Source organism: Nicotiana sylvestris, chromosome 3, assembly GCF_000393655.2.
Source record: "Nicotiana sylvestris chromosome 3, ASM39365v2, whole genome shotgun sequence".
NCBI lineage: Eukaryota > Viridiplantae > Streptophyta > Magnoliopsida > Solanales > Solanaceae > Nicotiana > Nicotiana sylvestris.
In genome coordinates, this window is record NC_091059.1 from 174,021,115 (window position 1) to 174,165,293 (window position 144,179).

The window sequence follows — 144,179 nt, forward strand, 5'->3', positions numbered from 1 at the left end:
AATATGGTTCAACCTTAAAGCTTCAGCCTTCAATGTAGTTTTTTTTTTTAATCAATCAAATTTTAGATTTGAGAAACTTGAGCTCCAATAATGGATGTTTTATGATTATATACACTTGAACGAAGAGAATACTAAACCTAGTAGCAAGGATGAGAAGAATTCGTAACTAAACAACTTCAAATCTGTTCAAAGATGAGCTTCGCTCTTGGAGTTGAAGTGCGCTTATATGATAAGGCAGAATACGCATAAAAGAGAGATATCAAGAAGCTTAGGTGTGTTATGGACTGTGGAGGAACTGAGTATCTAATAATGGGCTAAATGATGAAAAGATTCTTTCAGGTTATATACAACCCAGACCAAACAGCATAAGGACTTCAAACCTGGGTCATTTTCAATTAGGTTGTTGGGCCAAGTGACATCGGACGTAATTCTTTCAAATAATTTACCAAACAAAATTTTTTTTGGAAAGGAAAAATAAGATGTGTTACCATACAAATAGCACTAGTCTAATTCCAGTAGCCTGCCTACTCATTCTCTGCCTGTGCTTCTGTAGCTGTCATTCCCTCATCACTGGCAGTTTTATCAGGAGTTAATTCGGTTTTCTCCATTACTGTGTTTCTTTCATTCAGCTCTACCTTCAGCTTACTGATCTCTTCATCCTTCTCTTCAAGTTTCTCTTGCAAGATTAGTACCTAGGACAAATACAATTAAACCATTAAACTCCACATCCTTCAAAAGTCATCCTAATACTGACTCACTCTAGATAAAATGGAAACTGTGTAAAGCACCATTTCATTTGATCTTTCCACATCGTTTGTCAGTCCCTCTATCTGCTTGCACAGGCCTGCAAGTGCGAATGAAAATTGGAAGAAATTGAGTGAATCAATCTACTCATCATTGCATCCTGAATAACGATGGCAAATCAACTGAAACTGGTTAGGTTAGGTCAGACAAAAAGGAATCCCGATGAGAGCAAGAAGGTAAAATGAACACATGTCAAGAAAACTCTACAACAAAATTAGCAAAGATATAGATACCTTAAGCAACAAGGGTGCTTGATGCCTAGTTATGTCATGTTTCTTTTTTCCCCACAAATTATATGAATGTGAAAGTCAAATACTACAATCCACCATCAACCTGCTTCAACTTCATTAAAACAAGTTCTCATAACAGAAGTAAACTACACTGTTGGCAAGATATTAGGGGGAGAAGAAGATGGAAACCAAGGCAGAGAAGGCATAAAGACCCATCCATAAAAAAGCCCAGTTTCTCCATAGTGCAAGGAGATACTACTTTAATCTACAAACAAATTGTGAGCACTGGCAAGAGCAGGTTAATGGCTGAACCAGTGTAGGAATTAATGGTTTCTCAGTTGGGATGGTGCAGGTCTCTCTGATTATGATATGACTCAATTCTATGTAAAAGCATGCCTTATGTCTGGCATGACTTTACTGTCGCATGAATAAGGGCATGCAGATATATGGTAACCACACAGATCAGGTGACAGCAGCTGGTTTCTTTCTGGGTACAGAGAAGATATGCATGTGAATCATGTGGTATAGTTCCTTGTCCAATACTTCCTGAAGCATTTAAATTCCACAAAGAACCATAATCTAAGAGTGAGTATGCCTCTACTCATGTAATGTCATGAACCAGAGGAGTATATGCAAATATTACCAAATGTTTCAACATTTAAAGCAAATATAAACATCCTATTTAATACAAATCTAAACATCCTCACAAATATTACTATCAATTACACTGATCATATCTGGAACCTGTTGTACCAAACCGATTAGTCAATCACAATAAAACAAGCAGCAAACGAAAAATTCCTATCCCAATCAAAAGGCAAACAGAGATGTATTTATGAAGCAACTTGAGAGAACATTAACCTTCAAATTGACCTTTGAGTTCAGCATTCTGAGACCTCTGCAAAGCCAGTTTCATTGTTAATTCATGCATCTGCAAGTGAAGAAATAGACCATCTGTAACATCTCACATGTATGATGTACAAACCTGGAAAAACCAAGCTAAGCAACTAGGTAACCTATGAATAGACTAGTCCCTTCCATCTCTAAATTCAGTTGTGAACTAAGTGAATTATATATTTTACACACTTCACTGATCATATAATCACCTAATACCTTTCCTTCATTAGCCTGGTTTCTGATCTCTTCATTTTCCTCTTGCAGTGTCCTACATTTAGCCATTAGCATCTTCCCCATTTTGCTTTGTGGGGTAAAATTGACTGCAGCAATGTTATCATGCAACTCCTTCACTTTCTTATCCTTCTCCTCAACCAAATTCTGGCATTGCAAAATAAGAAAAGATGTAAGCAAGAGTGCAATCAGGCAAGCAAGCCCATGAAGGAACAATGAGAAAGTCAACTAAACTACATGCCAAAAGCATCCAAAAATTTAAGCACCAACATGCTTTATTCATTGGCAAAAGGATGCATCATCAGAGCTCATAGAGCAATTCAAAAGGCAACCAGTAACTATGTCACCAACAGAACACTGCCCCCAGTAAATAACGAATACCAGCCAACCATCATAGAGACTTGGAAGCACAACGAAGTTAAAGTATGGAACCACTAAATAAGTGTATCAAATTCCTCTATATACATTTCAACTTGAAATTAAAATTAAAGTCCAGAACTTACCTTCAGTCTAGTGAACTCTTCATGAATTGCTGGATCCAGCAATAGCTTCCGTGCCTGTTAATATACCCCTCAAAAGAATAAGGAAACTGAGCAAAAAGTGAACCACCAATAAAGAGATTAAAAGCAAATGTTAACCCCATTTTTTTTTTGAAACGTTATGGTATAAGATGAGGGAGAGAGAGAGAGAGCGCACTCAGTGCAGATGCATATCATAGCAGAAAAGAACACAAAGCTGCAAAGGTGTATTCAGCATATCATAGTGCTGTTCTGAGAAGAAAAAAAAAGAAAAAAAAGAACATAAAGAATTAAAAAAACAGAAAGGGTTTTATTCCATAAATCTGGGGCATTGCAACGTCTAGATTTCTGGAAAGTACTGGAACTAATTATATATTCCTTGAAACTTTCTTCTTAGTACCATCTGTTCTCACCTAACAGGAACATCTATTAGGCATCATTGAGCATATTTGAATCCAAATCTTAGAGAAACTAGTTAAAGGGGCATCTGGTGTGTGTGCATAATTTTGGTTTAGGAAAGAATAAAAGGGCAGCCCGGTGCACTAAGCTCCCGCTATGCGCGGGGTCTGGGGAAGTGCCGGACCACAAGGGTCTATTGTAAGCAGTCTTACCCTGCATTTCTGCAATATGATGTTTCCACGGCTTGAACCCGTGACCTCCTGGTCACATGGCAACAACTTTACCAGTTACGTCAAGACTCTCATTCAAGGTCTAGGAAAGAATATAAACTTTAAAATATAGGTTGAACTGATGTGACTGAGCATAACTGTCAAAGCAGAGTTAAACAACAAGGAAATCACCACCCATTAAATACAATAACAATCTTAACATCTCTGAGTTTTTTATAAGTGTGATTATGAGGGCGTCAACAACAACAACAACCCAGTGTAATCCCACAAGTGCGGTCTGGGGAGGGTAGGATGTACACAGCCTTACCCCGACCCTGGAAGGGCAGAAAGATTGTTTCCAATAGACAAAATAGTGCCAGCTTCACAAATTGTGATACAGTAAGAATATATTTGTCCCTTAATTAGGAGTATAGATAGTAGAACAAGTGCCCACTGAGGACTAAATCTTTTCGAAAAGATTAAAGACCCAAACTTAGCTAGTAGGATCTACATTAGAATTAGACAGAATGATTCAAGCAGATAAGAGGTCCAGGCCACCATTTTGCAGTTCCTAAGCAGTTCTATCTTATAGGGCGGTTTCATATTAGCTATATGCTGCTCTTACCCTTCAGTTCTCTTTCCTCGCATCAAATGTATCAACAAATAGAAACACAAATTAAACCATTTCCATTCACGATTCCCCTTGGTAACTTACAATTTACAACCCTAATTACCATGTCCTAAGTGGTTTCTAGCATACCGAGTATATTGGGGGGGGGGGGGGGGGATGTGGAGGTAGGGGATTCTAGAGCCTTGAGACCACAGCACTAGTGTTAACAGAGGGATTGTATTCTCAGGCCAATATGTGGATAAGGTTGATAACTGGATTGGAGTTGGAATTAAGATTTCAGAACTAGAAGAACCTTCTTTAAGTAAATCAAGCAGTTAATACTCTCTCGAATGTATCCAAAATTACACATGAAGGTGCACCAGCTAACAAAGTGTATTATTTAAGCAAACGGTATAAAATTAGCAAAGCAACAACCAACTGAACCAGAAAGAAAAAGGAAGTTTAAAAATTGAGATCAAGGTGGCTGCGATAATCTGTTGTCCTTGTTTTGGCGGACAAAACTAAGCCAAGATGCAATTCGGAAAAAAATGAGGTGGGATGAAACTAATTTAACCTGTGGTAGGAAAAATACCCCCGACCTTCATATACAAAGAAACTCTGCATCACAAATAACCCCAAGAGAGGAATGGGACTTCTATTTTTGTTAAGAGGGTAGCTAGGTGGGAGTAGAGCAAAACTAACTTCCCTCGGTTGACAGTTCCAAACACACATCAAACTATGTTGAACATTCGTTTAGATTTCAGCAACATTCAGGTTAAATTCTTTACTTCCCCATAACTCATCAAGCAGCATCCAATGAACTGCACGTGTTTCATTTTTAGACTGTTTCAGCTAAAATGTGTTTAATATGTACACTTTTAATACAGTTTAGGTGTTCAATAGGTACTAGCTCGTGTATAGGTGTTTAAATGAAAGTCAGGGGGCCCATATGTATTTGGCCGATTGTATTCTTTTGGCTGTCTTGAGTGATAAGACTTTTACTTTTCTGTTTGGCAAAAAGTATCATCACTAAAACAGGCAGCAGAGAAGTATTTAGGGATGGGAAGAACCAGCTCCAGAGGATCAATGACCTTTTTCTCCATATTTTACATGTGCTACAACTATAATTCAATACTTCTCATTCAGATAGTTCATACTAAAAACTCTATTGTTCCAAAGAGAGTGAAAATCATATGAAACGAATCATACTTGACAGCTCAGATACCAAATGAAATTCTTATGTACCTGTTTGACCCTCTGTTGCATCTCAAGGTACTTTTCCTTAGAGAAAAGGAGTAAACTCGTTGAACTTGGAATGTCCTTTTCCTATGATGGAAAACCTTAAAAAATAGAGGGATAATTGTCAGGTATAATGATGGAAGCACATCCTAGAAGATAAAAACAAATAGGACCACTTGCTTTGTACATCTTATCGACTTACTGTATGTCTGAAGTCTCGGATATTTCTTCACTCAGGACTCATTCGGTTTTATGATGATCGTGATGGACATGGTATGACTGCAGATTTCTGAGGACATGGCCCTTGATAGGAAGGTTTGGAGGTCAAGCATTAGGGTTGCAGGTTAGGGGGTAGTAGAGCTTTGCGTACTTCATACCGGGGGTGAGGCAGGGTTGGATTAGGGTTGATCTTAGATAGCTTGCAGTTTATGTTGAATCCACACTATCCCTGCTGTTTATCTTAGCCCCGGGCCTTAGTAACTGGTTACTGTTATTGTATGTCATTTATCTTTTAGTTGTTATGCTTCTGTTACTATTATGGTTTCTACTGGAGTCACTAATGAATTGTCTTTCTCTTTTTCTTTTTTCTAAGCCGAGGGTCTATCGGAAACAGCCTCTCTGCCCTATCAGGGTAGGGGTAAGGTCTGCGTACACATTACCCTCCCCAGACCCTACTTTGTGGGATTTTACTGGGTAATTGTTGTTGTTGTTGTATAGAATAATCATGATATAAGATTTAGTATTTGCTTTAATCCATGCATTGTTATTCCATGTTATTAGCTATAAAATAATACACCAATCAGTGTTACCTCAACTGAATATTCAAAGGAACACTTCACCTGTTCTTTCCATCTCATACTGGATAAGAATGTCGGCCGACAATACACAAATCAGAGTGCAAAATCAATAAATGAGATATAAGTTGAAATCTGAAAAGAGTTATCAATCAAACTGACTAGAAGCCCAACTATTTATTCTTTTATTTTTTTGCACAAAACTGGAAAGAATTCAATTAGGTGGAATATGGAATACAATTGAGGGTCAATCTCAACGGTGAGGTGACTATTTGTTGACAATGCTGAGGCACAAGTAGGATCACGATATTAAAGCAATCTTGATCATTCATCAGCACTTAATACTACCAATGCTTGAAGCTAAATCTTCTTTGCCACAACGTCCAAGACATTCAATTACATTCTTAGTACAAGGACCTTTAAGCTGAATTCCTTTCCCTACCATTAGACTAGCAAGCTTTGCAGCTTCAACAAGATGATTTTCCTCACATAGTCCAGCCATAAGTATACAATAAATATCAGAATCTATAGAAGATACGCCTGCAGACTGCTCAATCGCGTCAATCAAGTGATATCCATCAAGTATCCTTCTCTGCTGACAAAGCCATCTCATTATTGTGCTTGAGGTCAAACCATCAGGCTTTAGGCCACCAGCCAACATTCTCCTAAAACACATTTCTGCCTCCTTGAGTTTTCCAATCCGAAACAGTGATAAAACTAGAAAACTGTAACAAGAATCATATGGAATACCACATTCAGCTACTCTGTTGATGACTTGATGAGCTTCCTCCATATGCCCATCTTTGCAAAGACCCTGAATCAAAGTACAGATAAGTACCCTATTTGGTTTACAACCAAAATCCCTCATTTGGTCCAAAATACTTAATGCCTCTATCGACTGACCTTTCTCAACAAAATTCTGAACCACAGTAGTATAAGTAACGACGTTTGGCTTACACTGCCCACCATCTTTTTCCATTTCTCTCAATAACTCAAGCGCCCTTTCCAAACTCCCGAACCTACAAATCCCATCAAGAAGAGCTGAATAGGTCACCGTATTTGGCACACATCCATGTCCCCTCATAGCTTTGGTTAATCCACAAGCTTCTTCCAACCGACCCACCTCAGACAACCCCTTAATCATCACAACATATGTGATCATATCAGGATGAAGATCACTCGAATCCATCTCTCTCATAAAAAACAGAGCCTCATTAATATCACCCTTCTCGCACAATAATCGAATAACTACATTATACACTGTCGTGTCTGGCCGACAGTTGGACTCTTTCATTTTCCTCAATACCCACAAGCCCAAGGTAGCATCTTTTCCCACTCTACACAAATTCAATATAACCTTAAACATCTTAGCACTTGGAACATATTTATTCTGCAGCCTATAAGCCTCAATGAAATCTTCAATAATTTGTGGTTCGCGATCAAATCCAAGCAATTTATAAGCTCTACTGAACATGTAACTGCTGTGTCTATAGCTGGGATGAAGTCCAGACCAAATGAAGAATCTGAGACCCATATGAGGATCATCAATGGCGCATTTCTCTAATACTTCATTAACACATTTAGCATCTAGTTTAGTCTTAACCGTGTTCAGAGACTTCTCCAGACCAGACCCCTTTTTACTTTCCAGCAAATGACTCAAGAATTCTCCAGCTGATGATGAACAAGTGGTAAAAAAATGGACCTTCTCGAGTAAAAATTTTGGCTTATCGGCTGGCTTAGTGGTCAAGAAAAGGCGAGAAATTGATGGAGGAAGCATAATTTTCTCATAAGGAATTGGATTTTGGATATGCTTGGCGGAATTGTAAGAAAGTGAAATCAGCTGCTTGTATGATTAGAAATATGCGGTAAATTTGTAGACCTCGATTTCAAGAACTGAAAATTTACAAAACACAATAAAAAAAATCTCATCATTGTGGCCTTTTGTATTTTTATTTCATACTCAAGAGGTAGTAGACTAGTACTGTATCTAATAATTTGTAGCCATTATAGGAAGCAAATAAGAATGCAAGAAAGTAATCAACTTCAATAAAAAATTAAAAGGAACTATGAAAAAGTCAAATCCTTCTGAGCATCACCAAATTCAAAAACATAGAAATTACTGAAGAAGAAGAAGAAATTAGAGTTTTGAAGAGTACTGACAGAGAAGTATAAACAAAGATGGGAACCTATAACTTGATTTTCGCCGGGGAAGTTCGCCGGAAGAGATGGAGAACAGAGAGGCCGCACTGGGGAACAGAGGAGGAAGGCGCAGTCAGCTTAATGGACTGGCCAAGGAAGATAAATATGGGCCTGAGGTTCTAAAATAGAGGGGAGAAATTTAAAAATAGCCAGATTTACAACGGGTCATTCAAAAATAGCCACAGTTTCAAAAGTAATCGAAATTTAGTCATTTTTTATGTAAAGATAAATTTGAGCGAAAATACTGTTCAAAATCCGGAAAATACGCCCGTATATTATACTGAAGTTCCAGCATAAGTATGCTTGAACTCCAGCATATTATACGGAAGTTCCAGGATAACTATGCTGAAACTCCAGCATAATATGTTGGAGTTCCAGCTTAAGTACACTAGAACTCCAGCATAATATACGGGAGTTCCAGCAAGTATAAATGTCCAGTATAATATACTGGAGTTTGGAGCACCGGTGCTCCAGTCTCCCGTATATTATACAGGAGTCAGCAAAGTATATCAGTCCTGCATAATATGATGGAGTTCGTACACAGATGCACCGAACTCTCGTATATTATACGGGATCGGTCTCTGTTGCAGCAAAATAGTGGCTATTTTTCATTAAATTCGTAAACGGTGGCTATTTTTGATTGACCAGTCCGAAAACTGGCTATGCCGTACTATTTTGACAAAATAAAGGGCCCAATTAATCAGACTCAAATTTGTTTCTGTTGCGACTTTTGCATCTATACCCGAAATTGTACATATACCCACTTTGCAAAAAAAATTACAAGCCTACTCACTTTACGATTAACTTCAGATTTATCGGATCTGAAATTAAAAACAAAATTAGTCTGAAGTGAAAAAATTGCACTTCAGATGCACTTAGACCTTGCCAAAAGGTCTAAAGTGCAACAAATATTTTCCTACACTTAAGGCCAATAAATCTGAAGTGAAAAATTGCAGATCAGGTGCACTTAAGACCAAACAGGTCTGAAGTGTAACCAATGATTTCATACACTTAAGGTCAATAAGTCTGAAGTAAAATGATACACTTAAGGCTAAAGGGTCTGAAGTGCAACAAATGTTTTCTTACATTTAAGGGCAATAAATCTGAAGTGAAAAATTGCACTTCAGATACACTTAAGACCAAAAGGTCTGAAGTGCAACCAATATTTTCATGCACTTAAGGCCCAATAGGCCTGAAGTGCAAATTGCCTAGAAACATAAATTTGTTCTTCGGATTTTAACAATCCAATATACAATTTAATATCTAAATCTACTTCAAATGTGCTCAAATTTAAAACATAACCTCCAAATGTCATCAAGAATAAACCCCAACCATCAATTTGTCAACACAACAATAAATCTAACAAACTCATTTTACAATTAAGAAAAAAAACCTAAGCAATAGTAAAAAGAAAATAAAGTGTCACAACAACTCACCACTATAAAATATTACCTTAAAATATGTTCACAAACACCATATAAAATCGTTGTTACCCGAAGAAGAAGAAGGAGGAGGAGGAGGAGGAGGAGGAAGAAGAAGAGAAAAAGACCTGAAGTTATTTAAAAAATGGGTACAAATTAAAAATATTTTAAAAAGCGAGTACATATTAAAACTAAATAGGTTGTCGGTGCAATTTTTGCGTTTCTGTTGTCCTTGACGTGCTAGAGGAAATTTGAGCCTATGACTGCTGCCTAATCTTTTTTTTTTACGAGAAATCCATATCTTTTGCAAAAATAACAGCCGACAAGGTATGTTTATATATATACTAGATGCACGGGCCCAATAAATTGTGTTGCACTACCTTTGATCCAAAATATCTTTGAAAGATAGGATTTTTACACAAATAGACGGTCGATTCACTAATTACTTCTTTTGCTTGATTTGTATATATTATATATTAATTATACATCATTATATGTATTATACATGAATTATGCATACAGTATTAATTCCTGAATTTTTTTTGCTTAAGCGAATTGGTTAGCGAATATTTAGATTAATTCTTCTCCTTAAACTTTTGCACTCGTGTAGAAATTCAATTAATAAAAAGATTATTTGACCGAATTATTATTTATCTCTCTTAGTAAATACAACTAAGCATGGACAAATGATTGTTATATCATTTATTAGACAGCATATGTAACTTTGAAATATTAAAAAAAAAATATCTTCTTAATTTACACCTTTTAAATATTTTTGAATTGTTAATACTTTTACGTAATTTTTAAATATATAATTTTTATTTTAAAAAACTTAAATATTTTATTCTGAATTTATGGTTAAAATTAAGAAGTTTGACTCTTAAAATTTAAAAAGTATATCATTTTTGGGATATATGGAGTACAAACGTTTTTATTCCTTACCATTATATTTTTAAGTTGGAATAGATAAAGAATATGAAAATTAAAGATAAAGTTGTTTTGAATTATTCAGTTTGCCTCCGTTTGACTATTAAAGTTGGTATGGATTATTACGGTGAACGGTTGATGTTTTTTCCTATTAATACTAAAATGTTATAAATATATTATATTATGGATGTTCATTTAGTACTCCGTTGTAAATAATCTTCCTGAAGAAGCTTATCCATATGGGACTCCACCGTAAATATGTTTATCTATTTAGTACTCTATTGGAAATAAGCTTCCTGAAGAAGCTTATCACTTCGGTACCCGGTTATGGATAAACATTACCCTAGGTAGAAGATTATCCATACCGGGTATAATAAGCTTATCCATTCAGTACTCCGTTATGGATAAACATTGCTCTCAGTAGAAGATTATCCATATCTGGTATAGTAGCAGCTTACACAGCAGCTTGTGTAGCAGCTTACACAACAGCTTCCTTTCTTCTATAAATAGAAGAGATTTCAGTTCATTATGTACATCAGTTTGAATTTGAATAATATATCAGTTTCTCTCTATACTTGTCTTTACTTTACAGTCTTTATTTTATAACACGTTATCAGCACGAGACTCTGACATCTCGAGCAAATACTTTGAAAGTATTAGAGGTAAGTGTCACACCTCCTTTTTGCGCGCCCCGTCCCGAGGGGTTAGATGCGCGGGTGGAGTTTTTCCAATTTAAGTGACAATATTCGAAATGGGATTATTTATTTAATTCAGAGTCGCCACTTGGGAAAAGTTTGGCTTTTGGTGTCCCAAGTCACCGGTTTATCTTTAATCCCAAATCGAGGAAAATATTCGACTCTTCCAAATGAAGTCTGCGAACCAGAAATTCTAAGTAAGGAATTCTGTTGACCCGAGGGAAGGTGTTAGGCACCCTCGGATCCCGTGGTTCTAGCACGGTCACTTAAATTGTTATAATGGCTAAATATCTGATTTAAATACATGTTATGACTTGCGTGCTCCCATTAAGTTTAAACCGCTTTTATCATTATCATTTATTTTTATAGAATTGCAACGTCGTGAAGATGCGTCTCGAACCACGTCACAATCAATGCACCCGTGATCGTCAACACATCTTGACTTCGCTGAGATTTGGATTTGGGTCACATCAATGTGCACCTGAATTTGAGAATATATTTTAACTTAAAGTCGCGCCTAAAGAGTCTAAACGCGTTATTATCTTTGGGGAAGGTAGTGGAATTCTCTAAACAGTCCCTCCCAAATTCTAAGTATTTATCGTGATCAATTATTGAGGGCCCCGCAGTTTGCATTTTTATTCGGCGAGGCTCGTCTCATTATTTAAGAAGGGTACCCTACAATGACTACATTTCTACTACATTTATCTTTAAAGAGAAGGATGATGCCGAATTTTGCGGGTTTGGACAAATACGGACTGAATCCTTATTATGTTTGCCGAAACTAAACTTGTTTGATTACCTGATTGATTGTTCATAAGGTGGGGGTTACCGCATGCTTTGTCTTCATCGAGTGGATAACTTATTAATTCGTTAAATGAGATTGCAAACAAACTAACAACATATATTGAGTTATGTTTAATGACCTCCAAGTTCTATTTTTTAACACTTTAACCTATTTGAAATTGATAAACGAAATCGACTGTTTTACCAGGGGAATTACTACTAAGTGAACTCAAAAAATGGTTATTAGTTTTTCTCAACAATCATCACATTATTTCGAGACAAACAATCTATACCGAAACTCAGTATCGAACCTGCATTGGGCGAATGAACTGACAGGAGAACTGGCATTCATAGCCAGACTCTTAATGTGACTGCATGGGAGTTTGTTTGGGATACATTTATCCCGGACCCAGTACCACAATTTTGTTGATTCAGTGGTCTAGGCAAAATACATACAAGTGCCTATGACTCTATGTTATACAGTCATAACTAAACCAAACAAGTGTTATACTGAACTGAATGTATACTAAATCAAAACATGTTGTCTATGTCATACTGTCATTACTATTGAACAATGCTATCTGACAATCCATCTCAAACAGAATGTATGCTAGTTTATACAAAGTATTTGCAGTTTGCAGTAAAATATACAATCCCAAATATCATTCGACCTATTTTTAACACCAATGTTATAACATGAACAACTGTTCTTTTCTCTATTTCTGCTTCAACTTCAAACTTTCAACCATACAAAGTTTCAGAGGTTGTGTACCTGGAAATATTTGACAATTGGAGGAAAGGGGGAAGTCAGCAGAGTATGATGACAACAAAATGCAGCAGCAATCACAGCACTATCAGTAGCAGCAGGGCAGAATAGCAGCAGACAAAGCGATACAGCAAGAAAACAAGCTCGAGTGCAGTGATACAACTATGGCCAATAGAGAACAAATGGCCAAATAACAGCAGCACCCAGTGGAGTAGAATCAGAATTCCAGATAGATCAAAACAGTAGTAAACCAATGAAAGCACTCAACTAATAGACACAACTGAGATTTCAGAGGATCAGAATTGGTTTGAACAAATTGAAACAACTGAAAAACCCAATAACAATAGGAGGAAGAAAGTTTCTGATTATTGGTTGTATCCCTTCTATCCCTTAATCTCCCTCTATCTATGTGTATCTATTTTGCATGTATTTCAGCTCTCCTTTTCAAACTCCTCACAGTATGTCTATATTCTTTTCCCTTATCTATTCAGCTCTCTTTCCCCAGAAATTCCTCACTGTGTGTGTTTATTTTCTTTTCAGCCCTCAAGGTCCAGTCTCTCTCTATCTATTCTGTATATCTCCCCCTTTTATAAGTCCCTATCCTACTCTTTTTTAAACAGCCTGTTTTCAGAAATCCAGTACCCTTCCCATGTGCCTTCTATTTTCAATTCCAAACTTTAGCTAATTAAATATTAAACCCCATCAACATTCCCTGGCAGATTTTACTTTTAAAAGGTTTAAACACTTCTTTAAACTAAAGCCAAGTATGGGCAGTAGGATAGCATATGCTGTCAAAACATTTTAAAATCAAACAAGGACCTTTATGCAGGCCACAGGTTGTGCACAAAGCACATGAGGAGCACCAATGCACATGAGGTGCACCAATGCAAATGTTGTGCAGGAGTGCACATGCCATCCAATTCAGCATTTTAACCAAACATCCCTTTTACATTACTGATCTAAATCAACAGCTATAAGTAAACAAAATTGTTTCTCAATTGATTCAAAAATGTTCGACAGAAACAAATCGCTTTGCTATGCTCAGATAGTTGAAACTAATTGACGACTCATGTCGACTCGACTATATTAGCATTATCGTACACAATCGTAGCCGAAAATCAAACATTCAGAAGTATGGGACACATGACTCGACTTATACTGATTAAAATAGAATGGTGCATCCGAGGAATCAGTTAGTTAGTACAAATTGGAATACAACCAATACGCATGCCGTATCAGAATAGGAGGAGAAGGATTCAGACAAACACAGATGTTCAAACAGAGTGGACGAACAAAAGTTGATAAAAATTCAAAACACAAATTGACACAAAACATGAACAGACATCTAATCCCTCACATGGACCAAACAAATAAGGGAAGAAGGCAGACTCACCTCAAATCCTGAAAAATCGGAAACCTTGAACCGGACTTGGACAGACTTTCTTAAGGCTGAACGGACTTTAATCGAAGTGTTTCTCAGATGAGAAACACTTCGATTAAGGTCCCTTGGACCTTAATTTCTTGGCTCGAACGGGTATGAACTAGTGACGAGGAACTACAAAGTTCCAAAACTCAGATCCGGGATTCATGTTTCCCTGGTTAGATTCGGACCAAACCAAGTATGGTTCGGTCACGAGGGGGGTCTGGGGAGTATCTGGTACAAAACTGGGGTTGGTTGGGTCAGATCGAGTTTTGACTCGAATCTTCGAATGAAGATTCGAGGACCTGGGGGGTGATTCGAAACATGGGGTTGGTAGATTTGGGTTCAGGATGGCCTGGGGGTCCTATGGTGTTCAAGGGAAGGTCACCGGCATCCATGCCGCCGGCTTTCATGGCGGAAGTATGCAGAGGCGGCTAGGGTTTTAGGGCTGTTCGTTTGGGGAGACGAAGCAGCCGGGGTATTGGATAGGGGGGGTAGGGTAGTGTTATGTACTTATATAGTTAGTGGGCAAGTGGATCCTGGCCGTTGGATGAGACGAGATGAAGGGCCAGGATCCTTCGGCTAACAGGGAACGACGTCGTTCCAAGGGTGAAGGGTTAGGGTCGGTCCGGGTGAGACGGGTCGGGTTTATTGGTGGGTTATGGGGATTGATCTTGGACCGTTGGATCGGCTCGGTTTAAACGGTTATGATGGGTTGGCATCGAAACGACGTAGCTTTGATGTTAAACTACGTCGTTTCATGGCCTGGGGGTGGGCTGTTTGGACTGGTGGCTTGGGCTGTCCGCTTGGGCTGAGTTCGTTGGGCCAATTTTAACAAATTGGCCCAAGTCCGGAAGGGCCTTTTCTTTCTCTCTTTTTTTTTTATTTTTTTTTTATTTTTTATTTCTTTTCTTATTTGTTTTAAAACAAAACTAAAAAAAATCAAATTAAAATTAAATACACACTCAAATATAATTATTTGCGCACATACTAAAGTATTTCAAAACCGGTAAAGTCAAACCAAACAAAATCACGGACGAAAAATGCCTATTCACGATTTTCTATTTAATGACCGAATTACGGTTTGAATTACGCAGGACACATATATATTTTTTGAACTTTATTTTAATAAAGTAAATAAATAAGAATGGGCCAAAATCACAAATAAATCCACAAGGTGCCGCACAGAAATCCGAAATTGTACAGCGGGGCCAATTATATATTTTTTATTTCTTTTTGGAGCGATTGTCGTGTGAAGCAAAAATCACGTGCTCACAGCTGCCCCTCTTTGTTCGGAAACACGAAGGGTTTTCGTGCAAAGATCAAGTGAGCGTGTATGAGCGATTTTTGCCTATAGACCACTCCGTATGAAGCATTTTTTTTGAAAGATCTGACCGAATCTTGCTTCAAAGATTTCCTACATATCCTGGGCTAAACAGGAATCAGGTCAATGTAGTTCGGGAGGTTTTGGTAGCTGGGACTAACATGGGATTGCAATGCTTGCTGCTACTGCTGCTGCTGTTGCCACTGCTACGTTACTGACCGCCTTATTACAACCAAATGGAAATTGGAAACTGAGCTAACTACTTATATGCATGTCAACTGCTAGTTACAAGATTCCTATCTATGATTCTTTTACGACTTGATCTTGGGTCTTAGCTGATTCTGCTTGTAGACTCCGATCTGAATCTTGATGCTTGCGAGTTGCAGCGACTTGTTTAACCTCTGGGATACTGAGTGAGACGCGATTGGCAGGGTTCAAGCCCTTAATTAAACGTTGGAGTCAATCCTCCTTGCATTTACTCCGATATCTCGGGACATCTTTTTTTTTTTTTTTTTTTTTTTCTTTGATTCCGAACTGGGATTCATCTCGTGGGTCATTTCGATTCATGTGGCTCGAGGTCAGACCTGCGGGAGAAAACAAACGAACGAAATTTTCTGCCCCAGTTTCACTAGGAAAATTTCGTTAATTAATCACCAGGAAGTTCATAAAATTGATGAAAGAGGATATGCGTGCTCAGTTCGGGGTTGGAGCCCTAATATCGACTAGCTGGGGAAAGGTTCAGTGTAGGGTTTAAAACCCTAACGCCGAACAAAGGAAGAATTCAGTTTAGGGTTTAAAACCCTAATGCTGACTAAAAGGAAAATTCAGTTTAGGGTTTAAAACCCTAATGCTGATTGCATTAAAAAGCTCAGTTTAGAGTTCAAAACTCTAATGCTGGCTAAAAGGAAAAAGTTCAGTTTAGGGTTTAAAACCCTAATGCTGACTAAAAGGAAAATTCAGTTTAGGGTTTAAAACCCTAATGCTGATTGCATGAAAGAGCTCAGTTTAGAGCTTAAAACTCCAATGCTGGCTGAAAGGAAAAAGTTCAGTTTAGAGTTTAAAACCCTAATGCTGACTAAAAAGGAAAATTCAGTTTAGGGTTTTGAAACCCTAATGCTGATTGCATGAAAGAGCTCAGTTTAGAGTTTAGAACTCTAATGCTGGCTAAAAGGAAAAAGTTCAGTTTAGGGTTTAAAACCCTAATGCTGACTAAAAGGAAAATTCAGTTTAGGGTTTAAAACCCTAATGCTGATTGCATTGGAAAAGCTCAGTTTAGAGTTTAAAACTCTAATGCTGGCTGAAAGGAAAAAGTTCAGTTTAGGGTTTAAAACCCTAATGCTGACTAAAGGAAAATTCAGTTTAGGGTTTAAAGCCCTAATGCTGATTGCATGGAAAAGCTCAGTTTAGAGTTTAAAACTCTAATGCTGGCTAAAAGGAAAAAGTTCAGTTTAGGGTTTAAAACCCTAATGCTGACTAAAGGAAAATTCAGTTTAGGGTTTAAAACCCTAATGCTGATTGCATTGGAAAAGCTCAGTTTAGAGTTTAAAACTCTAATGCTGGCTAAAAGGAAAAAGTTCAGTTTAGGGTTTAAAACCCTAATGCTGACTAAAGGAAAATTCAGTTTAGGGTTTAAAACCCTAATGCTGATTGCATGGAAAAGCTCAGTTTAGAGTTTAAAACTCTAATGCTGGCTAAAAGGAAAAAGTTCAGTTTAGGGTTTAAAACCCTAATGCTGACTAAAGGAAAATTCAGTTTAGGGTTTAAAACCCTAATGCTGATTGCATTGGAAAAGCTCAGTTTAGAGTTTAAAACTCTAATGCTGGCTAAAAGGAAAAAGTTCAGTTTAGGGTTTAAAACCCTAATGCTGACTAAAGGAAAATTCAGTTTAGGGTTTAAAACCCTAATGCTGATTGCATGGAAAAGCTCAGTTTAGAGTTTAAAACTCTAATGCTGGCTGAAAGGGAAAAGTTCAGTTTAGGGTTTTAAAACCCTAATGCTGACTAAAGGAAAATTCAGTTTAGGGTTTAAAACCCTAATGCTGATTGCATGGAAAAGCTCAGTTTAGAGTTTAAAACTCTAATGCTGGCTGAAAGGGAAAAGTTCAGTTTAGGGTTTAAAACCCTAATGCTGACTAAAAGGAAAATTCAGTTTAGGGTTTAAAACCCTAATGCTGATTGCATTGGAAAAGCTCAGTTTAGAGTTTAAAACTCTAATGCTGGCTAAAAGGAAAAAGTTCAGTTTAGGGTTTAAAACCCTAATGCTGACTGGCTGGGGATAAAGCTCGAGAATACTACACGATCTATTTTTGAGTTTTCTTGTTTTAGATAAAAGGGAGTTTCGTGGAAGCTTACCTTTCGAGTGAATTCCTTATTGCCAAAATGTTTCTTGTACCTTCCTCTTTGGGCGACACCTGCTTCTTGCACGGTTGTCTTGGATTATACCTGTTTCAACTTTTCAGATAAAGAACAATTGTTAGTTCGGAAATGACGGTTGGTTCGGTGACCTTGATCGTTCCCAATTGCTTTGTTGCATCTCATATTTCTGTTGCGAAATCGCGCCATTGATTTGATTCGAATGGCGAAACCTTTAGACCGCTTAGGCTTGTATTTCCAGATTCTGTGATGATTTGCCTCGTAAGGCTCTTTTTTTTTTGTTGTCCCGTTTTGCTTGGAGGTCCTCAACGGGGATTTTATTGGAGGTATTTTGTGGGGATTTGTACAAAAGGGAAGCTTTGTGGGGAATATTTACAAAGTGGATTCTTTGTGGGGAATTTTGTACAATGGGCATGCTGGGGATTTATTTCAAAGTGGGATTTCTAGGATTTGTTGGGGTAAGCTTGTTGGGGATGTCTACAAAAGGACCCGCTGGGATGTGCTGGGGAGGTTCCATTTTTTCCCTTTTTTTTTTTTTTTTTTATAATTTTATAATTTGGGGGGATTCTGTGGGAGATTGTACAAGACTCTGTTGGGATTTGTACAGGGGGGAGACTCTGTGGGGATTCGTCCGAAGGTGGACTTGCTGGGGAAGATTTCAAGATTTCTCTCTTTTCCTTTTCTCCGGAACACCATCAAACGTCATGATTCATCATGCTTGGGTAATCATATCAACGAGATGAGGTGCTTTCCTTCATGAGACGGGATTCCGTGTAAACAAACCATGCCACCTACCCTTTCCGGTGTGTCCTGAACTCGGGGTTAAAATGCAAAAGGGATTCGAAAAGAAACAAAGCAGGGGAAAACAAATCAGAAAAGAAATACCCTTTTCGGGGAGAGAAAGACTTATCTGAGGAAGATAACGTTGGCTTTAAATGACATGACATGCCCTTTGGACTGGACGTCTGACCTTCTAAGAGCTTGCGTTTTCCTGAACCAGAAACGGACCTGTGATTCCAAACTGGTGGCATTCTGCCGAGACTTTCTTGGGGTGGCGTCATCCTTTTCGGCCGACAGCGCCCTTTGCGGGTTTTCGCTGGCTGACCTCTCTCATTTCTCTCCCTGTCGTTGCTCGATAGCACTCTTTGCGAGTTTTTACTAAACAAGCTCTCTCATTTTGGTTTCTCTTCTCCCGTCGCCTCGTGGTGCCCGAAGGTTTTCACCGCCGAGACTCTCTCATTTTATTTCTCTCAACTCAGGGTGTGCTGGTTTCCTTTGGTGATGCTTATTGGTTTCCCACCATCTTTGGTAATTGATTTGAAGGCTTGTGCCTGGTGAAGAGAGGTAGCTGATACTAAACTTCTCAAGTGTCTGACATGCCCCGGTTTTCAATTTCAGGGTGAATGGGATTTTGTTGTTGGTGTGACTGAACCTCAGGGAGAGGCTGCCTACGTATCCTTTCGGAATCAAGTCAAACGTAGTTCAGGCCTCAATCAATGTTTTGTTTTTTTTTTTTTTATTATATACAACGGCTCAAAAGGTGGTAGCGAGAATTGGGTAGTGTTTGGGGAGTAGTGGGGAATAAACACCTTCGCCCTTTTCAACGTGTCAGGACCACTTGGAGTATGATCTAGACGTAGTACCTCTTGACTGCATCTGCATTCACCGCTGTGTCAGGGTCATTTCCTTCGATATCACCTAAATACAATGCTCCTCTTGGCAATATTTTCCTTACGATGTATGGGCCTTTCCAATTTGGGGCAAACTTTCCTTTTGCTTCTTCATGATGCGGCAGAATACGCCTCAGTACCAATTGTCCTACTTCGAAATTCCGAGGTCGGACTTTCTTGTTGTAAGCACGGGCCATCCTTCGTTGGTATAACTGTCCGTGACAAACTGCAGCCATCCGCTTTTCATCAATCAACGTCAATTGCTCCAGTCGAGTCTTAACCCACTCGCTGTCCTCGATTTCTGCTTCGACAATGATTCGAAGTGAAGGAATCTCTACCTCTGCCGGTATTACGGCCTCGGTTCCATAAACCAAAAGATAAGGAGTCGCTCCCACCGATGTGCGCACCGTAGTGCGATACCCCAATAACGCAAAAGGTAACTGCTCATGCCACTGTCGGGAACTTTGTATTGTTTTCCTCAAAATCTTCTTGATGTTTTTATTTGCAGCTTCTACAGCACCATTGGCTTTTGGCCGATAAGGAGTGGAATTCCTGTGTGTTATCTTGAATTGCTCGCACACGTCTCCCATCAAGTGACTGTTCAAGTTTGCTGCATTATCTGTAATGATAGTCGCAGGAATACCGAAGCGACAGATAAGATTTGAGTGTACAAAATCCACTACAGCTTTCTTGGTGACCGACTTGAGAGTGACAGCCTCTACCCACTTTGTGAAGTAATCGATGGCAACCAGTATAAACCTGTGTCCATTCGAAGCCTTTGGTTCAATTGGTCCAATGACGTCCATGCCCCAAGCGACAAATGGCCAAGGTGCGGACATGGGATGCAGTTCTGTGGGAGGTGCATGAATCAAATTACCGTGCACCTGACACTGATGACACTTCCGGACAAAGCTAAAGCAATCCTTTTCCATGGTCATCCAGTAATAACCTGCTCTAAGGATCTTCTTCGCTAAGACATACCCGTTCATGTGAGGTCCACACACACCTGCGTGTACTTCGTGCATGATTTTTCTCGCTTCCTCGATACCGACACATCTTAAGAGATTGAGGTCCGGAGTCCTCTTATATAACAATTCACTGCTCAAAAAGAAACCACTTGCATGTCGCCTAATGGTCCTCTTTTGATCTCCAGTTGCATGCTCGGGGTATTCTTGTGTCTTCAAGAATTTCTTGATGTCATGGTACCAAGGCTGCGTATTTGATCCCGCCTCGATTACACTGCAGTAACCGTGTCTTTCCTTGATTTGGATTTCCAAAGGATCGACGTGGGCGTTGCCCGGGTAGGGTAGCATAGAAGCCAGAGTAGCAAGTGCATCTGCCAGTTCATTGTGAAACCTCGGAATATACCTGAATTCTATTGAGTTAAAGCGCTTGCTGAGGTCCTCCACATGTTGTCGGTATGGGATAAGTTTGACATCCCGAGTTTCCCATTCGCCTTGAACTTGTCGGATGATCAGGTCAGAGTCTCCCATAATCAGTAAGTCTTTGACATCCTGATCGATTGCCATATGTATGCCCATAATGCAGGCTTCATATTCAGCTGTATTATTTGTGCAGAAGAAACGAAGTCTAGCCGTGGCGGGATAATGCTGACCGGCAGGTGAGATCAAAATTGCCCCGATCCCTATACCCTTGGTATTCACGGCTCCGTCAAAGAACATCTTCCAAACATGAGCTTCCTCCGAGATCGCTTCTACGGTGTTTACCTCTTCATCTGGAAAATAGGTATCCAATGGCTGGTATTCCTCATCGACCGGGTTTTCGGCCAAATGATCTGCTAACGCCTGGGCTTTCATTGCCGTGCGAGTGATATAAACTATGTCGAACTCCGTAAGCAAGATTTGCCATTTAGCCAGTCTCCCAGTAGGCATTGGTTTCTGAAATATATATTTCAAGGGATCCAACCTGCTTATGAGGAATGTAGTGTGGGCTTGGAGATAATGCCTCAGCTTTTGAGCAACCCATGTGAGAGCGCAGCATGTCTTCTCCAACAGAGTGTATTTGGCCTCGTAGCTGGTGAATTTCTTGCTCAGGTAGTAGATCGCCTGTTCCCTTTTCCCGGTCACATCGTGTTGCCCCAGGACGCAGCCAAAGGAGTTCTCCAAGACTGTCAGATACAAGAAAAGTGGCCTCCCTGGTTCGGGAGGGACCAAGACTGGGGGATTCGAAAGGTACTCTTTGACTTTATCAAAGGCTTCTTGACACTCCGTTGTCCACTTAATCGCCGCATCCTTTCTTAACAACTTGAATATGGGCTCACACGTGCTTGTCAGCTGGGCAATAAACCGACTGATGTAGTTCAGCCTGCCCAAAAGACTCATCACGTCTTTCTTCGTTCTTGGGGGAGGTAGATCTTTGATAGATTTTATCTTAGTCGGATCTAGCTCGATACCTCTCCTGCTTACGATGAAACCCAAAAGTTTACCTGACGGAACTCCGAAAGCGCATTTTGCTGGATTTAGCTTCAAGTCATACTTCCTTAGTCTCTCGAAGAATTTCCTCAAGTCTTGGATGTGATTATCCTGTGTCCTGGACTTGACTATTACATCGTCCACGTACACCTCTATTTCCTGATGCATCATGTCATGGAAAATGGCGGTCATGGCCCTCATGTAAGTAGCCCCAGCATTCTTTAAACCAAACGGCATGACCCGATAACAGTAGGTGCCCCAAGGCGTGGTGAAGGCAGTTTTCTCGGCATCCTCTTCATCCATCAATACCTGATGATACCCAGCGTAACAATCTACGAAAGACTGTATCTCGTGCTTGGCGCAATTATCAACGAGGATGTGGATGTTGGGCAGCGGGAAATTATCTTTAGGACTTGCTCTGTTCAGATCTCGGTAATCTACACATACTCGAGTTTTCCCGTCCTTTTTCGGTACTGGAACCACATTCGCCAACCATGTTGTATATTGGACTACTCGGATCACTCCTGTTTTCAGTTGCTTGGTGATCTCCTCTTTAATTTTGTCACTGACCTCGGTTTTGAACTTTCGTTGCTTTTGTTGAACCGGAGGACAATCAGGATGAATCGGCAATTTGTGAACCACTAGATCGACACCTAGTCCCGGCATGTCATCATATGACCAAGCAAACACGTCTTTAAATTCAAGAAGAAGTTGAATTATCGCCTCTCGCGTTTTCTTGTCCGTGTGAATGCTTATCTTGGTCTCCCGGATTTCTTCCGGGGTTCCTAAATTTACCGGTTCAGTGTCATTCAGATTTGGCTTAGGTTTATTCTCGAAATATTCCAACTCTCGGTTTATCTCCCTAAAAGCCTCTTCCGCATCATATTCTGGTTCTGGATCCATTAATTCGCAGTTAAATAGCTCATTGTGATCCGGGCGTGAAGTCCGCAAGCATGTCATATTTAAAGCCGCATTATTAGGACTGAAAAGGAAGATAAGAGGAAAAGTAATAAAATCAGAACGAAAGAAAGAAAGGAAAGCAATGAAGATTTTTTTTTCATTTTCTTTGGAAAATTGGAAGACAACAACGTTTACAACTAGGAATTCGGAATAACAAATGAAAAGAAGAAAACGTTCAAGTTATGTCCCGGGGATAACTTGTGATACAGGAAAGGTGGCAGGACAAGTCTACCCGGACTTCCGTCTAGTTGGGAATGGCGTGATCTCCCAGTTTTGGAGCTTGGCGTTTGGCCCCATGTATATCATCTCAGCAGTGCTCGTGCCTTCGCCTGGTTGAACCATGTGGACCTCGTAGAGCATTTCCCTCATTGCCCCACATATTTCCTCGATTTCCTCAACTGTGAAGACCTCATCTTCTTCTTCTTCAGTGTACCCTGGCCTGACAAAAGTCGCATGTAAATCCGGCAGTGGTTGAGGCAACTTCCAGCCCTCATTTCTCCTTTTCTTTGCCCATTTTTCGTCTGCTGGAGTAGGTTTGAAACCTAGTCCAAAAGGTTTCTTGATGACTGGTAAAGTAATGGGTTCCGTCATTCCCTGAAGGGTTCGTCCAAGCCCCTTCCCTGGCCTAAATCCGTGTCGGATCATCTCTTTGGCCACCATAACCGAAGCGTTAGACAAGAAAGGCTGGGGGCAAGGTACTCCCTCTTCGTGCTGCTCTGCCAATACCACCTCGAAAGCTTGATAGACCGTATGCTCACTCCCTTCTCTTGGTTCAAGATACGGGATAGATGGGTCCCGATAAATGGCATGTTCATCTTCTCCATGGACCACGATCTCTTGGTCTTCATACTCGAACTTCACCATCTGGTGAAGAGTAGAAGGCACGGCTCCTGCCGCATGGATCCAAGGCCTGCCAAGGAGGAAATTGTAAGATGTGTCCATGTCGATCACTTGGAAAGTGACTCGAGATTCGACTGGTCCTATGACCAGCAACAGGTCTATTTCTCCCATGGTGTCTCTCTTGATACCATCGAAAGCTCTCACGCAGACGTTGTTGGGTCGGATTCTTCCGGTCTCAATTTCCATTCTTTGCAGCGTGGAGAGCGGGCAGATGTCAACACCTGATCCCCCATCCAGCATCACCCGCTTGACATAGTAGTCCTCACATTTGACTGTTAAATGCAATGCCTTGTTGTGTGCTGCTCCTTCCGGGGGTAGATCGTTCTTGCTGAAGGAGATTTGGTTGACGGCGAAGAATCTTTCGGTCATCCGCTCTAGTTGCTCCACCGAGGTTTCGACCGGTACGTATGCTTCATTCAGGGTTTTCAGCAGGATCTTTTGATGCTCGGTTGACCTCATTAATAGTGACAGCATGGACACCTGCTCAGGGTGCTTGCGCAGCTGGTCTATCACTTCATAATCTGGCATCTTCATCTGCTTGAAGAACACTTCCGCTTCTTCAACACTCACAGGCTCCTTTGGAGGGAAGCGCCTTTGTGTGGCGTTGTTCAGTTCTTGGGTATTTGAGTACCCTCCAACGAAAGTATTTTCTGGAAGTTCTTCCATGACCTCCTTACCTTTGTATGTTACCAAAGTCTTTTGATAATTCCACGGTACTGTGGACGGGTTGGTCATTGGCTTTTGTGGCACGCGTCCGATAACCACTGGCTCATTCAGCCGAGGTGGTTGAATCGTCCCCCGGACCACATAGGCCCCTTTTGGCACATACATAGGTTTTGTCTTTTTGATCCCGAAGTTCTGCGTCTTCTTGGCTTGACCTCGCGGTATGTAAAGAACTCCACCCTTTGCCGGTACCACTTTCTTCTCCACCTTCTTTTCAGGCTTGCTTTCTGCAGCCTTGGCCTCCTCCCCCCTTTCTGATTTCTGGTCTGTTTCAGGCCTCCTCGCTGTGTCGACAATGGCAATTATGGCTTTCAAGGCAGGGTCGAACTCTTTGTCTTCACAAATCATGCCGATCAGCGGCCCATTATTGTGAGCGGGCAATGGATTGTTAGTTACATTTGGGATCTCTTCGTCCCTTAGCACTATCTTCCCCTGCTCTATCAAATTTTCGACCACTCTTTTCAATGACCAGCAGTCGTTTGTATCATGCCCCTCGGCCCCTGAATGATAGGCGCATCTGACTCCGGCTTTGTAAGAAGGAGATGTCGGGTTTTGCCTTGTTTGAGGGATGGGTTGTAGGAAACCCAACTGAACCAACTTTGGGAACAGAGTCGAGTATGGCTCACCGATGGGCGTGAAAGTCCGCCGTCGAGGTGGCTCTTGGGGGCGGTAGTTATTTTGCGGGGGTTGTGGGTTATAGTGGTTGCGGTAAGGAGGCTGATTTCTGGGAGGTGGAGCTGGGCCTCGGTTGGCTTGTTGTGGTGAATGGTTATAAGGTTGGGCATTCATGACCATATAAGGTTGATGAGCATATGCCGCATTTGAGTGGGGGTAGTAGTGTTGTGAGGCACTTTCCGGAAAATGGGGCCTGTGATGACGATACTCCCTTGCTTCAGAGGCTGCCATAGCCGTTTCTTCCTTCTTCTTCCCCCTTGTCGTCCCTCCAGACCCGCTTTGGATGGCCTGAGAGGTTGCCCTTAGGGCTGCTTGACTCAGAATCCGACCCGTTTTCAGCCCATTCTCTACCATTTCTCCTATCTTGATTGCTTCCGCGAATGGCTTACCCATGGCCGACATCATGTTTTGGAAATAGTCAGACTCTTGAGCCTGGAGAAAGGTAGTGACCATTTCCACTTCATCCATGGGAGGCTTTACTCTCGACGCCTGTTCACGCCACTTGATAGCATACTCTCTAAAACTTTCCGAAGGCTTCTTCTTCAAATTCGAAAGAGAGTTTCGGTCTGGCGCAATGTCGATGTTATACTGGAATTGCTTTACAAAATCTCTGGCGAGATCATCCCATATATGCCATCGGGACATTTCCTGATCCATATACCATTCCGAAGCTATCCCTACTAAGCTTTCCCCAAAATACGCCATTAGCAGTTCTTCCTTTCCGCCGGCTCCCCGCAATTGGTTGCAGTATTTTTTAAGGTGTGCAATGGGGTCACCGTGCCCATCGTATTTCTCGAACTTGGGGGTCTTGAAACCCGTCGGCAGGTGCACGTGAGGGAACATGCACAGGTCGGCGTAAGAGACGCTCTTTTGCCCGCTCAAACCTTGCATATTCTTCAAACTTTGTTCAAGGCTTCTCATTCTCTTAGCAATCTCATTTTGTTCTGCAATCCTGGGGTTCTGTTCCTGTCCCGGTGCGAGTTCGCACTGAGGCGGTAGAGGATTATTGTTGGTAGCGAACCTGGTTGGTTCCATTGAGAACGATGGTGCTTGGAATGTAAAAGAGGATGAGTCAAAGCTTGGCTTGTATGTGGCAGGCTGTGCCGTAGCTGGGCAAGGCGATGCAGTAAAGATATTCATGCTTGCATCGGTGGCCGACATTCGGGGATGAGGCTCAGAAGGTGATCCGGCGGAGAGAACGGAGTTAGCTGGGTACCCGAATGGGGTAGCAGGGTAATTTATGGGGACATTAGAAGTCCCACCTGACCTGGAGAATAATTCAGGGAATCCGGGGACGACACTTGGCGGCTCTTTCCCATTGTTCCAATCATCCAGCATTTCCAACATGCGGAGCCGCAGGATTCTATTTTCTTCTGCAGTTGCGGATTCAGGCGTGAGGACGGCTGAGATTGAGCTCTCCTCAGAGACGGGGACTGTTTGCAATGGAATTTCCGAAGACATTTCCACACTTCCTTTTGACCTGGTGAAGTAGGTGTGAGTACTGTTTCTGGTCCTAACAATAGGTAGTTGAACACCTCTCCTTGACCTCGTGAAGTATGAGTGCGAGGCCAGACTTTCACCAAACCAACCGTCTTTTCAAAAACCCTGGAAACATGCTCAATGACAAGCGCACGGTTAATTTGTAGCAGATAACAGATAGTTAATCTCACGTTGGGCATGATGTACCTATACAGTTAAGTGGATTACTATATGTCTGCTACGAGAGCATGCGTCATTCCGGTATTTTCCTCTTATTTCCCCCTCTTTTTTTCTTCTTTTTTTTTTTTTTATCTTATTTTCATTTATTTTTCTTTTATATATATATATTTTGTAGCAAAATAAAATGCGATCGGATCCGATGAGGATTGCCTACGTATCACGATACTCACGTGAATCAGATCATTACGTAGTTCGAAAACACGAATGAACGTGAAAGAAACAAAATCTTTATTATTGAAACAGTCTATTACAAACTACATTTTGCAAAAGAAAAAGCAAACTTTGGAAATAAACCTAGACTCAAAAAATAGACTAAAAATCACCCTGATGACAAAACAGGCAGAAGATGCTAAGATACAGATTTGACCTATGAATGCATTATGGTTTTAAAAATTGGTTTCCGCGGGGCGTCGTTCGGCCTCGCCGCGGTCCTAGGCGTGAGATCCCTCTCAAGTTGCTCTAGCTCGTGCATAGTCTGCTTGACATAACCCATTACTGCCGAGAGGACGGTAGCGCTGGTCATGTTCTCACATCGTAGGCATCGTCTGGTGATGGCATGGGCAATGGCCTTGATCCTATCTCTGGTTTGCTTCTTCTCTACGAGCAGGCGTTTTGTCTGATCGCTGCATATCTTGAAAACTTGAGCATCTTGTACATGCTGATGCTTCAGTCGTCGTACTTCCAACTTCATCTGGGCTATTGAGTCATACCAGTATCTGCTCTCAATTTGGAAATCCTTGGCCTGATTAGCTGTTTTGATCTCAAGTGCAGCCATCTCTCTTTTTATCTTAGCAACAGTCTTCTCATGGTCGCTTTCCAATCGATTCAGGTACCTGCGATGCTTGTCTGTTCTTGTACCCCACTGTGCTTTGAGCCCTGCTATGATGTTTTCAGATTTCTCCAAACCATCTCGCCATTCCCTGATTTCACCTTTTAGCCCTTTTATCAACTGCTCGTCCGATCGACGCCTTGGTTGTCTATCTGCATCCAACCTTATCTGTTTGATCTGGGCTCTGAGCATTTCATTTTCTTGAATCAACCTGTTCCGTTCTCCCAGATCGGTAGCAACTTGCACGTTGTGTTCATATTTCAATTTTTCCACTTGTTGCTTTAACCTGCTGATTTCGGTGCAATAGCCTCTTTCTTTTGCTAACCAATCCCACTGCTTTTGTGATGATTCGGTAAAATTCCGGATGTGGGGTCTCTTAGCTGGCCTTTCATGCTCGAGTTCCCTTCTGTACCATGCAAGGTAACCTGGCGCCGTTTCTCCTTTGGCTTGATCCCGCACGCAAGTATCTGATTTCAAATATTGACCCTCATTCCAGATTTGGCGAATCTTTGCTTCTGGGAACTGTCCGTTAGGACTTATCTCGATTGCTTGAGTGCTTAGATCTTCCTCATGAGGTACTGTCTGGCATTTTCCGAACTGTCTTAAAACTCGGCCGGGTGCGTAAGGTTGAATGCTCTTAAGCCCCATCAGCAAGAAATGAGTTTTAGTCGCTGACATATATAAGACCTCATCAACGGGCAACCATCCCAACTTCCATTGTATTTGGCTGGCAGTAAGAGCTTGAAAGAACGAGGTCCAAGCCAGGACTCCTTCGGGCAAACTGATCTCTTTGGCTCTTGCGTAAGATTCTTCTATGCGGGTCTTACCCGGGGAACCATGGCTCAAAATCTCGGAATGATGGCAAAGGTGCTCGGTCATCCATATCTGCAAAAGCAAGTTACAACCTTCGAAGAAATTTCCCCCAGCTTTACAAGCTGTGAGAGCTCGAAAGATGTCGGATACCACCATAGGCGCGAGAGTACTGTTGCTTTGCGTGAGTAAAGTGCCGACGACCCCAGATATCTTCAAATCAACGTTTCCATCTTTCCTGGGAAATACCAGAAGACCCAGAAACGTTATCATGAACGCCACCCGTCTGTGCTCGTCCCACTTCTGACGAACTCCTTTGCTGCACAGTTTGTTGATTGGATTATTGAATCCCCCCTCGTGACCGTATCTATCATATATGAAGTCTGGAGTACAGAATCCGGCTGCTAGATCCGGGTTGTGGACTGTTCTAGGTATTTTCAATGAATCCAGGAACCGATGTACCGTGACGACTCTTGGGGCGACCAAGTATTTTTCCCTCAACGGAAGTTCAGTATTCCCGATGTATCCGGCCATTTCTTCCAAAGTTGGGGTGAGCTCAAAATCAGGGAAATGGAAAACATTGTGCGCCGGGTCCCAATAGGTAACCAAAGCTCTTATGATATCTCCCCGAGGCTGGATTTCCAACAGACCCACAAGACCTTTCAGATTTTTCTTAACCTCATTTTGCCCTTCAACACCTAGATCATTCCACCATAGCCGTAACTTGATAGGGATTTTGGTCATTATTGAAAAATGTTCATTTTGCATCGTGCTCATCCTGCACATTTATTAAGGTGATTTTAACAAAAATGACTGACTCAAAATATTTTACAGAGGGGACCAAGCTTTGAACACGGCCTTTAAGCACTTCGGGGACGAAGATTTTAAGGCTGTGTGGGTCTAAAAATGCTAAGCAAAACCCAAAAGTGGCTATTTATGCAAAGTCAGCCTTCCGGCGTCCCCTTTCGGGACCATTCGGCTATTCATGTCAAAACAGCATCACCTGACTTATTTATGACTCTTTAAAAATTTGAAACATATATTTTTTTGATTTTGGCTATTTTAGCAAAATGGGGGTTGAACCCGACGAGGGTTGCCTACGTATCTCACATCCGGTGAGAATCAAACCGGCGTAGTTCGGGGATATCGTAAAATAGGGAAAAAAAATCGAATAAACCTAGAAATCAAGAATGCGTATTTTTTACATTTTTGAAAAGAGATAAAGATTATATTGTATTTCTTTTTAGGAAAAATTTGGACTTTTAGTCTGAATTCATAAAAGGGGCACTACGAAAGAAACAACACATTTTTTGAATTATGAATTTGATTTTTTTTTTTTTTTTTTTTTTTTTTTTTTTTTTTACTTTAAAAATAAATACCCCTTTTTTTTGATTTTGAAAGTGATAAAAGAAGATTTTTATAATTTTTTTTTAATGACTCTCAATGAACAAGACAGTTTTTTTTTTCTTTTTTTTTTTTTTTTTTTAAGAAAATTTCGGCAAGGTTTTGACACTACTTGAACATTGGTTTTATTTTTCCAAAATAAGTAATTATCCTTCCACGTTGCTATTTTCCTCTTTTTTTTTTAGAAACCGGTCAGCATGCGGAACCGAAGCAAATAAATGCACAAAACAAATAGGATGCAGCAGGGTGGTCTTTTCAATTCAGGTTGCCTGTCCTAGACGGACCCAACCCCTGTGTTGAGCCCCCTAAGTCAAATGCAACATAATGCAAATAAACGTTCCTACTAGGGATCCGGCATGAAGTTTCGTTATACTAGGTTTAAACCTTGGTATTTGTTCTAGACTGTGTACCCGAGCGGACCAACTCGAGTCGAGGAGGGGCTACGTACCGGGGACCCGCGAGATCGTCCGGCTTTGTAACTTGTCCGTCCTCTTTCTTATTTTAGGTATTGACATTAACAGAATAGGGAGTCTCGACCAGCGAGCTTCTCCCCGGAGGTAAGAAGAGAAGGGTTTCGGCACAGTTTATATACAGTTCAGATAATATCAAAGCGGTAAAAGACAGCATTTAGCACATTATGCAAAAACATGTAATAAAGATCAGATAATAAAGCCAAATATAACAATTATTCTAAGCTCGAATTCTTGAACCCTGAACCAGTGGTTCTGGGTCCACTAGTCCCCAGCGGAGTCGCCAGAGCTGTCACACCTCCTTTTTGCGCGCCCCGTCCCGAGGGGTTAGATGCGCGGGTGGAGTTTTTCCAATTTAAGTGACAATATTCGAAATGGGATTATTTATTTAATTCAGAGTCGCCACTTGGGAAAAGTTTGGCTTTTGGTGTCCCAAGTCACCGGTTTATCTTTAATCCCAAATCGAGGAAAATATTCGACTCTTCCAAATGAAGTCTGCGAACCAGAAATTCTAAGTAAGGAATTCTGTTGACCCGAGGGAAGGTGTTAGGCACCCTCGGATCCCGTGGTTCTAGCACGGTCACTTAAATTGTTATAATGGCTAAATATCTGATTTAAATACATGTTATGACTTGCGTGCTCCCATTAAGTTTAAACCGCTTTTATCATTATCATTTATTTTTATAGAATTGCAACGTCGTGAAGATGCGTCTCGAACCACGTCACAATCAATGCACCCGTGATCGTCAACACATCTTGACTTCGCTGAGATTTGGATTTGGGTCACATCAATGTGCACCTGAATTTGAGAATATATTTTAACTTAAAGTCGCGCCTAAAGAGTCTAAACGCGTTATTATCTTTGGGGAAGGTAGTGGAATTCTCTAAACAGTCCCTCCCAAATTCTAAGTATTTATCGTGATCAATTATTGAGGGCCCCGCAGTTTGCATTTTTATTCGGCGAGGCTCGTCTCATTATTTAAGAAGGGTACCCTACAATGACTACATTTCTACTACATTTATCTTTAAAGAGAAGGATGATGCCGAATTTTGCGGGTTTGGACAAATACGGACTGAATCCTTATTATGTTTGCCGAAACTAAACTTGTTTGATTACCTGATTGATTGTTCATAAGGTGGGGGTTACCGCATGCTTTGTCTTCATCGAGTGGATAACTTATTAATTCGTTAAATGAGATTGCAAACAAACTAACAACATATATTGAGTTATGTTTAATGACCTCCAAGTTCTATTTTTTAACACTTTAACCTATTTGAAATTGATAAACGAAATCGACTGTTTTACCAGGGGAATTACTACTAAGTGAACTCAAAAAATGGTTATTAGTTTTTCTCAACAATCATCACATTATTTCGAGACAAACAATCTATACCGAAACTCAGTATCGAACCTGCATTGGGCGAATGAACTGACAGGAGAACTGGCATTCATAGCCAGACTCTTAATGTGACTGCATGGGAGTTTGTTTGGGATACATTTATCCCGGACCCAGTACCACAATTTTGTTGATTCAGTGGTCTAGGCAAAATACATACAAGTGCCTATGACTCTATGTTATACAGTCATAACTAAACCAAACAAGTGTTATACTGAACTGAATGTATACTAAATCAAAACATGTTGTCTATGTCATACTGTCATTACTATTGAACAATGCTATCTGACAATCCATCTCAAACAGAATGTATGCTAGTTTATACAAAGTATTTGCAGTTTGCAGTAAAATATACAATCCCAAATATCATTCGACCTATTTTTAACACCAATGTTATAACATGAACAACTGTTCTTTTCTCTATTTCTGCTTCAACTTCAAACTTTCAACCATACAAAGTTTCAGAGGTTGTGTACCTGGAAATATTTGACAATTGGAGGAAAGGGGGAAGTCAGCAGAGTATGATGACAACAAAATGCAGCAGCAATCACAGCACTATCAGTAGCAGCAGGGCAGAATAGCAGCAGACAAAGCGATACAGCAAGAAAACAAGCTCGAGTGCAGTGATACAACTATGGCCAATAGAGAACAAATGGCCAAATAACAGCAGCACCCAGTGGAGTAGAATCAGAATTCCAGATAGATCAAAACAGTAGTAAACCAATGAAAGCACTCAACTAATAGACACAACTGAGATTTCAGAGGATCAGAATTGGTTTGAACAAATTGAAACAACTGAAAAACCCAATAACAATAGGAGGAAGAAAGTTTCTGATTATTGGTTGTATCCCTTCTATCCCTTAATCTCCCTCTATCTATGTGTATCTATTTTGCATGTATTTCAGCTCTCCTTTTCAAACTCCTCACAGTATGTCTATATTCTTTTCCCTTATCTATTCAGCTCTCTTTCCCCAGAAATTCCTCACTGTGTGTGTTTATTTTCTTTTCAGCCCTCAAGGTCCAGTCTCTCTCTATCTATTCTGTATATCTCCCCCTTTTATAAGTCCCTATCCTACTCTTTTTTAAACAGCCTGTTTTCAGAAATCCAGTACCCTTCCCATGTGCCTTCTATTTTCAATTCCAAACTTTAGCTAATTAAATATTAAACCCCATCAACATTCCCTGGCAGATTTTACTTTTAAAAGGTTTAAACACTTCTTTAAACTAAAGCCAAGTATGGGCAGTAGGATAGCATATGCTGTCAAAACATTTTAAAATCAAACAAGGACCTTTATGCAGGCCACAGGTTGTGCACAAAGCACATGAGGAGCACCAATGCACATGAGGTGCACCAATGCAAATGTTGTGCAGGAGTGCACATGCCATCCAATTCAGCATTTTAACCAAACATCCCTTTTACATTACTGATCTAAATCAACAGCTATAAGTAAACAAAATTGTTTCTCAATTGATTCAAAAATGTTCGACAGAAACAAATCGCTTTGCTATGCTCAGATAGTTGAAACTAATTGACGACTCATGTCGACTCGACTATATTAGCATTATCGTACACAATCGTAGCCGAAAATCAAACATTCAGAAGTATGGGACACATGACTCGACTTATACTGATTAAAATAGAATGGTGCATCCGAGGAATCAGTTAGTTAGTACAAATTGGAATACAACCAATACGCATGCCGTATCAGAATAGGAGGAGAAGGATTCAGACAAACACAGATGTTCAAACAGAGTGGACGAACAAAAGTTGATAAAAATTCAAAACACAAATTGACACAAAACATGAACAGACATCTAATCCCTCACATGGACCAAACAAATAAGGGAAGAAGGCAGACTCACCTCAAATCCTGAAAAATCGGAAACCTTGAACCGGACTTGGACAGACTTTCTTAAGGCTGAACGGACTTTAATCGAAGTGTTTCTCAGATGAGAAACACTTCGATTAAGGTCCCTTGGACCTTAATTTCTTGGCTCGAACGGGTATGAACTAGTGACGAGGAACTACAAAGTTCCAAAACTCAGATCCGGGATTCATGTTTCCCTGGTTAGATTCGGACCAAACCAAGTATGGTTCGGTCACGAGGGGGGTCTGGGGAGTATCTGGTACAAAACTGGGGTTGGTTGGGTCAGATCGAGTTTTGACTCGAATCTTCGAATGAAGATTCGAGGACCTGGGGGGTGATTCGAAACATGGGGTTGGTAGATTTGGGTTCAGGATGGCCTGGGGGTCCTATGGTGTTCAAGGGAAGGTCACCGGCATCCATGCCGCCGGCTTTCATGGCGGAAGTATGCAGAGGCGGCTAGGGTTTTAGGGCTGTTCGTTTGGGGAGACGAAGCAGCCGGGGTATTGGATAGGGGGGGTAGGGTAGTGTTATGTACTTATATAGTTAGTGGGCAAGTGGATCCTGGCCGTTGGATGAGACGAGATGAAGGGCCAGGATCCTTCGGCTAACAGGGAACGACGTCGTTCCAAGGGTGAAGGGTTAGGGTCGGTCCGGGTGAGACGGGTCGGGTTTATTGGTGGGTTATGGGGATTGATCTTGGACCGTTGGATCGGCTCGGTTTAAACGGTTATGATGGGTTGGCATCGAAACGACGTAGCTTTGATGTTAAACTACGTCGTTTCATGGCCTGGGGGTGGGCTGTTTGGACTGGTGGCTTGGGCTGTCCGCTTGGGCTGAGTTCGTTGGGCCAATTTTAACAAATTGGCCCAAGTCCGGAAGGGCCTTTTCTTTCTCTCTTTTTTTTTTATTTTTTTTTTATTTTTTATTTCTTTTCTTATTTGTTTTAAAACAAAACTAAAAAAAATCAAATTAAAATTAAATACACACTCAAATATAATTATTTGCGCACATACTAAAGTATTTCAAAACCGGTAAAGTCAAACCAAACAAAATCACGGACGAAAAATGCCTATTCACGATTTTCTATTTAATGACCGAATTACGGTTTGAATTACGCAGGACACATATATATTTTTTGAACTTTATTTTAATAAAGTAAATAAATAAGAATGGGCCAAAATCACAAATAAATCCACAAGGTGCCGCACAGAAATCCGAAATTGTACAGCGGGGCCAATTATATATTTTTTATTTCTTTTTGGAGCGATTGTCGTGTGAAGCAAAAATCACGTGCTCACAGTAAGAACTTTCTTTTCCTAAATAATGTCAAATCTTTCTAAACTTGAATTTGTAGCCCTGGATATATCGGGCAAAAGCTACATGTCTTGGGTGCTTGATGCTGAAATTCATCTTGATGCGATGGGTCTGGCAGACACCATCAAGGATAAAAATCAGGCATCAAACCAAGACCGTGCCAAAGCAATGATATTCCTACGCCATCACCTTGATGAGGGCCTGAAAATGGAATATCTCACTATTAAAGATCCAGTCATACTGTGGAATAATTTGAAAGATAGATATGACCACCTGAAGATGGTCGTTCTTCCACAGGCACGTTATGATTGGACTCATCTAAGGCTACAAGATTTTAAATCTATCAGTGAGTATAATTCTGCTATGTTCAGAATTATTTCCCAATTGAAATTATGTGGTGATAATATTACTGATCATGATATGTTGGAGAAAACTTTCACCACTTTTCATGCCTCGAATATGCTCCTGCAGCAGCAATATCGAGAGATGGGATTTAAAAAGTATTCTGAACTTATCTCACATCTTCTTATAGCAGAGCAACATAATGGGCTATTAATGAAAAATCATGAAAGCCGACCTATTGGTTCTTGTCCATTCCCTGAAGTGAATGAGACGAACTTCCACCAAGCTAAACGTGGAAGAGGTCGTGGCCCCAGTCGTGGTCATGGCCGTGGTCGGGGAAGAAACCCCAATCATGGTAATAATAATGCACCAAAGAAGCCTCCTCACCACCAGCAGTGGAAAAGGAAGGAACAAAAGCATGAAGCGGTGCAAGCGCCAAATGCAGAAAATGCATGCTATAGATGTGGAGGAAAAGGGCACTGGTCACGTACTTGTCGTACGCCAAAGCACCTGGTTGAGCTTTATCAAGCCTCCCTGAAGAAGACAGAGAAAAATGCTGAAGCAAATTTTATTTCTGAAGATAATTTAGACTTCATGCATTTGGATGTAGCTGATTACTTTGCACTCCCAGAAGGAGAAATAAGTCATGTAATCGGTAGTGAATCTGTAGAAATGTAAATATTTTAATTTGTGTTGTTTGTAATAAATAGTATGGTTATGTAATTATTGTACATAAATAAAAGTTATGGCGTATTATTATTTTGGGGAAGTCCGTGAAATTTTCTAGACGGCTCATCCCAAATTCTAAGTATTTTTAATATATATGCATTTATGAGGGCCCCGCGTCTTGTGCGTTTTATTTGGCGAGGCTCGCTTCGTTTATTTTAAAAGGATAATCGTAAAATGACTACATTTTTTCTATTTTTGTTCGTCTCTAAAAATGAAAGAAGAAAAAGTCCTAATTAACTTACATGCTTGGCAAGTTCGGGCCTCTTATTAATTATTAGATTACAAAAGATGCTAACGGAAAATTGCACTCGAACTCATAAAAATGAAAAATTGTTTCGTGCCTTATTCTATAAGCGAATATCGCTAAAATTGAAATTATATATAAAAAAACATACGAGATTGCAAGTTTGGTTCTAGTGACTCGTAACGCCAACTACTGAAGTTACCAATGTCTGCTCTAAAATAATGAACTCAAAGGCATATTAATTTTGACAATGGAAACCTACTCTACTGATATTTAACTATTGCATTTACTAAGGAGACATGGACTTGCTGATTTCAATTTAACAGCATGCTTAAACTGTTCCTAATTTTTAACTTCAAACAGAAAAATGCTATCATATAAACAAAACTAACTACAACTATAAATACCACCTAATAGTTCATTATAACTATAACTTCAATTAATCCAAATCAACTGAAAACAGTCCAACTATACAAAGCAACAGAAATCTACATAACAGTAGTATACAAAATGTTCTAACTACAATCAGTAAAAAAAAAAAAGCTGAATCAAACTTCAGACTTCCATTTTTATATATATTCATGCTTCCACATATTTCAGCTTACAATAGCCAGTGTTAGAGTCGTGTACCTGGTATTGGAAACAAAAGAAGAGGAAGATGAGAAACAGCAGATGCAGTAGCAACACAGCAACAACCACAAATAGCAATAGCCCAATAACATATTAAAACCAGCAAAATCCCAGCAATAACCAATGGAACAGTAACGAGAAACCCACAACAAACTCAGAAAAACCAGTTGACAACCCCAACAATACCAAACTGAACTAGAGAACTCCCAGAAACAAACAGAGGGCAGAAATCAACTCAGAAATGCAATGAAACAGTACTTTCTGATTCTCTATTCTTTAACTCTCAAAGAAGAACACTTTCAAGAAACTCTACTCTTTTAACTGATTTTCAGCAATCAAAGAAGACTAGACTTCCTTACTCTCAATATTGAATTCTTAGTATTGAAATCCAGCCTGTTTTCACTCTCTAACTAACTGAACTTTTGTGTTAAAATCCAGCCACTTCCACTCTCAAACTAAACTGACCTCTCCAACATTAAAAGCTAGCCTATTTTTATATATTTCTAATTCTGAATTTCTGATCTCCAAAATTCCCATTTAATCAGTCCAAATGCCTTCTATTTATGGCCATTACAGAGCTGCCCCCTCTTTAAAACTTAACTACCCGACCCCCCAGCAACAAAAATTTGCATATTTCCACTTAAAACCCACTAAGGAATGCTTTTCCTTATTTTCCGCCCCAATTCCCTCTTGTTCCCCACTAACTTATTAATTTAAAGACATTTAATACCCCACTAACAAGACACTAACATTAAAATATTATCCTAACTGTTCCATTCCCAAATCACCCCTGAAACCCCTTAATATTACTGCCCTAATACAATCTATTCATCTGCATTAAAACCTTTAACTCTAAAATCTGTTCAAGCTAACAATTATCTAAAACTAATTCTGATTGACAGCTATAACCAATCCTCCTGACAACTGAATGACTAAGGTTGAATTCCAACTGAAAAAAATGAACTGAATTTAAATCAAAACCAAACTAACACAACACAGAACTCAATAGAATCATTAAAGCTGAAGCTGAAACTAAATCAAAATCACATGAATGCAGGGATTAAACTAACACAATTCTAAGTCAAACCTATACAAGAATGCAGGATCATTGTCAGCATATTGACAATGCCCTGAAGCTAATTGCCTAAAGATCAGTACATACCACATTCGACCTCAAACCATTTGACGAAAACTACTAATAAAACTGAATTAATCGACGATAACTAATTAACCGATTGCCTATAACAATTGACAACAATCAATCAGAAATAAATAATCAGGCAATTCAAGCGGCATTGACAAGAACAGGGATTTATAATAAGACTTAACTAATCGACGAAACTTATTCGAATCGATTACATAGCCTATAATTATACACAACAACGAGCAGAAACAAATTCGACCAAATAAAAGGTCTGAGGGAGAAGAACAGTACAATCGACAAAAAATTGAAAAATTAATATAACAATACTAAACAAAATAAACAGACATTAATATCAAAAATAGAATAGAAGGGAAAAAAGAAAAAATACCTTAAAAAAACAGAAAACATCGAACCGTTCTAGCACGATTCGAACCAAACCAATGGTGGTTTATAGGTAAGTGAGGTCAGGTGGATATATGGTGTGAGTTTGGGGTGGATTGGTTTTGGTTCATGGTTTGCTTGAATCTTCAATTGAAGATTCGAGAAGCTGGGGGATGATTCGAAGCAAATGGTTAACGGATTCGGGTTGGGGGTGTTTAGGTGCTCTAGGGGTGTTAGTTTGGTGACCGGCGGCGTTGTTGCCGCCGGGTTTCAAGCGAAGGTGTGAGAGGGCGGCTAGGGTTTGGGCTATGGTGAGGCTCTGTCTCTGAGAGAGACGATGAACAGGGGGGTCTGGTTTGGGGGGGGGCTGGGTAGAGATTAAGGTTATATATGGAGGGGTGGTTTAATCTTGGCCGTTGGATCAAGCACGATCAACGGCCTGGACCAATTCACTTAAAGGAAACGATGACGTTTGGTCATGCATCGAGACTGGGTCGACTCGGGTTGAAATGGACCGGGTTATGGGGGAAGGCTGAGACCGTTAGATCACTGGGAACGGACGGCTCGGATCAACTCGCCTAAAACGACGTCGTTTCAAATAATGCTGGGTTGAACTGAGCCGTCTAATGGAAACAAATCAACGGCTTAGATCTGAGGCGCCGAAACGGTATCGTTTGGACTGTCTGAGAGACCAGGCTTATTGGATTGGATCGTTTGATATGATTTGGGCCTGATTTTGCATTGAAATTGGCCCAGTTCCGATTTGGTCCAATTTTTCACTCCTTTCTTTTTTCCTTTCATTTTTTTTTAATTCCTAAAAACCAAATTCCTAAATTAAATTGTAAAACCAAGATTATTTTAAAAAGATATTAATTAACCCTTAACAATAATTAACACACAAGATCAAATATTGATTAAAATAAAATCACACAATTAAACAATAAAAATGACAAAGCTACCAAAATTCATATTTTTGTGATTTTCATTCTTTTAAAATAGGACATGGTTTAATTAATTCAAAAATGCATAATTAAATTCTAAATATGCATGCAACATGTATTTTGGTATTTTTCAATTAACTAAAACAAGATAAACATTCACAGACAAAAATAATTATCCAAAATGTCACGCAAAATTCTCAAAATTGTACCCAAAGGCAATTTGTTTTATTTTTAGATTTCTTTTGGAATAATTTTCGTAAAACAAAAATCACGTGCCCACAGCTGCCCCTCTTTGTCCGAAAACACAAAGAATTTTCGTACAAAGATAAAGTGAGCGGATACGAGCGATTTTTGCCCGTTGGAATACTCCGTGTGAAGCATTTTTGAAAATATTTAACCGAACCTTTGCTTCAAAGGTTTCCTACATATCCCTGGCTAAAAGGGAATCAGGTTAATGTAGTTCGGGAAGTTTTGGTACCTAGGACTACCATGGGACTGCATTTTTGCTGTTACTGTTGTTGCATGCTGTTGCTACTGCTTTTCGATCTCCTTATTACACCGTGCCAAAAGAAAACAAGAAGCTAGACTTAAACTAGGAATTACAAAATCTTATCTATCTCCGACTTGTTCTTATAGTCTTCTTTCTGATTTCTGCGATGGGATTCATGCTGGGGGTATTTTGTTGTAACCCTCCGCATTACTGACCTCTAATTTGATCTTGAAATGTATTCCTCTATTCTGCAGGCGGGATTCTGACTTTAACAACTTAAAAAGTAACGCCTCCGTTCTACGGGTGGGCTCCCGAATGCAACAACTTTAAAAAATAACAACCTCCGTTCTACAGGCGGGCTCCTGACTTCATCAACTTAAAATTTAACAACCTCCATTCTACAGGCGGGCTCCTGACTTCATCAACTTAAAATTTAACAACCTCCATTCTACAGGCGGGCTCCTGACTTCTTCGACTTAAAATTATAACAACCTCCGTTCTACAGGCGGGCTCCTGACTTCATCAACTTAAAATTTAACAACCTCCATTCTACAGGCGGGCTCCTGACTTCATCAACTTTAAATTTAACAACCTCCATTCTACAGGCGGGCTCCTGACTTCTTCGACTTAAAATTATAACAACATCCGTTCTACATGCGGGCTCCTGACTTCATCAACTTAAAATTTAACAACCTTCATTCTACAGGCGGGCTCCTGACTTCATCAACTTAAAATTTAACAACCTCCGTTCTACAGGCGGGCTCCTAACTTCTTCGACTTAAAATTATAACAACCTCCGTTCTACAGGCGGGCTCCTGACTTCATCAACTTAAAACATAACAACCTCCGTTCTACAGGCGGGATCGTGACTTCTTCAACTTTTAAAATAAACAACCTTCGTTCTATAGGCGGGCTCCTGACTCTAACTTAAAATTTAACAACCTCCATTCTACAGGCGGGATCCTGACTTCTTCAGTAATTACTTCCCTCAAACTGGTGTTTTCACTTCTCTAAAACCTGTCGGGGATAACACTGCTGGGGAATTATCTTCCTTCTTTAAGACTAGTTACTTTCCTCCTTTTAACAATGGTGGGGGTGATACTAATTCAAAGACCACTACCCTTAAAACTTGGGTTATCTTGCTTCTTCCAAGATTGCTTTCTTTAAAACTTGTATTGCCTTCTCCCGTAAACTATTGGGGATTCCACTTCCTTCAAAACTTGTGTTATCTTCCATCTTCCCCAAGTGGGTATCTGATTTCAAGAAAATTTTCGCAATGAGAGAAAATTTTCTGCCCCAGTTTGATAATCTTCTTTGTGGCCATGTCTTCCCGTTGTCAATAACATTTCCTTTCCCCTGCTTCAAATCAAAGAAAAATTTATTAGTTTAAAACGTGGTAAGTGGTCGTGCCACTCCTGCTGGGGATGGTTTTTCCCTTTTTCCTTTCCCTGCTTTGAGTTTTATTACAAAACTTGTTGGGAATGATATTATTTGCTGGGGATGATATTCCTGCTGGGGATAGTTTTTCTTTTCTCTTCCTTCCCCGCTCTGTGTTGTCCGACCATCGTGGAACTTGGTCGATAATCTGTCGGAGTTGTTACTGCATATCGCAAATCTGCTGGGGATCCTCTTGGAATTTGATCCATAACTTTTCAACTTCCTAATTTTCTGTTTTTCTCCAACTTCCCCTGGAAATTTGGTCCCCTTGGAATCTAGACCCATTCATCATTTGGTCTTGCGACAAACTCCTTTTTGCTTTGTCTCCTTATCTTTGGCTTGTCCTATTCGCATTTTGCTTTGCACCGTTTTGGCAACTGGTAGTAAGCGCTGAAAAATCTTTCTCAAAACAAACTGCTGGAGGAAAAATTCTTAAAACAAAAGAAATGAAAATGATGATTTCAAAAGACGGAAAAAGAAGAAGTCTTTCCGAACGAATGCTGGGGAAAAGAAAAGGAAAAGGACTTATCTGAATGATATAACCGATCCCACCGATCATGTCGTGCATTCCAGATTAATCAACCCAGTCTATTTGTATCAATCAATCTTTCTAGTGGCCTCATTTCGTTGGGGGATATGCAGGTGCCCAACTCTTTTTGCCAAATCAACACTTTTGCATTGTTTGATGCCTCGACGGATCCTTTCCGCCAATCTTATCTTGTCACCTCATAGTGCCCTTCGAGGGGTTTTAACTAATAAGACTCTCTTATTTCTCTCAACTTTCGTCGCCTTCTGGTGCCTATGAAGGTTTTCACCATAAGACTCTCTCATTTTGTTTCTCTCAGCTTTCGTCGCCTAACGGTGCCTATGAAGGTTTTCACCATAAGACTCTCTCATTTTATTTTCTCTTTCTCAGTTGGGGATTGGAGTGTTGCCGATAAGATTCTCTCTACTGGGGATTCCTTTGGCTATCAATTCTGTCGGCTTATAATCCTCTTTCAGTCGGGGATCAGTGCGTTATTCTCGGCTTTCATTTGCCTGCTCGGCATCTCTCGGATACTGATCGGGAGGTCTTTTTGGACATCAAATATGAGTTTTTGTGTGGGGCTAAAAGGAAAAGGATATAAAAAGATTCAAAATAACTTTAATGGGTAAAACATTACAACTCTCGAAATCAAACTTTTTTCCACAACTTAAAACGTAACTTCTGCCCCAGTTTCCTTGTTTGGGGGATTTTTTTTATTTTTGTTATACTATGACCGAGCCGTGAGGTGCCTACGTATCCTCTTTGAGGAATCAGGTCGAACGTAGTTCATTCGATTCCTTTGTATTTCTTTTTCTTGTGGCTTTTCTTTTTGTTTTGTTATTATTTTTTCTTCCTTTTCTTTCTTTCTTCTTTTTTTTGTTTTTCATTTTCATTAGTGATTCCAAGAGAGGGGTATGAAATAATAAATAAGGCTCAAAGGGGGAAGCAAAGGTTAAAGTGTTTGGATAGAAGAAAGAATTGCCTCCGTCATTTCATTCTCCGATAAATGCCAAGTTCAAACAGACAAACATCAATTGCAATCAAAGGAATTACACATAATATCTCTTGACTGTGTCAGAATTGATAGCCATGTCGATGCATCTTCCCTAGACATCTGTCAGACATATGGCGCCGTTGGATAACACTCTGGTCACAATAAATGGCCCTTGCCAATTCGGGGTGAACTTGCCCTTTGCTTCGGCCTGATGTGGCAAGATTCGTTTCAGCACCTGCTATCCTACTTCAAATTTCCTGGGACGCACCTTCTTATTATATGCTCTTGCCATCCTCTTTTGATACAATTGGCCATGACATACTGCTGCCAATCTCTTTTCATCAATCAAGCTCAACTGCTTCAATCAGGCTTTGACCCATTCATCATCATCAATCCCAGCCTCAGCGATAATCCGGAGGGACGGAATTTTTACTTCTGCCGGTATCACTGCTTCAGTTCCGTATACCAATAAATAAGGAGTTGCACCTACTGAAGTGCGGACAGTAATGCGATATCCCAACAATGCAAATGGCAACTTTTCATGCCATTGTCTGGACCCTTCTACCATCTTACTCAATATCTTCTTTATGTTCTTGTTGGCTACCTCAACCGCGCCATTCACCTTGGGACGATACGGGGTGGAATTACGGTGTGTAATCTTGAACTGTTGACATACTTCTTTCATCAAACTGCTGTTAAGATTAGCGCCATTGTCCGTAATGATCACTTTGGGGATCCCAAATCTATAGATGATATGGGAATGAACGAAATCCACTACTGCCTTCTTGGTTACCGACTTGAAAGTTTTAGCCTCAACCCACTTGGTGAAATAATCGATGGTGACCAGAATGAATCTATGACCATTGGAAGCTGACGGCTCAATCGGTCCAATGACATCCATGCCCCATGCAACAAATGGCCATGGTGCTGACATTGTATGCAGTTCTGTTGGCGGAGAATGAATCAAATCTCGGTGTATCTGACACTGATGGCATTTTCGCACGAAATTGATACAATCACGCTCCATAGTGAGCCAATAATACCCTGCTCGAAGAATCTTCTTTGCCAATACATATCCGCTCATATGTGGCCCACAAACTCCTGCATGTACCTCTGTCATCAATGTCGTGGCTTGACCAACATCTATATATCTCAGCAATCCTAAATCTGGTGTTCTTTTGTATAACACTCCTCCACTGAGGAAAAATCCATTTGTCAATCGCCGAATGGCTCTCTTTTGATCTCCGGTGGCCTGCTCTGGGTATATCCCCATCTTGAGGTATTCCTTGACATCATAAAACCATGGCTCGCCATCCATTTCTTCCTCTATCATGTTGCAATAAGCATGCTAATCACGAACCTGGATATGCAACGAGTCAACATGAATTTTGTCTGGGTGGTGCAACATCGATACTAAAGTGGCCAAAGCATCGACAACCTCATTGTGAACTCTTGGGATGTGTCTGAACTCCACTGATCAAAATCGCTTGCTTAGATCGTGCAAACATTGTCGATATGGTATAAGCTTCAAATCCTGTGTTTCCCATTCACCCTGGATTTGATGCACCAGGAGGTCCGAGTCTCCCAAGACTAAGACATCCTGGACATCCATGTCTGCTGCTAACCGTAAGCCCAAAATGCATGCCTCATATTCAGCCATGTTATTGGTACAATAGAAACGTAGTTGTGCCATAACAGGATAATGATGTCCTGTTTCAGAAATAAGTACCGCTCCTATTCCAACTCCTTTCGCATTTGCGGATCCATCAAAGAAGAGCTTCCAACCTTGTTCCTCAGATAATTCCAACTCATCTATATGCATCACTTCTTCATCAGGAAAATACGTCCTCAATGGCTTGTATTCTTCATCAACAGGATTCTCAGCCAAGTGATCGGCCAATGCTTGGGCTTTCATGGCCGTCCTCATTACATAGACGATGTCGAACTCCGTGAGTAATATTTGCCATTTTGCTAACCTCCCTGTGGGCATAGGTTTCTGGAAAATATACTTCGGTGGATCCAAGCGTGAAATGAGATAAGTAGTATATGATGACAGATAATGTTTAAACTTCTGTGCCACCCAAGTTAGGGCGCAACACGTCTTCTCAAGTTGAGTGTACTTAACCTCATAGACCGTAAACTTCTTACTGAGATAATAGATGTCTTGCTCCTTCCTTCCTGTGATATCATGTTGCCCCAGTACGCAACCAAATGAATTCTCCAGTACCGTTAGATAGAGAATCAACGGTCTTCCTGGTTCAGGTGGGACCAACACAGGTGGGTTTGATAGATACCCCTTGATTTGGTCGAAGGCTTCCTGACATTCTGCCGTCCATTATACCGCAACATCTTTCTTCAGTAGACGAAAAATGGGTTCACAAGTCGCCGTGAGTTGAGTGATGAACCTGCTGATATAATTCAACCTTCCCAACAGACTCATTACTTCTGTTTTGTTCTTCGGCGGTGGCAATTCCTGGATGGATTTGATTTTTGACGGGTCCAACTCAATGCCTCGCCGACTAACGATGAATCCCAACAACTTTCCAGATGGAACACCAAATGCACATTTGGCCGGGTTGAGCTTAATGTCGTACCTTCGAAGTCTTTGGAAAAACTTCCTTAGGTCTGCCACGTGGTCTTCCTGACGCTTAGATTTTATGATCACATCATCTACGTACATCTCAATCTCTTTGTGTATCATGTCATGAAACACCGTAGTCATTGCTCTCATGTACGTTGCCCTAGCGTTCTTCAAACCGAAAGGCATTACCCGGTAGCAATAAGTCCCCCACGGCGTAATGAATGCCGTCTTTTCCGTATCTTCTTCATCCATCAGAATCTGATGATACCCAGCATAGCAATCTACAAAAGACCCGATCTCACGTCCGGCACAATTATCGATCAAGATATGGATGTTGGGTAATGGAAAGTTGTCCTTGGGAATTGCCCTGTTCAAATTGTGGTAATCGACACACACTCTGATCTTCCCATCTTTCTTTGGCACTGACACCACATTAGCCAACCAATCAGGATATCGAGTGACCCGAATAACCTTTGCATATAGTTGCTTGGTTACTTCTTCTTTAATCTTCACACTCATATCTGTCTTGAACTTCCTCAGTTTCTGCTTGACGGGAGGGCACGCCGGGTCAGTGGGCAATTTGTGAACCACTAGATCGGTGCTTAAGCCCGGCATGTCATCGTACGACCATGCAAAAACATCTTTGAATTCAATGAGTGGTTTGATTAGTTCCTCTCTGATGTTCGGCTCAATGTGGATGCTTATTTTGGTTTCCCTGACATCGTCTGCATCCCCTAAATTGACAGCTTCAGTGTCATTCAAATTGGGCTTGGGTTTCTCTTCGAACTGGCTTAATTCTCTGTTTATCTCTTCAAAGGCTTCATCCTCATCGTATTCCGATTCATCATCATAATCAACCTCTTGTACAATTAGTTCGGAATCAGATTGATTTTTTAGACTAGGTTGAAGATCCGTTGTGCATGCCATGTCATTAGAACCAGTATAAAGAGAACTGTTCAGAAAGAGAAAAGAAGAAAACAGAATTAAAACAAAATAAAGAGAGAAAACCTTCACTTTATTAAAATGCGGGATAACAGAATTTCACGCTTTTGTTGAATACAAAAATAAAATAAAACTGGATTACAACTCTGGAATAATCCAGAAAACAAGAAAGAAAATCCAGAGCCTACTACCAAGACTCCCTCCGGGTAGGAAGAGGAGTAGCTGTCCAATTGTTGATATTGGCCCTAGGCCCCACAAACTGTATATCTACCCTACTGGAACCTTCTCCAGCTTCTACCACGTTGACGTCGGCAAGCAGCCTTTCAAAACCTTGATTCAAATCTCCATCTGACCCAATCAGAGGTCCGAGAATTTTGGGGACTGACAACCTTCTGATACCTGCTCTAACAAAGGATCTAGAAAGACGTGGAACTGGCTTGGGAAGAACCCAAACTTTCTTCTTCAACTTTCGGGCCCGCCTTACATCTGCTGTCGTAAGCTTGAATCCTAGCCCAAAAGTGTCCAGGTTCTTGGGCAAAGAAACTGGCTGGACCATACCTTGCAGATCAACCCCCAAATCTTTTCCTGGTACAAACCCGCTGTTTAGCATTTCCGAGGCTACCATGAAGGTCGCAGCTGCGATCCTGGGAAGTGGAAGGTCCTCGCCTTCAGAAATTTTATCCACTGAAACCGCGTTGAAAACCTGGTACACCCATAGACCTTTGTCGTCATCAGTTTCTATGAATGGCACAACGACATCACTCACAATGCCTGTACCGTCATTCCCGTGCACCACTATCTCCTGCATGTCCCATTGAACATCAGGGAAAGGACATAGATCTTTGTAAGCTACACTGACCTGATTGCCTAACCCATGTATATTCCTGAAGGACTACTCTAGGCTTTTAAATTTTCGAAGCACTTCGTCCTGCTCCGGGACCTTAGCCGGCTTTTCAGTCTCCACCGGGATTTCAAAGTGAGGACTATAAGTATATGGCTCGGGTGCTTTGAGGGTAGGTTCAGGGGGGTAATATTGGTTATCGTGAGCCTGAAACAACGGCCCACTGAATGATCTTTGTAACGTGGCTGGTGGGGGTGCCACGAAAACAGGAACATTTGGTGGGGGAAGGTTCTGATTGGGTGGTGGAGCTTGGGGATCATAGGGATTTCTTCCCTGATAGTAGTGGTGACTTGGGAAGCTTGTCGAAGGGTCGGGTGACGGGTATTCCGGCGTGTGTCCTGGTGGGAGAGTAGGAGTAACGGGTGGTTTGGGCCCCTTTTGTACCCTAGCCAGGGCTAGCTGCATTTCGTTCATCTCCAGTCTCATTTTTCCATTTTTTCCATTGCCTCTTTCAGCATCTGACTTTCCGTCCTTTCCTCTTCAACACTGTTTTCTGAGTTAGTCATGCTTTTCGGTATGGGCCCTTTGGATCTTGTTTGGTAATGGTAATCTACCAGAACGTTCTAACAAACTACCTGGTTTGAAATCTCTGGAAAACAACAAACTTGTTAGCGTTAGAGTTTAACACATATTGCAATTGCACGTTGGGGGATGCAATGTTCCTAGGCAGTTTAACCATTTCTAACATGTCTTTGCTCCGTATGCATCATCCCGGCTTATTTTACTTGTGCCCTTTAGGTGTTTCTGAAACTTTCCTTTATTTGTTTTCTCTTTCTCTCTTTTCTTTCTTTCTTTTATTCACTTTTTCTTTTAGCGGTGGTCGAATCTTATGTGGATTGCCTACGTATCATGTCCCCGCATGAATCAGACCGTGCGTAGTTCTACCACAAATAAAGACACTAATTTTTGGAAAATTTATTTCATTACTAAAACTTCTATTACAAACTACCCATTTGGAAAAGGAAAACAAAATATAGACTCCAAAGTACTAATATAATTTGATGCCAAAAGGAAACACACGGACAAACAACAGACTTTTGAAAATAGAAAAATATAGATTTGAACTAGGAGTACATTAACGCTTTGAATTTTGGTGCCCACGGGGCATCGTTCGGCCTTTCCGCGGGCTTTGGTGCAAGGCCCCTTTGCAAGCTTTTCAATTCTTCCATGATTCGGTGGACGTAACCCATGACTGAAGCAAAAAGGGTATCACGGGGTATTTCCTCACATGCTAGGCACCTCATGGTGATGTAATGCCCAATCTCCTCAATTCTACCCCTGGTTCTATCCCTTTCCATGAACAGTTGCTCTATTCGTTGATTCTTTGCTCCCAGTACTTGAGCGTTGTCAGCGAGTTGATCTTGGAACTTCTCCATTTGTTCTTCCATTCGGGCCATTAAATCATAGCAGCGCTTCCTGTCCGTTCTGGCATCTCGAGCTTGTTTAAAGACCCGATCTTTGAGAGTGGAATTTGTTTCTCTTAATATTTCAATGCTCGCTTCATAATCCCTTCTCACTTGTCGTAAGTGCTTTGCTCGCGCTGTTGTACCTTTTGCCCATCTGGCCCGAATTCTTGCTATGCAGGCCTCTGATCTTGCCAAACCCTCTCGGCTTTCAATGACTTGGTTCCTCCACCCAGTTATCAGACCTTCGTCGGACCGACTCCTTTGTTGGTTGTCGACATCCATTCTAACTGGTTGGATTTGGGCTTTTAAGGCCTTATTTGCTTGAGTCAATCTGTTCTTTTTTCCTGTGTCAGCATCAACTTGCACGTTATTTTCATATTTCAGATCCTCAATTTGCTGTTTCAACTTGCCAATTTCAACCCGATAGCCTTCTTCTCTTGCCAGCCAGCCCCATTGTTCTTGTGAGTCATTCGTGAATTGCTGGACATGGGCTCTTTTAGCAGGCCTTTGACGAATTCGGAACCTTTTCCCAAACCATGCATCATACTTCGGGTCCACCTCGCCTTTGGCTAAATCTCGCACCATAGTTTTGGGCTCAAGGAATCTGCATTCATGCCACAATTTGCGAATTGTATCTTCCGGGGCTGTGGCATTCGGTCTTAGCTTGATGGTATGCTTGCTCAAATCTTCATCATGAGGGATAATCTGGAACCATCCCAATTGACGCAATACCTGATGGGGAGCGTATGGTTGGATACTACTGACACCCATCCGAAGAACATAACATTCTTTGGCCGACATGTATATTGCTTCAGTAGCGGGCAACCACCCAAATGCCTATTCAATTTGGTCCGTCGTTAGTGATCTCAGTCGTATAAACCAATCTCCAGTACCATCGGGGAACGCAACACCCGTTACCCGCTTCTCAAACTTTTCAATGCAGTTTAAACCAGTCAACCCGAAGTTCATATACCCCAGTCGATGGCAGAGATGTTCCTGTATCCATAACTGAAGTAATAGATTGCAACCTTGGAAAAAACTTCCTCCCTCCTTACAGACGGTCAATGCTTGGTATATTTCTGATAAGATCAGGGGAACTATAGTGTTGTCAGCCCTTTTCATTGTGACATCAACCATCCCCACAAGACCTATCTCTATTTTCTTGTCGTCTCGTGGGCAAACCATGATTCCCAAGAATGTCGTTATGAATGCCAAGGTTCGTCTTGCTTCCCATTTACCTCTGTTTCCGGCGTGAGTTAGTCCCAAATTTGGCTCGTCAAAACCCCGCGGATTACCATAATGCTGATATAAGAACTGAAGAGCGCAACATCCCTTTGATAAATCATTATTTTGCACAGTCCGACTGATATTTAACAAGTCCAGAAATCGGTGTGGCGATATCAGCCTTGGTGACAACAGATACTGACTTCTCAGATTCCCATTCATACCCGCATAACCTGCTACTTCCTCCAGTGTGGGTGTAAGCTCAAAATCCGCAAAGCGAAATACATTTCGGGTCGGGTCCCAAAATGGTATCAAAGCCTCGATGACATCCGTCCTTGCCTTGACATTTAGTAGACTGATGAGACCCCCAAGACTCTGACCACTATTTCTTTGCTGCTTTTTCCCAAATCGTCCCACCACATATGGAGCTGGAGAGGGACCTCGCTAAAGACGGTGAAGGATTTGTTTTCACTTGTGCTCATCCTGCACATTTATTAAGGTGATTTAAACAAAAGCAAAAAAAAATTAATTGACTCAAAAAATGATTTGACTATATTTTCAGAAAGAAAGATCCGATTTTCCGAACACGGCCTTTCAGCACTTCGGGGATGAAGATTTTAAGGCTGTGAGGGTCAACCGATCAAAACTCTAAAGGATGATCAAAAGTGGTCGTTTATGCAAAGTCACACGAAGTGCACCCTTCTTCATGATTTAGAAGACCCAGAGAGGAGATGAGTTTCGGCACAGTTTATATATAGTTCACATAATATAAAAGCGGTAAAAGCGGTCAATTAGCACATTAGGTACAGATCATGTAACAAAATTAGATAAAGCCAAACACAACAATTATCTAAGATCGAATTCTGAACCCTGAACAAAACGTTCTGGGTTCTAGTCCCCAGCAGAGTCGCCAGAGCTGTCACACCTCCTTCTGGCCCGTGCCCGCAGGGGCATATAGGGAGTTTTTCCAATTTAAGGACAATCGAAAACGGGATTTATTATTAAGAAATTCAGAGTCGCCACTTGGGAGATATATGGTGTCCCAAGTCACCGGTTTAATCCCGAACCGAAGAAAAGAATGACTCTGTTTAATAGTTCGCGAACCAAAAATCCGAATAAGGAATTCTGTTAACTCGGGAGAAGGTGTTAGGCATTCCCGAGTTCCGTGGTTCTATCACGGTCGCTCAACTGTTATGTTCGGCTTAATTATCTGATTTTAATACATTTTTGAACCTATGTGCAAATTTTAAATTTTTAAACCGCTTTTGTAAAAATTATTAAAGAAAATTGAACGTCACTTAAAACATGTTTTTGGATCACGTCACAAGAAATGCACCGCAATCCTGAATACATTTGACTCGACGTTTTGGGATTTGGATTTGGGTCGCATGAAATGCACACCCGAGTTTAAGAAAGTAAATTATTAAAAGCGAGCCTAAAAGTGACTAGTGTATTATTATTTTGGGGAAGGCCATGAAATTTGCTAGACGGCCCATCCCGAATTCTAAGTATTTTTAATATATATGCATTTATGAGGGCCCCGCGGCGTGTGCGTTTTATTTGACGAGGCTCGTTTCGTTTATTTTAAAAGGATAATCCTAAAATGACTACATTTTTTCTATTTTTGTTCGTCTCTAAAAATGAAAGAAGAAAAAGTCCTAATTAACTTACATGCTTGGCAAGTTCGGGCCTCTTATTAATTATTAGATTACAAAAGATGCTAACGGAAAATTTCACTCGAACTCATAAAAATGGAAAATTGTATCGTGCCTTATTCTATAAGCGAATATTGCTAAAATTGAAATTATATATAAAAAAACATACGAGATTGCAAGTTTGGTTCTATTGACTCGTAACGCCAACTACTGAAGTTACCAATGTCTACTCTAAAATAATGAACTCAAAGGCATATTAATTTTGACAATTGAAACCTACTCTACTGATATTTATCTATTGCATTTACTAAGGAAGCATGGACTTGCTGATTTCAAATTAACAACATGCTTAAACTGTTCATAATTTTTAACTTCAAACAGAAAAATGCTATCATACAAACAAAACTAACTACAACTATAAATACCACCTAATAGTTCATTATAACTATAACTTCAATTAATCCAAATCAACTGGAAACAGTCCAACTATACAAAGCAACAGAAATCTACATTACAGCAGTATACAAAATGTTCTAACTACAATCAGTAAAAAAAAGAAAAAAAAAGCTGAATCAAACTTCAGACTTCTATTTTTATATATATTCATGCTTCCACATATTTCAGCTTACAATAGCCAGTGTTAGAGTCGTGTACCTGGTATTGGAAACAAAAGAAGAGGAAGATGAGAAACAACAGATGCAGTAGCAACACAGCAACAACCACAAACAACAACAGCCCAATAACAGATTAAAACCAGCAAAATCCCAGCAATAACCAATGGAACAGTAACAAGAAACCCACAACAAACTCAGAAAAACCAGTTGACAACCCCAGCAATACCAAACTGAACCAGAGAACTCCCAGAAACAAACAGAGGGCAGAAATCAACTCAGAAATGCAATGAAATAGTACTTTCTGATTCTCTATTCTTTAACTCTCAAAGAAGAACACTTTCAAGAAACTCTACTCTTTTAACTGATTTTCAACAATCAAAGAAGACTAGACTTCCTTACTCTCAATATTGAATTCTTAGTATTGAAATCCAGCCTGTTTTCACTCTCTAACTAACTGAACTTTTGTGTTGAAATCCAGCCACTTTCATTCTCAAACTAAACTGACCTCTCCAACATTAAAAGCCAGCCTATTTTTATATATTTCTAATTCTGAATTTCTGATCTCCAAAATTCCCATTTAATTAGTCCAAATGCCTTCTATTTATAGTCATTACAGACCTGCCCCCTCTTTAAAACTTAACTACCCGACCCCCCAGCAACAAAAATCTGCATATTTCCACTTAAAACCCACTATGGAATGCTTTTCCTTATTTTTCGCCCCAATTCCCTCTTGTTCCCCATTAACTTATTAATTTAAAGATATTTAATACCCCATTAACAAGACACTAACATTAAAATATTATCCTAACTGTTCCATTCCCAAATCACCCCTGAAACCCCTTAATATTACTGCCCTAATACAATCTATTCATCTGCATTAAAACCTTTAACTCTAAAATCTGTTCAAGCTAACAATTATCTAAAACTAATTCTGATTAACAGCTATAACCAATCCTCCTGACAACTGAATGACTAAGGTTGAATTCCAATTAAAACAAATGAACTGAATTTAAATCAAAACCAAACTAACACAACACAGAACTCAACAGAATCATTAAAGCTGAAGCCGAAACTTAATCAAAATCACATGAATGCAGGGACTAAACTAACACAATTCTAAGTCAAACCTATACAAGAATGCAGGATCATTGTCAGCATATTGACAATGCCCTGAAGCTAATTGCCTAAAGATCAGTACATACAACATTCGACCTCAAACCATTTGACGAAAACTATTAATAAAACTGAATTAATCGACGATAACTAATTAACCGATTGCCTATAACAATTGACAACAATCAATCAGAAATAGATAATCAGGCAATTCAAGCGGCATTGACAAGAACAGGGATTTATAATAAGACTTAACTAATCGACGAAACTTACTCGAATCGATTACACAGCCTATAATTATACACAACAACGAGCAGAAATAAATTCGACCAAATAAAAGGTCTAAGGGAGAAGAACAGAACAATCGACAAAAAATTGAAAAATTAATATAACAATACTAAACAAAATAAATAGACATTAATATCAAAAATAGAATAGAAGGGAAAAAAGAAAAAATACCTTAAAAAGGAACAGAAAACATCGAACTGTTCGAGCACGATTCGAACCAAACCAATGGTGGTTTATAGGTAAAGGAGGTCAGGTGGATATCTGGTGTGAGTTTGGGGTGGATTGGTTTTGGTTCATGGTTTGCTCGAATCTTCAATTGAAGATTCGAGAAGCTTCGAAGCAAATGGTTAACGGATTCGGGTTGGGGGTGTTTAGGTGCTCTAGGGGTGTTAGTTTGGTGACCGGCGGCGTTGTTGCCGCCGGGTTTCAAGCGAAGGTGTGAGAGGACGGCTAGGGTTTGGGCTATGGTGAGGCTCCGTCTCTGAGAGAGACGATGAATAGGGGGGTCTGGTTTGGGGGGCTGGGTAAAGATTAAGGTTATATAGGGAGGGGTGGTTTAATCTTGGTCGTTGGATCAAGCACGATCAACGGCCTGTACCAATTCACTTAAAGGAAACAGTGACGTTTGGTCATGCATCGAGATTGGGTCGACTCGGGTTGAAATGGACCGGGTTATGGGGGAAGGCTGGGACCGTTAGATCACTGGGAACGGACGGCTCGGATCAACTCGCCTAAAACGGCGTCGTTTCAAATAATGCTGGGTTGAACTGAGCCGTCTAATGGAAACAAATCAACGACTTAGATCTGAGGCGCCGAAACGGCATCGTTTGGACTGTCTGAGAGACCAGGCTTATTGGATTGGATCGTTTGATATGATTTGGGCCTGATTTTGCATTGAAATTGGCCCAGTTCCGATTTGGTCCAATTTTTCACTCCTTTCTTTTTTCCTTTCATTTTCTTTTAATTCCTAAAAACCAAAATTCCTAAATTAAATTGTAAAACCAAGATTATTTTAAAAAGATATTAATTAACCCTTAACAATAATTAACACACAAGATCAAATATTGATTAAAATAAAATCACACAATTAAACAATAAAAATGACAAAGCTACCAAAATTCATATTTTTGTGATTTTCATTCTTTTAAAATAGGACATGGTTTAATTAATTCAAAAATGCACAATTAAATTATAAATATGCATGCAACATGTATTTTGGTATTTTTCAATTAATTAAAACAAGATAAACATTCACAGACAAAAATAGTTATCCAAAATGTCACGCAAAATTCTCAAAATTGTACCCAAAGGCAATTTGTTTTATTTTTCGATTTCTTTTGGAATAATTTTCGTAAAGCAAAAATTACGTGCTCACAGTGGTCATGGCCGTGGTCGGGAAAGAAACCCCAATCTTGGTAATAATAATGCACCAAAGAAGCCTCCTCACCACCAGCAGTGGAAAAGGAGGGAACAAAAGCATGAAGCGGTGCAAGCGCCAAATGCAGAAAATGCATGCTATAGATGTGGAGGAAAAGGGCACTGGTCACGTACCTGTCGTACGCCAAAACACCTAGTTGAGCTTTATCAAGCCTCCCTGAAGAAGACAGAGAAAAATGTTGAAGCAAATTTTATTTCTGAAGATAATTTAGACTTCATGCATTTGGATGTAGCTGATTACTTTGCACTCCCAGAAGGAGAAACAAGTCATGTAATCAGTGGTGAATCTGTAGAAATGTAAATATTTTAATTTTTGTTGTTTGTAATAGATAGTATGGTTATGTAATTATTGTACATAAATAAAAGTTATGCTTTGATAATGATGTTTACTATAATATATTTTATTTATGTTATTTTGAAGAATATGAATAACCCTCAAATTATGTTTGGATCAAAGACAAATCATGAAGATATTTGTGTTATTGATAGTGGAACAACTCATGCCATATTCAACGATCAGAAATACTTTTCTTATTTGCATAAGGAAAAAGCAAATGTTTCAACAATTTCTGGTAATATAAGTTTGATTGAAGGCTCCGGAAGAGCCATAATATTTCTGTCTAAGGGAACAAAACTTATTATAGACAATGCATTGTTCTCCTCCAAGTCCCGAAGAAACTTGTTGAGTTTTATAGATATCCGCCGAAATGGGTATCATGTTGAGACAATAGATGAAATGAACAGGGAATATCTTTGTATTACAAAGAATATTTCTGGCCAGAAATGCATTGTAGAAAAGTTACCAACTTTATCTTCTGGCTTATACTATTCAAAAATTAGTACAATTGAAGCACACTCTATCGTAAACCAGAAGTTTACGGATTCAAATACTTTTGTGCTTTGGCATGGCCGTTTGGGCCATCCCGGATCAATAATGATGAGACGAATTACTGAAAATTCGAGTGGGCATCCATTAAAGAACTTGAAGATTCTTACAAATGACGAATTTTCTTGTGATGCTTGTTATCAAGGAAAAATGATCACTAGACCATCACCAATGAAGGTTGGTATTGAATCCCCTGCCTTTTTAGAGCGTATACATGGGGATATATGTGGACCTATTCACCCACCAAGTGGGTTGTTTAGATATTTTATGGTCCTAATAGATGCATCTTCAAGATGGTCTCATGTGTGCCTACTATCATCTCGCAACCTGGCGTTTGCAAAGCTATTAGCCCAAATAATTCGATTAAGGGCACAATTCCTAGATTATCCTATAAAGGCTATTCGCCTTGATAATGCTGGAGAATTCTCATCTCAAGCTTTTGATGATTATTGTCTATCCGTTTGGATAAAAGTTGAATATCCTGTAGCTTATGTTCATACTCAAAATGGCCTTGCAGAGTCATTTATTAAACGCCTGCAATTGATAGCAAGACCACTACTTATGAAAACAAAATTTCCCACAACTGCTTGGGGCCATGCTATCTTGCATGCAACATCACTTATCCGTCTCAGACCGACACATTATAATAAATATTCTCCGTCACAATTAGTTTTTGGTCATGAACCAAATATTACCCATCTACGAATTTTTGGATGTGCTGTATATGTGCCAGTAGCACCACCACAACGTAGTAAGATGAGACCACAAAGAAGGATAAGAATATATATTGGGTTTGAATCACCCTCTATTATTCGCTATCTTGAACCATTAACAGGAGATTTATTTACTGCTCGATTTGCAGATTGTCGGTTTGATGAAACAAATTTTCCACAATTAGGGGGAGAGAAAAAGGAAATCAAAAGAGATATTGTGTGGAAAATTTCATCATTATCTCACTTTGATCCCCGTACCCCTATATGTAATCAGGAGGTCCAGAAGATCATCCATTTACAGAATATAGCAAATCAAATGCCAGACGTATTTACTGATTTGAAAAGGATAACTAAGTCACATATCCCAGCAGAGAATGTGCCTATCCGAATTGATGTCCCAGTAGGACCATCTACTAGCATGAGAGCTAGTGAACCTAAAGCACGCCTGAAGCGTGGTAGGCCTTTGGGTTCTAAGGATCGAAATCCTCGAAAAAGAAAATCGACAAATGATCAAAACGATACTATGAAGGGATCTCCTGAAGAGACCCAAAATCTGATTAGTTCTGAGATTCCTGAAGAAATCAATGAACCCGAAGCTCATGTGAGTGAGGAACTTTTAATAAGTTCGATCGGTGATGGGATTAATTTAAATCGATCTGAAATAGTGGTGGATAATATTTTTGCATATAATGTTGCACTTAATATTATGCAAGATAGTGAGGATCTTGAACCTCGATCTGTCGAAGAATGTCGACAAAGATCTGATTGGCCAAAATGGCAAGAGGCAATTCAATCGGAATTGAAGTCACTTGCTAAAAGAGAGGTCTTTGGACCAGTAGTCCAAACACCTGCTGGTATAAAACCAGTTGGTCATAAATGGGTTTTTGTGCGAAAAAGGAATGATAAAAATGAAGTTGAAAGATACAAAGCTCGCCTTGTTGCACAAGGATTCTCACAACGACCTGGAGTCGATTTTGATGAAACATATTCACCTGTTATGGATGCCATAACATTTCGATATCTCATCAGTTTAGCACTACATGAAAAGCTTGAAATACATCTAATGGATGTAGTTACAGCTTATCTGTACGGTTCACTTGATAATGAAATTTATATGAAAATCCCTGAAGGATTTAAAATGCCTGAAGCAAAATCTCAGGAAATGTATTCAATCAGATTACAAAGATCTTTGTACGGTTTAAAGCAATCTGGGCGCATGTGGTATAATCGCCTTAGTGAATATTTGCTGAAAGAAGGTTACATAAATGATGTTATTTGTCCATGTATTTTTATAAAGAAAATGACATCAGAATTTGTTATACTTGCTGTTTATGTTGATGACATAAATCTTGTTGGAACTCCAGAAGAGCTCCAAAAGGCAATTGAATATCTTAAGAAAGAATTTGAGATGAAAGATCTTGGAAAGACAAAACTTTGTCTTGGTCTGCAAATTGAACATTTAGCAGACGAGATCTTTATCCATCAATCTGCCTATACAGAAAGGGTCTTAAAACGCTTTTACATGGACAAAGCGCACCCATTGAGTACACCAATGGTTGTTCGATCACTTGAAGTGAATAAGGATTTGTTTCGACCTCCAGAAGAGGATGAGGAACTCCTTGGTCCCGAAGTACCCTATCTCAGTGCAATTGGTGCACTAATGTATCTTGCTAATGCTACAAGGCCTGACATAGCATTTTCTGTTAATTTACTAGCAAGATATATTTCTTCTCCTACACGGAGACATTGGAACGGGATTAAACATATATTGCGATATTTAAAGGGAACTCTTGATATGAGTTTGTTTTATGCTAACAAAGATAGTGCGGACCTTGTTGGTTATGCAGATGCAGGTTATTTATCTGATCCCCATAAAGTTCGATCTCAAACCGGCTATGTATTTACATATGGAGGTACTATCATATCATGACGCTTCACAAAATAATCTATTGTTGCTACTTCTTCAAATCACGCTGAGATAATAGTTATTCATGAAGCAAGTAGGGAATGCGTATGGTTGAGATCAATAATTCATTTTATTCGAGAAAAATGCGATTTGAAATGTGAGAAAAGACCCACAATTTTATACAAAGACAATGCTGCATGCATAGCCCAATTGAAGGGAGGATTTATAAAAGGAGATAGAACGAAGCACATTTCACCAAAATTATTCTACACATACGATCTTCAGAAAAGTGGTGACATTGATGTGCAACAAATCCGTTCAAGTGATAATCCAACAGATTTATTCACTAAATCTTTGCCAACTTCAACTTTTGAGAAGATGGTATACAAGATTGGAATGCGGAGACTCAAATATTTGAAACAAGGTTTTCATCAGGGGGAGTAAAATACGCGATGCACTCTTTTTCCCTTACTAAGGTTTTTTCCCATGGGGTTTTCCTTATAAGGTTTTTAATGAGGCACCTAGCAATGCGTCTTACTAAATATGTGTACTCTTTTTCCTTCACTGGGATTTTTTCCCACGTGGTTTTTCCTAGTAAGGTTTTAATGAGACACACTATCTTTTAATGAACATCCAAGGGGAGTGTTATAAATATATTATATTATGGATGTTCATTTAGTACTCCATTGTAAATAATCTTCCTGAAGAAGCTTATCACTTCGGTACCCGGTTATGGATAAACATTACCCTAGGTAGAAGATTATCCATACCAGGTATAATAAGCTTATCCATTCAGTACTCCGTTATGGATAAACATTGCTCTCAGTAGAAGATTATCCATATCTGGTATAGTAGCAGCTTACACAGCAGCTTGCGTAGCAGCTTACACAGCAGCTTCCTTTCTTCTATAAATAGAAGAGATTTCAGTTCATTATGTACATCAATTTGAATTCGAATAATATATCAGTTTCTCTCTATACTTGTCTTTACTTTACAGTCTTTATTTTATAACATAAAATAAATATATGCTATTTTATAAAATCATAAAGCACATGAGCTATAAAATTTAGAAGAAAAAAAGTGGCATGATATTTTATTCAGTGAAAGAACAGGTTGAAGAAAAGGGTTAGATAAAATTAAGAATTTGGCTATTACCAAGTAGGTCCCACAGGTCAAATGTGTACTTTGTGAATGGCTGCAAGCCGTATGTGTTAGAAGGAAATGCAATTGGGGCCCACTTGTTCCGCCAGATTTTCACGTGTCTAGAATTGAACAAAAAGTGTTGTTATAATGTCCAGCACAGGGAAGGTACACGTACAGAACAAATAAGTACAACAATATAGATGCACAAAAATCTTGAAATACCGAAAGAAGGCCTTGGTCGGCAAGCTGGCAAGACAATGGCCAGCTGCTTCCGAGGCTCTTCTATATATTAGAATATTACTATTATATAGAAATGGGAGTTGGGGTGTACGAACAATGGCACTATGGTATCAGGGACGGCCTAAGAAGATTGGTGGCCTAAAACTAATTTTTAATCTGGGGCCTATCAGAAGGAAACAAAAATTCATCTATATTTTTAATGGAAGTCTATTTTTTTATTTTTTAAGATGTAAAGTTGTTAATAATTTATTTTATAAATAATTTAATCTATCCTAGGATATTATTGATCTTAGATAATTGAACTAGATTCAAGAAGTTTATAACTTGATACCAAAATAATTTTTGATGTTCTAATATACTTGTTGAAATGCTTGAAACCTAAGGAGGAAAAGAGGAAAAAAAAGAATGCACAATGTAATTTTATTCAACGGTACTCTTCAACTCTTGTTTTTTTATAGAAAAAATAAAACTCTTTTTTCCCTACAGAGAACAATATAACTTATCGAGAACTTAAGTTTTTTTTTGTAGAAATCAAAAAGAGAATATAAGAATGTAGTACCCATTTTCTGACGAGAAAGATAAAAATAAGACTTGGACTATTGAATTGCACGTTTTTAATGAGAAATGTAAAAGGAGAATAATAATATAGGTACCTCACTAATGATGTCAATCGTCAAATTTAAATAATGAAAAGTTTTATATTCGTGACGACGGTTTAGGTGGAGTGATTCTCTTTCTCCAATTTTTGCTTAAACGGTTACATCAATACTAAATTAAAAGTTATATTTATTTTTTATAAAATATTTTTTTTTAATTTTAACATACCCAATATATTTAGATCATACCTCTAAAGATTGTTGTGAGATGTATATGATCCAACTTACTTTATATTAGGTTCGAGTCATGTGGGTGAAATAAATCCTGTCAAAACGTATTCTCTCTTTTACTAGGCCTTATGCGATACGAATTTAGATTAGTCGGGGCTCAATACAAATACGAGTAAAAAATAAAAAGAAAAACTTGGGGCCTTCAAAAGTTGGGGGCCTAAAGCCTTTGCTTTAGTGACTTGACCCTTGGGCCGCCCCTGTATGGTACGAATAGTGGCTCTATGGTAAATGTAGTATTTTTTATGTCCTTTATATCAAAGTCATTGATGCATGCACTTCATTATTATGTATAAGTTGACACCTTTGTATTGATACTAGGGGTGTCAATGGATATCCGAAAACCGACTAAACCGACTGAACCGTACCGCACCGAACCGATTTTTAGGTTTCTTTTTAAGAAACCGTAGGTTTTAATATAAATATATAACCGCACCGATAATTAGGATAGGTTTTTTATTTTATAAAAATAAACCGAAAAAATACCGAACCGTACCGAATAAATTTTACATGTAGAAAATATATTTATTTAGTTAGTTTAAAAATAATAATGCATTAAATTTTCTTTGAGCCTTGAAATTATGAAAACTATTACAAGCCAACAAGTAATTAAACTCAAAATAATAATTCCTAAAACCTATTATGCTACTTCTACTTAAACTAACTTATTTCAAGTATCTTTATTAGAAAGACACAAAGTGTTCTAGCGATTATGAGTAACAAACTACAATGTATTGAATATGTTTCCTTTCATATAATTTAGATTTATCTTTTTGAATATTTAATCTTCTATAGACTTTATTCTTGAGTCTCAGCTTGGTATATCTTTCAACTCGTGTGATTAATATTTTCTTTGCCTTTGTTTGATTTCTTTTACGCTGTTGTAGAATAGTTGATGGATCTATACTCTAGCCATTTTTTTTTAATTCATCACCCTTTTAAACAGTAAAAATGTCTAGAGAGTTTTGCTAAGTCCTATAAAAGAACGTATGTTATTGCAATTCTACTTCTACTGGTGAATTTTACATGATATTAAAAAAAATACCGAAAATTAACCGAACCGTACCGATACCGAAGAGAAACCAACATGATTGGGACGGTTTTGAAAAGTCTAATTTTGGTTATACATAATAGAATAACCGAAAAATTGATATGGTACAAATTTTATAAAATAACCGGCCGAACCGAACCATTGACACCCCTAATTGATACATTCTAAAATCCTCATTCAAGAGCTCTCTTTCCTTCTACATTCGCCCTTTGCTATTCTCATGTCTCCTATCCCTCCCCCATCTACCAATTTCTCCAAAATTTCCAAACAAAAATCTCCAACTCTATTTTTTAACCATAGATTTAGTCGCTAAACCCAATACTGTGAATTGTTAAAGTTCTTAAAAGCCAAGTGAACCTAGAATTAGAAGCTCCAAAAGATGGATCTCTTACTCTTTGTTCGCGCCGATTCCGTCGGAGTTCTATGGTTCATGCCTTTGCGGCGAGCATGGATAATATTCCTATTATCTTTTCCCCTGTTAAAACTTATCGTTCTTCCTCCTTTATCATGTGTTTTTTATTTTTTCAATTCATGCATAGATGTTGTGTTCGCTTATCTTGGTTTTTTGTCTTATGATAGTTATTGATTAGCGTAGATATGATTAGTGTCCCAACTTAAACAAAAGTGAACTGTTATTTTTTGTTAGAATGAAAAGAGGATTGGAAGAAAATTTGGTTATTACCTTAATATCCTAAATTTGTCTAACGTGTACATAACTTCACATTCTATTTTCTTTATTTTTTGTGTTACATGGAAATATTTCCTACTTTATTTGATGAGATATAAATTAGTGTTTAAATTGTTTATCTTTTCTTGGTTAAATATTGAAATGCTGGTTGTCCTGCAATTAGATATACATGTTTCACACGGTCCTTCACCATTTCTTTTTCTCCTTAGTTTCATCGTTATGGCCACACAACTTGCTATTGGACTTCTATGCTTAGGAGTAGATGAGTATTCACAATCTAATTACAAAATTTTGATGGTTTAGTTGTCAAGTTTATGTTGGTAAGAGTGGGTTTTACTGCATTTTTTCATCATCGTCACCGTCCTCTAGGCTCCTCAGCTCTTTAGAATCCCCTTTTCAATTCTGTCACATATACTGAAAATCAAGTTACTCTTTCAGTTTTTGTTTCTCCTTTTTTAAATATGTATATGTATCAGAATTCTTACCAACTTTAGCTTTACTATGACTATCTTTTACTTTCTTTTTTTGTGCTTTATTAATTAGAATTTGCATTTGCATTTGAACCCAGTTAACTCCGAAGTTATAAGGAATTGCACAATTAGAAAATAGATAATGGCTTTCATTGTTTGTGGAATAGCATCCTACTTAATGTATTTGAATCAACTAAAGGTCTGTACATACTCAGTAAGTAGTCATTTTCTCAATGGTGTTTATTGTATTGATTTTGCAAGGCCTTTTCAGTATCCTTCAGTAGATGGTGCCACAATGGTTCAATTTTTTTCTCGCTGTTATGGTACATCCTTCTATTTATGAATTATTTTATGTCTTAGACAAAATGATGGGTATGCATGCCCAATGTGTTTAGCATATGAATGTAGCTTGGTAACAAATATAATTCTTCCTCTTTTATTTTATTCTCGGGAAAAGAAGAACTGAAATTAGGTGTGAATAACACTGATTAACGCATATTTTGAAGCTTATTCTCAATAGTTAGAGATCCTCTAAAGGGTATCTTTTAACATATTAGATGCCAAATCTTTTATTTAAAATCGAGAGAACCTTCTGTTAATGGTAATGAGGATCTTTGGATAAAATTCATGAATATTATCAAAGAACGAAGAAACAATTGAGCACATTGTGTCGACACGCTTTCTTATTTTAATTGAGGGGGTTTGTGAAATTAACTGACTAATAGATGAATCTCTTTCGCGACAGGTGATCCATGAATAAATAATTATTTTCTCGAAAGATTGAACTGTAAAGGTTCTTACTTGGTACATGTCAAAGCTAACAACTGAGGTGAGTAAGAAATTGAATTTTGTTTACAGATGGCCAATTTCATTATTCTGTCCAATTTCGGAATACTGTGAATTCTTATTGACTAAACATACATGACTTTTTGGTGAAACCTTCTTTTCTGATGCACCTTTGATTGATATTTAGGAACTTACTAAACTTTTTAAAATACAAAAAAATAATAAGACAAGTTCATTCAATTGAAATTCAGTTTGAAGATATCAAAAACTTCACTGATTAACAAGTTCTGTATTGTTTTCAACTTTACAGAAATATGACGAATGAAAACCAAACTAATGGAAGTGTTGCGGGAACGGTTGCTGCTGTTACAAGCCGTTCTACTCCTGCTCATGCTATGGCACCGGCAGAAAAACCCGGAAAGTTTTCCGGGATTGACTTCAAACGTTGGCAAATGAAGATGCTCTTCTATCTTACTACGTTGGAGTTTGCAACGTTTCATCAAGGAGGATCCTCCGGTCATGGCTGAAAATACTCCGGATGATGAACGACTTGTTGTAACTGAAGCATGGAAACATTCTGATTTCTTGTGCAAAAACTACATATTGAGTTGTTTGGAAGATGGCTTGTACAATGTCTATAGTGTCATGGAAACTTCAAAAGCATTATGGAATGCACTAGAGAAGAAGTACAAGACTGAGGATGCCGGACTTAAGAAGTTCGTGGCTGCAAGATTTTTGGATTTCAAGATGATTGACACTAGGTCCGTCATAACTCAAGTCCAAGAATTACAAGTCATTGTGCATGACCTCCTTGCTGAAGGTATGACCCGAATCAATAATTTTATTAATAAGATTTATCTTATTATTAATTATGAATTTATTATTGAAGGTATGGTCATAAATGAGGCCTTTCAAGTCGCTGCTTTCATTGAAAAGTTACCTCCGTTGTGGAAGGATTTTAAGAACTATCTTAAACACAAGCGGAAGGAGATGACACTAGAAGACTTGATTGTTCGTCTGAGGATAGAAGAAGACAACAAAAATGCTGAAAAGAAGTCACGTGGAAACTCGACAATAATGGGGGCAAACGTTGTTGAGGAGGCGCCACAAAATAAGAAGAGGAAGAAGGCTTCCGGACCAAAGAATTACCCAAGCAGGAAAAAGTTCAAGGGTAATTGCCACAACTGTGGAAGATCTGGGCATAAGGCCGTGGATTGTCGTGCGCCCAAGAATGATAAGAAGAAAAAGAATCAAGCTAACATGGTTGAAGATGAAATGGAAGACTTATGTGCCATGTTGTCTGAATGCAATTTGGTAGGAAATCCAAAAGAATGGTGGATAGATTCTGGAGCCACCCGCCATGTTTGTGCTAACAAGGAGTTATTTTCTTCTTATGCCCCCGCAGGACCCGACGAGACAATCTTCATGGGAAATTCATCTACGGCCAAAATTGAAGGAGTTGGCAAGATTGCGTTGAAGATGACGTCGGGAAAAATAGTGACTCTAAATCAAGTCCTCCATGTTCCAGAAATTCGCAAGAATCTTGTGTCTACCTCACTTCTTGTCAAGAATGGATTCAAATGTATTTTTGTTTCTAATAGTGTTGTACTTAGTAAGAACGATGTATATGTAGGAAAAGGTTACCTAAATGAGGGCCTTTTTAAGCTAAATGTAATAGCAGTTCCTATCAATAAAGTGAATGTTTCTTCTTACTTACTTGAGTCAAACACTTTATGGCATTCGCGTTTAGGTCACGTAAACTTCAAAACATTGCGGAAGATGATAAATCTAGAAGTATTGCCAAAATTTGATTGCATTAATTCCAAATGTCAAATATGTGTGGAATCAAAGTATGCTAAGCATCCTTATAAGTCCGTTGAAAGGAATTCAAGTCCTTTAGACTTAATTCACACAGATATTTGCGACATGAAGTCAACACCATCTCGCGGTGGGAAAAAGTATTTTATTACTTTTATTGACGATAGCACGAGATACTGCTATGTTTATTTACTTAATAGTAAAGATGAGGCAATTAATGCTTTCAAGCAATACAAGAGTGAAGTTGAAACGCAACTAAACAAAAAGATCAAAATGATAAGAAGTGATAGGGGTGGCGAATATGAATCTCCTTTTGAAGAAATTTGTTTGGAAAATGGCATTATTCACCAAACAACTGCCCCTTACTCTCCACAATCTAATGGAATTGCGGAGAGGAAGAATCGAACATTGAAGGAGATGATGAATGCATTGCTAATAAGTTCTGGCTTACCACCGAACTTGTGGGGGGAAGCTATACTTACAGCTAACCGGATAATCAATCGTGTACCTCATAGTAAAACACAGTCCATTCCTTATGAAAAGTGGAAAGGAAGGAAGCCTAGCTTGAAATACTTCAAAGTGTGGGGGTGTTTAGCTAAGGTACAAGTTCCTAAACCTAAAAGAGTTAAGATAGGTCCAAAAACGGTTGATTGTGTGTTTATTGGATATGTAACCAATAGCAAGGCATATCGTTTTCTGGTTCATAAATCAGAAAATTCTGAGATTCACATTAATACGATAATAGAATCAGATGATGCTGAATTCTTTGAAACTATTTATCCATATAAAAAGGAAAGTGAAGTGACCTACCAAAAGTCAAAACGACCTCGGGAGGAAATAACAGATGGTATGTCTAATGAAGAAAATCCAAGAAGAAGTAAACGTCAAAGGATATCTACTTCATTCGGTCCAGATTTTCTGACTTTTCTGTTAGAAAATGAGCCTCGTACCTTCAAGGAAGCAATGTCTTCCTCAGAAGCACAATATTGGAAAGAAGCTGTCAATAGTGAAATAGAATCCATATTGAGCAACCATACCTGGGAATTGGTTGATCTTCCTCCAGGTAACAAAACGTTGGGTTCTAAATGGATTTTCAAGAAGAAAATGAAGGACGATGGTACTATTGACAAATACAAGGCAAGACTTGTTGTCAAAGGATTTAGACAACGAGAAGGTCTTGACTATTTTGACACATACTCGCCGGTAACAAGAATTATATCTATTCGGATGCTAATAGCATTAGCCGCCTTGTATGGTCTTAAAATCCATCAAATGGATGTAAAAACAGCCTTCTTAAATGGTGATCTTGAGGAAGAAATTTACATGAACCAACCTAAAGGGTTTGTGGTTCCGGGAAAAGAAAAGAAGGTGTGTAGACTTGTTAAGTCTCTTTATGGATTAAAACAAGCACCCAAACAATGGCATGCGAAATTTGACCAAACAATGTTGTCAAATGGTTTTAAGATTAATGAATGTGATAAGTGTGTTTACATTAAGAACGTTCAAAATCATGTAGTCATTGTTTGCTTATATGTTGATGATATGCTAATAATGAGCAAAGACATTGCCGACATTCAAGCTACTAAACGTATGCTTGCTAGTAAGTTTGATATGAAAGACTTAGGAGTTGCCGATGTAATTCTAGGAATTAAAATCCAGAGGACTCCTCAAGGTCTAGCTTTGTCTCAATCACATTACGTGAAAATGGTACTTGAAAAATTCAAACACTTGGAATTTAGAAGTGCAAGGACTCCAATTGACTTAAACCATCATCTTATGAAGAATAAAGGCGAAAGTACGTCTCAATTGGAGTATGCTCGTGTGTTGGGAAGTCTAATGTACATCATGAACTGTACCCGACCTGATATAGCTTGTGCAATAAGTAAACTTAGTCGATTCACAAGTAATCCCAACAAGCATCACTGGGTGGCTATGAAACGAGTTCTGGGATATTTGGAGTATACCCAAGACTACGCTTTGCACTACAATAACTATCCTGCGGTTATTGAAGGATATAGTGATGCTAATTGGATAACCGGCTCATCAGAAACAAAGTCCACAAGTGGATACGTGTTTACTGTTGGTGGAGGAGCAGTATCTTGGAAGTCTTCCAAACAGACATGTATCGCTCGCTCTACAATGGAATCAGAGTTTATAGCATTGGATAAAGCCGGTGAAGAAGCTGAATGGCTTCGGAATTTTTTAGAAGACATTCCGTTCTGGCCAAAACCTTTGGCTCCTATTTGCATACATTGCGATAGTGAGGCTGCAATAGGACGGGCAGGGAGCGTTATGTATAACGGAAAGTCTCGTCATATACGACGAAGACATAATACCGTTAGACAACTACTTTCTAGTGGAATTATCACTATTGATTATGTAAGATCAAAGGATAATGTTGCGGATCCACTTACAAAAGGCTTAACTAGAGAGGGAGTTGAGAAATCATCTAAGGGAATGGGACTATGGCCGAGGACAAGTCAACATGGCGGTAACTCTACCTAAAATTTTGGATGTTCCGAGATCTAGGTTCAAGGAGCTCAAACAAAGTTGTGATTGACCGGTTCAACATTGTCAAAACAAAATCTTTGGTCCATTCTCGTGATGAAGACAATGTTCAGTAACAAGGATAGAACTTTACACGTTCTTTAATGATTACCTAAGTTTGATGAGGTATTTATCAAATAATGTCAATCTAAAGGATTACACGTTTAGGAATCACCTACGTAAGTGTGAAGAAGAAGTCGCTTCAATGAGAATTCTGTAAGGCCAATTCTCTACGCACTTATGATACCAGGCGGTATTCATGGCTAAAACGAACACAACAATGAGAACCAAAAGACGGTTAAGGGTTGGTTGTGTGACATATGGTTGTCTAGGTATACACTAAAGTTCGACGGTTCAAAGATATCAAATCTACCGATTGACCGAGTATATCCGACATATGTTCACTACGGAAAGTTCAAAGGGAAACCTACTTATCCAGATGCAATTAATCCTTACTTGCAAAATCACATAGCTTTCATCTATGATCTTTCTTGATACAGCCATTCCCATTCATGTGGGGGATTGTTGGACTTTAAGCCATTGGGCTTTAAAAGAGAAGAAGTGTGAATTGGAAATGGAGGGAAATAAAATGGAGGGAAAATGAAAATTTGAAGAAGTGAACTTTTGTCTTGCACTTTGTCCCTCATTGGTGAGGGACAATCACATTTATGTGCTTATATATAGATTCACTTCTTAAAGCTCTTAAAAGGAGTTGAAGAGAATGAACCCTCGCGCCGTCGTCGTCGCTCGCTCGGCTCGGCTTCGGCTTCGGCTTTGGATTTGGATTTGGATTTGTCAAATGATCGATAAGATTATTTTTGGACAAAATTTATTTAATTATTTAATAATTAATTACTGGCCGCGGTTCTGCCGCGACCGCGGTAGAATCGCGGCAGTTAGATTCAGAGAAGCTCTCTGGCCGCGGTTCGGCCGCGATCGCAGTAGAACCGCGGCAGGCCGCGTATTTTCTGAAAAGGCACCTTTCCAGACACCTCTTCTGATATTTGCCTATAAATTATGAGGCAAGGCTGCATCTTCCAGATACGAAAAAGACTCTACAACTTCATTCTTTCTGAATATACTGCATCCTAATTCGCAGTCTCTCTCTCTCAAATTCGTAAGTGTGATTTTGCTCCGTTCTTTGAGTTCGTTGGTATCCTGCAGTTTGTATTGCCACTGTTGCAGGAAGGTTTATTCCGTTTTATTCTGGGAGGATTTAATCCATTACCTTGGCAACGTGTGAGGGGATTAAAATTCCTTAAGGAAGGACAAGAAAATTGTGGACTCGGAATATTTCTGATTCTTTACTATTTTATATATTTCATTATTCTTCTAACAGTTTCCTGAATTTTGTTTTAACTCAGTAACGTTCACAGACAACAAATCAGTAAGTATGTGAAGAATAATCGGATTCGGGCAATGCCCATGATTTCCTAATATACGCTATCAAGGTCTACCAGAAACACTCATGGGATTGGTGTAATTCTAGCATATTAGTTCTTCTTCCTGCTGTATTAAAATCTCTCTCCTTACAAGAGATGTTCACTTCCTCAATAATTTTAATTTTGTAGGAAATGATTTGAGTAGTAAGAAAATTAGTTCAAGTCTTAGTGTTAAGGAGTATGGAAAAGATAAAAATCTCAACAACTACAGCAACTTCCTATGCCACGGACTCAGTTAATGAATGATTTTGCAAACAAGCTGGCAACCGAAACATGGACTCTGATCCATACCAAACATTTCTCGAAAGAATATGATTATTGTTTCTTCCTTCTTGTTGTCAGATTGATAAGTGTTGTAGATTCAAAGAAAATCTTTTGTGAAGTTTCTTCATTTAATAAATGAAGAACGATAGATTCTAGATTAAAAAATGTTTCTCTTATAGCAAATGTGATGATACTGGCTCAGATGCCTCCATTTCTAAAAACAAAAATGCTATATAAAATGCTTATTTATATGTTGTTTAATCCAATGAAAGTTCATTAAGTTCCGGGAGATTATTCAATACTCACGTTAGGCCCCGTGTATGCACGGGCATACCATACTAGTATATATATATTATACACTTTCAGCTAACGAATGCAAACCGTTGGCTGATAGGCTAATTTTGTATTTTGTCCTCCTTTTATTAAGTACATGCAGGCACTTGTTAATGGATTTAAGTCACTTTGATTTAATTAATTGTTTTGAATTATTAAACGTTACCCGTTATGGGTTATCAATCAAAAAAATTACATTTGAATTTAAATAACTGAATGTTGATTAATGCTACTGATTGTATTTATTAACTATAGTATATTAAGGGTGTGTTTGGTATGAAAGAAAGACTTAATATATCCGATAAGACTATCTAAACTTTAAAATAGTACATCATGGGATTATCTAGTGGATCTTATTGTTACTATGTTTGATTTTAAATATTTGGTTTTGAATTCAAATTTAAAACTTTATCTTTTACTAGTCAATTCAAAATTTTTAATCACAATTCTTATTGACTTTGTCTAAATTAGTTTTGTCCTAATTTTTCCATGCGTCCTCACCATTTGGCTTAACTATATTGCAAATTATCCTCTTTAATATAAGTTTACATTGTTAAAAACTAGGTGGGCGTTTGGACATAAGAATTGTAAAATTCCAAAAAAGAGTGAATTTTTTTTCAAGTGAAAATGATATTTGAAAATTAGAGTTATATTTGGACATGAATATAATTTTGGATTGGTTTTGAAGTTTTGTAAGTAATCTGAGTGAAAATGTGGAAAAACAACTTTTTTGAATTTTTAAAATTTTCAAAAAATTCCAAAATTCATCTTCAAGTGAAAATTGAAAATTTTATGGCCAAACACTGATTTAAAAAAAAAAAAGGAATTTTTTTTGACAAAAATGAAAAAATTCTTATGTCCAAACGGGCTAGAACTTGTTATTTTAAAATTAGATGCATTTTTTATCGTGTAAATTAAATGGGTATAAGGGACGTGTTAAATGAGTTTTCATATGAAAAAGTGTATTTTTTTTAATATGATAAGCTAAATGCATGTCCTTTATTTTTTTGAGTCAAAAAAGCAATAATTATGTGATTTTATGGTCCCAAACAAAATAAAAGTAACTTTGTTAAGACATTTTTATAAGTTGGATGACCGTCCATAAAATAATTTCAATTTAATATATGAAAAGCTTAAAATTCTTTCAACATTTCAGTTCTTGGAGTTTCGTTAAAGTACAAAAGAATCACGTCCAATCTTGTTTCAAAAACCACGAGACACCTAAATTGTGATAGAATATAAAGTTGTAAAGTTGCTTTGATTAATAAATTTTTTTAATATTTTTATTAATATGACGAAATTAAAATTTAGAAATTCCAAAAATATATTGTTAGTAAATTAGTTTAATCTTTGTCGGAAATATCAAAATCAATAGAATAATGACCATAAATCGGGACGACAGTTTGGTTTTGAATCCCATTTGCCGGTTAGGCCGCAGTATTGTCGTCTTTCTATATATTGAAACGAAACATGCTTACTGCGTAATTGAAGAGGAAAAAGCAAGGTGGAGAGGTTTAACGATGCACTTCGCCACAGCAAGATTGGCTACACTTTACAAAACAAACAACACTCAGTGCCGCACAATAACACATCGGCCAAATTGCAACTTAGTACTTGTAAAAATGTTCTGCATTTCTCTAATGTTACCCCCAAAAAAGGGCAATACAGAACATACTGGTGCTGGTGTGATGGATAGGGAACTAAATACACGAACTGCAGCTACCAGTTGGTATGACTGTCTGCAGCTTATCAGTTGAGTAGATATGGTCATGCCTTGTTACTTTACAAGAGCATTTGGAAATGAGTGTTCTTGTTGTCAGGTCGGCGGCTTCATCTTCCATTTGCTTTGTTGTCCCATTTATGGATAAATAATTGATCGATAAAGAGTAGCTTTACATATGAAGGTAAAGCCCCGAACGCATTGACCAAACAAAATTTTTTTTGGAAAGGAAAAATAAGATGTGTTACCATACAAATAGCACTAGTCTAATTCCAGTAGCCTACCTACTCATTCTCTGCCTGTGCTTCTGTAGCTGTCATTCCCTCATCACTGGCAGTTTTATCAGGAGTTAATTCGGTTTTCTCCATTACTGTGTTTCTTTCATTCAGCTCTACCTTCAGCTTACTGATCTCTTCATCCTTCTCTTCAAGTTTCTCTTGCAAGATTAGTACCTAGGACAAATACGATTAAACCATTAAACTCCACATCCTTCAAAAGTCATCCTAATACTGACTCACTCTAGATAAAATGGAAACTGTGTAAAGCACCATTTCATTTGATCTTTCCACATCGTTTGTCAGTCCCTCTATCTGCTTGCACAGGCCTGCAAGTGCGAATGAAAATTGTAAGAAATTGAGTGAATCAATCTACTCATCATTGCATTCTGAATAACGATGGCAAATCAACTGAAACTGGTTAGGTTAGGTCAGACAAAAAGGAATCCCGATGAGAGCAAGAAGGTAAAAGGAACACATGTCAAGAAAACTCTACAACAAAATTAGCAAAGATATAGATACCTTAAGCAACAAGGGTGCTTGATGCCTAGTTATGTCATGTTTCTTTTTTCCCCACAAATTAGATGAATGTGAAAAGTCAAATACTACAATCCACCATCAACCTGCTTCGACTTCATTAAAACAAGTTCTCATAACAGAAGTAAACTACACTGTTGGCAAGATATTAGGGGGAGAAGAAGATGGAAACCAAGGCAGAGAAGGCATAAAGACCCATCCATAAAAAAGCCCAGTTTCTCCATAGTGCACGAAGAAACTACTTTAATCTACAAACAAATTGTGAGCACTGGCAAGAGCAGGTTAATGGCTGAACCAGTGTAGGAATTAATGGTTTCTCAGTTGGGATGGGCAGGTCTCTCTGATTATGATATGACTCAATTCTATGTAAAAGCATGCCTTATGTCTGGCATGACTTTACTGTCGCATGAATAAGGGCATGCAGATATATGGTAACCACACAGATCAGGTGACAGCAGCTGGTTTCTTTCTGGGTACAGAGAAGATATGCATGTGAATCTGTTACGACCCGGATTTTCCACCCTCGAGAGTCGTGATGATGCCTACTAGTGAAAGCTAGGCAAGCCAATCAACTGAATTATTTGCCTTGTTTCCATTTTTAATTCGTTAACAAAATTTAACAAGCGGAAGATTCAAGTTCAAGTTATAATAATCCTGCTAATACCACTCCATAACAAATCTACCCAAGATTAGTGTCACAACTTCACAGACTGTCTAAGAGTACTACAAATAAAGGTCTGAAAGAAATAACAAAATACTATCTCTGGGATTACATAAAAGAAACAGGAAAATAGATAGAAGGAGACGTCAAGGCCTGCGGACGCCTGCAGAACTACCTCGGGTCGCCTGATGAACAAGAAACAACAATCTCACTGCGGTCCGAAATCTATAGCACTGGGATCTGCACAAAAGAGTGTAGAGTGTAGTATCAGCACAACCGACCCCATGTGCTGGTAAGTGTCTAGCCTAACCTCGGCAAAGTAGTGACGAGGCTAGGACCAGACTACCAAATAAACCTGTACAGTTAAATCATATACAGCGGAAAAGAAGAACAATGTACAGTTATGTATGGGAAGGGGTAACATGCTGCGGGGACATTGAATAATAACAGAAGAACAACAAATAAATAGGAGGATCACCACAATTCAATTGAAAATAGGAAAGGGAGATCATGGTGCGGGGTACAACAAGTAGCAACAGGAAACCAACAATTAAATGTAGAGAAACCGTAACTAAGTTATCAATAAAAATCAGGAAAACAAAGACAAGTGCACGACATCACCCTTCGTGCTTTAACACTCTCTCACCAAAATAATACACGGCATCACCCTTCGTGCTTTAACACTCTCTCACCAAAACAATACATGACATCACCCTTCGTGTTTTACACTCTTCCTCACCCAAGCAACAAACACAAGGCAAATAGGATAAGGGAATCTATAACATCGAAATAAAATCAAGTAACAACAGAAAATTAGTAAATAAACGTAAAGGACAACATAACTCAATTATCAACAAGAATCAGGAAAATCAAGGACAAATGCACGGCATCACCCTTCGTGTTTTTACTCTCGTCCTCACCATTAGAATAATATATACTGCACGACATCACCCTTCATGCTTTTACTCTCATCCTCACCATAAAATCAATATAATCGGCACGAAATTCTACATCGTGCGGCACGGCATCACCCTTCGTGCTTTATCACTCTTTCCTCACCATATGAATAATATAAATGTGCACGGCATCACCCTTCGTGTTTTATCACTCTTTCCTCACCATATGAATAATATAAATGTGCACAACATCACCCTTCGTGCTTTATCACTTTTTCCTCACCATATGAATAATATAAATGTGCACGGCATCACCCTTCGTGCTTTATCACTCTTCCTCACCCAAGCAACAATCACAAAGCAATTTGGGCAAGGGAAAATCAAAAATATCACAATAAAACCTCGGCAAGGGAAACAATATCATGAATAATAACATCCCGGCAAGGGATAGAATATCAAAGCAACAACATCCCGGCAAGGGAGATAATATCATCAACCTCTTCTCTTTTTCACATTTACTTCACAACTCGATTCACACTTTGATCCAATGCTCTATAATGTTCAACAATTCTATTCTTAACTTGAGCAAATGCTCTACCATGTTCAACAATTCAATTCTTAACTTGAGCCAATGCTCTACAATGTTCAACAATTCAATTCTCAATTCTCAACTTGAGCCAATGCTCTACCATGTTCAACAATTAACCATAATACTTCCACAAGTTATATTCCTCAATAGAAATTATCATATAAAGCATAAACAATACGAAACGGAATCACATTAATCATAGTATAAGACTCACGGTCATGCTTGACACCAACATATAGATACTCGTCACCATACCTATACGTCGTACTCATCAAATAACACATAACAAATAGGACACAACTCCTAATCCCTCAAGCTAAGGTTAGACCAAACACTTACCTCGCTTTGCAACCAATTCAAAATTCCAATAAGTCTTTGCCTCGCGAATTCGTGCCCGAAATTCTCAAATCTAGTCATAAACAATTCAAAATACTCAACACGAATCGTAGGAACTAATTCTATATGAATTTACAAATTTTCTAGATTAAAATCCGAAATTTAGCTCAAAAATTGTCCGTGGGGCCCACATCTCGGAATCCGACGAAACTCATAAAATCCGACAACCCATTCCGATACGAGTTCAACCATACAAAAATTATCGAATTCCGATGTCAAATAGCCTTCAAATCCTAAATTTTCATTTTTGAAAAGTTTTACAAAAACCACAATTTCTTTCATCCAAATCCGAAATAAACGATGAATATTGATATAGATTCATGAAACGTAATCACTTCCGGGTATAGAACACTTACCTCGGTTGATTTGGACTTGATTTGAGCTCAAAATGACCCCTTCACCTCAAAACCCAAACCCCCAACACTAAAAATACTCTCTCCCCCGGTTTGGTATTTATAGGCCCAGATTTCTGGGCTTCGGACGCGATCTGGTCGCGATGGCAGCACTTCACTACCAGCCATTTCTTTCGGACGCATCGCATCCGTAGGCTCCTCCGCCAGCCTTTGGTAATTTGGTCATAACTTCTTGTAGGAATATCCAAATGACAAACGGTTTGAAGAGTTGGAAACTAGACTCAAAGGGCTTTAATTTGATAGGTTGTGCATCACACAACTCGTTATATCCATGTAGATATGCCCGTCCAAAGTGTGGTCTTGTGCGTACTCATTTGCAACTTTAGTATATTATGAAATTTTCCAACTTGGCTTAGGCTTAGGACTTTACTTAGACCCCATATATCTTACACTTGCTATCATATCTATTTGACATCCATCATGGTAATAGACCTCTTTCACATACTAAATAATATAATTAGAACACGTCAACTATCTTATTTCGCCAAAATGCGCCGAATTATCCTATGGACTTCCAAATCCAAATTTGGACACACGTCTAAGTCCGAAATCACCATACGAAGCTATTGACATCATTAAAATTCCAATTTGGGATCATTTGCTCAAAAGTAAACTCTTCGGTCAACTCTTTCCATTTGAGCTTCAAAAATAAGATTTTGATTTTCTTTAAATTTAACTCTGAATCTTACGAAAAAAATCAAACTTGACCATACATGCGGGTCATAATCCGTATTACGAAGCTCCTCGAGGTCTTAAGCCGTTGAACGAGACGCTAATTCTTATGACGACAGGTCGGGTCGTTACATTCTCCACCTCTTAAACAAACGTTCGTCCTCGAACGTACTAAGAGTTATTCCGAGGTTGGCAAATTGATGATTTTACTTTACACATACTCTCGGTTGATCTCATGTTACCGCATTCGACACAAGCCCGACAACACCATCTCAGTTGAGATTATTTCCTTTATCCATATTTGTAACTTTAAAACCAAATTTCTTACTCTCCAAATATTTTCAAAATGGTCCAATTTTTTTTAATAGCGCTTAAATACTTTGAAATTTTTCTCGGGATGTTACATTCTCCCCCACTCAGGGTCATTCGTCCTCACATACACAACGTAACTTATCTCTTTCTTTGCACATCTCAATATCCCAAATTTTTTAGAAACTTCGGCAGAGTCTCCCCTGTAATTGGACCTATCCACCTGTCAGAGTAACACCAAAACAACTCCTAACAACATATACATAATCCAATCAACGTAACCCAACATGAAAGCAATACCAACATTGGCCTCATAAGTAATATAAAATAGTGATATCATAGCCTTTCAACAGCTCCATCCATCTTCTCTTCCTCCAATTGAGATCTTTTGTTTAAATAGATATTGTAGACTGCGATGATCTGTGAATGACACGCCGTAAAGGTAGTGTCTCCAAATTTTCAATGCATAATTCTTCTCATGGACTTTCAATTGTCGCAATGCATAAGCAATTACTCCGACGTCTTACATTAATATTGCACCAAGTCCAACACGATATACATCACACTACACGGTGTACGATCCTAAACATGTGGGTAACACCAACACTGGTACCATATTCAAAGCAATCTTGAGCTTCTAAAGTTCAACTCACACTTGTTTGACCATCTGAATGGAACACCCTTCTGGGTCACTCTGGTCTTAACAGTCTTTCATACTCAATTACAAAATCGTCAATTAACTTCATCTTAACAATAATCTCATTTCAAATCTTCACAATACCGATAGCGAGATTCGGGGCTTGAAGACCTCATAATTATTTACCCGAATTAATGAGTATCATTTAATGCCACCTGGGCGAGCATCTACCTTGTAGGTTAAAACTCCATAATTCTGACACAAATTTGGCAAATTATGCACAAATAATTTCATACAAGAATTTTCAAATAAGCCTAACAGGCATGACTCCATATTCATCACAAGGACCTCATCCTTATATGACATCCACCGCAGCTTGTAGCCCGGTTTAAATATTCCACATCATGTAAAAGTACGAGGATCTCGTCCTCAACTCCGTACACAAGTAATATGCACATTGTGCCAACTGAAATTTTCTATTTCCTTTCTTTCTTCTTCTAAATATTTTCGTTAAACAAAAATCACAACATAATAAGAACCCTCACACTGCTAGGGAATAAAATTCGCAATTTAAATCAATTTTCCTGAAATCATATCAAAACCCAGATATGAATAATATAAATGTGCACGACATCACCCTTCGTTCTTTATCACTCTTTCCTCACCATATGAATAATATAAATGTGCACGGCATAACCCTTCGTGCTTTATCACTCTTCCTCACCCAAACAACAATCACAAAGCAATTTGGGCACGGGAAAATAAAAAATATCACAATAAAACCCCGGCAAGGGAAACAATATCATGAATAATAATGTCCCGGCAAGGGAGAGAATATCAAAGCAACAACATCCCGGCAAGGGAGATAATATCATCAACCTCTTCTCTTTTTCACATTTACTTCACAACTCGATTCACAATTTGAGCCAATGCTTTATAATGTTCAACAATTCTATTCTTAACTTGAGCAAATGCTCTACCATGTTCAACAATTCAATTCTTAACTTGAGCCAATGCTCTACAATGTTCAACAATTCAATTCTCAATTCTCAACTTGAGCCAACGCTCTACCATGTTCAACAATTAACCATAATACTTCCACAAGTTATACTCCTCAATAGAAATTATCATATAGAGCATAAACAATACGAAACGGAATCACATTAATCATAGTATAAGACTCACGGGCATGCTTGACACCAACGTATAGATACTCGTCACCATGCCTATACGCCGTACTCATCAAATAACACATAGCAAATAGGACACAACTCCTAATCCCTCAAGTTAAGGTTAGACCAAACACTTACCTCGCTTTGCAACCAATTCAAAATTCCAATAAGTCTTTGCCTCGCGAATTCGTGCCCGAAATTCTCAAATCTAGTCATAAACAATTCAAAATACTCAACACGAATCGTAGGAACTAATTCTATATGAATTTACAAATTTTCTAGAATCTGAAATTTAGCTCAAAAATTGTCCGTGGGGCCCACGTCCCGGAATCCGGCGAAACTCATAAAATCCGACAACCCATTCCGATACGAGTTCAACCATACAAAAATTATCGAATTCCGATGTCAAATAGACCTTCAAATCCTAAATTTTTATTTTTGAAAAGTTTTACAAAAACCACAATTTCTTTCATCCAAATCCGAAATAAACGATGAATATTGATATAGATTCATGAAACGTAATCACTTCCGGGTATAGAACACTTACCTCGGTTGATTTGAGCTCAAAATGACCCCTTCACCTCAAAACCTAAACCCTCAACACTAAAAATACTATCTCCCCTGGTTTGGTATTTGGCCCAGATTTCTGGGCTTCGGACGCGATCTGGTCGCGATGGCAGCACTTCACTGCTAGCCATTTCTTTCGGACGCGTCGCATCCGTAGGCTCCTCCGCCAACCTTTGGTAATTTGGTCATAACTTCTTGTAGGAATATCCAAATGACAAAAGGGTTGAAGTGTTGGAAACTAGACTCAAAGGGCTTTAATTTGATAGGTTGTTCATCACACAACTCGTTATATCCATGTAGATATGCTCGTCCAAAGTGAGGTCTTGTGCGTACTCATTTGCAATTTTAGTATATTATGAAATTTTCCAACTTGGCTTAGGCTTAGGACTTTACTTAGACCCCATATATCTTATAGTATGCCTCATACACTTGCTATCATATCCATTTGGCATCCATCATGGTAATAGACCTCTTCCACATACTAAATAATATAATTAGAACACGTCAACTATCTTATTTCGCCAAAATGCGCCGAATTATCTTATGGACTTCCAAATCCAAATTTGGACACATGTCTAAGTCCGAAATCACCATACGAAGCTATTGACATCATTAAAATTCCAATTTGGGGTCATTTTCTCAAAAGTAAACTCTTCGGTCAACTCTTTCCATTTGAGCTTCAAAAATAAGATTTTGATTTTCTTTAAATTTAACTCCGAATCTTACGAAAAAATCAAACTTGACCATACATGCGAGTCGTAATGCGTATTACGAAGCTCCTCGAGGTCTTAAGCTGTTGAACGAGACGCTAATTCTTATAACGACAGGTCGGGTCGTTACAGAATCATGTGGTATAGTTCCTTGTCCAATACTTACTGAAGCATTTAAATTCCACAAAGAACCATAATCTAAGAGTGAGTATGCCTCTACTCATGTAATGTTATGAACCACAGGAGTATATGCAAATATTACCAAATGTTTCAACATTTAAAGCAAATATAAACATCCTATTTAATAAAAATCTAAACATCCTCACAAATATTACTATCAATTACACTGATCATATCTGGAACCTGTTGTACCAAACGGATTACAACAACAACAACAACAACAACCCAGTATAATCCCACAAGTTGGGTCTGGGGAGGGTAGTGTATACGCAGACCTTACCCCTACCATGGGTAGAGAGACTGCTTCCAAATAGAGCCCCGCCATACTTCCCACCAAGAACTCCCCACCTTGCTCTTGGGATGACTCGAACTCACAACCTCTTGGTTGGAAGTGGGGGTTGCTTACCACTTAGTCAATCACAATAAAACAAGCAGCAAACGAAAAATTCCTATCCCAATCAAAAGGCAAACAGAGATGTATTTATGAAGCAACTTGAGAGAACATTAACCTTCAAATTGACTTTTGAGTTCAGCATTCTGAGACTTCTGCAAAGCCAGTTTCATTGTTAATTCATGCATCTGCAAGTGAAGAAATAGACCATCTGTAACATCTCACATGTATGATGTACAAACCTGGAAAAACCAAGCTAAGCAACTAGGTAACCTATGAATAGACTAGTCCCTTCCATCTCTAAATTCAGTTGTGAACTAAATGAATTATATATTTTACACACTTCACTGATCATATAATCATCTAATACCTTTCCTTCATTAGCCTGGTTTCCGATCTCTTCAATTTCCTCTTGCAGTGTCCTACATTTAGCCATTAGCATCTTCCCCATTTTGCTTTGTGGGGTAAAATTGACTGCAGCAATGTTATCATGCAACCAGTGGCGGAGGCAGGATCTCCATGAAGGGGGTTCAAAATTTTTTTTTTTTGTACCTAGTGGGAATTGAACTCATGACCTTATGTAGATTTTGAACCCCCTTGACCACTAAACTACACTTTTAGATTGTGTTAAGGGGGTTCAAAACTTAATATATAGAGGTAAAAACAGATTTTGCCTTATATATACAGTGTATTTTTTCGGCGAAGGAGGTTCGGGTGAACCCCCTTGCGCCCCCCTAAATCCGCCCCTGCATGCAACTCCTTCACTTTCTTATCCTTCTCCTCAACCAAATTCTGGCATTGCAAAATAAGAAAAGATGTAAGCAAGAGTGCAATCAGGCAAGCAAGCCCATGAAGGAAGAATGAGAAAGTCAACTAAACTACATGCCAAAAGCATCCAAAAATTTAAGCACCAACATGCTTTATTCATTGGCAAAAGGATGCATCATCAGAGCTCATAGAGCAATTCAAAAGGCAACCAGTAACTATGTCACCAACAGAACACTGTCCACAGTAAATAACGAATACCAGCCAACCATCATAGAGACATGGAAGCACAACGAAGTTAAAGTATGGAACCACTAAATAAGTGTATCAAATTCCTCTATATACATTTCAACTTGAAATTAAAATTAAAGTCCAGAACTTACCTTCAGTCTAGTGAACTCTTCATGAATTGCTGGATCCAGCAATAGCTTCCGTGCCTGTTAATATACCCCCCAAAAGAATAAGGAAACTGAGCAAAAAGTGAACCACCAATAAAGAGATTAAAAGCAAATGTTAACCCACTTTTTTTTTTTGAAACGTTATGGTATAAGATGAGAGAGAGAGAGAGAGAGCGCACTCAGTGCAGATGCATATCATAGCAGAAAAGAACACAAAGCTGCAAAGGTGTATTCAGCAAATCATAGTGCTGTTCTGAGAAGAAAAAAAAAGATAAAAAAGAACATAAAGAATTAAAAAAACAGAAAGGGTTTTATTCCATAAATCTGGCATTGCAACGTCTAGATTTCTGGAAATTGCTGGAACTAATTATATATTCCTTGAAACTTTCTTCTTAGTACCATCTGTTCTCACCTAAAAGGAACATCTATTAGGCATCATTGAGCATATCTGGTGTGTGTGCATAATTTTGGTCTAGGAAAGAATAGAGGGGAGTCCGGTGCACTAAGCTCCTGTTATGCGCGGGTCTAGGAAAGGGCCGGACCACAAGGTCTATTGTACGCAGTCTTACCCTGCATTTTTGCAATATGCTGTTTCCATGGCTTGAACCCGTGACCTCTTGGTCACATGACAACAACTTTACCAATTACGCCAACGCTCTCAAGGTAAAGAATATAAACTTTAAAATATATGTTGAACTGATGTGACTGAGCATAACTGTCAAAGCAGAGTTAAACAACAAGGAAATCACCACCCATTAAATATAATAACAATCTTAACATCTCTGAGTTTTTTACGAGTGTGATTATGAGGGCATCAACAACAACAACAATCCAATGTAATCCCACAAGTAAGGTCTAGGGAGGGTAAGATATACACATCCTTACCCCTAATCTGGAAGGACAGAGAGACTGTTTCCAATACACAAAATAGTGTCGGCTTCACAAATTGTGATACAGTGAGAATATATGTCCCTTAATTAGGAGTATAGACATTTGAACAAGTGCCCACTATCTTTTCGAAAAGATTATAGACCCAAACTGGCTAGTAGGATCTACATTAGAATTAGGCAGAATGATTCAAGCACATAAGAGGTCCAGGTCACCATTTTGCAGTTCCTAAGTAGTTCTATCTTATAGGGCGTTTTTATGTTAGCTATATGTTCCTCTTACCCTTCAGTTCTCTTTCCTCGCATCAAATGTATGAACATTCAACAAATAGAAACACAAATTAAACCATTTCCATTCACGATTTCCCTTGGTAACACACAATTTACAACCTTAATTACTACTCCCTCAGTTACAATCTAAATGAGTTAGTTTGACTCGGCACGGAATTTAAGAAGAAAAAAAAACTTTTGAAACTTGTGATCTCAAAAGCTTAAGGAGTAAAAGTTTTGTGGGGTCATGACATTTGTATGGTTATAAAAGCTTTTCATTAAAAGGAAAATTGGTAAAATAAATACTTTAAAATTGAATTATTTCCAAATTTAGAAATGTATCATTTATTTTGGAACAGACTAAAAAGGAAAATACCTCATCTAATTTGTAACGGAGGGAGTATGTCCTAAGTGGTTTCTAGCATACCGAGTATATTGGGGTGGGGTGGGGGGGATGGGGATTCTAGAGCCTTGGACCACAGCACTAGTGTTAACAGAGGGATTGTATTCTCGGGCCAATACGTTGATAAAGTTGATAACTGGATTGGAGTTGGAATCTATATATATATTAAAGGAATAAAATTACCATAAATAATTAGAATTGTGGTTAAGCCAAGTGGCAAGCTAATAAATGTCAATAGTATATGGTAACTTTATTCTATATTTGACTATTTTAGTTAAATACAAATAATATATATATATATATACACGAAATTTTAATTAAAAGATAATTTTGATTTTATAGATAAAGTTTTAAAATTTTAATTTTAATTAAAAATAAAATTTATCTTTTTTTTATCATGTTATCATACTTAATTCGGTTAATGATCATATGCAATCATGTTAGGAACTTTTGTTATTTTTGTAATTATTTAAATACTACTTCGCCTCTAGTAAAAAAAAACTATTCCATATAACTATAAAACTCTTTCACATTTTGTCACACCTCCTTTTTCCGTACCCGAGAGGGTACAAGGGAGTTTTTCCAATTAAAGGACAATCGAAACGGGATTTGTTTATTTATTTCAGAGTCGCCACTTGGGAGATTTAGGGTGTCCCAAGTCACCAATTTTAATCCCGAATCGAGGAAAAGAATGACTCCATATTACAGTCTGCCCACCAGAAATCCGGATAAGGAAATCTGTTAACCCGGGAGAAGGTGTTAGGCATTCCCGAGTTCCGTGGTTCTAGCACGGTTGCTCAACTGTCATATTTGGCTTGATTATCTGATTTAATACATGTTGAACCTATGTGCAAAATTTAACTTTTAACCGCTTTTATCATTTAATGTTATTTTTATCAAGAATTGCAACGTTGTGGAAACATATCTCGAACCACGTTACATCAATGCACCCATAGTTGTTTGACATATCTCGACTCGGTTGAGATTTGGATTTGGGTCACATAAATGTGCACCAGAGTTAAGGAAAATAAATTATTAAAGGCGTGCCTAACGCAACTAGCGTATTGTTATTTTGGGGAAGGCCGTAAAATTCGCTAAACGGCTTGTCCCGAATTCTAAGTGTTTTAATATATACATTTAGAGGGCCCCGCAGCTTGTGCATTTTTGTTTGTTGAGGCTCGTCTCATTTATTATTAAAAAAGAATTTGCAACGTCATAGAAATGCTTCTCAGACCACGTCTCAATCAATGTACCCGTGATTAGAGACACATTTCGATTTCGTTGAGATTTGGATTTGGGTCACATAAATGTGCACCCGAGTTTAAGAAAATTAAATTATTAAAGGCGCGCCTAAAGCGACTAGCGTATTATTATTTTGGGTAAGGCCGTGGAATTTCGCTAAACGGCCTGTCCCGAATTCTAAGTATTTTAATAGACACGTTTGGAGGGCCCCGCAGCTTGTGCATTTTTTGTGTGTCGAGGCTCGTCTCATTTTTATTAAAGGCAAGCCTAAAAACAACTATGATTATCTACTTTATTCGCCTCTAAAAAATCCTAATTTATTCACTAAGACCTTAAAGTCATTATAATCGGGTTACATAAAATGTACCCCCGAATTTTAGGCATTGTAACCATGTCATGGGAACCGTACCCCTAATCACGATGATGATTTGTATACATGCCTAAAGTAAGCTACGAATGTTCATAACGACCGAAAATAATTAATAAAAATAACGATCAAGGCTCATTCGTTCATGAGAACTAACAGTTTCATAATTCATACACAAACTAAATTCACGCTACATCATTCAATCACAGAAATTTAGAAGCATGCTAAGGGAAAATCCTGAAACAGAGAATCAAAAGATGGAAATTTTACGACTAAAGCAATATCACGTATTCATTCGAGATTCAAGTATCACTCCGGCTAAAAATGTAATCACGCAAGAACAGAACAAAGAGAGAATAAAACTGGACCTCAAACTTGTAATGTTTTCGTTTCTTTTTCTTTTTGAAATATGCTGAATAAAGCATTCAACACATAGTTCAACCATTAAAACCCAACTTAAACAAAATACAATCAATGATCAACATTAGGATCATAGTAGATTCCAAAACTCACGGAATCGTGTAATATATCTATGGATCAATAAAAGAGAGTGATAGGAACGGACCTTTCTTTGTCCTCAACGTGACGGACCTCGACGAACAACGACGACCTCAACGGAAACGAAAACTCGAACCAAGATTGTCAACGACCTCGACGCTCACCTTCTCTCTCTCTACGACCTTGACGGGCAGTGGGTTATTTGGGCGATGGAGGGAGCTGGTAATGAGCCCGTTTGGTGGTAGTGTTTTCGACGTGGGGGAGTGGGGGTCTCGTCTGGGCAATGGTCGAGGACTGCGCAGGTAGCGGCAGTAGGTCGACGGGGCGGCGTGACGCCGGGAAAGCAGCAGCAGTTGCTGTTGGATAGAAACTGAGGCGTGGGGGTCGTGCTGGTTCAGCTGGTAGCGGGCAGCAATGGTGGTAGACGACCAGAGCTGGGCGTCACTTGTGGTCGATAGGCAGTGGACGGTGGTCCGTGACGACAAAGGCTAAGACACGCAGCAACAGCTGCTCAGAAACGCAGCCACAGATGCTTGGCACGCAGCAACAGCTGCTCGTTGGACTGAAAATGGTGAAACAGCTACGGTCGGGGTTGTCCGGTGGTGTTCGCCGATGAGTGACAGTAGGGTCGAGGAAGCTGGTGGATTTGACGGTGAGGAAGACAATGGAGTTGGGGCTGGTTATGGCGACGGGGTGATGGAGATAGGAGGAGGAGGAGTGTGGTCGTTTGGTGGTGCTTGGACGTGTCGATGGAGGTGGTCGTTTGGAGGTGGTAGGGTTCCGCTAGGGTTTCTTCTTCTTCTTTTAGGAAGAAGAAGATGAACAGTATCCCCTCTAAAAATTTTCCAGTCTCTTGCCTTTTTTCAAAAATCCCACTTCCGTGTATTTGTGTAGATTTGCCAAGAAAAATGAGCCCCACGCGTGGTGGGGTTCAAGACTTGTGTCTCCCACGCGTGGTGGGGTTCCCCGTGTATCGTGTTTCGTCTGTGTTCCCCACGCTTGTCCCCCATGTGTGGTGGACTCGGATTATTATGGGCTAGGCCCGAAAATTAGGCCTAAAAACGGGTAATTTGAACCCGAATATTATTCTTTTGCCCGGACCCGAGAAATAGGAACACGACGTTGCTCAACTGATTACGTAAGCAAAATAGCTACTAAAATAAGACTAATTATTTAAAACAAAACTATATTATTATATTTTCAAGATTAAAATAGCTACAAAATATTAATAAAACTATTTTTGTAATTTTCGTTTTTATATAAAGATAAAATATAAAGTAATATTTTTGTATTTTTCAAAAATAAAAATGACTACAAAACATTAATAGAACTATATTTTTTGGTAATTTTCGAAATTATATAAAGTACAAAAATAAAGTACATTTTTTTGTATTTTTTCAAGTTTATGAGAAATACATAAACTAAAATTTATATATATATTTTTTGTAATTTTTCTTTTGCGATGAAAATAAAGTAAAAATAGTTAAAAATAACTAATTAGACCCAATTTCACATATTCGCGCTAAAAATGGGAAAATTCTCGGGGAGAGTCAAAAATCACGTGTCTACAGCTGCCCCTCTTTGACTGGAAACACGAAGAGTTTTCCGACAAAGAACGACTAGACATGTTTTTGACCCGACCATTATTTGGAGGGACTACACTAAAGGAAAGGAAGGGGGTGTGACCGAGCCCTAGTATCTGAGCTGCCTACATATCCTTGGTTATACAGGAATCAGGCCACGTGCAGTTCGGAGCTGAGAGAGATGGTAGAGTGTACCGAGGTGAAGAGCCGATCGAGGTGCCGTTCCGTTGAGGTTCCGGTCCGCGGTCCTGTCATTACAACAAAAATGAAAACTGAAAAAGACTAACTAAGCCTATCAGCTACTAGTTACAAGGATTCCTATCTCTTAAGTCTTCTGAAACTTGGTCTTGAGTCTTGAATGGTGCTTCATACAGACTTTGGATTTGAACCTTGATACTTGCTAGTTGTAGGTGTTAGTTCTTGAGCAGACCACATCTGTTCTCCACTTCCGTATTTTTCTCTTTTTTGTTTTTCTCTTTTCTATGCTTGCCTTTTTTCTCTTCTTGTTTTTGTTTTTGTGACTAGCTTTTGTTGACTATCTCAGACTGTTGACTCGCATTCTTGAGGCGAGCTTCTTGTTGTTTCTAACTTGGACTGAATGCTGGGGATTTTTGTTGTAGCCTTCTGCCTTCCAATGGGTTACAGCTTGACCTTGAACGATGTTCCTCTATTCTACAGGCGGACCCCTAACTTCTTCAATCTTTGACATATAACAACCTCCGCTCTACAGGCAGGCTCCTGACAACCAAAACAAACAACACAAATGAAATTTCCTAACCCAGTTTGCACTAGGGAGGTTTGTGAGTCGTTAGCAAAATCGTAACCCACCGACACTACTGATGCAATGCTGAGAGTGAACTAATGACTAGACTAGGATGTGCATCTCCTACGAGTAAAATCTCAATTTAGGAAGTGAGTCTACTAAAATAAAATATAACCTGAAAAAAGCCAAGCTAGGAAGCGCGCCTCCTATTGGTAAGACATGGAACGTATTCCCTTGTTATACAGGTGGGCGCCCGGCTTCAACACTTGAAATGAAAAGACTGAAATGTATTCCTCTCGTTATACAGGTGGGCGCCTGGCTTTAAGAAAACTAAACATTGATAATCTTAAGAAAACTAAAAATGACTCTTTTTTTTTCAAATTCAAACGTTTTTTTTTTTGATCCTAGGAGAAGGTTCATCAGACTAGGTCTCTATTTTTTTTGGTATCTTAGGAGAAAGATTCATCAGACTAAGATTTTGATCCTAGGAGAAGGTTCGTCAGACTAGGTCTCTATCTTAGGAGAAAAATTCATCAGACTAAGATTTTGATCCTAGGAGAAGGTTCGTCAGACTAGGTCTCTATCTTAGGAGAAAAATTCATCGGACTAAGATTTTGATCCTAGGAGAAGGTTCATCAGACTAGGTCTTTTTTTTTTTGGTATCTTAGGAGAAAGATTCATCAGACTAAGATTTTGATCCTAGGAGAAGGTTCATCAGACTAGGTCTCTATCTTAGGAGAAAAATTCATCAGACTAAGATTTTGATCCTAGGAGAAGGTTCATCAGACTAGGTCTTTTTTTTTGTTTTTTGGTTATCTTAGGAGAAAGATTCATCAGACTAAGATTTTGATCCTAGGAGAAGGTTCGTCAGACTAGGTCTCTATCTTAGGAGAAAAATTCATCAGACTAAGATTTTGATCCTAGGAGAAGGTTCATCAGACTAGGTCTTTTTTTTGGGTATCTTAGGAGAAAGATTCATCAGATTAAGATTTGGATCCTAGGAGAAGGTTCATCAGACTAGGTCTCTATCTTAGGAGAAAAATTCGTCAGACTAAAATTTTGATCCTAGGAGAAGGTTCATCAGACTAGGTCTTTTTTTTGGGTATCTTAGGAGAAAGATTCATCAGACTAAGATTTGGATCCTAGGAGAAGGTTCATCAGACTAGGTCTCTATCTTAGGAGAAAAATTCGTCAGACTAAGATTTTGATCCTAGGAGAAGGTTCATCAGACTAGGTCTTTTTTTTTGGTATCTTAGGAGAAAGATTCATCAGACTAAGATTTTGATCCTAGGAGAAGGTTCATCAGACTAGGTCTCTATCTTAGGAGAAAAATTCGTCAGACTAAGATTTTGATCCTAGGAGAAGGTTCATCAGACTAGGTCTTGTTTTTTTTTGGTATCTTAGGAGAAAGATTCATCAAACTAAGATTTTGATCTATGAGAAGGTTCGTCAGACTAGGTCTCTATCTTAGGAGAAAAATTCATCAGACTAAGATTTTGATCCTAGGAGAAGGTTCGTCAGACTAGGTCTTTTTTTGTTTTTTGGTTATCTTAGGAGAAAAATTCATCAGACTAAGATTTTGATCCTAGGAGAAGGTTCATCAGACTAGGTCTTTTTTTTGGGTATCTTAGGAGAAAGATTCATCAGACTAAGATTTGGATCCTAGGAGAAGGTTCATCAGACTAGGTCTCTATCTTAGGAGAAAAATTCGTCAGACTAAGATTTTGATCCTAGGAGAAGGTTCATCAGACTAGGTCTCTATCTTAGGAGAAAAATTCGTCAGACTAAGATTTTGATCCTAGGAGAAGGTTCATCAGACTAGGTCATTTTTTGTTTTTTGGTTATCTTCTTCTTCTCTTTTTTGTTGTTTTTTTTTCATTTTTTTTAATCACTTTCCCTGCGCCACTTTGTTCCTGTTTTATACAAAGAAATTTGTCAGTTTTAAAAATGGTGGTCGGTTTGTGGCCTTGAGTCTTGTGCAGCTTGGCTTCTGCTCAATCAGCTTGAGTCGGCTTCAAGAGACTTTTGCTCTGAATCAACCCTAATTGTTTCACACCCGGTACCATTGTATTTCTGGCTCAATCAGCATTATCCCAACTGGAGATCTTTTCTTAGATGACCTTTTCTGATGTCTTGAATGACTTCCTACTTTTGAGAAATTTGTCTCAGAGAGAATCACAAGTTATCTTTGTTTGCGCCAAGCAAGCTAACAAGAGTCTTTTGGGGGAGCCTTTGTATGAATCCTCAAGGCATGTTGACATTAACAACTGAGTTTGCTAGCCAAATTTACTTTGTACAACTGAAAAGCTGGTAGCAGATTTTGAAATCCTTTCTTTCTTGTTTTGAGAAGGACTAACTCAGGTGAAGGACACAATGACGCAAAGAAACAAATATTAACAAAAAATGCTCCTGTCAGAAGGACAGAAGGAAGAATTTTTTTTTCAATAACTAGCCTTAATGATCATGACATGCATTTTGGACTCAACGGCCTGATCTATCAAACTAATACAATCCTTTCTTTTCTTTTTCTTTCCCTTTTTATGAGAAACTCGACGGTGTTCTACGTCATACGACAACCGTTGCTCATTGCATGCTTCTCTTGGCATTCTTGAAGGCATATCAGGAGGTCTTTATTTGGAAGGATTTTGGATAGGGTTGGAAAAAAAGGACGTCATGAAGGCTCAAAATAAACTCAAAGAAAAGGGGGTTGTGGACTTACAACTCTTGGAATCGACTCTTTCAAACGTGAAATAAAATCTCTGCCCCAGTTTTAGATGTTGGGGATTTTTGTTTTTCGATTTTTCTATATTTTTTTCTTCTTTTTTTTCTTCCTAAATTCTTATTTGGTTGGACCGAACCGTGAGGCTGCCTACGTATCCTTTTTTAAGGAATCAGGTCGAACGTAGTTCAAACATCTGACCTAAACTATTTTCATCATTCTTTCTCTTTTTTTTCTTTTTTTTTCCTTTTCTCTTTTTCTTCTTCTTTTTTTCTTCCTTTTTTTTTGTTTGCCCCAGCTTCTATTATTTGAGGGCATGGACCTTTGACAAAACTTTTTTTTTCTGAACTTTCTAAGAATTGTCCCATTTTGTACTCTTGGGACATGGATTTTTTTTCTGACAAAACTCTTTGTTTCCTTTTTTTTTCTTTTTTTTTTCTAATCTTGATTCCAAAAGAGGGTAGTCAAAGAAAAATAACACAGGCTCAAAATGGGTAGCAAATGGTATAAAGTGTTTGGGTAGCAGAAAAAGGGCCTCCTAGCCTCGAGAATGCCAGTCATGCTATCTTCTTGGTGTGTCGTGATCACAAGACACTTTCCATCCCTTAATGTCAAACCTTACAACAAACTTCAATTGATCCTTCTTCAAGCCCGATCTTCACAATGATTGGAAGGTGAATTTTACCCGAAGTACTTCGACTATTTATTCACCCTAAAAGTGTTTTTTTTATTATTATTTTTTATTATTATTTTTTTGTTATCCAATTCAAGATTAATCAGTTTCTAAGATCTGGCCAAAATTTTCGCATGCATGTCATGTCATTAGAACTAGAATGACACAATAGGACAAACTGTATTTTGTTGAATAAGGATGGAAGGGTTTGCCAACTAAACAAGCAACCTAAAATCCGAGTAAAACCCTAAAATAACCCGGCTAATGGAAAATAGCCACAAGACAGACAGACAAGACTCATACAAACAGAATGGAGGGATAGAAGGGTTTGACTCAATAAAACAAATAAAATCTGGATCACAGAACAAGCTTAGGCCTGACATTTAGACACAAATTTGTTCATCAAAATCAGTAGAGCCTTCTCCAATTTCGGCATCATTATCTCCAGTTAGCAAGCTCCCGAGAGGATTCTCAAACTCCATGTCGCCAGGCGTCTTCCCCACAAAGTGTGCATCGTGATGTGCAGGTAAAGGATTTTGCGCGATATTCTGGGTGTCACTATCTTGGATCACAATCAGATTTTCCTAGATCATCCTTTCTATTTCTCTTTTCAAATCCCGACAACTTTTAACATTGTGCCCCTGGGCATTGGAATGGTATTCACACCTTTTAGACGGGTCAAAGCTTCTTGCACGTGGGTCCATATGATTTGGAGGAATAGGTGCAATCATGTCATGATACTTTAACTTCTCAAATAAGCTTTCATAGGACTCTCCTATTGGTGTAAAATTATCTTTCAACTTTTGTTCCCCTTTATACCTCTGGCTTGGATGTGGGTTATAGGGCACCTGAAAATTTTGTGGAGACTTCTGGAGATTTTGTGATGCTCGTGCTCGCCTCCTGGGGCGTTTTGGTGGCTGGACAACATACTGAGGTGGAGCGATAAAGTATCGAGGGTTCTGAGGTGGATAATACTGCTCAGGGGAGCCACGAAAAATCTGAGGAGGCTGCTCATACCTTCGATATGTACTCCTCGGACCTCTTCTAGACCTTGATGTCATCATGATTTCTTCAATCTGCTCATCTGTGTCGCTAAGATTATCAGACTCAACCCGGACAGCCTGAGTTGCGGCTTTTAAAGCTGCTTGACTTATAATTTTGCCTGTCTTAAGACCATTCTCTACCATTTCTCCCATTTTGATTGCTTCCGAGAAGGATTTGCCAACTGCGGACACCATGTTTTGAAAGTAATCTGGCTCTTGCGCTTGAAGGAAGACAGTTATTAGCTCGGGGTCATCCATGGGTGGCGTAACTCGAGCTGCTTGCTCTCTCCATTTAATGGCATATTCCCTGAACCTTTCACTTGGTTCCTTCTTCAGGTTTGAAAGGGAAATGCGGTCTGGAGCAATGTCGATGCTGTATTGGAACTGCTTGACAAAGGCCTGTGCCATGTCATCCCAGACATACCAGCGAGACGTGTCTTGATCCATAAACCATTCGGAGGCTACTCCCGTAAGGCTTTCCACAAAATAAGCCATCAACAATTTTTCATTTCTTCCCGCACCTCTCAGTTGATTGCAATACCTTTTCAGGTGGGCTATGGGATCTCCATGTCCATCGTACTTTTCAAATTTGGGTGTCTTGAAACCAGGCGGCAAGTGGACATCGGGGAACATACATAGATCTTTGAAGGCAACACTCTTTTGACCTGCCAACCCTTGCATGTTTTTCAACCATTGTTCTAAGCTTTTCACTCTTTGGGCCATTTATTCCTGTACCATCTTTCGAGCAGGCTTCTCAATATTTGCAGGAAGATCAAACGAGTACGAGTGGTACTCAGGAGCGTGGTACCGCTCTTGTTGTGTCGCAAATTGTGACTCATGACGAGGCTGTCCTTGACCACTGGCCCTTGCTTGACACATTTCGGTCATTTGCTGTTTCAATATTTTATTTTCCTCAACCATAGTAGACTCGTGTTGAACCCTCCGACCCTGAGTCTCTGGAGCACTTGTAACAGCTTCGACGTCAGTTGTCATTTTTCCTTGGACCTTGTGTTGGCCGCTTACCACAAACCGACCACCTCAACTTTCTTTACAATTCAAAACAGAACATGTTAGAATGGACTCAGTCGGTCCTTATAAATCAATATATTTTTTCATCATTTTTCGATTTTTCATATTATTTTTTCATCATTTTTTTTCATTTCATTTTTCTTTTTTATATATATATTTTTTGTTGTGGTCGAATCTTATGGAGATTGCCTACGTATCATGACCCCGCATGAATCAGACCTTGCGTAGTTCGGAACAATAAAAGATAAACAATACTAAACACATTTTTTTAAAAAAAAAAATTAAAACAAACTGGGTTTCAAGGATTTAAAGATGACCCACAAACTTGAGAATCAAACAACCCGCATATTCTAGTCAAAAGATTTATAAACTTCAAAACAAATGGCCAACTTCCTTCCTCCGTTTGCTAATTTTAACCAAATGGTTATTTTTGCAAACGTGGCCCCTTCCAAATTCCATATGAATTTTGAGGCCGGGGAGGATTATTTTATGACACTTTTACAAACTTGTCCGTTCTTTTACGAAAATAACCTTTCGACAACTGAGAGATACTCTAAGGCTATTTCGGCAAGAACGGTTTAAGACGCGGCCGAATCTGGCTCGGCCTATTTTGACTAAAATTCAAACGGTATTCACTTGACCGCTGACTCTTTGTTTTCTTTTCTTTTCAAATTACAATAAAATCTGGTGTTGCAAACACGGCCCTTCAGCGCCTCAGGGACGAAGATTTACAGGGCTGTGTGGGTCAACTAGACCAAAAATCCTAAACATGACCCAAAAAGTGACTGTTTATGCAAAGTCAGCCTTCCGGCGTCCCTTTCGAGAACATTCGGCTATTTATGACAAAACAGCATCACCCGAACTCTTTATGACAGAATTGAAATTTTGACATGTTTTTTTTTTAATTTGTTTTTGGCTATTTTAGCAAAAGGTGGGTTGGACATCACCCGACTTATTTATGACATATTTTTTTTATTTTATTACTTATTCGTTTTTGGCTTTTTTAGCAAAAAGGGGTTGGACCCGATGAGGGTTGCCTACGTATCTCACATCTGGTGAGAATCAAACCCGCGTAGTTCGGGCAAATAAACTATTTTTGAGAAGACCATTTTCTATTTTCTGTTTTTTTTATTACTATTTTTTATTACAGCAAGTAAACAAACTATTATTTTTCATTCATATTTTTCATTCATAATGAATAAACAAACTAACGTAAAACATAAAACATTCATTCTTTTTTTTTTCAAAATTTCGGCAGAGTTTCACCACTTACTTGGACATTTGTTTTTTTTTTCTTTTAAAAATAAGTAGTTAGATCTCTACACTGTTATTTTCTCATCTTTTTCACTATTTTCTAATTTGTGGAAAATAATGACAACATACAAAATCTTTTTTGAATTTTCATGCTTTTTTTTCATTTTTTTTATATATATATATTTTTAATTTATTATTATTTTCAAAAATGTGGCATGGGAGACATAGAGATTTCCAAGACTTCTTGGATTCCACAAATGTTCCCCATGTGCTTTTCCCAAAATATGAAGCATGGGGGACATGTGGAATACCAAGGCTTCTTGAATTCCACAATGTTCCTCATGTGCTTAATTAACATAATAGCATGCTTATCTAAAAAATCGTGCAACTTTCTTATTTAACGTGATTAGCATGATAAGGAGTGTCATTTGTCCGCAACTATCATTGGTCCGCCAAATGACCTGTTCACCCTTGAATAAATACAACATGTAGCACATAGGATGCCCATGATGGTCTATTATTTTTAGGTTGCTTATCCTAGACGGACCCAACCCCTGTGTTGAGTCCCCTAAGTCAAATGCACATGATGCAAATAAACGTTCCTACTAGGGATCCGGCATGAAGCTGAGTTATTCTAAGTTGATAACCTGGGTATTTGTTTCTAGACCTGGCTTACCCGAGCGGACAACTCGAGCCAAGGATGGGAGCTGTGTACCGGTAACCAAAGGGCCATCCGGTTTTGCAACTCCTCCGAATCCTCGTTCTATTTTGGTATATGACACTAACAGAAAGAAGCCACGACCAGCGTGCACTCCTCAAGAGAGAGAAGAGAGGGGTTTCGGCACAGTTTATATATACAGTCCAAATAATATCAAAGCAGTAAAAGCAGCATTTAGCACATTAGGCTCAAACACGTAAAAAACCAGATAATAAATAAAGCCAAATAATAACAATTATTTTAAGCTCGAATTCTTAACCCTGAACCAGTGGTTCTGGGTTACAGATCCCCAGCGGAGTCGCCAGAGCTGTCACACCTCCTTTTTCCGTACCCGAGAGGGTACAAGGGAGTTTTTCCAATTAAAGGACAATCGAAACGGGATTTGTTTATTTATTTCAGAGTCGCCACTTGGGAGATTTAGGGTGTCCCAAGTCACCAATTTTAATCCCGAATCGAGGAAAAGAATGACTCCATATTACAGTCTGCGCACCAGAAATCCGGATAAGGAATTCTGTTAACCCGGGAGAAGGTGTTAGGCATTCCCGAGTTCCGTGGTTCTAGCACGGTCGCTCAACTGTCATATTTGGCTTGATTATCTGATTTAATATATGTTGAACCTATGTGCAAAATTTAACTTTTAACCGCTTTTATCATTTAATGTTATTTTTATCAAGAATTGCAACGTTGTGGAAACATATCTCGAACCACATTACATCAATGCACCCGTAGTTGTTTGACATATCTCGACTCGGTTGAGATTTGGATTTGGGTCACATAAATGTGCACCCGAGTTAAGGGAAATAAATTATTAAAGGCGTGCCTAACGCAACTAGCGTATTGTTATTTTGGGGAAGGCCGTAAAATTCGCTAAACGGCTTGTCCCGAATTCTAAGTGTTTTAATATATACATTTAGAGGGCCCCGCAGCTTGTGCATTTTTGTTTGTCGAGGCTCGTCTCATTTATTATTAAAAAAGAATTTGCAACGTCATGGAAATTCTTCTCAGACCACGTCTCAATCAATGTACCCGTGATTAGAGACACATTTCGATTTCGTTGAGATTTGGATTTGGGTCACATAAATGTGCACCCGAGTTTAAGAAAATTAAATTATTAAAGGCGCGCCTAAAGCGACTAGCGTATTATTATTTTGGATAAGGCCGTGGAATTTCGCTAAACGGCCTGTCCCGAATTCTAAGTATTTTAATAGACACGTTTGGAGGGCCCCGCAGCTTGTGCATTTTTTGTGTGTCGAGGCTCGTCTCATTTTTATTAAAGGCAAGCCTAAAAACAACTATGATTATCTACTTTATTCGCCTCTAAAAAATCCTAATTTATTCACTAAGACCTTAAAGTCATTATAATCGGGTTACATAAAATGTACCCCCGAATTTTAGGCATTGTAACCATGTCATGGGAACCGTACCCCTAATCACGATGATGATTTGTATACATGCCTAAAGTAAGCTACGAATGTTCATAAAGACCGAAAATAATTAATAAAAATAACGATCAAGGCTCATTCGTTCATGAGAACTAACAGTTTCATAATTCATACACAAACTAAATTCACGCTACATCATTCAATCACAGAAATTTAGAAGCATGCTAAGGGAAATTCCCGAAACAGAGAATCAAAAGATGGAAATTTTATGACTAAAGCAATATCACGTATTCATTCGAGATTCAAGTATCACTCCGGCTAAAAATGTAATCACGCAAGAACAGAACAAAGAGAGAATAAAACTGGACCTCAAACTTGTAATGTTTTCGTTTCTTTTTCTTTTTGAAATAAGCTGAATAAAGCATTCAACACATAGTTCAACCATTAAAACCCAACTTAAACAAAATACAATCAATGATCAACATTAGGATCATAGTAGATTCCAAAACTCACGGAATCGTGTAATATATCTATGGATCAATAAAAGAGAGTGATAGGAATGGACCTTTCTTTGTCCTCAACGTGACGGACCTCGACGAACAACGACGACCTCAACAGAAACGAAAACTCGAACCAAGATTGTCAACGACCTCGACGCTCACCTTCTCTCTCTACGACCTTGACGGGCAGTGGGTTATTTGGGCGATGGAGGGAGCTGGTAACGAGCCCGTTTGGTGGTAGTGTTTTCAACGTGGGGGAGTGGGGGTCTCGTCTGGGCAATGGTCGAGGACTGCGCTGGTAGCGGCAGTGGGTCGACGGGGCGGCGTGACGCCGGGAAAGCAGCAGCAGTTGCTGTTGGATAGAAACTGAGGCGTGGGGGGGTCGTGCTGGTTCAGCTGGTAGCGGGCAGCAATGGTGGTAGACGACCGGAGCTGGGCATCACTTGTGGTCGACGGGCAGTGGACGGTGGTCCATGACGACGAAGGCTAAGACGCGCAGCAACAGCTGCTCAGAAACGCAACCACAGATGCTTGGCACGCAGCAACAACTGCTCGTTGGACTGAAAATGGTGAAGCAGCTACGGTCGGGGTTGTCCGGTGGTGTTCGCCGATGAGTGACAGTAGGGTCGAGGAAGCTGGTGGATTTGACGGTGAGGAAGACGATGGAGTTGGGGCTGGTTATGGCGACGGGGTGATGGAGATAGGAGGAGGAGGAGTGTGGTCGTTTGGTGGTGCTTGGACGTGTCGATGGAGGTGGTCGTTTGGAGGTGGTAGGGTTCCGCTAGGGTTTCTTCTTCTTCTTTTAGGAAGAAGAAGATGAACAGTATCCCCTCTAAAAATTTTCCAGTCTCTTACCTTTTTTCAAAAATCCCACTTCTGTGTATTTGTGTAGATTTGCCAAGAAAAATGAGCCCCACGCGTGGTGGGGTTCAAGACTTGTGTCTCCCACACGTGGTGGGGTTCCCCGTGTATCGTGTTCAGTCCTTGTTCCCCACGCTTGTCCCCCATGTGTGGTGGACTCGGATTATTATGGGCTAGGCCCGAAAATTAGGCCTAAAAACGGGTAATTTGAACCCGAATATTATTCTTTTGCCCGGACCCGAGAAATAGGAACACGACGTTGCTCAACTGATTACGTAAGCAAAATAGCTACTAAAATAAGATTAATTATTTAAAACAAAACTATATTATTATATTTTCAAGATTAAAATAGCTACAAAATATTAATAAAACTATTTTTGTAATTTTCGATTTTATATAAAGATAAAATATAAAGTAATATTTTTGTATTTTTCAAAAATAAAAATGACTACAAAACATTAATAGAACTATATTTTTTGGTAATTTTCGAAATTATATAAAGTACAAAAATAAAGTACATTTTTTTTGTATTTTTTCAAGTTTATGAGAAATACATAAACTAAAATTTATATATATATTTTTTGTAATTTTTCTTTTGCGATGAAAATAAAGTAAAAATAGTTAAAAATAACTAATTAGACCCAATTTCACATATTCGCGCTAAAAATGGGAAAATTCTCGGGGAGGGTCAAAAATCACATGTCTACACATTTAATACCCTATAAGTGTAGTTCTTTGACACACTATAGCTAGATTTGAATTAAACGAATTTCTTTTAAAATAAATGTAATATATAGGGTACACGTCTATATTTATCCAAATAACAAAAAAGAGTTTACAAAACCAAATAAAAGTTTACTTACATATATAATAAAGTAAACACACATGCTGGAGAAAGAAACATCACAAAATCAGTCAATATTAAAAAAAAAGTTATTTTTTTTCTTGTTGAAGAATATTTGTTTAAAGAGTCAATTTGCATAAATGGAGATCAAACAAATAACAAAACTTTGGCTATACAATTGTTATCATTAATTTCAACTTAGCACATTCAAGGAATTGAAGGGTATAAGATGAAACCCCTTCATTTAGCTGTAGTCAAGCCAATATTGCAAGGGTATAATATTTTTTTCGTTGAAGAATATTAGTTTTGAATCATTAGATTATGTAAAAGGTTTTTTTTTCAAACTTGTAACGACCCGACCGGTCGTTTTGAGCTTTTGCACTTTGATCGCCAGTTTTCGGGCATGACTTGCCCCGTGTGATGTATTATGACTTATGTAAATCGTTGGTTTTGGTTTTCAGGGTAATCAGAATGAATTTGGAAGAAAACAGTTCTCAGTTGAAGCTTGAAATTCGAAAGGTTTGACCGAGATTTGACTTGTTTGTATATGATCTCGGATCGGAATTTTTATGATTGGGTTAGCTCCGTTAGGTGATTTGGGACTTAGGAGCGTGATCGGAATGCATTTTGGAGGTCCGTGGAACGTTTAGGCTTGAATTGGAGAAATTGAGATTTCGGCGTTTCCGATTGATAGGCGAGATTCTGATATAGGGGTCGGAATGGAATTCCGAGAGTTGCAGTAGCTTCGTTGTGTCATTTGGGATGTGTGTGCAAAATTTCAGGTCATTCGGACGAGATTTGAAAGACTTTTTGATCGAAAGCATAATTTAAGAGTTCTTAGAGTTCTTAGGCTTGAATCCTATGTTAAATTGGTGATTTGATGTTGTTGTGAGCGTTCAGAAGTTTTGAACAAGTTTGAACAATGTCATGGGATGTGTTGGTACAATTGGTTTGAAGTTCCGGGAGTTCCGGGTAGGTTCCGGGATGTTTTAGGCCGAAAATCATAGCTTTAGCAGGTCCAGAAGGGTTGCAGGCCTAGGAACTCACCCGCGCGATCCACACAAAAAGAAGTGCGGACGCGGTATGTGCTGTGCGGACCGCACAAAAAGAAGTGCGGCCGCGGTAGGTGTTGTACGGCCGCGTAGGGAACTTTTCGCTGGTCCTACTTCGGAAGCTCATATCTTTTGATCTACAAGGAATTTTGAGATGATTCAAAAATAAAAGTTGTATACCTTCGTGTTTAGTTTCCAAAAAGGTGAAGATATTGCAATTTGGACATCTGTAGCGAAAGTTATGGCCAAAATATTAAAGCCTGTCACTGTAGAGGAAAGTTGTGCGGCCGTGGTCGTTTTTGTGCGGACCGCGGTCGATTTTGTACGGTCCGCAGAGGTAGAAGTCTGTAGGGTACTCTATAAATATGAGGTTTTGGGTTTTATTTGATATTTTGACCTAGAGAGCTCGGATTTTGGCGATTTTTCGAAGGTTTTTCAAGAAATTCATCGGGGAAAGTGATTCTAACTCAGATTTGGCTAGGGTACATGAATCTACCATTGAATTCATCATTTAATTCGTGATTTAGGATGGAATGTAGGAAGAAAATTTGTGGAATCTTCCAAAAATATAAAATAATAATTTGAAGGACCAAATGGTACCGGAATTGGATAATTTTCATATGGTTAGACTCTTGAGAGTATAAGGATTCTAGTTTTATGAATTTTGTCAAATTACGAGATGTGGGCCCGGGGGTCGGGTTTGACCAATTTCTGAAATTTTGTGGTAATTCGATTGTTTTCGCTTGGGCTTTGTTCTCTTAGCATATTGTGATATATTTGTTCTGATTTTGGATAGATTCAACACGCGTGGAGGCCGATTTGAGGGGCAAAGACATCACAAGTTAGAGATTTAGCCGGTTCGAGGTGAGTAATGATTGTAAATGATGTTCTGAGAGTCTGAAACACCGGATTGCACATCGTAGTGCTATATTGAGGTGAGGCACACGCTTGATGACGAGTGTGGGGTCATATATTATTGGGGATTGTGACTTGGTCCGTCCCGACTGATGATTTTACTGCGTATTTGACTTAAACTTATATGTTATCATCATGATTTAGGCTGATTCCCATATTTGGGCTTCGTGCCAACTATTTGAACCCTTCGGGGATTTTTATTACTATTTCCTTATTGTTTTGACTTATTAATTGAACTTAGTCATGTTATTTTCTACTGTTTTACTACTCAGCCATTTTTACTCCGTTTTGAGACTTAAATGATATTTTAAATAATGTTTTGGGCTGAGAAATACTGTTTTACTAATGTCCGAGGGGCTTGTGAGTATTTTTGACTGAGTAAGGCCGAGGGCCTAGTTGTGAGGAAACACTGATATTGATATGAGGCCGAGCGCCTAAGATATCTACGCCACGATGTGGCTTGTTGATATTGTTTATGAGGCCAAGGGCCTGAGATATATATGCCACGAGGTGTCTTGATTGACATGGGGCCGAGGGCCTAGATTTGATACCACGAGATGGCTTGATATTGCGCTTGGGCCATAAGGGGCCCCTCCCGGAGTCTGTACACCCCAGTGAGCGCGGGTACCTATTGTGATGTGAGATATAGCCTGAGGGGCTGATATTATTCTATGTGATAGCCCGAGGGGCTGGTATTGTTCTATGTGATTGCCCGAGGGGCTGGTACCGTTCTATGTGATTGCCTGAGGGGCCGGTATTGTTCTGAGATATTGCCCGAGGGGCAGAGTTATTGACATTGAGCCCGATGGGCGAACCTTTATGTTTTCATCTTTCATATTTACCTGTCATTTACCTGTTAAAATATGTTATTTGTGCCCGAGGGGCAAATTTCTGTGCTTCTCTGCACTAACTAATTTGCGTTCATTTGCGTAACCGTTGAAAAGCCATTTTCAAAGAAGTTTAACCGAGCTAAGATATTTTAAGAGATTTTTACAGCTTCACTGCTTTCTTACTGGTTTTGGACTGCTTCTATACAACATCTTGATATGTTTTACGTGATTTCTTGCCTTCAGTCTTTATTTATTATTATTACTCGCTGAGTCGGAGTACTCATATTATTCCCTGCACCTTGTGTGCAAATTTAGGTATGTTTTGACTGATCGGAGGCAGAGTCATCAGAGTTTAGCAAGGTAGCTGCCGGCATTCACAGCACTGCTTTTCTCTCTTCATTTCATTAGTCTGTATTTGTACAGTCAGTTGTAATCATACCCTAGTAGATGCTCATGACTTGTGACACCTCGGTTAAGGCTGTGTCGGGTTGGACTTTCCGCATTGTTAACGATATTTCCGCTAATTAGTATTATTTAAATCATGTTTAGACTATTTTTATGTTGATTAACTGCTTTAAAAGATTTGAGTTGGGTTGAACTGATTGGCCTTGTCTTCACGAGAGGCGCCATCACGACCGGTTTCGGGGTTAGGGTCGTGACAAGTTGGTATTAGAGCCTAGGTTACATAGGTCTTACGAGTCATGAGCAGGTTTAGTAGAGTCTTGTGGATCGGTACGGAGACGTCTGTATTTATCCTCGAGAGGCTGCAAAACTTTTAGGAAGAACTTCACATTCTTGAATTCTTATCGTGCGTCCTTGATTCAGCTTGAAATGTAACTCTTGAATTCCTTCCACGCGTTCGTATGCGAGCATGAGCGCTCAGTATCAAATATGCATCGATGGCTTGTGATTTCCTGATCAAGGGGCGAGATATGATCTCTGTGTGTTGATGTTGGGCCAGTTTGGAGGACTTGAGGCCGGATTTTTGCCTATAGCTTGAGCACCGAGGTGCTGATTATGTGAGCAAGTGCTTTTGAATTTATATGTTCGGTATTTTTCCCTATTAGTGGAAGTGACGGCTGGATGGCTATGTAATGAGAATGTTAGTGCTGCGAGATGTATTCGTATGATTTGAAAGTGACGAGAAAGGTATGCTGGAGGATAGAAGAACTATTAGGTGCTTGATTTCCGTCTTGATTCGAGTTATAACCCGAGTTATGGGCGTGTGAAGAATCTTTCCATGTCTCCTATTTGGGAGTGGAGTAGATTTCATGTTGCGGTATGAGTTCAGACTTAGGAAGACTAAGTGATTGCGTACAGCTTATGACGGTGGAAGATATACAGAAACGTTAGCTGGAGGCAAAGCAGGTGGGTTATCTTCTGTGAAGTGTTCCGAGGTTGTGCGATCCTTATGTGTCTGTTAGAAGATCTCATTTGCGAGTGAAAGATATGTGTTGCAATTTAAATTGGGTCGCTTAGAGAGTGGGTGTAACTGTTGCGAGAGTGGAATGAGAGATTGTAGAAGAGTTAAAATTCTAGATGAACTGTGTTTTCACAAGCTTATAAAATATTTGAGTTTAATCTCACTATGATATCATGGCATCAATAGAGTATAATCGTTATGAGCTATTGAGTGTGTGTTGATCTATGGCTTTGAGCCAAGTGGGGGAGTCTGCTATTGATTAGGCGATTGCACGGTTAGGTGCTATGTTGGTTCCAGTTTGAGGCGTGCTGGTGAATCAGTTATGGCTTGCGGAAATTGAGACCGAGGATGGCTCGAGTAAAGGAAAATTTTGACAGAGGTTATATTATGCTTCATAGGGCATGAGAATCATGGAATGTCTTGGGTTGTTGGTAATGGATGCTCGGTTCATAGAGCAGGACGTGGCTTGGTTGTTCTAGGATGAGGTTACACTCAGCGGTGTCGGAGTGCTATTGAGGCACGGGTTGTTCGGTTCACTTGATCAGGCTAATTGCAGTTTGAATAGAGTGAATGACTCTCGAGAATGGTTCCAATATGTTCAAGATTCTACATGTAACAATGGGGTATTTTAAAGTCGTATATGTGGTTAGGAACTGAGTTTTCATTTGGGAGATGTCAAGACTCGTGGTATTTTCTATATTAATTATGGGATTCTATATATCAATATTGGGAAGATGAAGGTAATGGCTTTGGGGAAAACTTAAAAGAGTATTCAGCAACTTATGAGCCTTAGACGGTGTGGCTTTATGCTTGGGTTCCGTATGGTAAGTCTGGGTTGAGGAATTGTGATGATATAGAAAGGAGGGATATCAAGCTGAAGGTGAATTAGAAGGGAACTCGGATAGATGGGGTAGCTTGGTAGTAGGCCGGATCGGTATGGTAAGGATATGATTAGTTCCTTGGGGGTGTTCAAGGTAATGAGTTTTTACGGGTATTTCACATCAATGCCTTTGGGTTTTAGTGGCTTGCGTATGTTGGCTGAGTTAGGAAGATTTAGTCCTGACGGACTTGTTGTGCAAAGGGGATTCAGAGAATTCTTGTCGATTTCTACCGTGGTTAGAGATGTATATTTCTGCCGGTGTGAGGAACAGGGGATGTATAGTGATTTTCTTCCAGGTTGGGCTCAATGGAATGTTCTTGGTTGGTTGAGTGCATAGTTGCTTATGGTTCGAAAGGGATATGAAGTTCTCATGGTTATCCTAGGATAGTATGGTATATGCGGTACATGTGGGGGATCGAGATTTGCGTGTGTAAGGTTACGGTTCAGTTCTGAACGGAAGGCCATAAAATTCTTAGGCAGCACGGGCAGTTTCAGATGATTAGAGAAATGAGCTTCAGATGATTAAGGGGATGATCTTCAGATGATTAAGGAAAATGGTATTGCTAATTGGAGTGATTTGACGAGGGTATATGTTTCAGGAAAGGCAACGTGATTAAGTTGATGGTATTTCGGTAGTATTTGTGGCACCTTCTTGTTAGATCGATTGCGGGTATTCGAGTTTGCTTGGTGGCACCGAGGAATTTCAGAGTATCTCTCGTGGAATGATTGGGTATTTGAGGTGTGGTGTGCATTCGGACGACAGAATTGGGATCAGGTGTGTTGAGTCATGTGCCATATGGATTTAGAGTCAGGGAAGTTCTCACATTTAGGCTATGTTGTAATTATGAGTCGTGTGTATCGGCACTGTTTAGTGACTATCGGGGTTTGGAGACCCGACCGGATCTTTCGTTGCTTGGTATGTTAGATTTTAGATGCAATATTGGGTTCAGACCAGTTGTCTCTATATTGTGTCATTTTGGACTATTGCGCTAAGGCGGCACTATTGGCTATGCCAGAAATGCCACGGATTGAGTGGCGAGGTTCGACGGATTATGTCCTAGTGGAGTGGTTTTATATTTCAAAGACCCAGCGGAAGGCTAGGAAGAATTATCCTTCTTATGTGGGCTTTCGTGATGAATGTTAGAGCATAGGCTCCTACCATTGATTTAGTTCTGGTGGCAAGGGACTTTTCGGATATGTTTCTTGTGGTCGGGCATGTCGTCGGGAAAAGTTGTTGATTTCGGTATTGATTTGATGTCGGGCACCATATCGTATAGCACCGACAGAGTTAAAGGAGTTGAAGAGAAGCTCCAGGATTTTTGTGATAAGGAGTTCGTTGGCAGGCCAATGTGGATGCATGTTCTAATTTGAGCCGACTTAGTTGGCTCTGAATTGTACTGTTGAGAGGTGTGTTGATTCGATTGTTATTGAGCTTATTAGTAATATGGGGAGATCCATGAGTTACCTTTCTGTGTTATGAGATGTTATGATTTGTTGGTTATGGGCACATATGGTGCGGTTCTATTGGGGTTTCATGGTGGAAGTCAAGCGGGAAGAGTGATTGGGTATTGCTCGGTGAATGGCGTATTGGTTATGTCCTTTCGGGTTATTGTGGTGTATGTTATTTGCTTCACCGTGGGTATGATGATTTGCTTTGGTTCCAGACATTGAATTGTGCGTGGTTGTCAATTTCGAGCATAGTGACTTAAGGTGGTTCATGTGGAGCAGTGTTGGATAGGATCGCATATCGCAGCAAAGTTATGTGGAGGTATGACCTTGCGGATTAGATTCGTGTGTTCTGTTCCTATAATGTGAGACGAGTTCTCAGCCTTGTGTTGTGGTGGTACTGGTGAACTTGAGGTACAATTCTTTCATTTGAGTCATTTTCATGATTTGAGTATGTTCGGACTGTTGCGTATTGGTGCATGTATTGTGCAAGTTGTGGCTTAGGCTTGTATGGATGTGTCATGTCACCAGAGTAATGTGTTGGATTAGAGGAGATTGTTGGGGATCATTAATAAATACGAACGGATGCGATTTTAGCATGTTGGAAGGATAGTATCGAGCTTCGGTTCGGAAATTTGCTGTGGTATTTGCCAAGGAAGAAGTGGCTTCATGAATGGATGATCTGGGAAATGGTTATGGCTTACCATGTGTCTTAGTGATCATTAACAGTATATGAAAGTGTTGGAATGATATTTTAGTTGATAAGAGATTTTCTACCGGTATTCGGTTGTTGTGGGCAGCTGCTGTGAATAGAATTTATCGATATAAGCGTTTGAGTTATTTGGTTTATCATGAAATGGCATCTGAGGTTGCAGGTATAGTTGGTTACAGCTGGTTCGGGTTTATTCTCAGTATAAATGTGAGATTCTGATCGTATTGAGAATTTTAGAAGTTAAAATATGGTTCTATAGTTTATGGGCTAGATTGGGTTGTGAAATTTTAGTTACAATGTGTTATTGGACCTATATGAGATAGGGTGACGTGGGATCACCCCGGATATATGCATGGTAAGGTTATTCAGCAATTGGTTGGCTTTTAGAACAACTCTGGGCATGTTCGAGGACGAACATATATTTAAGTGGGGAAGGATGTAACGACCCGACCGGTCGTTTTGAGCTTTTGTACTTTGATCGCCAGTTTTCGGGCATGACTTGCCCCGTGTGATGTATTATGACTTATGTAAATCGTTGGTTTTGATTTTTAGGGTAATCGGAATGAATTTGGAAGAAAACAGTTCTCAATTGAAGCTTGAAATTCGAAAGGTTTTGTAGACATGTGATTTTTGACCCTCCCCAAGATTTTTTATATTTTAGCATATAAATATTTAATTTAGGCCTAATAGCGCTATTTCAACTTATTTTTACTCTTTTACTTTATTTTATTATAAGAAAACAAAAATTACAAAAATAGTTTTATTAATATTTTGTAGTCATTTTTAATCTTGAAAAATACCAAAAATAGTTTTGTTTTAACAGTCAGTCTTATTTTAATAATTATTTTACTTAAATAGGATTAATTAATAAATGAGATCGTATTTTAGTCTCGTTCGCCGAGAAAGAATAAAACTTGGGCTCGTGCAACCCATTTTTAGGCCTAATTTTGGACTTAGCCCATAATTCCCAAGCCCATAATTACTAGGCCCATACCCCTAACCTAATCCTTATCCCTATATAATAGTACCTAACCCCTAAATTGACATAACACCAAAAATAAGCTGAAAAAGGAACGCTAGCCTAGAGCTGAAAAGCTGTGCCGCTTTCCAAACAATATAGAACCCCACCCCCATCGTTCATCTTCTTCTTCTCTAGCTGAACAGCCAACGAAAAATATCACAGACCTCCCCCATCGGAAAAGCTCTTACACCGCAGCAACGCCTAGCTAAAAACGTAGTACTTCAGCTCCAAAAGTCATGAAAACATAGTTGTAGTACCGTCCCTTTTAGCACCCTTAAAATGCCCCTGTTTTCTCACCAATATTCCAGCCAAACAACCTCCAAAATATCATTGTTTCAGTCTAAAACCCAGCTTAAAAATAGCCGAAAATGACCTCAAAATTAGCCAGCTTTCAGCTTCGCCGTTTTGATTTAGTTCGAGTTTTCCGACGAAATTTCTGCTGCCGTCGAGGTCCGTTCGTTGGTTCAGTTCGTGTTTCGCTATTGCTAAATGAGTTTAGGCGGAGGTTCTGTACTAACTCAATATCAGAAAGGAATTTTTGCTACTTGAAGGTTCACTCTTCCTTTTCACTCATGTTATACTATCTATCTTCCTGTTATTTGTGTTGATTGGTGCTCTATTACTTGAATTTATTTTGCTTTTATATTTAATCAGCTATGGTTTCCAATTAACGTTATTGAGTTGGTTTAATTAAAGGTGAGATGGAGCCTTTATAGGTTTAACTTGGATTGAAACGGTTTCTTTTGTCAGATTCTAAGTCTACCCGTAATACCTTTCCTGGGAGTAGATTAATTAGTCAACTCGGTTGAGCTTTGTCATAGATCATGGCCTTTGCTCTTGTGGTGTAAGCATTCAAGCAATATGTGTTTATTGGGTTATTTTTCTTCACTTTTAATAAATTGCTTTTTATATGCAAAGGTTACTCTCTTAATGCATGAAAATATCATGAAGTGTTGATATGTCAGTAAATTTTATAACTGAATAGTAGTCTTTCCTTTTGGGTGGTGATGTTTTTAAATTCTTGAAATAGGTATTAAAATAATTTTCTGTGTTGCACAATTACGGGAGTTAGCTTTATAAATGTGAAGTAGACTTGGATAAATATGTCTAATGGTTGGGCAAATATGATCTGACTTAGTATTACTTAGTCTAGAATTAAAAGAATTAAGAATTAGCTTTGTTGCTTATTTTCTTCTATTGAGTCGTGGGGTTGGACATCAAGAATGAAAAATTGAATTTATCATATTAGCGCGTTCTGAATTTTTTATCGTGATTATGTGTACGTTCGCGTGAAATGATTACGGCTTCTAAAATAAAGATGCGTAGTTGCTTTAGGCGCACTATTTTAAAAATTACCTTCCTAAACTCGGGTGCGCATTTATGTGACCCAAATCCAAATCTCAACAACGTTAGATAAAATGTGTTGCGGACTGCGGGTGTATTTATGTAACGTGGTTCAAGACGCGTTTTATGTGACGTTGAATTTTCTAAAAATAATTGAACAAAAGCGGTAATAAAGTTAAATTGCATCATAGGTTAAAACATGTACTAAAGTCAGATAATAGGCCAATTATAACAGTTGAGCGACCGTGCTAGAACCACGGAATTCGGGAATGCCTAACACCTTCTCCTGGGTTAACAGAATTTCTTACCCGGATTTCTGTGTTCGCGGACTGTAATATAGAGTCCCTTTTTCTCGATTCGAGATTTGAACTGTAACTTGGGACACCACAAATTATCCCAAGTGGCGACTCTGAATTTTTTCATAAAAAAATCCCGTTTCGATTGTCACATTAAGTTGTAAAAACTCCCTTATACCCTTATGGGGTGTAGATAAAAAGGAGGTGTGACAGGTTTGACCAAGATTTGACTTATTTGTATATGATCTCGGATCGGAATTTTTATGGTTGGGTTAGCTCCGTTAGGTGATTTGGTACTTAGGAGCGTGATCAGAATGCATTTTGGAGGTCAGTGGAAGGTTTAGGCTTGAATTAGCGAAATTGAGATTTCGGCGTTTCCGATTGATAGGCGAGATTCTGATATAGGGGTGGGAATGGAATTCCGAGAGTTGTAGTAGCTTCGTTGTGTCATTTGGGATGTGTGTGCAAAATTTCAGGTCATTCGGACGAGATTTGAAAGACTTTTTGATCGAAAACATAATTTAAGAGTTCTTGGAGTTCTTAGGCTTGAATCCTATGTTAAATTGGTGATTTGATATTGTTGTGAGCATTCCGAAATTTTGAACAAGTTTGAACGATGTCATGGGATGTGTTGGTACAATTGGTTTGAAGTTCCGGGTAGGTTCCGGGATGTTTTAGGCCGAAAATCATAGTTGTAGCAGGTCCAGAAGGGTTGCAGGCCTAGGAACTCACCCACGCGGTCCGCACTAAAAGAAGTGCGGCCGCGGTTTGTGCTGTGCGGACCGCACAAAAAGAAGTGCGGCCAAGGTAGGTGCTGTGCGGATCGCACAAAATGCTGCGCGGCCGCGGTGGGGAACCTTTCACTGGTCCTATTTCGGAAGCTCATATCTTTTGATATACAAGGAATTATGAGATGATTCAGAAATGAAAGTTGTATCCCTTCGTGTCTAGTTTCCAGAAAGTTAAAGATATTGCAATTTGGACATCTATAGCGAAAGTTATGGCCAAAATACTAAAGCCTATCACTGCAGAGGAAAGTTTTGCGGCCGCAGTCGTTTTTGTGCGGACCGCACGGGTTTTGTGCAGACCGCGGTCGATTTTGTGCGGTCCGCGGAGGTGGAAATTTGTGAGTTACTCTATAAATACGAGGTTTTGGGTTTTATTTGATATTTTGACCTAGAGAGCTCGGATTTTGGCGATTTTTCGAAAGGTTTTCAAGAAATTCATCGGGGTAAGTGATTCTAACTCAGATTTGGCTAGGGTACATGAATCTACCATTGAATTCATCATTTAATTCGTGATTTAGGATGGAATGTAGGAAGAAAATTTGTGGAATCTTCCAAAAATATAAAATAATAATTTGAAGGACCAAATGGTACCGGAATTGGATAATTTTCATATGGTTAGACTCTTGAGAGTATAAGGATTCTAGTTTTATGAATTTTGTCAAATTACGAGATGTGGGCCCGGGGGTCGGGTTTGACCAATTTCTGAAATTTTGTGGTAATTCGATTGTTTTCGCTTGGGCTTTGTTCTCTTAGCATATTGTGACGTATTCGTTCTGATTTTGGATAGATTCGACGTGCGTGGAGGTCGATTTGAGGGGCAAAGGCGTCGCGAGTTAGAGATTTAGTCGGTTCGAGGTGAGTAATAATTGTAAATGATGTTTTGAGGGTCTGAAACCTCGGATTGCACATCGTAGTGCTACATTGAGGTGAGACACACGCTTGATGACGAGCGTTAGGTCATGTATTATTGGGGATTGTGACTTGGTTCGTCCCGACTGATGATTTTACTGTGTATTTGACTGAAACTTATATGTTATCATCATGATTTGGGCTGATTTCCATATTTGGGCTACGTGCCAACTATTTGAACCCTTCGAGGATTTTTATTACTATTTCCTCACTGTTTTGACTTATTAATTGAACTCAGTCATGTTATTTTTTACTGTTTTACTACTCAGCCATTTTTACTCCGTTTTAAGACTTAAATGATATTTTAAATGAAGTTTTGGGCTGAGAAATACTGTTTTACTAATGCCCGCGGGGCTTGTGAGTATTTTTGACTGAGTAAGACCGAGGGCCTAGTTGTGAGGAAACACTGATACTGATTTGAGGCCGAGGGCCTGAGATATGTACGCTACGAGGTGGCTTGTTGATATTGTTTATGAGGTCAAGGGCCTGAGATCTATACGCCACGAGGTGGCTTGATTGATATGAGGCCGAGGGCCTAGATTTGATGCCACGAGATGGCTTGATATTGCATTTGGGCCGTAAGGGGCCCCTCCCGGAGTCTGTACACCCCCAGTGAGCGCAGGTACCCATTGTGATATGAGATATAGCCCGATGGGCTGATATTGTTCTATGTGATAGCCCGAGGGACTGGTATTATTCTATGCGATTGCTCGAGGGGCTGGTACCATTCTATGTGATTGCCTGAGGGGCTGGTATTGTTTTGAAATATTGCCCGAGGGGCAGAGTTGTTGACATTGAGCCCGAGGGGCAAACCTTTATGTTTTTATCTTTCATATTTACATGTCATTTACCTGTTAAAATATGTTATTTGTGCCCGAGGGGCGGATTTCTGTGCTTCTCTTCAATAACTATTTTGCGTTCATTTGCGTAACCATTGAAAAGCCATTTTCAAAGAAGTTTAAACCGAGCTAAGATATTTTAAGAGATTTTTACAGCTTCACTGCTTTCTTACTGGTTTTGGACTGCTTCTATACAACATCTTGATATGTTTTACGTGATTTCTTGTCTTCAGTCTTTATTTATTATTATTACTCGCTGAGTCGGAGTACTCATATTATTCCCTGCACCTTGTGTGCAGATTAGGTATGTTTTAACTGATCGGAGGCAGAGTCATCAGAGTTTAGTCAGGTAGCTGCCGGCATTCGCAACACTGCTTTTCTCTTTTCATTTCATTAGTCTGTATTTGTACACTTCGTACTGTCAGTTGTAAACATACCCTAGTAGATGCTCGTGACTTGTGACACCCCGGTTAGGGCTGTGTCGGGTTGGACTTTCCGTATTGTTAACGATATTTTCGCTAATTAGTATTGTTTAAATCATGTTTAGACTATTTTTATGTTGATTAGCTGCTTCAAAAGATTTGAGTTGAGTTGAACTGGCTGGCCTTGTCTTCACGAGAGGCGCCATCATGACCGGGTTCAGGGTTAGGGTCGTGACAAAACTCAACAAGAGAGAAATTGGTTTCTAATTGATAGTTTCTATAGCGACTTTTAAGTGTAACAAAGAGTATATATAAAGAAAAAATTGGTACGACATGAAATATTTTTTTTAAAAATGTAAACAAATTATTTCGAAAAAACTCTTTACTTTTTTTTTTACCTCAAAGATAATAAAAAGATAATATATTTGAACATTAGTAGAGAGTTTTAAAATTATTATAATAGAAGTTATATCATGAATAAACTCAAGAAACCGAAATCTTATGGAATATTTACATAATATCCGACAATATTTATTGTTTACTTTTTATAACTAATATAAATAGATGATATACCAACAACACACGATTATACACATATTATATATGGATTATATATAAATTACACATCATTTTTTAATTTAAATGGTCGAGTGAGCTCCTATATAGGCTGATTAGATAAAGCTAAAAGAAAAATATGAAATAATTTCAACCAAAGACTAAAAATATAATTAAAGTTCATATGTAGACAATTTTTATTAAAATTCATCCTTTTATAGTAAAATAAATTAATTTTTTGTAACAAAAGAAATAATGACATAAAAAAATAAGATAAAAGAAAATAAATATTGAAAAAAATGAAAGATCTAAAAACCAGAAATAAAAGATGACAACAAATTTCTTTTATGTTTCATCTTTGTTGAGTATAAAAAATTTGAAAGTTAATCTAATCGATTTCAAATATATTTTTTTCAACTCAAATACATAGATTATAAGATAAGGATATCTTAGAATATTTTTTTAATTTATATTATATGTCATTTTTTAAAAATCACTATTACTAACAAACTGATATGATATTCGAATTTGAATTGGAATGCAATTTGAGTAGTTTGCATTGAGGTTAAACCAAGTTTGGTATCGAAAAATAAACTACTTGACAATTTTAAGACAATATATGCAATGTTTTATAATAATAATCAACTAATTTAACATTTAATGATTCAAAGAACAAATTTTTTGTATATATAGGGTATTAAAAATTCAAATTCTGGGCTAGAGATATCGATAAACTTAAAGTGGAATCATACTGAAATAAATCTTGTCAAAGAATCATTTAAATTTTTAGATAGCCGATTAAAGTGAACTTTAAATTAAAGATAATATCTTCACTTGCATCATTATAAAGATAATCATTATTATAATATATATAAAGTTTTAGAAATTGAAATTTCAAAATAGAAATATTTTTTGAATGATATATCATACCAAATAAGAGTTCAAGTCGTAGTATAAGAGTCGCGTCATAGTCAAAGAATTATTTATATCGTGTCAACCTTTGTGCTTTGCCATAAATATGGATTATTATTTCACTTTGTGGCTTATTTTAGGTTCCAATGACACCTATGATAATATTGCAAAAATAAAATTATCACTGCGAGAATTGAGAAAATGTTATTCGTTTTTCATGTAGTGTTTCTTAATTAATATCTGACGATTATCTATAATTATTTAGAAGGTTTAAATGTTAAGGTTATTTACATATAATTCAAATAACTCAAATATTTAACATGGTTAATGTCAACTATCAAAATGGAGTAAAAAAAATTCACTAGCAAAGGAATTTTTTATATTTTTAGATAGCCAACTAAAATGAGTTTTGAATTAAGAATAATATTTTCAATCACATTATTATAAAAATAATTATTATTGAAAAATAAAGTTTTAGAAACTGAAATTTTAAGAAAGAAATCTTTTTTAAGAGATATCAACACACCAAATAAGAGTTCAAGTTGTAGTAAAAGAATTAAGTCTTATCCAAAGAATCATTTATTGTCTGAACATTTGATTGTTTTGCCATAAATATGAGTTATTATTTTGCTTCCTGACTATTTTAGGATCGAATGACACGGACAAGAATGATATCAAAAAAGAAAAATAGAAGAAATGGTTAATTTTTTTCATGTAGTTAATATCCAATGATTATCTATATTTACTGAGAAAGTGTAAATTTTAAGATTATTTACATACAATCCAAATAACTTAAATATTTGACATGATTAGTGTCCGCGCATCCGCGCGGGTACTAATACTAGTTAAGATTTCATAACTAGAAGAACCTTTAAGTAAATCAAGCAGTTAATACTCTCTCGAATGTATCCAAAATTACACATGAAGGTGCACCAGCTAACAAAGTGTATTATTTAAGCAAACAACATAAAATTAGCAAAGCAACAACCAAATGAACCAAAAAGAAAAAAAAGTTTAAAAATTGAGATCTAGGTGGCCGCGATATTCTGTTATCCTCGTTTTGGCGGACAAAACTAAGCCAAGACGCAGAAAAAAAATGAGGTGGGATGAAACTAATGTAACCTGTGGTAGGAAAAATACCACCCTCCTCCATATACAAAGAAATTCTGCATCACAAATAACCCCAAGAGAGGAATGTGACTTCTATTTTTGTTAGAGGGTAGCCAGGTGGGAATAGAGCAAAACTAACTTCCCTCGGTTGACAGTTTCATAATACACATCAAACTCTCTTGAACATTCTTTTAGATTTCAGCAACATTTAGGTTAAATTCTTTACTTCCTTTTAACTCATCAAGTAGCATCCAATGACATCATAATCAAAAGTCTAACCGAACTCCTAAAATGCTATACTTGTACCAAGCAACTTAACGTGTGATACAGAAGCAAGCTACATACAATACAGAGATTACACCCATTGTGCTTCTTTTTAAAGGAGTAAAGTGGGAAAAAATCACCAAATACTTGAATAAAGACAGAGAATAACCCCCCTCTCTCTCTCACACACTCCTTTTTCGGCATTTATATTATAGAGCACACAGACAACAGATCTATGGGTGAGAAAGATACTATTACTACCTACATTGACGGTGGCTTGAGTTGAGCTCTAAGGTCCCGAACTGCAGACTAAAACATTTACCAATAAGAAAAGTAAGAAGAAGAATTGACCAGCAATACATAAGGAGAAAACTATGAATTGGATATATGCATTTAAAAATAAAAGCAACTAAAGATAAGGGGAAAAGAACCCAACATTTTATGCATTCACAAAAAGGGTCATAAAAATTAACACTCAACATTCATCAACAACATTGTACTGTGTTCTTCCCCACCCTCACCCAAAAAGAAGAAAGGCATGACATTTGATCAGCTGTCAAGGATACAACTAGATTTCATAACATAAGCGCATTGAACTTGATCTTGTCATAATATTGCTAATATTGATTAGAAAACGAATATCTTCAATTGACAAAATCGAGAATGAAAGATCAGCTTACTAGCAGTAGGCTTGTTTACCCTAAGATATAGGCAAGCTTCATTGTGCACCATAAGGATAAGAGATTTTCTCAATGTAAGCAATTTACAGCTGGAAACTCAGATAACTTTCAACCAACTCAATTTTCATTTTTGTAGTGAAATTATGTTCTTTTGCTCCATATATGTTTTTTCGCCATACACTAAGATAACATGTTTCCCTAAATATCCTGCCTAATTTTGTTGAGAAAGCAGCAATGAAAACCAAATGCATACATGATAGTTCGAAATAAATATGTAACAGATGCAATTTATCTTTTGATGGCCATGGACAACTTTACCTTCAACTCTGCTATCTCCTGCTCTCTTTTGGCAAATGTCACAATAAATGCAGACTCCTTTTTCTTTGCTCTTTCAAACTACAGATTGCAAAGATGAGAAAATGATTAGAAAAAAGTTTCACTAATTTTATTAGCAGTGAACAAATAAAGAGGAATAATCAAAAACCTGTTCACGCAATGACTCCTCCGATGATCTGAGGTTGAGAAGATAACTGACCAAAACTTGGGTTCTGCAAATAAGAGTACAATTAATTCTCCTCATTGGACGAAGTTACTCCCTCCATCTCAATTAACATGAAATAAACATTCCATTCTAAGGGCGACCCCAAATGTTGAACACGACACTGCAAATGATAACAAATGCAACAACAACAACCCAATAGAATCCCACTAGTGGGGTATGGGGAGGGTAGAGTGTACGTAGACCTTACCCCTACCCCGGGGAGGGGGGAGGCACAAATGATAACAGAAGCATTTGAAAATTTCAACTTTAAGCAATGATATAATGGTGGAAGCATCACAATAGTCTACTACTCCTATTACTTCAACAAAAAAGTCAAACTTTCCGATAAATTCCATACCCTTTCAAAACCATATCATATATCAAATGGGACAGAGGGAATTAAAGATTTCTTTCACGTATGACTCAAACAAACAGCAGCGACTGGGCAAACACAAAGATGTAAAAAAGAAAGACCAGAAGAAGAGAAACAAGATTATAGTCACAGTACAACAATGCTAAAAAGGACATACCAGGTGTCATGCCAGGTGGTATGAAAGATTACTTTTCAAACGCAGACCGCCACTTTTGTATTTCAGATTTTGCAGCTTCAAGTTCTGTCTAAAAAAAACATAAACTGTCGAGTCAGTAATTAATTTAAGCCATTTCAATCAGAAATTTGGTCATTCAACAGCATAATGCCATAATTCAGGCTCCATTAAGTGTGTTGCAGTTCCAAAAGGTCCCCACACAAAGCTTGAACAAATTAGTGTTAGCATAAGAATCAAGGAAGGCACAGAAACATCAAAAGAAGACTATGAAAACTGTGAAATTAGAAATCTTAGCCCCTCAGACATTTTAAGGATGTATGAGTGGCAGAGTTCAAATCAAAAGAGCATGCTGGAGAGGGAAGAACTATTTATGCTGATGAAAAGACAGGTTGTCAGTAAATTATCACCAATTATGCTACTTGGACTCTTCGAAAATGTTGTCGGATGCGTGTTAGATCCTCCAAATGTAGTGTTTTGGAGGACCTGACACGGGTTTGGCAGCATTTTGGAGAGTCCGCGCATAAATATTCACCATCAAGGCAACATGTTTGTTAAAGCATATTATTATCTAGGAGGCAAAAGAAGAAAAAGATCTTATTCTGTACTATGAAAGCATCTAAAATGAATTTAAGAACGAATTGAGTAAAGGATCAGAGAAAGAATAAAACAACTTCCCATGAAAGGCACTATATGTGCTTACTTCTAAGCTAATTACAACAACAAACTCAGTGTAATCCCATAAATGGGGTCTGCGGAGGGTACTGTATATGCAGACCTTACCTCTACCTTATAGAAATAGAGAGGTTGTTTCTGATAAATCCTCGGCTCAAGGAACAATGAAGATTTACTTTTAAGCTAATTAAAACCCTATATACATTTTGAATATTAACTGAGATAAAGTATGATAATCCAACATACTACAAGTAAAAAAAATATCTAGATTTCTGAGCTTTGATAATAAATAAGAATTAAAATAAAAATCATATGACATCAATATGCAATGTTGAAATCAAAGGATGATAGGTCGTTTTGAATATAACCATGGAAAACAAAAAACAAAACCTAAAATGATATACACCTGACATGATGCAAGGGTGTCCTTACAGTCCTGAAGAATGCAATGTCAAAGCACAAAAGACAGTGAGAAAGTGGAAAAACATAAGCAATTAAATCCAAAAAAAAGTTTACAAATATGGAACAAGGGTCAAATTACCATACCTCTCACGAAGAGACAAGATCATCCCTGTCGCTACACCGGGTGCTATTTCTTCTACTTTCAAGTTACCCTAGTATTGGAAGGAGTAAATGATAAATATTAACTTGCTAATAGGTCCCTATGACACCTATTAGTTTAATATGATTAGGCTTAAGAGAGCAACCCACCTATCATGTGAGAAATTGTGGAAGATAGTGGTAAAAATTGTTCTAGAAAAAACCTTGGACATCAGTCCAAGTTCAATATTCTTGAAGGATTTAAATCCTTGACCGTATCAGAAAGTGCACCTTATTATGTTAAACATTTTGCAATGTCCCAAAAGAAGCATATCTTATAAATTTAACAAGAAGAGTGATTATGAGCAGTCAACTTCTCGTGTACCCTATTGATTTTCCCCTCGATCTCTATATTTTATACTAATTCTTCTATACAACAACTATGTCGCAGTCCCAAACAAGTTGGGGTGAGTTATATAAATCATCACTGACCATGTACCCCATTTAAGTTTAACTCATGTCATTATCAAACTAAATAAAAAGATTAAATACATAAACAAACACTTAAAGTTAGCCCCAACTACCAGTTGAACACTTCAACTTACCCAATAATTATCTAGACACCTCAACTTTCCCTCAGTGTATCTCGTGGACACCTAAATCCGTCAAATCCCACACATGAAGGCCCATCGTGGGTGACGTGTCAAATGACCAAATGACATGATGACACGTGCCATTTTAAAAAAATTGCCACATATCATAAAAAAGAATTTGCAATAACTATACCACAACAACAAAAAATCTTTCAAAAACAAACCCCACTCCTCTACCCCCAAGTTCTTCTTCTTGCCAGAACAAAACCCCTCCGTCCCCATCTTCATTTTCTCCCATTTGATTTATCTTTGTTTTTCTACCATTTTTAAATTCTAGCCCCAACACTATAAAGGCAATAGCCAAAAGATGATGAGTGAGTAATCTAGCTCCAAATCTGAAGTCAAATCACCATAAAAAAAATTCAAGCCCGATCTGAAAGCATGATGCAGATTACTTGTACATATGTACTTTTCAGAAGATTAGATTCGAGTCAATCTGCTTCAATTTCTCCAATATGTGTCAGCCAGAGATGGAAGCAATGTCGTCAGTGAATGGTGTATAGCTGTCGGTGCTCCATTTTTTGCTTTGTTTCGTCGCCACCATTCCGGTGTGCTTCCTCTATCATTTTTTCCTATGCTTTTGAGTTATGTTGCTATGGTTCTCAATGAATTGTTATGGCATTGTAGTCGCTATTGATTTATTTTGTCAAGATTGAAAGAGAGGTGGTAGATTTACGGCAGAAGATGGTGGAGTAGTGCTGTGAGAAAGGTTGTTGGAGGAGATGAAATTTTGATGAGGTAGAAATATTGTGGGTAAAAATGAAAAATGTAGTGTGGGCCCCACATAAAATAATCTAACCCTAGATGCCATTGGATAAGTTGGAGTATTCAAGTTACATTTGGGACCAACTTTAAGTGTCTGTTTATTTATTTTGCCAAATAAACATAATAGTGAAAATTTAGCCAAATATATTTACAAATAATAATAGTAGTAGTAGTAATAGTAAAAGTTTTCTATATTTTTACTGGCATATAAATCTATGATAAGGTCAAAATACTCCTATTAAAGCATCTGTTCAATACAAACGTACTAACAAGACTAAAACCTCAACTAGTATACAACAACAACAACTACCCAGTATAATCCCACCAAGTGGGGTCTGGGGAGGGTAGGATGTACGCAGCCTTACCCCTACCCTTACTGTTTCCGAATGACCCTCGGCAAAACCTCAACTAGTATATATCACCTATATGGATCTTTTTCTTCCATTGCACTCTATTTTTAGCTAAATGTGCATTGATTCCAACGAATTGTAGCTCTTTTGAGATAATTTCCTCCCATGTATTTTAGGCCTACCTCATTCCCTTTGAATAAGTTCGCAACTAAAGGTTCATTCCTAGGGACCGGTGCATCTGTAAGCCGATGTAGGACATGACCATACCATCTTCAGTGACCTTTTCTCATTTTATCCTTAATGTGTGGTACTTGCACCTTATAGGGAATGTGGTCATTTTTAGTCTTACCTAATTTTGCATATCCACAGTGCACACATCCATCTAACCATTCTCATTTACAATACTGATCCTGTGAATATGTTGGACTTTAGCGGCACAACATTCACTACCATATAACATTGCGGTCTTCTAATTCTAGTGAGCACAAAATAATTTAACCATATAATTAACGGTGAAAATTTCTTAACAATGGTTGCATCAAATCCAGTATTTAAGTGGAGAAGCATAGAGCGGATGACCATTATCCCCAAGTTTTAGAGCTAAAACAGAGGATTTCTAGGTCATTAAAAAATACTTAGCAGTTTAGCAAGTTAGGAATAACCAACTTTACCAACATCGTAAAAATATTAATAGGAATTTTACCAACATCTTATTACAACAACACTGTAGAGAAATTGCATAAACATTTCTTTCAGAAGACATAATCTCCTTACTTCACTCAGCCACAAGACTATCATCTAACTTAGCTAAGGCCACACCAGCTTCCAAGCATGTAAATCATGTCCAGAAAGTTGTATTTTCTACATTGATAATTAAAATAAAGTTAATGACAGTCTCATGGTCACTATCAATACTTAGAAATCCAACGCTAAACCAAAACAATACTGTGGCCATCTCTGATTTCTCCAATTCATCAAACCGCACTTTGACTATTCTTCTCTCCTAGAACCATAGTTGGTTTGCTAGTATGGCTGTCAAGACATCCTAAATTACATTAAGTAAAAAATAAAACAAGAAAGGGAGCACTTTTTTAGAGCCAAAAACATCATCTTCATCATCGTCAAGGTCTCCAAAGCTTCTTTTAGTACCTAAAATCACGTCTTAAAGTGTTAAAAGGCGAGAAATATACGAAAAAGGCTTGCAGTAAAGGTGAAACGGAGGGGAAGAATGAGAAAACCTGAACGCCTAGAGCCGGCAAAATCTCCACCAAAATCGAGGTCCTGACAATTCCCCAAAAACGAAAATTCTTCAACATTGTATTGTATACAGGAATATAAGTAAATACTATTAGACAAGAAAACCTTAGAAATTGAAATAGAAAAAAACATTACATCGTCCAGGTGGTTATGGGACGCCATTGGCGTAATCAATTTAAAAGTCCTGGAGTTAAATTTGGAACCCTAAGCTGTTGAAGGAGGCTTCAGTGAAGTGCATGGGAAGGAGGGGGAATGATTTACTGCGTCCGATTTTATCTCCTCCTTAGTACAACTTGCACGTGGCTTCTCTACTTTTGCGTCCAAACCAAATTTATTTCGGAAAAAGGGCTATTCTTGGCCCTGCATTATTATATATTAGTAGTTATTTGTGCTGCCATGTACTATTATATATTAGTTATTTGTACTCTCGTTATACTATTCAATTTTTTCTATTCCTGATGTTAGTGTTATGGATAAAATTACCTTTTCATTAACTGACCCAGCCGAAATAGACACGTGGCTCAATCTCAAGACACCCAACCCTTTTTCTTTTTCTTTTTTTAATTATCGTTAGGTACCCATTTTTACACCTGATTTGAATCCGATCCATAACCCTTTAACGGGTTCATTTAAATAGAAAGGCTTCAGCCCTTTTATCTCATTTTATACCCAAATCTAAGAGACTCGTTCCTTCTTCTTACTCCATTCCCAAATCTTAGGGTTCATGGTATCTCTTAATTTTTTTGCCTCCTCCTCCTATTATCACACAAGGGATTGCTATTATTATGATATAATAAATTTGTAGTTGGTTTCTTCTTGTTTTGCTCTATCTGTTATTGCAAGAAGATCATTTAATTTCTCATTGTTGTTCCCATAAATTTGTCATTTAATTTAAAGTATGTCACAAGATAGTTGTTTGTCTCAAGAAGTTGGTTCGAAGAGGAGGTGTTTATGCGGTATGACTGCCCACTACTTTACAGCTTACACTCCTTGCAATGCTGGTCGGAGATTCTACAAATGTCCTAAACCTGAGTGAGTTAATTTATATAATTATCATGTTGTGATTGTTCAATTCTTTTCTAGATTGAAATCATTTGAATTATTTTTCCAGAAAAATTCGTGTTGTTATTTCGAATGGGTTGATGAAGTATTATCGGACAGAGTTCTAACTGTTATTTGCAAGTTGAAGTCGCAATTGGATGCAGCTAAGGTTGAAATTAAAAGAAAAATTGAAGCAATGGAGGCTATAATTGAAGTTGGAGAGACCGAAACAAGTATGTTGGCGTCGATGTTGGATGCGACTTATCTCGAAAGGGACTTATTGAAGACTAAAGTTGAAGAAATGGAGGCTACAAATCAACTGGAAAGGACCAATTCCAAGAAAATGAACTTAGTTATTTTGATATCATGGGTCCTATTTGGTACCTTAGTTGCAGCTTGTTTGATGAATTAAATGATATCTAGTGTTGTGGTCTTTTGTGTTATGAAGTTAAGTTAGGTTGGGATATTTAGAGCAATGTATTGTATGTTATTTTGTTGGGTAAAAGATGAAATTAAATGTCCTTGCACCACCTATCTTCACTGCTAAAATAGTGTGTTTTGAACCGACAATTGTCTGTTTTGGAGTAAAATTTGAGAACAAATCAAAAGATTATCTAGTGAAGCTATTACAGTAGCTAAATCATGTATTGCTATTGCATTTGCTTGAAGATTCTCATCTATTAAAACATCCAAATCTGAGTATCCAATTAGATCAAAAACATCCAAATTTGGTTTGTTCAACAATAGCTAAGATTCACATAAACAGGTTGATACATATAATATGATATTAAAATTACATAACAAGTGGATTAAATAACTATTATCATTAATTTAAAATATTAATTGTTAAGGTACATTTAAATTGACATACAGATGCTATATTATAACCCCAAAAGAAGTTACCACCTAAGTCATACTATGACATCCAACTGTCATCACCAACCTAGCAAAAAAAGAGTAGTAGTAAATGTACTGGCAGAAGCCGTAAATTGCATCACCAACCAAATTATTTTGACAAAAAAATAAGTCCCAAACCATTACTCCAAAAACCTACTTCCCATTATTCCAGCATATTACTCTTCTTTCCCTTTCTTGCCTGTAGTTTCCAATTTTTTTCTGAGCTTGCATCTCCAGCTGGTTGCTAGTTACAACCTCGTTTCCCTTCCATATGAGTCTTGTTGGTGAGTAGGGAAGATTTGAAGGATCACTCACACTAGTTGAACTATTTCTTACAAGGATAAATCTTGTCACGAATGGAAGACTTGATTTTTGTCTCACCTGAAGCCTTGTCCTTGTCTCTGAAATAATTTTGACCTTATAATAGGGTCTTCTTCATCTGCAAATTGTAGAGGTAAAGGTCTCCTACTAATAACATCTCGTAGAGAGGAAATGCTATCAAAAACAGTTGGGGTAGGAATGAACACAAGTGGACTACTAGAGGCTTGACTATTTTGAGATTGTGAGAACTTGATAATGGTATTTCTTCATTAATGTCTTCATAATCCACAATGTTTTTCCTTTTCATTGTCTGCTTTCCTTTAGATTGTGCACTAGATGGCTGTCATAAATAAATAACAAATTGTTAGATAATAGAAAGTCTATTGTTAACGACTAATAAGAGTAACAAATCATATTTGTATACCTTCTTACATTATGATTTGGTTATCCACAAGGGCAGCCAGAGGGTAAAGCCACTAAATAGTGGCTTTAGGTCCCAAAATTTTGGGGGGCCCAACTTTTGTTTCCCAATTCTTATTTGATGTCCGATATTTAGTTTGGGGCATCGATTAATTCAAATTCATACCGTGTAAAGTCCATTAAAGACAGTTCCTTATAAGAATTTTTTTTCATTTCAAATACTGAAACTGAATACTTCCGATTAAAGGAGATATACTATTTATCCCACCACAACTCTTCTTGTGAGGACCCAAATATTTTTAAGAAAATATAAGTATTTCAAAGTAGAAAAGTAAAATATTTTATATAAAAAAAGAATTACATTAATCATTATAAAATATGTAATACACTTTTAAACTCTATTTTTCCTCATGTTTTTATCATTGCAACAAGTATATTGAAACGTTAAAAAAATTCTTTTAATACAAAGTTATCAACTTCTTGAATCATGTTCTATTACTTAAGTTCATACGACACATGAGAGATTAAATGGTTTATGCGAAAAATTTAGTAATTTTATTCTCAAAAAGCTAGAAAAATCTACTTCAATTAAAAATATATATGGCTTTTTAAAAAGGGCCTCACATTAAAGTTTGGCTTTAGGCCACCAAACTTATTGAGCCGCCCCTGGTTCTCCACAGTAGCTACAGTTCATGGTTATCCTTTTCCTTGAAGCAGACCATTCACCTTGTCTTTTGCTTGCCTTATGTTTTTGCCTATTTTTCTTCAATTTAGGTCTGCCAGCTAGGGGTGGCAATTTGAGCCCAAACTCATCTAATCCGCCCAGAGATTAATGGGTTGAGTTACAAATATTTTAGCTCATTAGACAATTTGGGCCGAGACCAATTTAACCCATTATATTTTATAGCCCATTCTGACCTATTAAGCAGCCAAATACAACCCATAAAACTCACCCAAAACAAAAGGTATCTCAACTCAACTTATATAGAAATTTATTTAGTTGCTCCAATTTTACTTTTTTTTTTTTAAATTTATGTTCTTTTTTTTCTGCACCATCCACCCACCCTGCCCCTCCCCCTCCCGCAAAACCCCCCTCCCCTCAAAAAGAAATTTTTTACTTATTTTTTTGTAATTTTAGTTTTCTGTTTTTTTTCTGCACCACCAACCCCCCACCCCCACCCCCACCCCCTTCAAAAAAAAATTTTACTTTTTTTTTTGTATTTTTACAATTTTCTATTTTTTTCTTCACCACCCACCCCCGCAAAACCCTCCTGCCCTAAAAAAATTTTTACTTTTTTTTTGTATTTTCAATTTTCTGTTATTTTTTCTGCACCACTCATGCCCGCAAAACCCCCCTCCCCTAAATTTTTTTTTTTTTTTGTATTTTCAATTTTTTGTTTTTTTCTGCACCAACTCCCTCCTTCCCCTCAAATTTTTTTGTTTACTTTTTTTTTGTATTTCAAAAAAAGAAAATTACGTTTTTTTTGTATTTCAAAAAAAGAAAATTACGTTTTTTTATTTTTAATTTTCTATTTTCTGTTTTTTTTCGTTTTTTGTATCACCCACCCCCACACCCACCCCTAAGATTTTTTTGACTTACACATTTTAAGGTAAAAGGCTTTTTTATGCAAGATGAGCATGGTTATAAAACGTGGGTCAAGTTGGGCGGGTTGGGTTATGACCCATTGTTTAACCCATCTTAACCCAGCCCATCTTAGCCCAAGTACACTTTGGGTTGGGTTGGGCAACGACCCATTTATTGACCTAACCCATCTTGACCCGCCCAAATTCAGCCCAACCCGTCTATTTGCCACCTCTACTGCCAGCTAACTTCACCAAATGTGGTGGTTCCATGGCCCGTGATGGGTCTATTTTCTAGAATTTCTCACCCCTAACAGGCTGCAACTTATGTGAATAAGTCTTTAGAGCAGCCTCTTTGCTATACCACCAATGCATTTGCTCCAAAGAGTCATTCCTCTTGTATATCACTACTTTGATTGTGTGAGAACATGGTATTCCTGAGAGTTGTCATTGCCTCTATATTGCTTCACTTCCATTTTGACAATATGTTCATCTTCTCCTTCTCTAATCTCATAACCAGCATCTCCATTAAAGTAAACTACACATGTGTGAGCAATCTTCAAATAATCAACATACAATTTCATGCTTTGTGGACTAAAGTCATGAGTTCATGACTTCACTTGATCTTTATGTTCTCTAAATAAGGTCATAACCTTAACTCTAATGTCTTCCAACATCTTGATTATTGGTTTACACCTTGCATCCAAGATCAATACATTGAATGACTCTGTGAAGTTATTGTCCACTGCCATGTTTTTGCAAACAGTGTCAAAATAAGCTCTACACCATTACTGGGCAGGATAATGTAGCAAATCTCTCACAACATCTTCATCCATATCCCCCATATTCTTCAATTGGTCTTGAAAATCCTTCTCATAAGTTCTCCATGCACCCACCATAGAAGCTTTTTCATCTCCCCAGATCTCCATCTATTACCCCGGTTAGCCTCAATGTGTCTAACACAATATCTATGGTTAGCTTCAGGAAGTGTTGTTCTCATTGCCTCAATCAGACCCTATAAATCATGAACCAAACAGAAAAGAAAAAGGCTATAAAAAAACAGAAAACAACTGAAAAGAAGTATGGAGAAATAGACTATGAAAAAATAGAAAGTTTACTGAAATAAACAACTGAAAAGTACCTTTTGCATGTTTGAGATGAAAGTGTATCCTTCTCTATTCTGTAGGTCCAATGACCCTTTTTACAATCCTAAAAATCAGTCCCAAGTCCTCTTTGTTTCTTTGTCCACTACAGCCCATGCTATAGGATAAAAATGGTTCATTGGGTCTTGACCAACAGCAACTAGAAGTTGTCCTTTAGCTTTTCCCTTAAAAAATGTCCCATCTAATCCAATGAAAGGCCTCAAACCAGCCTTATAACCCATCGTCAGTGCATTGAAACAGATATACTTTCTTAAAAATCTCCTCTTACCTTCAGCTAGTGCATCTTTTGACAAGTTAATAACAATATCACAACCAAGATTACTGATCTTCAACTCATTGGCATATGCCTTTAGCTTATTATACTCATCTTTAAAGCTTCCTTGCAGCTTATTAAGAATCAATACTTTTGCTCTCTTGCATTTTCCATGACTAATATTCAGCTCAAATGCATCTTTCAGGTCAACCCTCATCTTTTTCACTTTAAATTTTGGATTATTTTGTAATTTCTTTTTAAAATAATATGCAATAGTGCAGTAGTCAACAGTATTATTGTCATAAGCAACATATGCAATAGTGCAGTAGTCAACCGTATTATTGTCATAAGCAACATATGCAATAGTGCAGTAGTCAACAGTATTATTGTCATAAGCAACATAACAATCATGATGTGGGTTTAAGGTCTTGATTCTTACCCCCTGAACAGTTCCTATCTTTAGAGATTAAACAAACAAATGGGCAGCTAGTGTGACACTCAGACCTAAGCCTTGTTTTATCACTTTTTTAAGAACTATCTCTTTCTTATTTGTCATAGCATAGAGTTTTAGACACTTCTTAGCTTCAGAGATGTCCTTGAAGGTCATACTCTTGTCTAGTTCCTTATAATCAAGGAGTTGCTCAGTAATACTCATGTTTCTTTGAGTTACAATAGTATCTAATTCTTTAGAATCATATTCTGAAGGCTCAGAATCATACTCATCACTATCCTCACCATCAGTTGAGCTACAGTCAGTAGCAACCTCAAAATCAGGTACTACAACCTCATCATATTAAGTAATATTAAGTACTTGGACTGACATCTCACAGTCCTCAACAACAAACCAATTAATAACATTATAATCAGTACCAACCATTTCTAATAGGCACCTAATACCACTATCCTCTTCAATTTCATAATAGCTACCAGAAGGGCAGAAACTATAAGTTGTTGAACACCAATAAATTTTAATTCATTGCAAAACTCATCTATAATGTCTTTATATGAAAAATGGTTAGAGTCATAACCTGTTCAAGTGTGCAATAGGTTTTTAGCATACTTCACTTGTGGCTCTCTACTCCATTCCCCACTATAGTTGAATATTATATCTAGATTAACCATTTTGTTGATCTGAAATTAAATAACATAAAGAAAGATTGGATCATGAATGATAACAAATTGTAAGAAAGTTGAGCTAAGAAGATCGACCACAAACTAAACTAAATTAACTCATTATTGATCCATGCATTATATAAGAATAATAAAACAAAGAAAAACACATAAAAAAATAAAGTTCACATAACCTAAACCAACATAGCAATAAAACCATCTCCAAAATCCTAAACCACCCAAAGAAAATAGAAAAATGGGACCAGCACATCAACCAAAACAATGAATGTGTAAAAGAAATACAACATTACTAAAATAATTGGATTACCTCAAATTCAGGACCACTAGTGAGTAATATTACCTCACATGCAGTAAAGTCAAAATTTGGCCCATAAAAAAAGCCAAAAGTTGCATTAAAATAATCAGAAATTGCAGTAAAAATAATATACAAATCAACCCATACACGAATCCCTATCTAAAAATGATAAAATCAGAAAACCCTAAAATCGACAAGATTAAACTTATGAAATAAACGCTAACGTAAGACACACTACTATAAAAATTATAGGCTAACAAGAATGAATCTACCATTTTGGTGAAATTTTAGTACCTTTATACCATATGAGATTCAATAATCGGCGAATGGATGGAGTAAGAAGAAGAAACGAGTCTCTTAAATTTTAGGGATAAAATGAGACAAAAGGGCTGAAGCCTTTATATTTAAATGAACCCATTAACGGACTATGGATCGGGTTCAAATCAGGTGTAAAAATGGGTATCAAATGATAATTAAAAGAAACGAATTGGGTGTCTTAAAATTGAGCCACATGTCCGTTTTGGCTGGGTCCTTAATGAAAGGGTAATTTTATCAATAACACTAACGACAGGGATAGAAAAGGTTGAATAGTATAATGAGGGTACAAATAACTAATATATAATAGTACAGGGGCAGGAATAGCGATTTTTCGAATTTATTTCATTAGTCAAAAAAGAGTAAATTTCACATTACCCCTAACTAAGACGTCAATATGGGTTTGGCCCGTTGGTCTAACCCAACCCAGCCTAGCCCGTGATTTAGCAGGGTTGGACTAGAATTTTTGGAGCCCATTTAAAAAAAGAGGTTTTTAAGCCTGGCTCGAGTAAGCCTGTGGCCTGTGAGGCTTGATTTAGGCTGGGCTGGCTCGTGGCCTAATAAAATATTTATTTAAAATATAAAAAACATACTGCTTCTAACGATGGAAAGTCAAAATTGGATCTTTACTTAGAGGAACCAAAGCTTGATCTTAGAGAAGTTTCAAAAGATGGATATTGTCATGTATTGGAAGGACCATTCTAGAAAATATCCCGATCTTTCAGTGATGGTGCGTGATGTACTTAGTATTCCTATTACCACTGTAGCATCGGAATCAACATTTAGCATTGATGGGCGTGTTCTAACAAAGTACAAAAGTTGCATCCGTCATGAAAATGTCCAAACACTTATTACTACTCGAATTTGGCGACATGGCTTTTTCCCAAACTCAAACTAGTAATATTTTTTATGCGAATTGAATATTATTAGTTTTCAAAATTTTATTATACTTGATATTGAACTAATTAATATTGCATATGAATTATATATGTAGATGAAAGTGAAGATTTTAAGACAACCTTATCACAAAACGGATTTATATGTGTTTGATAAAGATGATGTGTTGGATATCCCATAAGTATCATGGACATTCTCTTGAATAGTTTGTTTTGAGTTTTAATTTTTAGCGAATGAAATATAGTCTTGTCTTTTACTTTTTAGTATTTACTGTGATATATTGGAACAGTATAAAATGCTATTAAGTTTTGCGAAATTTTTCCAATAAGATATTTTTTACCTTTTAAATATTTGTATTTTTTTAGGTTAGAACTTAAAAAAAAACTATAAAATTATATTTTAAAAAATGATGGGCCGGTCCGTGGGGGTCCACGGACCACATAGGACTGGGGTGGGCTGGCCATTATAAGGCCCATCAAAATAGTGGGCTAGCCAGCCCAGCCCATCAATTGCTAAAGCCCACGTGGGCTGGGCTAACCCGACCCAACCCATATTGACATCTTTAGACTAATATATAGTGTTTCTTTCCATAATTTCCTCTTCATTGCCATGTGTCTTCCTTGACAGGCTTTCTTTTGAAGTTCGCTCTCCCTTAACCCTAGGTGAACCATCACCTCAAGCTCCTTCTATGATTTCCTTCAATTACGTAACAATATGATCTAATCTCTTAAAAGATGCCACCTCTTTTAAGAGTTCCAATATTGGAAACCAATTTTTGCAACGTCTCGCGCACATCAACACCTTCCATAGTGGAATTAGCGGCCTAATCATCATTTGACCTAGTCCCCTTAGCCATTTATGCAAAGAATCTATTCTATCAGCTCTGATACCAATGTTAACTGAATCGCAGGAACTAAACAATAGCTCAAGAATTCAATGGTTAGTTCAGGAGTTATGCAGAGTAATTCGAGAAGATAACACAAATGATGGGATGAAGAAGATAGATTTAGAATAGAGTAGTATCTAGAAAAAGAGCAAATGTATATTGATGATGTTTACTGAATGAATTACAAGTCTATATATCACAATTGCAATGAAAGAGTAGTTGGTTACTTCCTAACGTTCCCTCCCAATTTCTCTTTAACCACTTCTAACTCACTCGAATAATAAATCAATCATTTCCTCACCTACTAATTAATCCAACTGACTAGGATTATACTCATCTATTTACAATATACTAATATTAGTATCTGATGCATATATAATTTTTGTCTTGTTCTTTACCGTTTGACAACACTGTACTGAATAAGTTCTTTTATGATCTATACAATTATACATTTGTATAAGTTATTAATTTCAGTAATTGCAGTAAAGGTGTTGCCTGTTTGTGGGTATCGATTGATTTAAATGAAAAATGTTTATGGGGCATCTTCATGCATTTTATTAGTCGTATCATTTTTTTCCTGACCAATCTTGAACTTGTATCCAAATCATCCAAAATGCATCTGGTAATGTTTTTCTATTGTTTGTTGCAATGGTGGAGTCTATGTCTGCAATCTAGTGGACACCTATAGTCGTTGACATATATTTCTAATAAATCCTATTATCGTTGATGCATATTGTTATTAAATATCATTGCTCAGTGATGTAGATGTGGCTTTGAGCAAGAGAGCAACGAGGCAACAAAGTCAGACGAAGAAATGATCCTGAAAGGTTAAGGTAAAACTTGTATTACAAACTTCTTGTTCCTCAAATGAATTTTTAGGTATAACTTTTATTAGAACTTTCAAGTTACTGTTGTTTTAGAGAGGAGATAATGAGGCTTTATGAAGTAAAGAAAGAGCTAGATACCAGGATCAACAAAATGCAGGAGTTGGTCGGAGAGGTCAATATTTTTTTTTTTGGGACATGATCATATACTTTTTCAATGTTTAATTTGCAAAGGATTCCTCGCTTTCCTTGTTTGATTATGGAATCCACAGCTTTATTAGAAATTAAAATAACATCAATTATTTGTCTCTCTTTAATGAAAACCATTTGTTGGACATCTAGCAGCTTGCTTATTACTCTTTTCAACCTTCTGTTAAGTGTTAACACTTTTGAGATCAACTTGTAGACATTGTCTATAAGGCTAATATCTCTTAACTCCTTAGCTCCATTCTTTTATGGGATCAAGGCTATATAGGTTGCATTATAACTTTCTCTAATACTCCATGAATGTGAATGTTTTTGAAAGTTTTCATGATGCTTCAAAACATCCCAACATTTGATTAGGAAGCCCATTGTGTAGCCATCTTGGCTAGGGGCTTTGTCCATGACACACATCTTTAGACATAACAACACCTCGCATTCACTAAATTCACTTTGTAAAATTGTATTTTCCTTCCTCTTCAGTACAAGTGATCAGATTACATGATGGTCTCTTCAAATTCACCTTGTAAAACTACATTTTTTTACATGATCAAATGTTTTTGTGTTTTACAAGGGAGCTCAACATCACCTCATTAGAATTACAGATACCAGAGTACGTGTAGGATGACATGGGGTGATGTCAAATTGAGGTGTCCATGTAAGTTAGCCGGCGTGATGTGTGGGTGTGATGACCCAAAAGGTCATCACTTATTTTAGAAATAAATTTTGTATTTCGAGGCCTTAAAAACCTCTTTTTATCTCACCTCGATTTGCGTGCGCAGTCTGATGTGTAGACGGAAAGTCATTATGTGAAAAAGGTAAAAAGTGCCTTTAAAATAAATTTAAGTTGACTTCGGTCAATATTTTGGGTAAACGGACCCGAACCCGTAATTTAATGGTCTCGGAGGGTCCGTAAGAAAATATGGGACTTGGATGTATGCCCAGAATCAAATTCTGAGGTCCCAAGCTAGAGAAATAAATTTTTAAAGAAAATTATTTTCTGGAATATATATGAGTTTTTAGAGATAAAAAATATTTGAAAGTTGATGGTATCAAGCCCGTATTTTGCTTTCGGAGCCTTGTACAGGTATTATATGTGATTTAAGTCGAGCCTATAAAATTTAGTAAGAAACAGAAGTCGTTTGATGTGATTCGGATCCGTAGTTGTGAAAATTGATACTTTGAAAGTTTTGAGATTTTTCTTAGATTTATATGCTAAATTCATTGTTTAAGATGCTATTTTGACGATTTGATAGCACAGATAAGTTCATATGATATTTTTGAGTTAGTATGCATGTTTGGTTTGGAGCCCTAAGGGCTCGGGTGAGTCTCGGATAGGTATCAGAAGGTTTTTAAACTTAGAAATGTTGCAGGTTTTCAGTTCTGGTGCACATGGATTTTGTGCTTCGCGTTCGCGTAGCTTCACTCGCGAACACAGAAAGCAATATCCCTCAGGTGAAAAATTGTTCTTCGCGAACGCGGAGCTTGGGACGCGAATGCGAGGCTGTGGGGGGAGTACCCTTCGCGAAAACGTCCAGGCACTCGCGAACGCGTAAGGTTAATGGCCTGGAGGAGGGGTTTCACATTTGCTCTACGCGAATGCGGCCATGATCGAGGCCAACCTTGCACTACTATGGAGTAGCGAGAGAGGTCGAAGCAGCTTTTACCCGATTAAGGTCGGGATCGATTTTCACAGGGAGTTAGATGTTGGAGTCGGGTGTCTATCTAAAGTGGAGTTGTGTATTTGCTCCAAATTGCACTTTTACACATTTTTGGTTTTAATTATGATTCTAATTTTATAAAACTACAATGCTCAATTAAACTAAAATAAGCTAAGGTTAAACTATTGCAAGTTGTTCAAATGACTAAAAGGCACTAGGGTAGTGACTTTCACCTAGGTGGTTAATTGACGGCTTCTTGAGTCTAAAGCTAGGTTGTCACATTTGGGGAGTATGATATAACCATTGCACGATTCTACTCACTCTATACCTCTTGGTAGTTCGAGTGATTTTTCCCGAGTTGACTTTCTGAAGACCAATTGTGTATGTAAATTTACACAAGCAATCAAGGTTCAAGTCGGGTATTACTATATCTAGGTTTAACCCTTTAATTGGAGATATCAATCTCTTAAGTACGCCCCAATTCCTTATTGGATTAATTTCATGGACTTAGGCTCTCTTTCTCAAGAAAAGCCAAAATCTACTAGGCATAAACTATTGTTTGCAACCACTAATTCACAACTAAAACCCTAAATTAGCCCAAATTTCAAACACCCATAGATAATCAAGCATAAAAGTACAAGACCCATCAATTACCCACACTAGGGTTGAGCCACAACCCTAGCTTATGGGTCTAGCTAATCATAATTAGAGAAGAAAATAAAGAAATAGATGAAGAAAAACTCATCTTAATTAATTGCTAAATTAAACTTGAAGATTCAATGTTAAAATGAAGCTAAAATTACTCAAAACAGATAAAAGAAGCGAAGTCACGAGCGCAGCTCAGTACAAAAACTATCTGATGGCCTAAAAATGAGAAAATAATCTATTTATACTAGGCTAAAAATCTTGGACAAAATCGAGTGCGGCCGCACTAAGGCTCTTGACTTGAATATCCAGCTCTCTGAACTTGGGCAATGTGGACAGCATGAAATCGAGTGCGGTTGCGGTGGCTACAAGTGCGGTCCGCATAAAAAGGAACGCGGACCGCATTGCCTTTTGGCCTGAATGACAACCTCTCTGAACTTCACTTGTGCGGACCGCACAGAATGGTGTGCAGACGCACTGGCTCTGTTTGACTGAGCTTTGTCTTGTCTTGGTACTTGTGCAAGTTTCACTCCTTTTTGAGCTGATCTTTGACATCTTGTCACCTTGTTGATCAAACCTGCAATCAAGCACAACTTGTGAGACTTTGAAACTATTTTGTACACATTTCTAATAAAAAATTGAGCATGAAGGAGTGTAAAATGCACCATAATTCTTAGTTATCAACTCCTTCAAACTTAAGCTTTTGCTTGTCCTCAAGCAAACAAAATAAGACCCACCCCTTAAGAGAAAATCCAAGAAAATTCAGTAGTCCTAAAGTGACCTCATCTAGCATTAAAGGGACTAACAATTGCCCTCAATACAAATGAATCATTAACAACATTTTACTCTTTTAAACACCATGGATTAAGTGAGACACAAGAGCATCAAGAGTTGACTCAACACATCAAAGAACTCTTTCTATTACTTTGGTCATTGTGGAACCCAAACTCACACATCCTCAACTCTCCCTAAGAAAACCTCACCTTTAGGATAGTGGCACTCAGAACGAGGTTAATGGAAACTCACTCATCTCTCTCAAGGAAAAGGCACAAGTCCGACTCTAAGACCATATGCTTGCCCCTTATGTGAGTCACCACTAATGTAAGCTTCATTCAACTTAAGATCATATAGGGCTTTTGTGGAGACATAGTGAAGGCTTTTGGTTCAATATAGGAAACGTTTGGTCTAAGTAGGTTCCATCTACCCTTAAGAACTTCTTTTGTTTTATTTTGGCACACATTCACTTGACTTTTTAAGTCATTTCACTTCTTTCTAAGGGGTTAGAGAGATACACTGTCACTCTTTCTTGTTCATTTCAAATCTTTTCTCCTTTCTCAACTTTTCACACCTTTCATTCGTTGCTTTTCTTGAATCCCTTTATTCAATTCTATATTGAACATTCTTTTTGTCTTTCTGCTTTTCTTTCTTTTTCATTGCCTTTCCTTTTCTTCTTTTTGTGCCTTTTTACCACTTTGTTGCAATCCTCGTCTCTCCCCCCAAACTTATACTTTTGCCATGTGCTAAGGAAAGATCAGATGCCAAGAGAGGGTATCTTTTAGAACGGGTAAAGGCTTATATTCTGGTTCTTGAAGGAAAAAGGTCTAAGGCTCAAAAGGGTTGACTAAGGATTTTATCATTGGTAGGATATGGAAGTGTTCAAGCTATCATTTGGATCAAGGAGAGCCTATAATCATATGTCAAGTCAAAATTCACTTAGGATTTCGCCTCAACAAACATTCAGGGCAAGTTCTAGACCAATGGCTCAGGACTTGGACTTGCAATGCAAATTTCTCACCACACAAGCTATGAGAGCAAAGGCACATAGTCGGGGACCCACAATAACCTTAGAGATTTAAGCACACAATGGTTCCGAAAAACCACTTGATGATTATCGGCCAACACAACAGTTTCAAGGTCACAACTTTCACCATCCTATACACAACGATTTGTTTTTGACCATAAGATCAAAGGCAAATGTGCTAGGTCCAAGTGAAGCTTTTCTTGAGGTACTCTTAACCACTAACTACTAAAAAGCAAAAAGAAAGGAAAAACAGACTCAAACCCTTAAGAAGGTAGTCATGCCATCCATCATCGGGAAGAGCCACCCGGTTTACACAAATTCCACCTTTGGAATGAACCGTGGCATTAAGAAAACTAAAGGCTTATTGTAAAAATCCAAAACAAGAAGCTACGAACACAAATAAGAAGCTAAGAAAAGAAAAATTGCAGAAAGTAAAATGAATATATACAAGAGGGGTTTTATCGAATATACAATAAGGGAGATGAATATTCACAATGTAACATAACTTTTATATATAGACCCAAAGTGAAAACTACGAAAAATGTAATATAGTGCTAAAATTATATACATACCAAAGATGAAAAAGAAAAGAAAGAGATAATAAAATTTGTCATATATATACAGTCATCCGTCAAATCAAAGTAGGGCCTACCCCTCAAATAAAAGTTGGCATTGTCCTCAATGCCAACTAAGCAAAATAAGCACCAAAAATAAAAGGAAGAGGATACAGAAACTCCCTATGGCCCATCTGTCTGCATGGGATCCTGAGTAGTCCCTGGGTCCTCTGTAAGCTCAGGAACCTGAGAATGGCTCCCTATGACCTGCTGTTCTGCTGGGACCTGGACCTGGACCGAGGCTTGGGCTAACTCCTGGGGCCGGCTAGAGGACTCTCCCTGTGGGTCCTCCAATTGTGTGACTGCGTCATCTGCCCGGGGAATCACCCTCTTCTTCTTAGAAGGCCTCTCTGACTGCACTGGCTGGGGATGGGCTGCTGGCACCGGGTCATCTAGCAATAAATCTAAGGCAGGTGATCGGCCTTCAACCTGTCAACCTCAACCCGCAACTCTTTTACAGACTCCTTGGAAGCTCGAGTCTTTTTCATCTTCTTGGCCTCCCTAGCAAGCTCCTTGAGAGCTTTCCCATGAGAATCCACTGCCTCTATAAGCACTTTCTGAGTGTCCAGGATCTTCTTTTGGTTGTCCAAAATATCCTTGAGGGCGTCCTCAATAGACTGTGGGACCTGTGCAGGCGGAGGTGCCGACTGACCTGTCATTGTAGTAATAAGGACAAACAACTTAGAGGAAGCTGTCTACATCCAGTTATTGATACTGAGAAGGGCCTGGCTCAGACGGTGGGCAGTCACTGGGTAGGCTGAAGTGGAGGGTATGTCTAGAACTACCGAAGTGGATGGACCAGGGGGCATATCCGCTGAGGTGGAAGAAGGCTAAGTAGGAGCCACTACCACTACTGGCTCTTCAGACTAGCCAGTTGAAACAGTGGCTACCCTTGTAGTTCTTGCCTTTAGGGTTATCATCACCCTACATGCTGTACCATGAGAACGGTGCCCTTGCTTTCACTTCGACATCAAATTTCCGCTTTTCTACCTCTAGGTCACTGAAGTACATGGTTAAGAAGCTGGGGAAAAGGTAGTTTCTATCACCTTCACTCACTACATGCATAATAACCCGAGACATCACATTCCCGATGTTAATCGGGTACCCCGCCATAATTGATGCTACCAGTACTGCCCGGTGAAGAGGGAGTGAGTTGTCGTGGGTAGTGGGGTCTAGTCTGCTGCACACGAATGTCTCCCACCCCTTAGCCTCAAAATTAAAACTTCTCCTTAAGATCTTCACTCCCACATTCAACCAATCGGGGGTGGTACCTGGGATTGCTAAGTACTGTGACAACCAAGGACGGGCCACCTCACCTAATGCCATCTTCTCCAGATACAGTGATTCATCCTCCTCATTGAAGCCCAAGTAGTTATTTATTACTTTCCCATCAAATAGCACTTTCAAATTCCGCACCTTGGTCACTTTTGTGCCCTTCTTGATGTGGGCGACATTGGTGTAGAATTCCTTGACCAGGTGCTCGTTTGCATCCACACAGTTGCTTAAGAAGTACTCCCATCTCACTCTCTCTCTGAACTGTCCTCTCATATTGGGGTTGTAAGGCAAGAGGTCTCTATCCACAAAACTTCGCTCCGGAATCAATTTCCTCACATGCCACCATTCTCTGAACTTATGATAGGCCATCTCACTCACAAAACGATCTTGCCACACCTCCAGTTTTCTAGTTCTCGCTACTCCTCCCACCTGAGGTTCACCCCTTCTCCTACTACCTATTTTTCTCCTACTGCACCTTCTCCGGATAATGAAGTTGTGGGAGAGGTGGAGTATTCATTTCCACTACTGGCAGCTGATCCCTCAGACGAATCAGAAGATACACACACTGAAGCTTGGGCAGTGGGGGAAGGTGGAGGAGTGTCTCTCAGTCTGTTTCTCTCTGGCCAGTCAACAATGTACTCTGGCACTGAATCTGATGATGCCTCCTGGGAGGGCTCGTACTCACTCTCCGACTGATCAATAGCCCTATCAGTAGCTCTGCTAAGTCCTTGTGTTTTTTTTATGTTTTGTCGGCTTGGGGTGTCAACTTTATCATCTTTTGTTTCCCACCCCGGGAGGACTCTCCTCTACCTGCTTGTTTATCACCCTTACCTCTTTGTTTCACCATTGTCTGCAAACAACATTCATTAGACCTGTTAGTATCCAGGAAAAACATTGCAATTAATAGTTGCAGAAAAATGTTGCAGACAGGGCACTTGTTGCAGAGTGCGGTCCGCAAAAAAAGTAGTGCGGCCGCAGAGAGGCCAATGCGGACCGCAAGAAATGGCTCCGAGGTCCGCACATAGGTGGGGTTCAGATTATCCACTCTCTGAATAATTGCACCGCGGACCACACAAAATGGCAATGTTGTCCGCATTGAGGCACCGCGGACCGCACAAAATGCAATGCGACAACGGTCCTCAAGGATCAGGTTTCACAACATTCTTCAATGCGGTCTGCACAAAATGCCATTGCGGACCGCACAGGGGCACCGCGGACCGCACAATTTCCACCACGGTCCGCACTGAGCAACAAAACACAGCACCAACCTAAGGTTTATGAAATATTCAATTTAAGTTCAATTTTCACCTATTAAAGGGTCCCTAAGCATGGTTCAGTCAATTAACTACCTAATCCCACTTTAAATAAGAAAGTAACTAACCTAGTGTTACCAAATCAAAAGAAATACGGGAAGAACAGAAGAAAAGCTACGAAAACAAAAATTTATTGAAAATAATAAAATTAAACAACTAAAAAGAAGTAAAAGTTACCAGATGTGAGAAGTACTGATGATAATCGAGACTATGCAGATGAATTCATGCAATTTTAGTGATGAACAGTGATTTTTAAGGCTTTGAGAGCAAAAGGATCGAAAAGTTCAAATGGTGGGCCTCATGTACTATTTATAAAAAAAGTCTTAGGGCCCAGCTTACCTACCCACTGTAGACTGCACAAAATGCAGTGCGGTCCGCACCACACAGCATTGTACAAGTTTGAAAAAGGCAACCATTGCAGTCCGCACAAAATACCACTGCGGCCGCAGTGGTCCACCGCGGACCGCACAAAATGTAATGCGACCGTGGTGGAAAACTTCAGAGAGTTGGTTTTTTTCATCCATCATCAGTGCGGTCCGCACTGATTTTGTGCCCCCGCACCAAGTTCTTTGCGGCCGCACAAAATGTAGTGCTGTCCGCATTGCAAACTTCAGAGACTTGAACAATTTTTTTCCACATTGTCCTGCACTGCATCAACACAATCCTGTAGTATCTCACAACAGTTAGTCCAAAAATACATCCTATACTAAAATGAAAATCAAAGAAAAATAAGAAGAAGAACACATGGGTTGCCTCCCAAGAAGCGCCTGATTTAACGCCGCGGCACGACGCAGGTTACCATCAAATCATTTGAGATGAAGAAGTGCCACCACATGGCTGTCATCAATTTTCCCAAGTAGTGCTTGACCCTATGCCCACTCACTCTAAAAACTTCCCCATTTTTGTTCTTTAAATCAAGTGCACCAAACGGGGTCACACACACCACTTCAAAAAGGCCACTCAATTTTGACTTAAGCTTTCCCAGAAACAGACGTAATCGAGAGTTGAACAAGAGAATCAAATCACCCACTTTGAACTCCTTGCTACGAGCATATTTATCATGAAGGTACTTCATTTTGTCCTTGTACAAGGACGAACTAGAGTAGGCATGGAATCAGAATTCATCAAGTTCATTAAGCTACTCCACAGGAAGGTTGGCTGCAACATCCAATTCAAGATTTAGCTTCCTCAAAGCCCACATGGCCTTGTGCTCTAACTCAATCGGTAGATGGCAAGCTTTCCCAAACACCAACCGATACAGAAACATACCAATCGGAGTTTTGTAAGCATTCCTATAAGCCCATAGAGTGTCATCCAACTTCTTTGACCAATCGGTCCTATTTGCATTGACCGTCTTTGACAATATGCTCTTGATTTTCCTATTGGAGACTTCAACTTGCCCATTTGCTTGAGGATGATAGGGAGTAGAAACCTTGTGATTAACACCATACTTTGCAAGTAAAGTGTCACAAGCTCTATTGCAAAAATGAGATCCCCCATCACTTATGATTGCACGAGGAGTACCAAACCTTGTAAAAATGCTCCTCTTGAGAAATGCAACAACACTCCGGGCCTCATTGTTGGGCAAAATCACGGTTTCAACCCACTTTGAAACATAGTCCACCGCCACAAGAATGTATGTGTGCCCACACGAGCTAACAAACGGGCCCATAAAATAAATGTCCCATATATCAAAAATATCAACCTCAAGAATGGTATTGAGAGGCATCTCATCTTTCTTCGAAATTCCACCCGCTCTTTGACATTCATCACACCTCTTCACTAATTCACTTGCATCTTTGTACAAAGTTGGCCAATAAAACCCACAACTAAGAACTTTGGAAGCCGTCCTCGCCCTGCCATGATGGCCACCATAGGGAGAGGAATGACAGGCCTCCAAGACACTCAATTGCTCTTCCTCCGGGACACCTTCGGATAACACCATCCGTGCAAATCTTGAACAAGTACGGCTCATCCCAATAGAAATCCAAACTATCCTGTTTGAGCTTCTTCCTTTGGTTAGAAGAGAGCTCACATGAGATTATACCAATCACAAATAAATTAGAAACATCCGCAAACCATGGCATACCATTCACCGACACCGAAAGAAGTTGTGTCGGGAAATGAATCATTGATCTCTAGGCCATCACGAGGCCTCCCCTCCTCCTCCAAGAGGGACAAGTGGTCCGACTACCCTTCCGGTCCACAATCTCCAAATCAAACTCTTGAAGTAACAAGATTCATCCATCAATCTAGCTTTGGAATCCTTCTTTGTCATCAAGTACCGGAGTGCGGCATGGTCGGTATGCATTATGACCTTGGCACCCATGAGATACGGCTGAAATTTTTCCATTGCAAACACAATAGCCAAAAGTTCTTTCTCGGTCACCGTGTAGTTCACTTGAGAATCATTCATTGTCTTTCTCGCATAGTATACCAGATGAAACATTTTGTTCACTCTTTGACCCAAAACAGCCCCAATCGCAACATCGCTCGCATCACACATGAGCTCAAAGGGCAAGTTCCAATTAGGCACGGTAATGATAGGAGTGGTGGTCAACTTATGATTGAGAAGTTCAAAGGCTTGCATACATTTGTCATCAAACACGAACTTGACATCTTTTTCCAATAGCTTGCATAAAGGATTCACTACCTTCAAAAAGTCTTTGATAAATCTCTGGTAGGACCCTGTATGCCCAAGAAAACTTTTAACTCCCTTGACAGATGTAGGGAGAGGGAGCCTTGAAATCACATCAATTTTTGCTTTGTCTACCTTAATACCATGCTTTGAAATTTTATGCTCAAGAACTATGCCCTCTTCCACCATAAAGTGGCATTTCTCCCAATTGAGAACAAGATTGGTTTCTTCACAACGGGCCAAAACTCTATCAAGATTCTTCAAGCACTCATCAAATGAATCAACCACAACACTAAAGTCGTCCATGAACACCTCCAAAATTTCTTCCACAATATCGGTGAAAATGACCATCATACACCGCTGAAATGTAGCAGGTGCATTACACAACCCAAAAGGCATCCTAGAAAAGGCAAAGGTGTCATATGGACAAGTGAATGTGGTCTTCTCCTGATCTTCCGGAGCAATCAAGATTTGGTTGTACCCAGAATACTCATCCAAGAAACAGTAGAAGGCACGCCCAGCAAGTAGGTCTAACATCTGATCAAGAAAAGGCAAAGGAAAGTGATCCTTGCGGGTCATTTTATTCAACTTGCGGTAGTCCATGCATACCCTCCAACCGGTGACGGTTCTGGTAGGAATCAACTCATTTTGTGAATTTGCAACAACGATCATGCCACCCTTCTTCGGTACATATTGCACCGACGAAGTCCAAGAGCTATCAAAGATGGGGTACACAACCCCGGCATCCAACCACTTGTTCACCTCCTTTTTTACAACTTCTTACATTGCCTCGTTCAACCTCATTTGATGTTCCAAGGAGGGATTTGCATCATCTTCAAGAATAATTTTGTGCATATCGAATGCGGGGCTTATCCCCCGAATATCAGCTAAAGTCCATCCAATTGCCTTTTTCCGCTTTTGAAGCACCGCCAATATGGCATCAACCTGCATGTTAGCAAGACAAGAGGAAAGAATAACTAGCAAAGTAGAACTTGGGCTTAAGAACTCATACATGAGGTGTGGAGACAACGGCTTCAACTCTAACACCAGAGGTTCCTCAATTGAAGGCTTTGTTGGTGGAGTCCTCCTATTCTCGGGATCCAAAGAAAGTTTTCTAGGCTCATAAGAGTACGAGCCCATTCCATGTAATGCATTCACACACTCTACCTGGTTTGCATCCTCATTGACGTCAAGATTCAACAAAACGGCCTCAATAGGGTCCTCCACATTGATCATTGCACTGGTATCATCAACTATTACTGTTGTGACAAGGTCCACAAAAGAGCACACCAAGGAACTGTTGGGCTGCTTCATTGACTTGCACACATGAAAGACCACTTTTTCATCACCCACCCGGAAAGTGAGTTCCCCTGCTTCCACATCAACTAAGGTCTTCCCCATAGCAAGGAAAGGTCTCCCCAATATGATAGGAACTTCATAATCCACCTCACAATCCAAGATCACAAAGTTAGCTGGCAAGATAAATTTGTCCACCCGGACAAGCACATCATCAATAATACCCAATGGTCTCTTCATCGTTCGATCCGCGATTTGTAATCTCATGGAAGTCGGCTTCGGTTTCCCAACACCCAAAGTCTTGAAAACTGAGTAGGGCATCAAATTGATACTATCCCCCAAATCACATAGAGCCTTAGCAAAGTCCACACTCCCAATTGTGCAAGGAATGGTGAAAGCAACGGGATCTTCAAGCTTCGGGGCCATTGAATGCACTATTGCACTAACTTGGTGAGTCATCTTTATAGTTTCACAATCCATGGACCGTTTCTTTGTCACCAAGTCCTTCATGAATTTAGCATAGCCCAGCATTTGTTCAAGAGCCTCCACCAAAGGCACATTAATGGATAATCTCTTCATCATGTCAATGAACTTTTTAAACTAATTTTAATTTTTCTGCTTTGCGAGCCTTTGAGGATAAGGCGGAGGTGGCCTTGGCAAAGGTACCTTGGCTTTAGGCACCACCGGCTCCGGCATGTCTATTATGTGTTATGTAGATGAGTTCACATCATTTTGAGTTTCCACCTCGGCATCTTGAATATCAATCCTCACTTCTTCGTTTACATTGTCATCAATCACATTTTCAACCACCAAAGGAACTTCATCTTATTGCAATTCAACTTCATCACTCACAATTTGCTTTTGTTTGGAGGCATTCACATCACCGCCTTGTCCACTCCTTGTAATTACCGCCATAACATGATTGTTCCTATCCTTTGGGTTCACTATCGTATCACTTGGTAGAGCACCCTTAGGGCGAGTATTCAAGGACTGTGAGATTTGTCCCAACTGAACCTCCAAATTCCGAATCGACGTATTGTGGGAAGACAATTGAGCATCAGAATCCGCACTCTTTTTCATCATTTGTTCGAACATCATTTCAATTCTCCCCATATCATTGCTAGAAGAACTAGGAGCTTGAGATGGAAATGGGGGTGTATTGTTCGGTTGTTGGTACATTGGGGGGCTTTGAAAGCCTTGCCCCCGGTTTCCTTTGTTTCCATTGTTCCATCCACCTTGATTGTTGTTACCACCCCAATTGTTATTACCATTCCAATTTCCTTGATTGTTTTGATTGTTGTTCTGATTGCTCCAATTGGAGTTTTGGTTGTTGTTCCCACAATTACCATTGCCTTGTTGTTGTTGATTTCCCCAATTGTCTTGGGTCTCCATTGTTGTTGGTTGGAAGAATTGCCCTTTTGGCCTTGATAATTATTCACGTGCTGCACCTCTTCACTTTGTCCATCAAAACCATCATCTTGAAATCCACCACAATCATTGTCAAATTGCTCTGAATTCCTTTGGTTATGTTGACCTCTTTGTCTTCTTTTGTTGACAAGCATGTTAAAACCCTCCATGGCATTCACTTGGCGAGGATTTTAAACTTGTTGCAACTGTGTCTTTGCTAGTTGGTTCCTTGTGCAAATGAGTGACCATGGGGTCGTCCTGGGGCACGTTGGCTCTACTTTGCCACGTAAAAGAAGTGTCAGCCATCTCGTCAAGAATGTCACAAGCCTCATCATAGACAGCTTCATAAAGTTTCCCCCAGCAAGTTAGTTCACTATGCATTGGTTTGTTGTGTTAATGCCTCGGTAGAAAGTCTGTTCGATCATCGCCTCAGTCATATCATTGTTGGGGCATTCCTTTACCATTGTTCTATAACGCTCCCAAATCTCATGCAAAGGTTCTGTGGGCTCTTGCTTGAAAGCCAAGATCTCATCTCTCAATGCTTCCATGTGCCCTGGTGTGAAATATTTTGCAACGAACTTGTCCGCTAACTCATCCCAAGTAGTGATGGAATGGTTGGGAAGTCACTCGAGCCAATCTAATGCCTTCTCTCTAAGTGAGAATGGGAAGAGTCTTAACCAAAGTGCATCTTCGGACACATTAGTTTGCTTGCTCCCCCAATAGGTATCCACGAATCCCTTGAGATGTTTGTAAGCATTTATTGGCAGCGCCCATGAAATACCCACGTTGTTCTAGCAATGTCAGCATCACATTGGTAATTTGAAAATTGCCCGCCCTAATCTAGGGCGGGACAATTGCACTTGCATAGCCTTGGTTTGGAAGCACTCGAGGAGCCACTCTTGGAGGTGGCGGGGAGAGTCTGGAATATTATCATTGGCCTGGCGGCCTCTCCTTTGTCCTTGAGGCACAATAGGGACCTCATCTTCAACATTGTCATCTACTTCCTCCCCCGGTGGAAGATCTCCAAGAGGTGCATTGTTTAAGTTTGCTGGCATTT

The 144,179-nt window shown here is 38.6% G+C and overlaps 1 protein-coding gene, 1 long non-coding RNA gene and 1 pseudogene across 3 annotated transcripts; all 3 read right to left on the reverse strand.

The window, feature by feature from the left end:
- Positions 1–368: 368 nt before the first annotated feature.
- On the reverse strand, positions 369–120,409 carry LOC104217924 (FKBP12-interacting protein of 37 kDa-like; annotated as a pseudogene).
- LOC104217925 (pentatricopeptide repeat-containing protein At5g47360-like) lies at positions 5,880–8,212 on the reverse strand. 2 transcript variants are annotated; one of them, XM_009768269.2, is made up of 2 exons: positions 8,118–8,212; positions 5,880–7,824 (listed from the first exon to the last, which is right to left on the reverse strand). In XM_009768269.2, exon 2 carries the CDS (start codon positions 7,706–7,708, stop codon positions 6,263–6,265), a length of 1,446 nt encoding a protein of 481 aa, XP_009766571.1. In that variant the 5' UTR covers positions 7,709–7,824; positions 8,118–8,212; the 3' UTR covers positions 5,880–6,262. The 2 variants fall into 2 exon arrangements, with proteins under 2 accessions (XP_009766571.1, XP_009766570.1); XM_009768268.2 differs by having other exon boundaries at positions 8,092–8,211.
- Positions 72,294–80,752, reverse strand: LOC104227761 (uncharacterized). The gene is made up of 5 exons (XR_011406250.1): positions 80,695–80,752; positions 80,443–80,512; positions 73,568–73,632; positions 72,468–72,523; positions 72,294–72,371 (listed from the first exon to the last, which is right to left on the reverse strand). It is a non-coding gene; the product is annotated as an uncharacterized lncRNA (long non-coding RNA).
- Positions 120,410–144,179: the final 23,770 nt, after the last annotated feature.

What these genes read in the sequence shown, in the direction of transcription:
- LOC104217925 (XM_009768269.2), bottom strand. Translation starts at nt 7,708, where the DNA reads ATGCTTCCTCCATCAATTTCTCGCCTTTTCTTGACCACTAAGCCAGCC.